Consider the following 144179-nt stretch of genomic DNA (forward strand, 5'->3'; position numbering starts at 1 on the left):
TCTTGAAGTTATACTGCATTTAGAGAAATGGAGTTTTCTTTTCCATATGTTTGATGAAAATGAAGAGGCTACTTCTAAAAGACCCTTTGGGAAATATTTGGATTTCAGTGAGAAATCACACCATATCCAACAAATCAGTAAATGTGATTCTACCCAAAATTATCTAATATGATATGCTGAATCCTAAGATGCTGCTTCAGGCTAATTGGATTGTGTAGTACAGAAAAAATTAGTGTATGAAGCTAGTAAGTCAAACTATATTCTAATTTAGCAGATGCCAGTCAAGTCATCTTTTACCATAAGTGAGGACTGATATCAGACTCTGTAGGTCCATAATTGTGCACTAGAGGTGGTTTTCTCATCTGTCCAAGCACATAATCTGAATGCAAACAGTTGTATTATGGCCACTTAAACTTTGAAAAGATTTGATGTTTTTGAACTTATTTGTAACTTTTTTGCCCTGGCCAAGACTTTAACAAGATTCAAGAAAGAGCTAGATAAATTCGTGGAGGATAGATCCATCTATAGCCATTAGCCAGGATTGGTAGGGTTAGGGTATGTCTACACTACAGTGTTATTTCAAAATAGCTTATTTTAAAATGATGTGTCCAGACACAAAATGCATTTCGAAATAGCATTTTGCTATTTTGAAATAGCGCGTCCACACTGATAGGACACTGAATCACATTTAAGGCCATCTGGAACCGGTTTCTGGCAGGGAATCAGGTCAGGAGTTACCTTGTATGGCTGCTGCCTGAGGCTATCTGAGACCTGTGCTTAAAGAGACCTCCCTCTTTCTCCCCCGACAGCCGGTTCTAAGGTTTCCCTGCTTGCTTGCCTACTTTTCTGAGGGACAGCAAAGTATTTTTTCTCTGCACGCTCTGGTTGCCCTCACTCAGGACACCACAGCACTCTGCAGCCAGTCTCGCCCCTGGGCACTGTGGTGCTTCTCCTGGATGTGTTGCTGTGAGCCTGGCAGCACATTCTACAGGCAGTAACAGTCTCCCTGGTGTGCCCCACTGGGGGCTTGTGCCTCATTCCTCCCTCACTTCCACTTACCCCTCCCTAACCCCCCTTCCTGCTGTACAATAAAAGATGCATGTGTTCATTACAAAAAAGCCTCTTTATTGAACAAAACTGAGGTAGGGGGAAAGAAACTGAGGTGAGATTGGGGAAAGAATGTGGGAGAGGGGAGGAGGGAGGGTGGGAGAGGGGAAACCTGGGAGGAGGGAGCTGGCAGGGGGAGGAAGGGAGAGGAGAAGCTCCAGGGCTCAGGGTTGGGGGGTCTTGCCAGCCCAACTGTCTCCCCGCACCATGGGTGCAGGGGGCCTCAGCATCCCTGGGGATGTGGGGGGAGGAGGAAGAAGCAGGAGGGGGAGAAGGAGTGAGAGGAGGAGCGGTAGCTGGGGATGCAGCAGGGGCTGGAGCAGCAGGAGGCAACAAGCTCTGCCCCAGAGTCGATGACCACCTGGGGGGCACGGACCATCCTGCCCCTTAGGATGCAGTCCACGGCATCAAAATAGGGGCAGAGGTCTGGGTCTGCCCCTGGTTGGGAGCTGCCCCCTGTGACCCTGGCAAACTCTTGCCACAGCTTCTTTATTTTCATGCAAACCTGTTCCCGGGTTCGCATGTGGCCTTTGGTGGCGAGGCTGGCAGCTATCCGCCTGTAGACGGTTGTGTTCCTCCATTTAGTGTGGAGATCATGGACGCTGGAGGCATCCCCCCAAACCTGAATTAGGTTCCTGATCTCCACACTGGACCAGGTTAGGCAACCACCTTTTCCGGCTCCTGGCAGGCTCCTGGCAGCTGACAGACTGGTCTTGGGGAGTGGGGGAGGGCTGGCTAGCACTGGCTGCCTGGCTCATGCTGGGGCCACTGTGTCAGGTACAGCGACTGCTGGCTCTGGGCTGGCAGGCTTGGAGCTGGCACAGGCACTGTGGCCAGAGTCTACCCATTTAAGGGCTCCGGGGAGGGGGGAGGGAGAGGAGTTTTCTTGGTTGTGCCCAAGTGGCCACCAGGGTACCCTGGGAAGGGCTGGAGGCCCCCTATTTCGAAATAAGCGTCTAAACAATACTTATTTCGAAATAGCAGTTTTGAAATTGGTGCTATTCCTCATGGAATGAGGTTTACCAATTTCAAAATAAGCCCTATTTCCTGATTTAATTTCGAAATAGCGGTTTAGCTGTGTAGATGCTGGTAAAGTTATTTCGAAATAATAGTTGTTATTTCAAAATAACTTTGCTGTGTAGACATACCATTGGTGTCCATAACCTCTGTCAGAAGCTCGGAATGAGCAATGAGGTGGGTTGATTACTATTCTGTTCATTCCCTCAGGGGCACCTGGCATTAGCCACTGTCGGAAGACAGGATACTGGGCTAGATGGACCTTTAATCTGACCCAGTGTGGCCATTCTGATGTTCTTATGATGAGTGGCATTTTAATAACATTTAGGAGAAAAGACCGCCTTTTCTGGATAATGCGTGTGACTGTTCTGAATACTAAATCTGATTCTTGACACACTTGTCAGTCTTCTTTGGCAGTAGGATTTCTGTACCAGAATTATATACAACCTCTTCACTGTCTGTGCTACATACTAAGCAACTGAAAGAGACGCAAATTAGCATCTTAAAGCAAACCCAATGGGGGATATCAGAAATGAACAAAGGACCTTTTTCATGCTCCTTGGGAAGATCAGGGCCACACAGACTGAAAACTCAATTGTACTTACACTTTAACTACAAAAATATATCTAATGCTTAGAGCTTTTTAAATGTTATCCCAAGATTCGGCACTTCCTGCTCTGACTTCCTACAAAAATTGACAACCTATTTCAGACCGAAGAACTTAATTCTGAACAGTGCTGGATCTTTTGTGTAAGCTATAGCTGTGTCACACTGGTTGCACTTGGAAATAAAAGGAGGCTATAAAGTTAAGAGCAGTGGGAGCCATTTGAGTAGAACTAAGTACTCACTCTACCTTGGACTCATGGTAGAAATGTAGCCTTGTTAGTCTGGTGCAGCTGAAACAAAAAACAGGACTGTGTAGCACTTTAAAGACTAGCAAGATGGTTTAATGGTCTTTAAAGTGCTACACAGTCCTGTTTTTTGTTTTACCTTGGACTCAGTTTGAATAGTATTTGAAACAAATGTTGTTCATGTCTAGACTGCCAGTAATCCTCTAAACTTTTTTTGTTCTGTTTGAATATCTTCAGACTTTATCAGGTTGCTCTTTAGGGTGTATTTTTTCTGATTCCTGACTTTCTGGGTGAGAACATATGGAAAAAGCACATAATGGAAACCGGTTGGTATTTCTTTTATGTGCCTGATAGGCCGAGCCATCTCCTGTGCTAAGGTAGATTGACCAGCTCAGCTGAAGTTATTTCCATGCAGTTTCTCAGAGGATAAGGATGCATGTTAGTTGATTTTTCTGATCAAGTTATAAAAGTTATAATTTCTTCTAATCTTTGTAGGTGGCAATGCCCTAGCTATTGCAACCTTTTGTATTTCCTCAGCTTTTGAAAATTCTCCTTGTTTGGCTTCTCTCATCTACCCCACTTTTAGAAAAGGAAAGTAGCTTTCCTAAAATCAGAGTTTCATTGTTGCATCAGACCTGACGTTTGGTCCCACTTTCAATTCTGGAAAATTTGGCTTGGTTGGATTACAACAAAATTTTCCTATGGAAATTTGGTTTGTTTGAGCATCCTGAACTGCGTGGCAAAACAAACAATGTGAACTAAATTTACAAACACTCATGAATCAGTTTCAAATAAAACTCAGAATAGCTTACACAGAAACTTACTCATATGAACTATGCCTTAAAAATGGGAATATATTTATAAAAATGCAAGATACAAAGACAGATGGAGACGTTTTGCCACATTGGCTATGAAGGGTGAGACAACTAAGCAGATTAATCCAGATGATGTCATTACTAGATTTACGCAATTAACACATGGATGCATAGATCTCTTGCTTCCATCTGTCAGCATGACAAACTGCTCATTGCTATAACATTCTCCAGATCTGACAGCTCTTGCTTCTTTGCTCACAGCACTGTTTACACTCTTTATAAAATGGGTCCCTTTATACCAAAACTAACCCCATATCATTGTGCAGTGCCTTTGTTCCTTAGAAAGGTATTTTGGGCCTTAATATGACTGAAGCTAGTCAATGCTTTTCGTGTGGTCCCTTCTTGCCTGCTTTGGAATATTCATTTTTTACAAATATGGTATCTGGGATGTGTTCTATGCAGTTATTTTAAAGGCTTATACTTTTTCATTTGTGGAACCTCTGTTCCACAGATCAACAGCAGCACTGAGAGACTAAACCAGTGGCCCCTCCATCTTCACAGCACTGATAGATTAGAACTTCTTCCCAGCATCACTCTTCATATGGGAAGGTTGCGTCTAGACTGGCAAGTTTTTCTGCAAAAGCAGGTGCTTTTGTGGAAAAACTTGCCAGCTGTCTATACTGTCAGCTTGAATTTGCGCAAGAACACTGCTGATCTAATGTAAGATTGTCAGTGTTCTTGCACAAATACTATGCTGCTCCCGCTCGGGAAAAAGCCCTCTGACACAAATGCTTTTGCGCAAGAGGGCCAGTGTAGACAGGTAAAAACTGTTTTGCACAAAAAAGCCCCGATGGTGAAAATGGCAATCGGGGCTTTCTTGCGCAAAACCATGTCTAGATTGGCACGGACGCTTTTCCACAAAAAGTGCTTTTGCGCAAAAGTGTCCGTGCCAATCTAGACGCTCTTTTCTGCAAATGCTTTTAATGGAAAAACTTTTCCATTAAAAGCATTTGCAGAAAATCATGCCAGTCTAGACGTAGCCCTTGTGTTTGTGGATTCTAAACCATTCATAAACAGTATGCTTTTTGTAATTAAGGGCATAGGGCAGTAATGGTTGCTCATGTAACCATCATGCTAGGGCTTGATGGCAGCAAAGAAGCTTGGGTTCACTTTTCTAGTTGTTTCCTTAAATTTAAGACTGAACTTACACTGGCTAGAGCTTCTACCCAGAAACCAGGGAAACCATGTGGCATCCTGGACAGGCACCACTTCCCCACTTAATTCAGGGATTAGAATTGGAACTCTAGAGCTGTGGGAGAGGGATTTGGGGAAACAGAATGAATTTGGGAAAAACAACAATTAGTAGATCATTATGTTTTATGAGGTAATAAAACTACCCCCGCACACACTCCCTCAGGGTGCGTGCCTTAATTATAGGCCCAACCTCAGTTCTCCTGACAGTTCTTCTGGTGTGTTCCAGCCACCTTCTTTGAGAGGGAGGCCTGCACCAGAGTCCTTTAGCTGGGCTGCTGGTGTCTGTAGGAATGTCTACACTGCCATTAGATATCAACTACTGGCTGATTCAGCTGTCTTGGGCTTGAGGGCTTTGAGTTGAGGGCTATATAACTGCAGTGTAGATGTATGTCTGGGCTCAGGGAATCTAGCCTTGCAGGATCCTATACATACTTTCTGTGCTTTCAGCCCAAGCTGTCTCATCCATTCTTAGCCACTGCTGCTTTGTATCATCAGTCACCCCAAAGCCACCACTGCCACTTCACACTGTCCATCACCTCCAAGCCACCCTCAAAGGCCAATAGAATTTCATTGCCTCTATACCCCAAATTGACTGTGTGGTAAACAAAATCCCCCAACAGTTTGATTCAGTCAATTCCCCTTGCTCTCCAATGGATGCCAGCAGAGAGCTCCCTTTTCAGTTGCTCTCCTGCACATCTGCATGCAGCTCTAAAGCAGCTCTGAGCTGCTCTTTTCCCATTTCACCAACAGGTACCAGAAAGCATTTTTCTCTCCAAGGCCACATTTATGCTGGCGTAGCAGTTCCAATGAAGATCCGCATCTCCAGCTACGTTAATTGCATAAATAGATGGATTCGATGTACCTTAATTCAAACTTTGGCACCATCTGGCGATGCTCCTGTTGACTTCCCTTACTCTTCATGATTCAAGGAATATCAGTGGCAATTGGGGCACCCTCAGCATTTGATTTAGCAAGTCTTTACTAAAAGAATGACAAAAGATTGACCACTGCTGTGTCAATCTCTGCATAAGTAAGGCTACAGGCCTACATTCCATGGAGCTGTCCTCACGCAATTTCTGAAGTTACTCCTCCATATTGCATTAAAGGAACTCCCAAGTAACCTCTCAGGGTCCATGAAGAGCAGCTTCATAAAGCAATTGTTTATAATGTTGAAAAATTATTTTCCATCTGGTAGCTTTCATCCAGTCTTGGTGTCCCAATGCTTGGGATTCACAAAATGCCATGTAGTCAATGGGGGGTGCCAGCTGCTGATTCAGCTGGAGTCATTACTCTTGTTAGAAGTAAGTAGCATTAAAGTGATTCATTCCAGCCACTGTGGTTTTAATAGCTGGATTGGCAGAACTCCACTGTAATGATATAGTCTTCCATCAATATACATCAGAAATGAATGGTTGAAGTGCAAAGGATGAAGGACAAAATTATCTTGTGTATTAAAGTAAATAGCTGGCATACTTTTTAACAAGTTAGGGACAGGATTTGAGGGCAGGCTGCTCTTTTTACACATGCACACACACAAAAATAAATTTAGGTTTCTTTGGAAGCCTGTCTGTGCCTAACTTGAAATGTCCCCCCTGCTTATAAAACATGATGGATATTTCATAATAAAAGGTGCGCTGTCAAGATGTGGAATACTGGAAGTATCCCAACATCGTGCCGCAGTGTAGATGTACTCTTAGTGTAGAATACTTGTGCAGAAGAAGAAGAAGAAGAAAAAGGCTTAGCAGAGATTGTAGATACATTTGGGAGAGAAGTATCTCAGGTATATAGATGGACTCTTTTCCCCCAGTAACTAGAATATTTATCTTTTAATTCATAATCAAGGACAATTCAGAGCAGCTGATAGTGTATTTAATGAGAATAAACTCAGTCTTATGGGTCTGTTATAGAAGTTAAATGTTGTGCTTTTTCTCCAACCAGCCTGACTCTTGGTGCTAAATAGAACGAATTAAGAGGTTTCCTATTTCCTAATTTGCAGGATAGTCACAATTTTTAGTGGGCCTCTCCTTTTGTTGTGAAAGAATGGTTTGCAAAATATTTTTAAGCATTTAGTTAAATTCAGATAGATGAAATTTCATCTGTGTGGATTTGCTGTCATGTTTGCATTACTATTAGGGTGCCATTTTTGTTATTGTCAAGTCCTCATTTCTTATACCTAGAGACCTCTAAAAATTATCTAGTTCAGAGAAGTCGGAATCTGACCCATATCGTGTCAAATTGGAAAAAGACAGGTACTAGAGTGCCAAATCAGATTAAATGTTTTCTTTACCAAGTCATATTATTAGAGTGAAAAGATTATTGGCTTGAAGTGACTCAGTGAATGCTATAGTTACACTTCCTAAAAATGATAAAAGGAAAGATGAATCATTAAAGATGAATCAGAGCAAACACTTAGTGTTCCAATTTCCTGAATATTTTTATTTTGCCCCAAAATATGAAGGGGAAACAAAAGGTTATTTATGGGTTTTTTCCCATGGTGGCTCTGTGTTACATATACATTCTTTAGCTTAAAATAATGTTCAGTGTATTAGACAAAGTCTGTAGTATATAAAGTGGTATAAAGCTTTCCCTAGATAGGGTGGATCTGGACAGTGGAGTATTCCTCTCCAATGCCAGTCCTTCCTGGTTGAGCTAAAGCATTTTTCTGCCTTAGCAATCTTTATCTGCTGGAATGGTTCATTGGGCAGGTTTTTAGGCTATGTTGTTTTATGCCAGGAGACTGGGCCTGTACTAAACCAGATGATTTAAGGTGGTGGCTCTCCACCTTTCCAGACTATTGAACTACTTTTAGAAGTCTGATTTGTCTTGCCTACCTCAAGTTCCACCTCACTTAAAAACTAATGGCTTACAAAATTAGACCTAAAAATACAAAAAAGTGTCACAGCACACTCTTAACTGACAAATTGCTTTCTTTCTCAATTTTACCATACAATGATAAAATAAATCAATTAGAAATTGAAATATTGCACTGGCATTTCAGTGAATGTTATAGAGAGCAGTATAAATAAGCTATTGCCAGTAAAATTTTATTTTGTACTGTCTTCACTAATGCATTTTATGTAGTTGTTGGAAAACTAGATAAATATCTAGATGAACTGATGTATCCCCCCTGGAAGACTTCACAGTACCACCACAACTACATGTAAACCTGGTTGAGGTCTTCAGAAGTGAACTAAAGGCCATCTTAGGTCTTGCACCAACCAAAGTTCAATCGGACTAGAGGCCTCATGTGAAAGATGATAAAAATAAAGGCAGAAAAGAATATTAGAATAAAGTACAAATAAAGTGTGGATTCATCCTTCTTGAGGTCTGGTGAAGTTTCCACTACCCCTCCTTTTGTTTTAGGAGCTCTTTTTCCACCTTGACTCTTGCTGGGACAGTAAATTGATGTGCCAGCATTTTATTATTAGTGACTTTGCTGGAAGCAGAATGGATACTAGAAAGCTAAAAAGAGTTTAGATGCTTCTAGCTCAGTTCCGTAGATTCAAGAGATTTGGATAAGGCTAAAATTTAAAAAAAAATCTACAGTTTGGGGCAGGTGCATTTTCTAATAGAACCATTAGCGGTTCTCCCTTGTTAGTAAAAAGAGAGATTGTGGCCCAATTTCATTTCTGGTATTAGCAGCTATGACAATCATTTGTCCTTAAGCACAGTGTTTAATGAAAGGGAGGAAAGAAAGTGTGAATGGAAAGGCAAAGAGAACAGTGAACTGGGAGAATTTTTAAAAAATTGATCCATCAAATAGATCACTTTTTTGTTTACTGCACGAGTATCAGCTGAAATAGCAGTAGAGGGAGATGGGACCAGTGAAGCTGAAATACTATTTTGAGGAGAAACCCAAGCTCCAATGCTAAAGGCATTTAAAACAAAGACTGATCAAGAATCTAAGGCATGGGCTACACCTGAAACTCAAGGCAATCCAGCTATCATGCTCAGGGATGTGGAAAAGTCGCATCCAGTGTGATGTGGTAAGATCAGCTAACCCTCACTGGAGGCTCCAGCTATGTCTTTACTTCCCTGAAGATTGACGCTGAAGCGGTCGATCTTCTAGAATATGATTTAGTGGGTCTAGTACCTGCTCACTGTTTAGGGAGATGCTGTGGGCTTGGAATGTTCAGTATGTAGGAGGGAATCTTGACTTTTTTCTTTAGGTAAAAAGGCCCTTGAAATCCCTGCGGTAGTTCAAATGACATGCCTATCATGTTTTAGCCAAAGAATTCATTTCTTCCTCTGTACTGATTATCTTGTCTTGACATAACAGAGAGCTTCTTGTAATGATATAGAAGTGATCTTCATGAATACAATAACTTCCCAATTGTTTCAGTGCTAGATATCTCAATTTGACTTAAAAGGATTCTGATTCAAGGAATTTAGATTTTCAAAATTTCTGCTATTTTTAGCTACTGTCAAAAGGCCTAAAGTGCTGCACTTCTCAGATTACGTCAGAGACTCTGATTATTGAAGCATTTGATCTGATATGTAGGGAATCATCCTTTTTTTTAAATCAGGACAAAGCCAGTCTATTTCCAAACTGTGCTGAAGAAAGAAATTTAAAAGATTCATAAAAATTGCACATTATTAAACAGGTTAGGAAAAAAACTTTAAAATGAGATGATCAAAGCCAATGGTTCTTAAACCGTTTGGTCCTGGCCCACCTGACTCTATGCAAACCTTTCTGTGAACCACCAGTTGCTAACTGAAACTTGCCATTAATTACATAACTACACCCGATTCATTTTGCTAGTGCGGCACCACTCCTGCAGCTCCCTGTGATCAATAACAGAGAACTGTGGTCAGTGGAAGCTATGGGGTTGGAGCCAGTATATATGGGGCAGTACATGGAGCCACTGTTGTACATGCCATCTGCTTTCAGGAGTGGTGCAGTGCCAGGGTAGGAGTGGGCCTGCTTTAACCCTACTGCTCAATCCCTGGGGCAGATGTCTGGCTGTTGCTCCCAGGCTGGGACTTAGCTAGGGAGCTGCAGCTAGGGAGCATGTTTAATTTAACCAGTAAAAAAGGAAATATTAAATTATTAAACAGATTACACATTTTAACTTTCTCAGGTTAGTTTATCAAACTTCATTTTAAATAAAGTAAAATATTAATTTGTCCAACACAAAATATTTCAATGTTTTCTTTATTTATGGAAGGGGTGAGGAACATTTTCTGAATGGGCGTTGCTATTGACCCACAGAAAAAGCAGTTAAGGACCACACAAGTGAGAAGCAAAAAACCCCTCCAAAACCCCCTAACCCTCACTGTAGTGGCACCCAATGAGATGCCTCAGAGAGGGAGGACTGAGGTTCAGAGCTTCCTATGGACAGGGTATACGCTGCTGGGGTTTAGGGGTTAGTGTGTTTTGTGGACCTCCCAGGCTCTGGGTTGGGGACAAAAATGAGAGGTTCTGGGTGTGGGACAGGGCTGCCAGTGAATGGGATAGGGATGGGGTGCAGGATCTGGGCAGGAGGTGGGGTACAAGAGGGGTGAGGGTGCAAGGTTTGGATGGTAATTGGGGTGCAGGAGCAGGCTGGGAGTAGGGTGCCTGGCTAGGAGGGAGGATACAGGAGCAGGCTGGGCAGGAAGGGAGTCTGACTAGGGGGTGGTGCAGGAGCAGCCTTGAGGGAGAGGGGGAGTCTGGGCACGACAGGGCAGGAGGCATTTACTTGCTTTCACACCCCATACCACTTCCAGACATCGTGTCCCAGGCAGGGCCTCCCACTGCTCCCATTGGCCACAACTCCAGCCAATAGTAGCAGAGGGTAGTCTCCAGGCAGAGACTGCGCTGCTGTTCCACCAGCTGGGGAAGGAGGAAGGGCAGTATGCGGAGCCACTTCTGGCTCTGTATATACTCCACAAGCCGAATCTGGCAGTGAGGCTTGGGGCTTCCCCCCTTCAGAGGGAAGCCAGTATTGGCACTCCAACCTCACTGGGGGCTTCTTGCTGTGGAGAAGGGTGGGGCTGAGCTTGAGCTGCAGACTCCTTGGAAGGCAGCCGCGGACCACTTGTGGTTCACAGACTGCAGTTTGAGAACCACTGATCTAAGCTCTAGAATATAGAGCAGGTGGAAGGTCTTTAGATTTGTGGCTGATACCAATCTGCCAACCATACTGATAAATATTTTCCAGAGTGCTCAAAATCAGGCCACGTGGCTTTATCTAAATACATGACAATAAGTGGTCTTACTTTTTTTCTTTAAAAGTACTGTGTGCCCAGCAGTTCCCATTAAGCTCAATGTAGGATTTGTGACTTCCTTCAGAGGTCCTTAGAGATGTTTTTAATTTAAAAAAAAAATCAGATCTCCAAATGTGAAGATATATCAATGTAGGCACTGTTAATAAACTGCTTTTCCCACTAATCTAATGAGTAGAAAAAAGGAAAACCCTCAGGGGGGAAAATTCAGATGCTAGATTTGTTTTCTTTGCCTGAGAATGATTCTGTAGTGTTATGTACATTATGTACTCTTCATGGTATTCAATCCAGCAACAAAGGAATTTACATATTTCTGAATCTCTTGCATATGGGTTAATTGAGACATTTATCTGCTCTGTTCTTATTGCCTAGAAATGCCTGGGGAACAAACAAATAGTACATTGTTGATAATAAGAATACTCATCGTGGGTCAGATCAGTGTTTTATCTAAGCTAATGTCCTGTCTTCCAATAGTGGCCAATACTGGATGCTTCTGAGGGAATGAACAGAAAAGGGCAGTCATCAAGTGCTCCGGATCTGAGTTTCAGAATCTGGCAGACTGTTCCATGCATAAATATGGAGAAACAGTTATGTGCAGTAGGATATCGACAGTGAACTTTGCTATGTGTTGGTGTGTTGTAAGCAAAACTCGTGAAGTCATTCTGCCGCTCTACTCTGCACTAGTTAGGCCTCAGCTGGAGTACTGTGTCCAGTTCTGGGCGCCACATTTCAAGAAAGATGTGGAGAAATTGGAAAGGGTACAGAGAAGAGCGACAAGAATGATTAAAGGTCTAGAGAACATGACCTATGAAGCCAGGCTTCATGAACTGGGCTTGTTTAGTTTGGAAAAAAGAAGATTAAGGGGGGACATGATAGCGGTTTTCAAATATCTAAAAGGGTGTCACAAGGAGGAAGGAGAAAATTTGTTCCTCTTGGTTTCTGAGGACAGGACAAGGAGTAATGGGCTTAAAGTGCAGCAGGGGAGGTTTAGATTGGACATTAGGAAAAAAATTCCTAACTGTCAGGGTGGTCAAATATTGGAATAAATTGCCAAGGGAGGTGGTGGAATCTCCCTCTCTGGAGATATTTAAGAACAGGTTAGATAGACATCTGTCAGGGATGGTGTAGGTGGAGCTTGGTCCTGCCTTGAGGGCGGGGGGCTGGACTCGATGACCTCTTGAGGTCCCTTCCAGTCCTATTATTCTATGATTCTATGATTCTATGTAGAGAAAGCTACTAGAGCACTCCCTGGAAGGTGATTTTCTTCCTGTCTCAATTACTCTATCTCCTAACTCCTGTACCCTGTCTTCATATAATAAAAGCTATCAGTGTGTCAGAGGAAAGTACTTGCATGCCATGAATGCCTCTCACACCTGGCTGGTGAGCTCTCTTCACTCCCCTCACACCCTGATAGCCCGGGGAACAGGATGAAAAGCAAGTCGTGTCCCAGAGCACATGGGTGCTGCCTTCAGCACCCTCCTGAAACATTGCCCCTGCTCTGGAAACATTTTTATGGAACTACTCAGACAGGTCTCCTATGGACTCTGGCTGCAGTGCAGCCATCCATACCCATTACAGTCAGCCTGTAGGGAGCAAAGGCCTTTGTGACTTGTTTTTACTCTGGGTTTCTACCCAGTCATCCTCCTCAGGCTCACCCTGCTGTTGTTATCAGAGGTCAGTCTGAATAATGACTAAATAGCTGAGTAAGGACCATTGGCTTTTGACCAGTATTTACTATGGGGTACTTCACTTTTTAAATTCAAATAAAACTCTCATCAGAACAAAACAAACAAACAAACAAAAAAACTCTCCATGAATTAGTGATTACTTAACCTGCTGCTCTACACTGCAAGGAGTACTGTAGGTGAAGTGCCATTGCTATAGTAATTACATTTCAAGTGTAAGGTGTGCTGCTGATTTTTAAATAGGGACAGTCTGTGTGGACTCGAAATCTAGAAGCAGCATTTTGAACTTAAGACAGAACCCTTTTGAAATATGTTGAGTGAAGATTAGACATTGTGGGCCTAGTTATCCTCTCTCATACAATTGCCATATGCTAATGGAATCCTACTGAAACATCATTGTAGAATTACTCCTGAGTTGCAACAACTTAGGTAAGAGAAAAGTCAGGTTCCTTGACTTCCTTAGTCACGCTGTCATGAGCAAATTAACCAGAGTACAGAGGGCTTTTTTTTAATGTAACTAGCACCACTGATGTTACATTTTAAATCACAGCTGACAGATGATGTTCTCAGAAACAGACTGAAGTACAAATCATTTGATTTCTTTTTTTCTTTAGCTGATTAGCTATTCATTTAGTGATAGTAAGACTTGTTCAACAGACTCTCAGATTGTCAATTGTATTTATTTTATGGCTGTAACAGTTCATTAATCTGTAGTAAACAGCAATATACTTTGAGAGGCCTTTCCCCTGTAAAGTTTTTAAAAAAGTCTTTCCCCTGTAAAGTTTAAAAACTCATTGCTAATTTTGCTTTTCATATGTCTGATGAAAATATTAGGATATGTAAGCTTGAAAAGAATAGATTTTTGTCACTGAACATCAATTTCACTGTCTTCATGAAAAAATATTTCTGTTTATACCAATTAAAATGACAGATAATCAAAGTAAGAAAAATGGTGCTTGGGAACTTATTAGAGTCCCACCTACATGTGTTGTAATGCAGGTGTAAAATAATTGTCTGCCCCCTGTTCCCTCTGCCAATTTTCTGCAATGTTGATAAATGTAAATGTATAAAAATAAAAACTATTAAAATATTGATATCATCAGTCATAATTATTAAAACAGGCTTGGAAGAATTCCATTTTTAAGTATGAAGTACTGAAGGGGAAGAAGTTGTCATACGAACATATTGTGACCAGTCATAGTCTTAAGTTAGAAGCACATAATCGTTTTATCCCTAAAAGGAAATGATTGATCTTTCCAAACTAATTAAAAATAATGAAAAATGCTGATTTTTACCTTGCATAGTCAAACTTTTTAATTCAGTGTTCTGAAGTCCAAGAAGTCTTTTGGTTTCCTGACAGTTCTCCATTTTTTAATTTTATCAATCACAATACCTTTTTTATATCATTACTTGTTCAAGGTATGTTGCTACTCTGATAAAATTATTTTTTCCCATGTCTCACTGTGATCACACAGGGAGCTAGTGATTCTTAATAATCATTATTCAGTGTTAACGCTTGGCATAACTTTTCATGCAACAACAGTACAGCATGAGCCCAAGGAGTCAATGAATCACTCTAACCAGTTAAAAAGCTCTTCACTGTCCCCTCTGTGGAGGAGGGGACAGGGCTCAAGAAGAGATGGACACCTGTATTCTTCATTTCCTCCTTTCTTGGAAGAGAAGGGGAGGGAAGCAAGGAACAGAGAAGTGTAGGAAAGAGAAGCGGAACACAGCTTTTTGAGCTCAGGAAGAATAGTAGAGCAGATTAGAGAAAGGAGCCAGCAGAGGAGTTACTCAAGTATTTTACAATTCCAAAAATACAGTACTACAAGAAAAATTTGATTTGGGAAAGCACAATTTTCTTTCTTTGAAAGCATAAATTTAGAGACTAAATGGTAAGTGCAATGGTATTTTGATTGGACAAAATCATTTTGAATACATCTCAAACTGAAATGAAAGCAAATTTGTCTTCATGTTCCCGTGACTAACCATCACAATATCTTTGTGATGTTTGCTTTTCTGTTGTCTTATTTTACACCTGTGAAATGTGGGTGTAAAATGTTACTGAATTAAGGTGACATTGTTTTATGCCCACTTTGCTCAGGTATAAATAAGTACACAAGATCAAGGTAGTGGAAAATTGGGCCCATTTACATAAATGTTAAATTTCTCTATGGGGCAAGGGAAAAGGATTCTGAAAATGTCATTTCAAGGATAATTTTGTGGCTTATAATAAAGGTATTTGTTACACTGTAACTCTGTGGTTCTCAACTGGTGGTCCATTGTGACTTTTTCAGTGGTCCACAGGAATATTGTCCAAAGTCATGTGGCGTGAGCAGGCACCACCGTTAGGCTGTTTTATGCCGGGTTCACAAGCACACAGCGCGTCATCCATAGCGTCACCTAGGATGCTCTGAGGCTCTGAGCGTCAGTGTAGCTGCCACCGTCATGCTGAACGGTTGCTGTGTCGTTCGTCCTGTGCTACATGTGCTGGAGGTGGTCCATGAAAATTTTTTGATTGGCCTGGTGGTCCGTGGACTGAAATGAGTTGAGAGCCACTGCTGTAACTAAAGTGGCTAAATCAATAACTTCTAAAGTAATTAAAAATGTGTGGAACGCTAGTTCTTTCTAGGCTCAGATCAAGTATAATTAGTAGTATTTTTCCAACTGCAGATTCTGTCATAAAGTTAAATCAAACCCACAAAGTCATAATGTGTACTTCATCTTTATGCAAAACCGATTGACTCTAATGACAGTTCTTCACATGGAATAAAGATATTAGTATCTGGTTCTCAGGGAGAGCTACTGAATATGCTAAGATTAAATCTCCATATCTATTCTCATTGTTTGTCATCCTTGCGTATCATTTTGTATCTATAATTTAGGCTCCAGTCCCACACAGAGAACTATGTGGGTGGTTTCTCTGTTACTTGAAGCACCTAACACTCCTTGGGTTATAAAATCACAAACAATAATACTCATGTCTGAGAATGCACAAGTAAAAAAATATTTTGAGGGAACGGAATGCTCAGGTACAGTGGAGACATTTCATCACTTCAGAAACTGTCTCTGGTGGGCATGTTCCAGAATTTGAATATTTAGTCTTGTTATATCACAAGAGTAAGGAGAAAATACATTGAATCGGTAGGCATTTGTTTTATCTGGAAACGTCATTACTTAAGATATCTCATATTTAGTTAATTCATCATGCAGAGTGGTTTGCAGCTCAGTTTAGTTCCCTACAATAACCACACAGAGCAGGTTGCACTAATAAGACAATGAGATTCTGATCAGCTAGTCTTAAAACAGTTGGGTAGAAAACAATGTACATTTGGCTGTTTGATTTAATTTCCTGCAGGCATTCATGTTTGAGATTAATATGTATAGGTACATTTTGTTTTCAGGACATGATGTGGATGAAGCAAAAGATAGTTTTTGTTTCAGTTTTTGCAGCTGCAATTATGTTATGGAAACATTGTCTTGGTTGTAAATTTATTCTTGTAATAACTTTTTGTGCTAGACTCATTTTCATAACTTTCACGTCATGTCTTGTTTCAACATCATTTTCAACACCATTTTCATATGGCTGCAGATTGTCTGAGTACTTTGTGTAAATTGTGGGAAATTGGCCATCTTTGTTACTGAACGTAAAGTGTGTAGGTATAATTTCTTTTCATGTCCATTTTTCTCATGCTGATTCCAAAGGGAAGCTTTGTATGGTTTTCCATCTGGATAAAATTTAGAAATCTTAACACATAACTTCTGAGCAAAATGATGATAGTCTGTTTATACTCTCTTGCCTCACGGAGAAAAATATGGATTGAGAGGTGTATGTCATGTTTTTCTCCCTTGTCTTGAGATACGGTTCTTTCGGGAGAAAAAAACCCCTTTTTCAAAAGAACCCTTCTTCCTCAAAAGATAAGGTTTATAGGGTTTTTTGAAAAGGTGTGGTGGGTTTTTTGGGTTTTTTTTTTCTAGACCGTATCTAGACTGCTTTTTTTCGAAAAAACCTCTTCCAAAAAAAGGATCAGAAGAGGATATGCAAATGAAGCATGTGAACATGCTAATTGGTGCTTCATTTGCATTTCCTCTTTCGGAGGAGGAAAGCAGTCTAGACGCAGCCTAGGAGTGGCATGTAGGACAATGTTCCCTCTCATCTTTTTCCATCCATGCACAGAATAATTTTTAATGTGCATTGAGGCATGTGTGAATGTGCACGACTAGCAGAAACAAAAAACGTAGCCATGGGCACTCTGCTAATCAGGTAGGGTGAAACGTGAAACTCTCCAGAGTAGCCGCACAAATGCACAGCTTACAGGGAGAACTTAGAGTGTGCATAGTTACATGCTGGAGTGCAAAGCTGGCTGTGGTCACAATGCAGTATGTAGTGACACACAACAGCGAAAAGCTCTTCCAGATAGAGGTGATGGGGCCAGTGGGGAGCTGCTGGAACCTATCCCTGGCAGTAAGACCCTACATTGCTAAAAATAGTATCAAAATGGAAAGCCCTGCTTGAGCCCTGCTTGACTGTGTAAACCACATACCCACAGAGTTCAGACATGCTTTGATTTGTATAAGCAGGGCCTCACCGGCTACATAGCTATTTATACTTTGTGGGGTTGGGCATGCAGTGTGTGTATTCTGTGTGTCACTGTGATTGTGTAGTGTAGACCTGCTTCCTTTAGCATGGGCTGTGGGGGACCCCTGCCCTAGTGCCCCTAACCTCCCTCCAGCCCCAGAGCTTTGGAGAGCTGGCAGGCAGCATGGACACAGCTTTTCCCTACCCTGGAGAGCTGGCCAGTAGGCATGGCACAGACCTGGGGCTTCACCACCCACATTTTTGACCAGCAAGGCTGTCCCTCCAGCCGAGTCACCGGCCCCAGCACTGGATGGCCACAGTGGCCCTAGAGTCAGGAAGACTGGCGGCCCAGCCCCCAACTTTCCTGCCCCAGCCTCTGGTATTATAGCAGCAGGCTGAGGGAGTGGGCCTGGGGGATTCTGGTGGGGCTTGGTGAGGCAGTTTGGGAAGGCAGTGCCTTCCCCTGCCTGGCATCCCTGCTGCCCATTCCCTTTATTGTAATTGTGGATAGAGTTGGTCATACTTGGGCTCTAGATTTGGTTCAGAGATTGCTGAGTAGTGCAAGGTGTCGTCTCTCTCTGGGTATGTTTTACACTTGGAGTTATTTTGAAAAAACTACTCCTCGTAGTTTGAAATAACAAGGTGAGAATCCATACTACCACGCCTGGTTTTTTTTAACTAATGGTTTTGTTATTTTGAAATAATATCTCCTGCTTGTGAAGAAGAATAAGCTTATTTTTAAATAGTTATTTCTGGAGTTATTATTTCAAAATAACCTGGTAGTGTAGACATAGCCTAAGGGTGTGTGTGTGTGTGTGTGTCTGTGTTTATGTCTACACAATGTATATGTATAGATCAACTCAAATACAAGTTGTCCTACAGTACTCTAGCATATAAACAGTTGCTGTGCTAATCCCTTGCAATTTCTTTACTGTCTGTGGAACATATTCTAAAATAGAGACAAATGTTTAAATTATGTCCTATCATGGTGTCTGCTTGTTTCAGTCTTTGCTAACATTTGTTTCCATAGATCTCTGGCGTATTTAAATATCACAGTACTCACTGCTGATATTGTTACTTTGCCAGAGCTCTTCAAGGAAGTGCTACTTAGCAAATCTCTCATTAGCATGATGCCTTTTCTGTTCTGCAGCATCTGGTGAAACATTAAAGGGTGAATAATTGTACACATCTATTAAAAGCTTATGATTAATCAGGGAAGTAAAATGATGGTTTCTGGTTACAAATACCATGAATTCTGCTTACAGTGACCTAGGACATAGTGAAAGTCCAGATTGTTTCAGTATATTGCAATAAGCAAGCCACACTTTCAGAGTTAAGAATATGCATTACTTATAAACAAATTCTGTTAAAAATCTCTTCATTGTAAATGGATGCCTTGTGGGAGGGGGATGCTTTCATATTTGGCTTCCTAAGTCACAGTCAGTGCCCAGATCCTATATTCTGATGCTCAAACAGCTCTGATCAAAGGCATGAAACACCAAATATGCCTTCTGCTAATGAAATCCATGCTGTATATATTGGAGCTTCTCAGCACTTGATGACCTGCTTGATCAGGATGAACTAACAGACAATTATTTGCTGTGTAAACTAGGGTAACATTCTCCCAACTGTATGGTAAGACTGAGGGAAGAATCTGGCTTAAATGTTTTATACCTTTCGACCCACTTACAAGATTCATGAGACATTTAAAGACATGCAGGTAGTAAATGTTGGCACTTGGTTGTTCAAGATGCTTCCTTCATTCCTTTTCTGTTCTGTCTCTCATTCAACCAGGGCTATATTATCCTAATAGAAATTGACCAGCTTTTAAGTTAGTGAGATAATGTAGATGAAAAATTATTTTCCCAAGGGGAAAGGGCAGTTATACAAGATGCTGTGTTGATATCTTTGAATGTTTTCCAATGAATAGATGTCAAAGTCATTCTCACTAAATACATTAACCATATCACTGGAAATATTTGTTCTTAGTATGGTGGCTAATAATGTAAACATTTAAATACTTTTTTTTCTGGCAGGTTTCATATGATAGAAGTTTACTACTTAGTCTCTGGGGATGTTCAGAGCCCAGGTTCACAGATAGAACAAGGAAATTCGTTCACTAACAAGTTATGTTTCATTGACACCTGCATCAAAAGGTGAATGTCTTTGAGTCTTTGATGGGGAAATGCAGGAGAGAGAGAATCCCTGTTGTTGGGCAAGTCAACTTGACACCTTCTAGTGTCAGTCCAGAGAGCAGGGCAACCTTTTTGTATAATCTCTGAATCTGAAATGCAGCGTGACCAACACACCTAGTTGTGCATCTGGATGTAAATTTGGTTTTAAACACATTTCAACCAGACTGAGTATCAGAAGATAGTTTGTATGTTGGGATTATACAGAGTATAGTTTGTTCAGAAAAGGAGATCTTAGCTGTTGGTCAAATAAATAGATTTGGATGGTGCTGTATTTACCATTCATACCTGTCTTAAAAAGATTTATTAAATGTTGTAAGTAGAATCTAGATATGGCTTTTGTATCTGTGTCTGCCCATTTTTTTCTATCTCTGCCTCCATCTTTAAAATGAATGAAAAACCCTCTTATTGAACCTAAAACTAACCTGACATCTTGTAACACATATTATCACAAATAACAGTTAATGCTGTGTTTGGAAAATATTAAAAACTTCAGAAGAGCTAGACTTTAGTGTAGGATGAAATTTTGAATAATAATACACTGCATACTTTGCAAAATGACCACACAGCACATATACTAATTATTTTTGCGACTGTAACATTGAACTTTCTCATGTATCAAATGGAAAGCATTTAAACTCGAGAAATAGTTGATGCCTGCTTGACTTGCTTCAGTCTAGAGATTCTCTGGCTGACAGAAGAGTAGAAGGCAGATGCAAAGTGGGTGTTGCAGAACTTTAAATGTAATATATGTAGTTGATATTTGTGCCCCCAAAACGTATTCTGCATTTGTTCATGATAATTTACAAAAGAAAAACGTGGATTGTTAGGAAGGTGGTATTGATTTCTAAATGTTTACTTATCTAATATGTGAGTTATCCTACATCTCTTTTACAGAAAAATAATTATTGAATAAGCTTCTGAATGGAACTGTTCCCTCCACCTTGGATTATTTATCCTTAACCTTCCTGGCATGTATACTGTTGAGGGTATTTAGTTTCACAGATGATAAAGGCTTGCTACAAAATGTACTTATGCTCAGCAACACGATCCAATTGAAGTTGGATTTCTCCTTTGCAATAGACTTAGAAAGGCTCAGGGCAGGGCTTTCATGAAGGGTTTAGGGACCTTTTGAAAAATCTGGCAACTTGATTTAGGTATTGAAATGAGAACTATAGCACTGAACATATTGTATCACGGGTACATACATCAAAAGTTTGGGAAAATAGTATTGTGTACATTGACCCAGACAGACTGTGAGGAAGATGGAGGAGTCATTATGGGCAAAATCAACTCTTCGGAAAATGCTTATTTCCAAAATGGATGCAACTCGAATGAAAAAACTTCAGTTGTTTTAAAATGTCTAATGACACTTATACTAGAAGATCTAAAACTTTTTTTGCATGTTTCTTTCTACCATGACACAGTCATGAAAAATCAGTACAGATTTTTGTTGCAATTGTTTGTAATACTACAAATAAGAATAAAGGAGTGGGTTACGGTGTATGCATGTGTTTGTGATCAAATTTTGATGCAACATTGTAGTGATGGTTATATCAAAGACAATTAACTTATCAAACTGGGGTGAGATAAGGAAGACAAAAACAAGATAGGCATATAATATGTGGAAGCCTAATATGTATTCAAAGATTAAAATAATTAACAATAACATAATTAGCAGCCAAACCTACATGTGTGTAAAATGAATGGGATGGGAGGAGAGAGAAGGATAAATGCCAGAAAAAAAAAGATTATATTAATGCCAATCTGCTAATACATTTCAAGTGTTCAAAATCTATTTATATACTGAAATACTTTGATATACAGATTAGTGGCAAACTTGACAAGGAAGCAGAGGAGAAAATCCTATGAATTCAAAGCAAATATGAAATATAGCACACATCATACTTATCGGATGCTCAGGATAAATGCTGGAAATGCCAAGCAATTGCAAGTGCTCTGAAGCAAATCCCGTAGGCTTGTAGGAAGAAGCTGAAGGCTTGTTTGGGGAATATAATATTCCAAACTGTAGTAAAATTACTGTCAGCATGTATGCAGTATAACTTCCTTCATGGTTTTCTTTTTTTTTTTAATTAAGTCTGATGAAACTGGATAGTACTTGAGTCAGAATGAAATTGTTTGATCTTGTAGTGATAACCACTAATAGGCCCTATTGTGGCACTTCATTTCTGAGGCACTCCCAGAGGAGAAATGACTGATGCAAATTCTGAATCAGAAGTCTTCCCATGCCATCAGATATTGCTTAGGGTACAGACAGAGTTCCACTATCGTTATTTGTGCTGTGCCACTTTATGCATGTCTTCTGTTTGTAGAGTCCCATGAGTTTTCTTTCTCTGAGTAGTACCTGATGGAGGTACTACTATTACTACTACTACTACTACTACTACTTCTGGTCAGCTTCTTTGGGCTATGTCTAGACTATATCCCTCTGTTGGCAGAGGGATGTAAATGAAGCACTTCAAAAGTACAAAGGAAGCTGGGATTTAAATATCTCACACTTCATTTGTATAATCACATAATGGCACTCTTTTGAAAAAGTGCTATTTCAAAATTGAAACCACAGTCTAGACACAGTTCTTTCAGAAACAGGGTGCTTTTTTGAAAGATCCTGTAAACCTCAAAAAATGAGTAGTAGCGTGCTTCTATTACTGTTCAGGGGCCTGCCTGTCATTAGCACATGCTATGGCTTTTTTCTTACTTGTCCCAGATAGGTATCAAGATCAGGAGGGGTTAAATTAATAGAGAACTTAGCAATTTTGCGTGGATTTCCAACTGTCATGTCCATATGTTAAAATATGTGACTTGAAGATTAATAGTTTAGTCTTTTTAAATAGTAGGTTTTCCACAACCAAATCTTGTTGAAGCTGGCTTCTACATTCTCTGTCAAGGTGTGTGAACTGACTCACTTATTGAATTGTTTGGCAATGCTAGAAGTGGGAATTCCTGGGGTACTCATTAAATATATTTTTTCCATTAACTCCATCTCTCTGGCTATGCTGTACAGTCCCTCCTGGTCTTTGCTTGCATGTTGATGGAGGTGTTCCTTAGAGTGATGTCATCAACAAAATCTAGGTCACCTCTGCACTGTTGTTGAGCTACGTGATGCCTGTGTTGTCTGTCCATGCTTTTTCTCATAATGAAGTCAATGACAAAGACAAACTGAAGTTAATGGCTGGCACATTATAGGTCTGGGTTTTATTTCATACTATGAGTGACTTCTGTTTGACTTGGAAGGGGGGTCTGATTTGGCATTTAAGTTCTTCTTAGGTACTCCCACAAGATAAATGACTAAAACTATTGACTGGCATATTATAAGCATGGAGTGGATTTGGTGATTGAAAAGTGGACACATCAGTCGCTTCATTAGGGATGTGCTGGAAAGTAAATCCTTAGGATAAATGTTTTCAGATTTTGACATTTCCCAATCTGTATCCAGCTTCCAACTTTATTGTTGATTAACCTAACCAAACCAAGTTGACCCAGTATAAACACCATCAAACTGTCTGAATTTTGGGTTTTAGGCCCATTGCAGTAGAGAAAGTTTCCAGCACTCTGATCGCATGATTTAAAACTGCATTCTCTGAAATATTTATTTACCAGCATGAATTACTGATAGTAAGATTGTTTGTTACTGTGTGCTTCGTGCGTCCATAGAAGATTAACTTTAAACCCCCAGATTCCTCCCATTACCTGCCAAAGAATAAAATCTAAAACAGTCACACCTTGCCCAGTCAGGACAATCTAATATGTATATTGTATTTGACGTGTGTGTGTGGGAGGGAGTGGGTTATAGCAACTGAATCTGTGTGTCTTTAGTCGCCTGTGATAAAAATATACATAATACAAGAGTGTAGGACAGACATGGATATAAAAAGTGTGAATTAAAATGAATGAGCGGGAAATAAGAAATGTACAGAGTTCCTAGAGTAGAGCTATAGAACAAGTGTCCTGTTTGTTGCACACTCCGCAATGTTGGTCTAATTAGTACACTAGTATTTCAGACAATTAGCAGGGACTCCTACTAATACATTTTATTACCTCAGGGAGACTTTTTCAGTGCAAGACTGGATTATATCTCCTACTGCACAGGCACAGCTTCCTCTGGGCCGCGGGGATGCTCAACCTGCCATTCTGCCCTAGAACTCACGTCCACTCCACCCATTCACTTAATCCTCTTCCCATCCCTGCTTCACTCCACCCCACCTCTTCCCTTCCAGTTCCATGCCCTTCCCTGAGTGTCTCTCATCCCTGCTCCTTCTGCTAACCTCCAGTGTTTCTTATGCACCACAGAACAGCTGATTGTAGCAGATAGGCAAGAATGAGAAGGGAAGGGGAGGAGCTGATTTGGCAGGGCCACCAATGAAGAGGAGGTGTTGGGGGGGGGGGGGAGAAGCTGACTGCTGGTGGGTGCTAAGCACCCGCTAATTTTTTGACAAATGGAGTAGTGGTAAAAGTCTCAAAACTTGAATACTTTTTACAAATTTGTCTTGCCTGTAGAGTAGTTTCTTCCTTCATCTGCTATTAAGCCTGGGCTGTAAGCTATAAGCTTTCTCCTGGCCATCACATGACAATTTCCCACCACTATGGAAAGGTGTAAAGGGCTCCGTCTTTCTTGTGGATGCCTCTCAGTGTCCGAAGAGAGTCTTGTAGTCTTGCTTCCTGGTTGTCTGTGGGCGAGGAAGTGTCTGGTATGTGGCCTGGGACCAGGCTTCTTCTTACCCCCTGTTATGGATGCTGGGGGTTGGGGGGACCGAGGCCTGCTCACTCCTCTGGGTCCAGGGACCCTATAAGTAGCAGTTACCTGCTGAATCTCAAAGAGGTTGGTTGCTATTGCGTTCCCTGGGTCACTTTCCTGTGAAGCTGATCTGTCCAGCCTTTTCTCTTGGGCCTTGTGGTCCAGTTCTCCCTGTCCAGGGTTTTTCAAAGGTTGCTGTTGGCTTACTGGCTAGTCTTCAGCCACTGGACCTAGTTCTGACCCCACTTGGAGCTGTCTGGAGTGCTGCTGTTCTCCCAGTCAGCCCTTAGGTCTGCCTGGGTCAAGCTCCAGCAAGGAACTGCCAAGCTCTCGCCCAGTAGCTTCTTTTATATCGGCTTGCTGTACCCTGTTTGGCTGCAGCAGAGGCTGCTACTCTGTTCTGGTTGGAGGACCTCTCTTCTGCTCCTGTTGCGGGGCAGGGTGCGGAAAAGGCCTCCAGCTGGGATATTGGGGCCCAGTCAACCCCATCACAAAAGGTTTTCAAAGAAAGGAACGCCCAATATAAATTCCTATAAGTCAATCTCTTAATAAGGTGAGAGAAAGTACAAGTTTTTAGGTGAGACATGACCTACTCCAAAGACCTTTGTTTGGCATTTTTTAGTTGATAATGGTGATATCATCATCTCATTATCAAGTCAGAGGCCAGTGAGCTTTCAATGGGGAAACAGAAGAGCCTGAATTGTTTAATGGTTTGAACCCTTTGTGAGTCCAAAGCTATTTAGGAGCTTTGCCAATGTAGCAAAGACAGAAGAATGTGCGTACGTTTTCAGAGTTGGGTCATTTTTTTCTAAATCAATAATTTGTTGAAAAATGCAGTTTTAAGGTTGATCAGAACTATTCATGAACTTGCTGAATTTCAGATAACATCAAAATTTTCAGACTACATTCAGAACAGGATTTAGACATCAGTCACAAAATGGTGACTGCAATTTTATCTTAAAGGCCCATAGTTAGAGCCATCACCTGGGATGCAGGAGACTTTGGTTAAAGTCCACATGTCCCTGATTCAGATTAGGGATTTGCTCATTATAAGTGAGTGCCAAAACCACTGGAATATAGCAGATGCTGGGGTGAAGGTCTGTCATTCTCCCGTTGAAGCTGTGCACTTTGTATAAAATACTTGAATAGCTATTAAAGAAAGCATTTGAAAAATATTTTTAAACTTCTCTCATTGTTGCACATAGGTTAGATTGAGATTTGTTCTGTTTCCAATTTAATTTTTGTTTTCCTGATTTACCTTAAGCGATTCATTTCAGTAATGGAATTTTATTTGATCAAAATACAAAGGCTCAGTTTCTTATGCAGTTAAGGAACCCTAATTCACTTAGGTCTTAGAACATATGGGACCACATAAATCTCAAAGAAATTTAATACAAGGTATCATTCTCATCCCCCCTTCAATGTTAGCTCCACTGACTTCAGAATGATCACTCATGATTTGTATTGATGCAAGTGAAAGAAAAATCAGCCCCAAAGTTACTACAAATCATTAGAAAACTGTATTAGGAATGGATAATTAATTTACATACAGTGATTTCACCCATATCTTAATTTATGCTTCATTGTGAAGGACTCAGTAGCTCTTGTGCTTAGGAGAGGAGGGGGAAAAATGAAGGGAAGAAAGAATAGTGTAGAGAATAAGGTATTAAGAACAACAAAAGCGGATGAAAAAATGTAAACGAGATGGAAAGGGAATGGGTTGTAGCAATTCTGTTAAAAAAAAAAAAGTAAGCAGAAAATATATCTAAGCCAAAATAACCATACTTTAACAATCATAGAGAAGCCACTGAGTCTGATTCATTCCTCATTATATCCGTCCAACCTTGTTGATTACAATGCTGCATGGAAGAACAAAGCTACCCCATCGTGACTAGAAAATACAACAAAGGTATCAGGAATTGTCAGGCGTGACAGAGTAGCGCCTGATTCTCTTTCCCCCCCACCACACACTAGGTTGGAAGCATGACATTTATATTCAGATGTTGATCTTTTTTTTTTTAATCTTGGGTGAGAAACTGTTCAGTTTATACACACCTATGAAATTAACTCTGCTCCTTGTTCTAGTAGCATTCAAAGTGTCTTATGCTTGCTTTGACAAGATACAAAGTTTAAACATGAAATAATTTTTAAACTGCTGTGATCATTCTGAGGTGCATTTCTGTAGTCTTATTCATATATTGACTATCACTGTACTTCTTATATAGCCCATTGAAGTAAGTGGGAATACTTGCAGAGTAAGGGTATGTCTACACTACAGCACTAATTTGAACTAACTTAATTGGAATTAGTTAATTCGAACTAAGCAAATTTGAATTAGTGCATCTAGACCTAAAAACTAGTTCGAATTAGCATTTTGCTAATTCAAACTAGCATGTCCACATTGAGTGGACCCTGAACCGAGGTTAAGGATGGCCGGAAGCAGTGCCGGCAGGGCATCAGGTTAGGACTTAGAGCGTGGAGCTGCTGTCCCAGGCTATCCCAGGGCTGTGCTTAAAGGGACCTGACCCCCACCCCGAACAGACAGTTCTCAGGGGTTCCCCGCTTGCAAAGCAGTCCTGGCTTGGAGTGCCCCGAATGCACACACTCGGCACATCACAGCACTCGGCCATCAGCCCGGCTGCACTTGCCGCAGGCTGCCATCCGGAGGGGGGGGGGGGTCAATCAAGGGGCTTCAGGAGAGCTTCCACCCCGAGAAGCCCACAGAGCCACCCCAGTCCTCCCCATCAGGGGCTCGTACCCCATTCCTCCCTCACCTCCTTCCACTTACCCCTCCCTAGCCCCCCTTCCTGATGTACAAAATAAAGGACACGTGTGTTCAAAAACTCTTTATTGAACAAAACTCGGGGAAACTGGGAAAAGGAGGTGGGAGAGGGGAAGAGAGAGGATGGGAGAGAGGAGGGAAACTAAAATGATCAAGGGTTTGGAACAGGTCCCATATGAAGAGAGGCTAAAGAGACTGGGACTTCTCAGCTTAGAAAAGAGGAGACTGAGGGGGGATATGATAGAGGTCTATAAAAGCATGAGTGGTGTGGAGAGGGTGAATAAAGAAAAGTTCTTCATTAGTTCCCATAATAGAAGGACTAGAAGACACCAAAGGAAAGGAATGGGTAGCAGGCTTCAAACTAATAACAGAAAGTTCTTCTTCACAAAGCAAATAGTCAGCCTGTGGAACTCCTTGCTGCAGGAGGCTGTGAAGGCTAGAACTAGAACAGAGTTTAAAGAGAAGTTAGATAAAGTGATGGAGGTTGGGTCCATAGAGTGGTATTAGCCAGGGGGTAGAAATGGTGATCCTGGCCTCTGTTTGTTGAAGCCTGGAGATGGATGGCACGAGACAAATGGCTTGGTCATTGTTTCGGTCCATCCCCTCCAGGGTCCCTAGTGTTGGCCACTGTCGGCAGGCAGGCTACTGGGCTAGATGGACCTTTGGTCTGACCCAGTACGGACATTCTACGCTCAGGGCTCAGGGTCGGGGGGCTCAGTGGACCACCTTGATTTTCATGCAAACCTGCTCCTGGGTGGCCAGGCTGGCAGCTCTCCTGCCCTAGACGGCCACTTTCCTGTGCCTAGTGTGGAGGTCATGGATGAGGTCCACGATGTCCGCACTAGACCAGGCAGGCTCCCGGGAGCCGCCAGCCTGGTCCCAGGAAGAGGCGGAGGGCTGGGTGGCAGCGGGTAGCTGGTTCGTGCCTTGCCAGGTGCAGGGTCTGCTGGCTGGGTGCTGGCAGGCTTGCACCTGGCACGGGCACCGTAGCCAGACCGTGGTCCTTTAAGGGCTCTGGGGCCGGGAGGGGGGCAGACGAGTTTCCCTGGTGGTGCCCAGAGTGGCCACCAGGGAAAGCTGGGGAGGGCTAGCCTCCCACTAGTTCGAATTAAGTGGCTACACAGCCCTTAATTTGAACTGCTTAATTCGAACTAGGTGTTAGTCCTCGTAGAATGAGGTTTACCTAGTTGGAATTAAGCACTCCGCTAGTTTGAATTAAGTTCGAACTAGCAGTTTGTATGTGTAGCGCCTATCAAAGTTAATTCGAACTAACGGCTGTTAGTTCGAATTAACTTTGTAGTAGATATACCCTGAGGTACTAGTGCATGAGTAAGGCTCACAGAATTGGATGTTGCAATATGAAAAAATGGTAAGCTGCATAGAAAAATTTCCCATGTCCTGTACAACCATATTCCCTTTTTGATATTTTGTTATTTAATTGTTGATGTTGATAACCATTTTATAAGTAGATACTGAAAACAATTATCATGAATTTTTGATCCTTGTATATTCTCTCAAAGAAACATAGCCATTGGATATTACAAAAACAACGTGGAATTAATGCAGTTAACTCTCCTCTTTGCTGTTTTTTGTGATTTGAATGCACTGTGCGGTTAAGCAGCTATTGGCTTCTAAACACAGTGGCTGTGTCTAGACTGGCCAGTTTTTCCGGAAAATCAGCCACTTTTCTGGAAAAATTTGCCAGCTGTCTACACTGGTTGCTTGAATTTCCGCAAAAGAAAATCTCATGTAAGATTGTCAGTGTTTTTGCGGAAATACTATGCTGCTCCCGTTCGGGCAAAAGTCCTTTTGAGCAAAACTTTTGCGCAAAAGGGCCAGTGTAGACAGCTCAGATTTGTTTTCCGCAAAAAAGCCCCAATCGCGAAAATGGCGATCGGGGCTTTCTTGTGGAAAAGCGCATCTCGATTGGCACTGACGCTTTTCTGCAAAAAGTGCTTTTGCAGAAAAGCATCCGTGCCAATCTAGATGCTCTGTTCCAAAAAAGCATTTCCGGAAAATCATGCCAGTCTAGACATAGCCAGGGGGGAAAAGCTCAGGAACATGAGTTTGCTGTAGGATCAACATAGAATCATAGAAATTAGGATTGGAAGAGACCTCCAGAAATCACAGTGTCCAAACCTGCTAAGGTCATTTCTGGGAGGTATTTGTCCAACCTGTACTTAAAAATCCTTCCAACATGGGTATTCACAAGCTTCCTTGTGAAGACTAATCCAGAATTTAACTATCTTTTGAAGTTAGAAAGTTTTTCCTAATATCTAATCTCAGTCCTCTTTACTGTAGATTAAGCTAGTTGCTTCTTGTCCCACCTTCAGTGCAAATGGAAAATAGTTGATTACAGTCCTGTTTGTTGCACCCCTTAACATATTTGTCTTTTCCCCTCCAAAATGCAGTACTGTGTACTTTTTTCTTTTATTGAATTTAATCCCATTGAATTCAGATCAGTTTGGCAAAGTCATATTGAATGTTCTGGAATGTCTGTATCCTAGCTAGTTCAGGTTTAGCATCCTGTCTATGCCCCACAGCCCCACTTTGACTTCCTTGGTTACCACAGGTAGTGACTTCGACACACACAAATTTCCCCCAAAGCATGTGCTCACTGTAACAGTCAGGTATTCTTGCCTCATTCACATGTACATCATGGTGGTTTTCTGGTTTTGAAATGCTTGTTAGAAGAGTGTGCCATGTTAGATCAAGATAATGGGATTGTCAGAATAAAGCTCAGTTAACCATCCTGTCCTTTAAAAAAAGCTTGCTAGTGTTCTAGAGTAAAAGCTCCAAAGATGGCAGTATTATTGCTATAGCATGTCAGGTTTTGACCTATCACCATACAGTACTTTAGAAGGTTTTTACGAGCTTTCCAGAAGTTGCCTTATTCTTGAAAGGTATTTTAAAATGAAAATGAAATGTGTGTTCAATTTTAATTAACTTTTGAAAGAAAGCAGGAGGTGTCCAGTAGTTGTAATAAGAAAACCAGATTATAATATGATAAAAACTCTAATAGGATTTGTAACATCACAGTCCTGCTTTCCTAATCCACAAGTTACAACATTCGCTAGAAAATTAGAAAACTGATATGCATTGCACAAATAATATCAATAATAATGCCAATTTCTTTTATGTGGTTTTTCATCAGTATATCTCTAAACACTTCAGAATGTTTTAATGTATTTAACCTCACCAGATAATTGCAAACATTATTATTCCCAATTTAGAGATGGGGAAATGAGGCCCAGATAGGTTAAGTGGGTGAGACATTTCATTCAGCTTTTACAGCTGATTTTTCTGTGTGCTTACTGAGGTCCTTTCTTTGATTCCCATTCAATGTCCTCTTTTCCTTGACTCTTTCCCTTCCTTAAAGCATCCTTACTTATGTGGGTGAGTACTATAGAGATGAAGGCTAAGAACATCAATTGAAGAAAGCAGCCTTTACTCTCTTGCCTTCATCACAGAGGAGTCAGGAGGAGCTGGAATTTTGCTCATATGGGAGGCATTGCCAGGTATGCACATGCAAAATTAAACCTAAATGTTTTTTTTCTGCTGGGCACATCCATATTCAACTTTGTCATTTCTGTGTTTCTTCTATTCCTGTATATATTGCAGTCATTAGAAAGAGCCTCACATAGGAACACACATCTTTGGAACCCAGCATATGTCTGTGGCGTCAGGCCAAGAAACTACTTTTACTGACTACTGTGCTGGATTTCCATTGATTTCATTATCCAATATTCATATTGGAAATCTGTGCTTCTTGGCAGATTGTACATGAAGACTGCTGAGAAGTTTCTACAATTCACATAGTGTGTGATAAATTATACCACAGGACTTAATTAGTTTTTCACAAACTAATTTATATTATCAATTTTATCTATACTACAGAGTTAACCTTATCAAATATTGGATTAAAATCCTGAGTTTGATGGCAGGGTCACTGTTTTACTTCCCATTGTAATGATTGTATTTTGCATGAAAGGCATTCTTTTGAAGCTTGCAAGATTCCTACTATAAACACATTTCCCCCCTGTTTTTCACATAGTACACTGTCTAGATCGAGGTATGTAGCTGTGGTCCATTGCTTTGCCACTGTGATAAACCACAGTGCTAAGGCAAACCTTTGTTAATGGAAAATTTTAATCATATTTTAATACACTTTAATTTTAAAGTTTAAAGACTGCCGTTGATGTTATTGGGAGTGGCACATAAGGAGGGATTGAGGGCAGTAGATTGTCCTGCATTTCCAATTTCTTCATGTAGCTAGCAATATGAATGCTTATTTAGAATCCTTCCGTGTTCTTGCAGTAACTACGTTGTACCTGCAGGAAATCTTGTTTTTGAAAGATTCCCAAAGTATTATGTTTTTTAGAAATGCTTAATAAAAAGGAATATCCTTTCCACACTGCCTTTACTTCAGTTAAAAACAATGTACACAATGGACATCCAAACATAACCACGTTAGCCAGCATACTGTTATCTGTACTCTTGTGGATTAAGATTACGAAATTGTGATATGTAGTGTACAGTTGCTGTGTGTTTGTGTGGGAGAGACTATTAGAAAAGAGATCCCACACTCACACAGAAGAAGTGCCACTAGTTCAGAGACAGGTTACACTATTGGCATAGAATTATTCTACATATACAAATGCTTACTTATGTATGACAGTTCTATACTGTAACATGTCAGTGAACTGGTGGCATTCTGACCCTTCTCTAAAACACAGTTGACTTATGCAAGGTCAAAAATCAACACATTACTATCTATCTATCTACGTCTATCACTTAGTATCTGAACATTTACCTGGGATACAGCTGTATTAAGAAGTTAATTCAACGCTCATCCCAAATCTTCTCTCCAGGCTTGGTTATCCTTAACATTTATATTTTAGGATTGCTGAGTGTAGGTTTCTAGATTTCAGTGATTGAAGTGCCATATCCAACATGGAGTTCACAAACTGTGCTTGACATGGAAACTCAGCTAGACACACTTAGTATTATCCAACGTGATCCATGTCTGCTGCCATGGCCAACATTTTGCACGGTTGTTCCCAGATCTTAATGATTCCAATTTGTGTTACCTTTCAGGGTTTTTTTTTTCATGTCGGCTTGAAAAATCCTCTAAGTAAGTGACAATGCCTGATTTATCAAAGCACAGAGCTGGCACTTTCAAGCTTTAAGACTGTATTTTACAAAATGATAATGCAAACTCTGTTTTGGCTGTGCAGGTTTTTATGCAGTGAAGATGATAAAAGGTTGTTGGAAAACAACAAACCAGCAAAGAATTTGTACTTGTTCAGGCATGGGCAGTGAATATTATAGGCAGAGATAGGCTGTGCTTTCCCAAACTACCTATTGTGGACACACCCACACTCAGTTTCCAGGCCAGGCCAACTACTTGGGTTCCCAGTGCTCTGCCTTGGCTGAATTGACCTGCGTGCTACATAGTCAGGGCAGGCCTGTGTTGCCTAGTGGATCAGAGCTGGCAGTCCCTGCTGGCTGTCCCTCCTGGTGCAGTGGGGCTGGCCACTCAATGAACTGAGGCCGGCCTGGTGCTCTGATCCTGGGTCATGGTAGAGGTGTTCTGGGCTCCTGTGGGAGAAGGGGCAAATAAGAAGGGGAATGGCCGGGGCACAAGAGGAAGGGATGGGAGTGGGGGACGAGAAGGAAAAAGAAGGGGGAAAAAAAGAGGGGGAAAGAAATTGTCAGAGTGTTTGTGCTAAATGAAGCTGACAAGAGCTCCCTGTTTGTGCTACTTATTTGAAAACTAGACCCCTTAAACTCCATTCATCTGAAGAAGTGGGGTGTGCCCATGAATGCTTATGATACCATCTACATTTTTTTGTTAGTCTCTCGGGTGCTGCAGGTCTATTTTTTTTGTAAGTTTATCTGTAAGGTTGTTAGCCAAAAACATGTGACCTAAGGCACCCCAATATGGCTTGCCTGGAACCATAAAATTGATCATCAGTGCAGTTGGCCCAAATGGGTAAAAGGTGATGGCTCTTCTGACAGGACTTGCCAGAATTTTACTGTGGGAAGAGAGGTTGTTCCCAACCTGAAAAGGACTCCCCATAGCAGGCGAATCCTGCTAACCCTTGGGAAGACACAGATACGGCTTGCCTCTCAAGAACTGACAGACAAGCAGTAAGTAAGCCATTACAGAATGGTTAATAAAGCAAAGAGAGAAAGCAATACAATATATAGTAAATAGTAAGGTGCAGTAGTATTCTATTTAGAGATCATACAATTAAAACAGCTCAACTGAGTAATATACTAAGTTATATGATCGCACTCTGTGAAGTGTGCGGTACCCCAAAGTTCAGTTGCCCTGATATGTTCTATTGATGGAATGGTTCTGAAAATATAAGCCCAAACACTGGTGGAACCAGGCCCAAGTTCCTGAATATTGGTGAAGCATGGCCACTAGCAGCTCATATAACCTGCCTGCTGCCTTTGCTATCATTGACATTGTACTGGGCATCTTTGGCAAGATCCTTTTCAGACATAATCTTCATGATCCTATATTGTGTACTCTCTCAATTTTAGTCTTAACCACCCTTTTTAATGTAATTTGATTTTGCTTCTAATGACTGTTGTCTTTGTAAAACCGCCTACTAGGGTGTTACTTGGGGAATAGCAATAAAGGGAAGGACAGTCTGTTATTTGACTAATGGCCATTGTGGAGTATACAGTAATGTGTTTCTTCAGCAGTGCCCTAGATAGTTGAGCCACAAGGCTTAAATATGAGATAACAAATTAACTCCCAGTGACTTTAATTACATTACCACATCAGATAAATACGATTAGAATTTCAATAATCATTCACTTTGTAGGCCCATAAGTCAGGTACTCAAGTCGGAATTCACTTGGACAGATAAGCTAATAATTTATCAGTGATTGTCTCAAAGATTAAAAGGACTTCTGATCTGATATCTGATTTTCAGGCTATCGTGTGATACACCCTTTCCTTTACAGTAACATTTTCTGTATTCCAAATCTGGCCTGCATTTAACTCACCAGACTATTAAGAAATGGTAGACAGCCGACCTAAAGTCAAACTCCTTAGGTATTTATTTTAATTCAAAGTATACTAGTGTTTCTTTGTAGAGACTGGACCTCCGTTGTCTGGCACACTAGGGATCTGACCTATTCTGAAGGAGGGAATTTTCTGGATCAGGGGAGGTCCCCTGCCACTGGGCTCCGAGGGTGCTTCCACTCCTTGTGGCTGGCTCTGCTCTGGACCCACTACCACTGAGCTCCTGCTTGGCTTGGACTTGGGCTCCAGCCCACTGGGGCTTCCTCGGGATGGAGCTCCCCAGCTACTGCCACTGCCCTGCTTCTGCCCTGCTTGACTGGGAATCCCTGAGGACAGGGCTTGCCAGCTGCCCTGTTTCTGCCGCCCTCTACCAGAGATCCCCAGGAATGGGGCTTGATCGTCCTGCTGCTGCTCTGCCCAGCCAGGGCTCCCCGGAGATGGGACTCCCAGCCCATCCATACTCCTAGGCACTAGGGCTCTCTGACCAGAGAGTCCTGGATTTCAGAGGTTCAATCTGTAGTGTATTTGATATTATGAAATAGTATTTTATATTGCAACAAACTCTCTGTAGGTTTAAGGTTGTAGAAGGGAGGAAAGATAAAATAGCTTGAAATATGTGCAGGAGCATATTTTCAATGAATCTAGGAAAAAGATCTACCTGCATGTATCATATTTATATATTACGTTACTTAATTGAAACCTGTGTGGCTGATGTGAATCAAAAGCCAAAGTACCTGCACAAAAGAAAATGGCAGTGTGTGACTGAATATACAGATTGCCTAAAACTGATTTCTAGCTGCCCATCTTCCAGCTTACATTAGTGCGCCACTGGGAACTCCATCACTCAAAAAATATTCCTTTATTGTTAAATGGGTGGGGCAAAGAAAGGAGGAAATGATTTTTAATGTCCAGATTCCTTTTTTAAATGGATTTTTAAAAATATCCAAAGGTATTTATGTCTGTAAACAGCTTCTGCATTTCTCCCTCTCTGCTTTTCCTGAAATGTATTTTTCCTTTTCTCCTCTCATGCTGTTTCAGGAACTGAAGTGCCATGAAAAACCTCTTCAGTTCACTGGGCATGGTGACTATGTGTGAGCATGTGGAGGGGCAGAGGTGGCTCTTTATAATAAAAGCTAAGGGCTTTAGTGGTACTTCAGTGCCTGGTGAGTAAACTGGAAATGTTCCTGCAAAAGCCGGAATTGAGGTGAAGCTCAAACAGCTCTTCAGTTTTGACTGAAAAGGGATTTTTTAAAAAAAATGTTTGTATTTGGTTATATATTTTTTTTGGGTCAAAACTAAAAGGGCTGTTTGAACTCTGACTCCACAGGGAGTACTCAGAGGCTGCAGTATCAATTTGGCTGTGAAGGGTCTGCTATTGCTTTGCCTGGCAAAACCAGAAAGATAAATTGTAATATATATCAAGAGCAGGGTAGGGGATGGGAAACCAATATCTTTTTAAACATAAAAGGAGGGAGAAATTCAAAGAGCAAATCGCTCTTCGTGTTTCCATTGGCAAAAATATTCAAGAGGCTTCAGAGCATGAAAAAGTATTCTTAACTCTCTGAATTATCCCTGTTAATTTGTACAAGATAAATCTCACTGTTGTCACAAGGGTTAAAAGAGAAGTGGAGCAATTGTGGGGGTAGGGGGAAGCAGAGTAAAATGAATAAGTGACAGTGTTTGAGCTACCTTTCCCTCCTAAAGTGCTGAGGTGCGCTTCTGCCAATGCGTAGCCCATTTTAATCACTTTTTGAACTTTTCAATATTCCAGATAGAATTCCTATGAAAGAAACTTGAGGGGGAGGATGGGAAAGAAAGGAGGAAGGAAGAGAGATTCAAAAGAGTAGAAAAAGATATCTATAAACTTTTCCTATTATCTCTTCCTAATTTGACTAGGAAGCACTTTTCATACTGGCAAGTTGTTTTGTAGGTATCTTCTTTTAAGCTTCTTTTTGAAAGTTAAAAAATAAACCATTGTTCGCCATATTCCAATAGCCATTAGCCTCTCTCTCGGGCTAATGATGCACTTATTAGATGGCTGAAGGCAAAAGACAAGCACACCTATGGCATACATTAAAAGCGTCTTCACAGATCAGTTGTGTCTTATTTCTAAGTAGTAGCTTTAAGCCTACATTTTCTATCCATTTATAGGTTTAAGTGGGATCTTTGACATTATTTGAATGAAGTTGTTTGGTAGCTTAATAACTTTGTATAATGTTATTTTCCCTATATAAATCCATGCTGACACGGAACAAAAAGAAACGTTCTTTTTCAGCATACTGACTGAGCACATCCCACAAGTCTGGCTTGTATTTAAACGTATTGCATAATTAAGGGTTTATCTACAATCTATTTCTATGAATATAAAATAGAATTAATGAACTGCGGCATTATATTAAAACCAGTTTCAGAAATCCTAATCCATGCAAAATGTATTCTCTTCTACATACCAATTCAGTGCTGAATAGATGACCTTTTAATTACTATTGTTCATAACTCAAGGTAGTTTGGTCTTTTCAACAGGTTGTCAACACATAGGGACTAAATGATACTACCTCCATATATTTTGTATGCCTTATGAAATATCTCCAAACAAAAACTGGAGAGAAAATAGATATAAGCAAAAACGCACAAACCTGGTGTGATATAAATAGTAGTCTGTTTTTTTTTAAAGTGGATACAATTTTGAAAATAAAATAGATTTATTCTTAAAAGAACACTTTCATTAGGGAAATGGCTACTTTGAAATTATTTTTGAAATATAATATATCCTAATAAAACAACGAGGAGTTCTGTGGCACCTTAATGACTAACAGGTTTATTTGAGCATGACCTTTTGTGATTAACCTCTCTGTGATTTCCACTTCATGCATCTGAAGAAGTGGTTTTTAAAGTGTTCCACTGGTTTTTGTATGCTAATTTAATGTCTGTTTTGTGTCCATTCATTTTTTGGCACAGAAATAGTCTGCTTTGGCCAACATAAACCATACACCATAGAAACACAAACCTAGGAACCTATCTATCCCCGCAACAAACCCTGTTGCCGACTCTGTCCACATATTTATACAAATGACACCATCACTGGACCTAACCATATCAGACACACTATTTGGAGCTCATCAATATATACATCTACTAGCATGATACGTCATTAAGTGCCAGCAGTGCCCTTCTGCCATGTGTATTGGCCAAACTGGACAATATCTGCATCTGTATAAATGGACACAAATCAGACATCAAGAAAGGTAACATACAAAAACCAGTAGGAGACCACTTTAGCCTCCACGCTCAGTAATGGATTAAAAAGTTGCCATCTTTTTACCTCCTGCTTCCTCCCCCCCACATAAAAAATACCCTTCAAAACTAGGCTACAAAGAAAACAGCAGAGCTGCAATTCATTTGCAAATGTAACACAATCAAAGGTCATCTCACTACAAAGGCAATTTTCCTTCTTGGTATTCACAGGGTCCCATCAATTGCTGTGAGTGAGTCACAGCCACCCTGACTGAATTGGCCTTGCTAACCCTGGGTACGTCTACACTACAACGTTAATTCGAACTAACTTAGTTCGAATTAGTTAATTCGAACTAAGCTAATTCGAACTAACGCGTCTAGAACTAAAAACTAGTTCGAATTAGCGTTGTGCTAATTCGAACTAGCAAGTCCACATTGAGTGGACCCTGAACAGGGCTTAAGGATGGCCGGAAGCAGTGCCGGCAGGGCATCAGAGGAGGACTTAGAGCGTGGAGATGCTGTCTCAGGCTAGCCGAGGGCTGCGCTTAAAGGGTCCCCATCCCCACCCCGGACACACAGTTCTCAGGGGTGCCCCGCTTGAAAACCAGTCCTGGCTTGGAGTGCCCGGAGTACCCACACTGGGCACATCACACCACTCGGCCATCAGCCCAGCTGCACTTGCCGCAGGCTGCCATCTGGGGAGAGGGGGCAATTGGGGGGCTGCAGGAGAGCTTCCATCCCCAGAAGCCCGCAGAGCCAGCCCAGTCCTCCCCATCGGGGTCTCGTACCCCATTCCTCCCTCACCTCCTTCCACTTACCCTTCCCTAGCCCCCCTTCTTATTGATGTACAAAATAAAGATAATGTTTCTTCCAACATTGACTCTGTCTTTATTGAACAAAACTGGGGGAGACTGGGAAAAGGAAGTGGGAGAGGGGAAGAGAAAGGCTGGGAGAGGGGAGGGCAACTAACATGATCAGGGGTTGGGAACAGGTCCCAGATGAAGAGAGGCTACAGAGACTGGGACTGTTCAGCTTAGAAAAGAGGAGATGGAGCGGGGACAGGATAGAGGTCTCTAAAAGCAGGGGTTGGGTGGAGAGGGTGCATTCAGAAAAGTTCTTCATGAGTTCCCATAAAGAAGGACTAGAGGACACCAAAGGAAAGGAATGGGTAGCAGGCTTCAAACTAGTAAGAGACAGTTGTTCTTCACAAAGCAAAGAGTCAACCTGTGGAACTCCTTGCTGCAGGAGGCTGTGAAGGCTACAACTAGAACAGAGTTTAAAGGGAAGTGAGATCAAGTCATGGAGGTTGGGTCCATGGAGTAGTCTTAGCCAGGGGGTAGGAGTGGTGTCCCTGCCCAAAGTTTGTGGAAGGCTGGAGAGGGATGGCACGAGACAAATGGCTTGGTCACTGTCTTCGGTCCATCCCCTCCAGGGTCCCTAGGGTTGGCCGCTGTCGGCAGACAGGCTACTGGGCTAGATGGACCTTTGGTCTGACCCAGGACGGCCATTGTAAGCTCAGGGCTCAGGGTCGGGGGTCTCAGTGGACCCCCTTGATTTTCATGCACACCTGCTCCTGGGTGGCCAGGCTGGCAGCTCTCCTGCCCTAGACGGCCACTTTCCTGTGCCTAGTGCGGAGATCGTGGACGAGGTCCACGATGTCCGCACTAGCCCAGGAAGGTGCCCGCCTGTTGCGGTCCAGGGCAAGCTCCCGGGAGCCGCCAGCCTGGTCCCGGGAAGAGGGGGTGGGCTGGGGTACATCGGGTGGGTGGCTCTGTGCCGTGCCAGGTGCAGGGTCTGCTGACTGGGTGCTGGCAGGCTTGCACCTGGCACGGGCACCATAGCCAGCCCGTGCCCCTTTAAGGGGTCCGGGGCCGGGAGGGGGGCAATAGAGTTTCCCTGGTGTTGGCCAGAGTGGCCACCAGGGAAACCTGGGGAGGGCTAGCCTCCCACTAGTTCGAATTAAGGGTCTACACAGCCCTTAATTCGAACTAGTAAGTTCGAACTAGGCTTAATCCTCGTAAAATGAGGTTTTCCTAGTTCGAACTAAGCGCTCCGCTAGTTCGATTCAAATTCGAACTAGCGGAGCGCTAGTGTAGCGGCTATGAATGTTAGTTCGAACTAACGTCCATTAGTTCGAACTAACATTGTAGTGTACACATACCCCCTGGTCCTACAATTGATAAGTAATTCCCTTCTTTTGATATATATCCCAGCTCCATGCATCTGAAGAAGCAGTTTTTACCCACAAAAACTTATGCCCCAATAAATCTGTTAGTCTTTAAGGTGCTACAGGACTCGTTGTTTTGCAGATACAGACGTAGGGTACGTCTAGACTACATGCCTCTGTCGCCAGAGGCATGTAGATTAGGCTACCAGACATAGGAAAATGAAGCGGTGATTTAAATAATTGCCGCTTCATTTAAATTTACATGGCTGCCGCGCTGAGCCGACAAACAGCTGATTAGCTGTTTGTCAGTTCAGCGCGGTAGTTTGGACGTGCGGGGGTCGACATCAAAGGCATTTGTTAACCACCCAGGTAAAGCTCATCCCAGGAGGCATACCTGGGTGGTCGACAAATGCCTGTGATGTTGACCCCTGCGCGTCCAGACTACCGCGCTGAGCCGACAAACAGCTGATCAGCTGTTTGTCGGCTCAGCGTGGCAGCCATGTAAATTTAAATGAAGCGGCGATTATTTAAATCACCGCTTCATTTTCCTATGTCTGGTAGCCTAATCTACATGCCTCTGGCGACAGAGTCATGTAGTCTAGAAGTACCCTAACACTGCTACCGGTACCCCTCCCAGATTTATCCTATTCTGCATTAATCTCCTCTTTGTTCTACCACATTAAGGAATATAGAAGGGGCAATGCAAAAACAGACAGGAGGCTGACTATATGGAGAGGAAAAGTGTCTACCTGGTATTGTATCACAAAAAGCACAGCATAAGGCTCCAACAGTGCTGCTAAAGCTCTTATATTGCAGACCCAGTGCAAAGCCAAAGGAAAGACACTTCAGCAGAATGTGCATTGGGGGAGTAGCCTGTACATGACATCTACTAATCTGTGCAATGGACATTATTTTATCTGCAGATTCTCCCTTCTGCCCCATACCTCTTGATGGAGCTGTTCCACTTTGTGTAAACCATTAAATGCTCATTGGGTTAGAGAGAAAAATTGATTCTGTAGTCTTTTGGGTAGGGGGCTCAGCTGGGATGTGTGAGACCTATAGTCAAGTTCCTCATTTGGAGCAGAGACTTAAACCAAGGCTTCCTACAACTTACCTGAGTCTCCTAATAGCTGGGCTATTGTGGGCCTCTTTCTCCCCTCCCCCTGTACATTGGAGCAGAAATTTTCTCCTAAACACAAGAAACCTTCCCAACAAAAGCTGGGATGAATTGGCATTTTTCAACAAAAATGTTTAGTTATATTCCAGATCAGTTCTATTAGATTATCCCAGAGGTATGGTTATTCATTTATCCAACCAGACCCTTGGTAGAAGGACTAAACCTGGGTTATATTATATCATTCAAAACCAGGAGCAAGAAACAAAGCCTTGTGATTATTTTAAGAAGGATGGCTAACCAAGGAGCACTTATCAGAAGGGGCACTACAAATCAGCTTTGGGAGGAGCAGGTGGATCTTACCACACTTCGGGCCCGGAGAGCATTCACTGTACATTCATGTGCAGTAGCAGCTTAATTTTATATCTCATCCATTATTAATGTTTTTTCTCTTAAATACTATGATTGTATTTATGTACTAGTCAGTTATTAAATTAAATACAACATTTAATAAATTGATGAAACAAAAGCAGACACGCAAATCTTTTCCCATTTTATTCTTTCTATAACTTGAAAATGACCGATTTGTTTTGTGAAGGGTATAAATAATTAAATGACTTTCTGGCAGCATGTTCTTGTGTTTTATGCCAAGTGTCTGCCAAAAAGTAAATTTTATAGAGCTGTTATGAACTTACAAAAATCAAAGCTTACAACGGAAAAGTTGATATTCACTTAACTAAAGTGTTGCTAGTGGGCATAACCAAAATCCTAATTTGTGGAACTTCACCACTTGGCACACCATTACACAGCTCAAGGTTTGACTATCTGTCCAGTGGATTTCTATGGCACCCACAAACACAATATCCAATGACTATATACCAAACAAATGTAGAGGAAGTGATGTTAGATCACATGCTATGCAGAATCAGGGTTTCTGAATGAGAGGTAACTTAATTAAGAATTAGTATTCATTGAGCTTAAATGGAGCAAATGTGTGTTCCAAATTATGTGATAAGAATTGTGAATTTAAATAGATTGACATCAATAGAGATGTTCTGTTGTCAGGTAATAATTGTGAAACATAGTCTTTGTTCTGTAGTCCTGGCATTCAGGAGCAAAGAAGGGGTGGTGGGGAGAAACAGAAAATGTTTGATTTTGACTTTTTACATAAGTTTTGAATTTTCAGTTATTTTTAAAGGGAGGGAGATGTAAATGAATTTTTTCAACTGTAGTCAACACCCCTATAATGTTACTCACCAGATTAAAAGGCAGGGATGTGCGGATGCCTCAACTTTTGAGGAAATGAAACAGGTATCTCCTTTTAGAGAAACAGTGAAGAGGCTGTCAATATGGTCCCCCCTCCATATGTGGGGGAAAGATGTTCTAAGCAGCAGTCTCCTTTGGATTTGGCTTCAGGACAGCATTCTTCATCTTAGTTACTGTAGCACCTTCTCCAGAACAATACAAATAAGGCTAAGACATTTCTGAATACAGAAAAGTGTATAGAGAGGATATTGCATAGGTTTGCCCCTGCTGTTTACTTGGTTCAGCCTTGCTTAAATCAAAGATATATTGTAGCCCTAAGTACAGGTAGAGAAAGTTTTCCTTCAGCTCAAGTAGTAAAGGAACTTCTGCTCCAAGGTTTGAACTCAAAGAAGTGAGATTCTTTTTTAGCTATAGTGATATTAGAGCTAATTTTGACATTGATTTAGACTGCTGTTTATTTAGCTTATCAAAGTCTATTGCGCTTCTAAAAGTACAAAATACAACAAACATCTTAAGCTCCTCAAATATTATGGTATAGTTTATGTCTAACAGCTGGCAGTCCTGTCATCAGGGCAAATCCTAAAGTGACGTAGCCTCCTCGCAGCTTGAATGCCTCCAAAATTGATCTCTCACTAGGTTTCCCAGTTGGTCTAATTGGATATTCAGTTTGTGTCCATTAGTATTCTCATCTCTCCTCTAAAACTGTAGACAACCACATGGTCACCAGCAGCACTCCTTGGCAAACATGCTTTGGGCTTAATGCTGGCGCGCGCACACGCACGCACACACGCACACACACTGGTATTGGACATTACAGTTTAGGATGGTCTGGGGAACCTCTTTACAGTTGGGGATGAGCACCCACTGAAAAATCAGTCGGTGGGGCCACACATAGTTGAGAAAAAAACCCACTCTCACTAATGCGGCCCCTAAATGAGAAGGAGAAAGATGCTCCCCACATTCCCCCTGCATGTCAAAGCCTAGGGGGACCCACGCTAGTAGGTTTTGTGTGCTCCAGCTCTGCAGGGAGACGGTGGGGGGGTAGGTTGCTGGAGCACCAGCACCGGCTCTCCAATGCTGGGGGGGGGGGGAGGGGTAGAGTTCCAAGCCTTGGTGTCCGGATTCAGGCAGAGGTTACCCACTCCTGGTTTAGGAGCTTACTTATGATGATTGAGCTGGAACAATTACACTCTTTCAGAGTGAAAAGTAATACGACCATGTGGTTTTCTGTGCTATATTGATTGAGAGGGAAAGTACAAGGACAAATTACAGGAACTCCCAAGTATTGTCTCCATGTTGATACTATAGTTGGTTTAAAAATGGGGGAAGCAAGAAGGAAGAGAAAAATTTATCTCTGATTTTCCCTGAAAAATTATTTTATTTATTGTTGCTAATTTCCATACTAGGAAATTGTCCCAGGCACAGCACAATAATAGTCTGAGTGACCGGCCAAGTGTCCTCACTCCAAAGTCTTTGATTTCTCTGGTTTCCTGATACTCATTATTTAAGAAGTAGCAGCTGAAGGTTTAGGGACAGCAGGCATAGGGGGTTGCATCTCTAACCATCTTTGTTAATTGCCATTGACGGCCATATTCTCCATGAACTTATATGGTTTTTGTTTTGTTTTGTTTTACAACATCCATGGTAACAAGTTCCATGGGTTGAGTGTGCATTGTGTGAAGAAATACTTCCTTATGTTTGTTTAAAAGCTACTGACTACACCCATAGCTCACTTTCTCCATAACATTCATGATTTTACAGACCTCTATCATATTCTTCCTTTGTAGTTTATTTTCTAAACTGAACAGGCCCAGTCTTTTAAATCTATCCTCATATCAAAGCTTTTCCTGTTTCCTAATACATTTGGTTTTTTGAATTGTAATATACCTTGGATGAAGAAGGAAGAGGGATTTGAATAGAAAGATAGTGAGAGAATAAGGGGGAAGAGCAGAAGAGAGGAAGAATATTGTTGATAAATGAGACACAAATATAGGGTCTGAAAAGTCAAAAGAGAAGGGAAGCAGGAAGAAAAAATGCAAGAAAAGGAAGAAACTCTGAATAAGATACATGAAGATCAAAAGAGAGGAAAGGTAAGACAGAGGCAGACATTGACTGGCATGCAAAAAGATACTAAATGTAGAATGGAAGACTAGAACATGGGTTGAAAGACTGGAAAATAGAAGTAAGGGAGAGCAAAAGTAACATTAGAAAAGTTAATTGAGAAAAAGTTGTCTTAAATGTGAAGGCCAAAATGTTAAAATAAATGTTGTAAATAATGTTAGTGCATTTACATACACAAGTTTTATATGGTGACGAGGAAATTGGAGAGATGTTCAACCTTGTCCTGTACTTGCAGCTGAACTATCCTCTGCAGATTTGACTTTTATTACTAGCTCTTTCCTTCTTGAAGAATTATTTTTTATCTTTAAGATGCATAAGATTTCACTGAAGAGCAGGAATTAAACCTCCAAATGGGGAAGATAACCCAGGATACTTCTATGAAGGGTTTTACTTTCCTTACGCTGAAAGGAAGACCTTTTTTTAAGGCTGGTCACAAGATTACAAGCTGGCCTCTTTTTTCAGCTGCCAGAGCCCTGTCACAACCTTTGTACTAGCTAAGACTAAAGGAAGCAGGGATTTGTTAAAATTTTTGTGAAAGTTTATAGGAGATCCATATGCTGAAGGACATGTTGAGGCATGAAATCATTTTTAGAGCTTTGGTTCCAGAATTGAGCCTCATGCTTTAACTAAGAAAGCAGGAGAGAGTTTACTTAATAAGTGTTCAGGGCCTCAACAACACTATGTCAGGGTCAGCACTGTTTTTAATTAGACAAGGAGTAAATTCAGCCGGGTTTTTTTTATTTGGCGAATTCAGTCTGGTCAAGTCAACCCACAGCATTCTTGTCAACAATGTTCAAAGCAGAAATACCTCCAGGTAGTCATCATTTTGTAGTCCTCCTCAATGGGTGTCCATAGTTAAGGATATTTTTTTCATGGAGGCCATGGAAGTCACAGAATCTGTGGTTATTAGAGACCACCATGACTTCAGCCCATGGCATCTCACAGCTGAAGGGTCCTCCTGCTGCCAGAAGTGGTACCCCTAAGCGCCAAGCTGCTGTAGATGGGAGAGGCATCCCAGAGCTCCAACTAGCCAGCAGGGGGACCCAGGAGCTCCAAGATGGGGTTCCACAAAGTATAGAGTCCCATGTCTCCCCATTTTGTCATGCATGTTTTTAGTAAAAGTCAAAGATAGATCACAGGCGTCCATGGATTTTTCTTTATTGCCGTGACCTGTCCATGTCTTTTACTGAAATTATTCATGACAAAATCTTAGTCATAGTTTGTGTGCCATGTGTTAGACCTCACTCAATATCAACCCATGTTTAATTTATCTCAGAGGCAAAGGAACCTTCTCATCTGGTTTCATAATGGATGTGGAATTTGTGCTGCAATACATTCATTAAGGGGTCAGAGGTAGGTGGGAAAGTGTCAGAATGATGTTAACAGAAAAAGCCTGATAACTCCAAACATGCTCTGTGGGAGAAAGAGAATTATCAATTGTTGCTATCAAGTGGAGGTTTAAAGAGAAGGCTTAATTTGCTATATGTGCCAAGTCAAATTTCCAGGAAAATAAACAAATGAAGATGCTTCTCAATTGGGACCTGAGCACAGTAACTAAACCTGATTAAGATTGAGGGGAAGGAATGAAAAAGAGAGTTAGAAAACAGTCAAGAAATCCCGAAATATAAGTGGCGTCATTAAAGCTCTGTAATCAAGAGTGAGAGACAAATTTACTGTAGCCAGATGTCACAGGAAACGCTATAAAAATCTGTCTACATTTCTATATAGTTTTATGCTAGTTATATTATGAATAATAATTTCATTTTAAACACTGCAGCCCTTATTCAGACCTTCAGGAAAAGCTTTTATTGACTTGAGAATTTAGCATTGCATGTTAATTATCTCCAATCACTTACTGCTTGACTTAGAGGATATTTGGCTACAATATAAACACATGCTCTAGAAACTGAGAAAAGTGGGATGTACTATTCTTCTAGCAAATAGTGTCATGCCAGTAATACTCTCAAACCAAACAAGTTTTAGTGTTGTAAATCAGTTGCTAATTTTCAAATTAACACGTGAACGTTCATACTCACTCATAATACCAAGATTCTGTTGGGACGAACACTTGCAATCAAATGTCCCTGGACATCTGGAAAAATAGAGACCCCTTTGAGCCTCCATATCCAGCATTTTATATAAACTCTATGAACGCTGACAAAACTCTTCTCTGATTCATCAGTTCTTAATTCTCAATTTATCCTTGATTTCTCCATCACAAAAACTGATGATTGCAATGTTTTCAACACTTTGACTAGATTGCTTAAATCAATGTCTCCCCCTTTAGCCACAGTTTACTTCTGGGGCTTGAAGAGGCTATTCCCTGTGTAGGACTCCCTGCCCCTCACTTCTGTATCTGCAGGATTCCCTCCTGGTACCTGACAGAGTGTGTCTATAGTTTCTGCTCTCCAGCAGCATATCCTCCTCCCACTACTCCAGGCATGCTACTAAACTGACTAAAAGGGAGTCTTTCAACCAGTTCCCGATAGTCCTTGATTTGGACACCTGAAGCCAATTAAAAGTAACTGTCTCAGCTAGTTCTAGCAGATTCTAGATTGCCTCAAAGTGTCTTAATTAATCGGTCTACACTGGTTAATGCAGGTTCTTGCTTGACTCCAAGTGCCTTAATTAATCTGGGGTAGACCTTGTTTGGTTACCAGTAACTTGTTTAACCTAGGGCTCGTGTACCTGCTTTCTATTTTGGAACAAATAGAAAAACTTAATGTTAACAAATCTCCGGGGCCAGATGGCATTCATCCAAGGGTTCTAAAAGAACTAAAATGGGAAATTGCTGAGCTATTATCTGTGGTTTGTAACCTATCCTTTAAATAGGCTTCCGTACATAATGACTGGAAGGTAGCCAACGTGACACCAATATATAAAAAGGGCTCTAGAGGCGATCCTGGCAATTACAGACCGGTAAGTCTAACTTCAGTACCGGGCAAATTAGTCGAAACAATAGTAAAGAATAAAATTGTGAAGCATGTAGAAGAACATAATTTGTTGGACAAAAGTCAACATGGATTCTGTAAAGGGAAATCCTGTCTTACTAATCTGTTAGAGTTCTTTGAAGGGGTTAACAGACATGCGGACAAGGGGGATCCAGTAGATATAGTATACTTGGATTTTCAGAAAGCCTTTGACAAGGTCCCTCACCAAAGGCTCTTGTGTAAATTACATGGCCATGGGATAAGAGGGAAGGTCCTTTCTTGGATTGAGAACTGGTTAAAAGACAGGAAACAAAGGGTAGGAATATATGGTAAATTTTCAGATTGGGGAGGGGTAACTAGTGGTGTACCCCAAGGGTCAGTCCTGGAACAAATCCTTTTCAACTTATTCATAAATGATCTGGAGAAAGGGATAAGCAATGAGGTAGTAAAATTTGCAGATTATACCAAACTGTTTAGGATAGTCAAGACAGAAGCAGACTGTGAGGGACTCCAAGAAGATCTCACCAAACTGAGTGATTGGGCAACAAAATGGCAAATGAAATTTAATGTGGATAAGTGTAAAGTAATGCACATTGGGAAAAATAACCCCAACTATATGTACAGTATGATGAGGGCTAATTTGGATACGACAAATCAGGAAAGAGATCTTGGAGTTATCGTGGACAGTTCTCTGAGAACTTCCACGCAGTGTGCAGCGGCGGTCAAAAAGGCAAATAGGATGCTAGGAATTATTAGGAAAGGGATAGAAAATAAGACCCAGAATATCTTACTGCCCCTGTATAAAACTATGGTACGCCCACATCTTGAATACTGTGTACAGATGTGGTCTCCTCACCTCAAAAAAGATATTTTGGCCTTGGAAAGGGTTCAGAAAAGGACAACTAAAATGATTAGGGGTTTGGAACGGGTTCCATATGAGGAGAGGTTAAAGCGACTGGGACTTTTCAGTTTAGAAAAGAGGAGACTGAGGGGGGAAATGATAGAGGTCTATAAAATCATGAGTGGTGTGGAGAGGGCCGATAAAGAAAAGTTATTTAGTAGTTCCTTAATAGAAGAACTAGAGGACACCAAATGAAATTAATGGGTAGCAGGTTTAAAACTAATAAAAGAAAGTTCTTCTTCCCACAGCGTGTAGTCAACCTGTGGAACTCCTTGCCAGAGGAGGCTGTGAAGACTAGGACTATAATAGAGTTTAAAGAGAAGCTAGATAATTTCATGGAGGTTAGGTCCATAAAAGGCTATTAGCCAGGGGATAAAATGGTGTCCTTGGCCTCTGATGGTCAGAGGATGGAGAGGGATGGCAGAAGACAAATCGCTTGATCATTGTCTTCGGTCCACCCTCTCTGGGGCACCTGGTGCTGGCCACTGTCGGCAGACAGGATACTGGGCTAGATGGACCTTTGGTCTGACCCAGTATGGCCATTCTTATGTTCTTATGTTCTTATTACATTCTTGTAGCAATCTGGCCTGACCCAATCACAGTATGTAAGATTTTTATACAAAACAGTTTCAGTAGTGTAGCCTTATCCTTGATGTGTTCTTGTTTCAAACTCTCTTACTGTTTGCTTGACAATTAAACACAATGATGAATCTGGACTTCAAATTTAACCACAGCTCTTCTACATTGGAGATTCAGAAGTAAAAATAAACAAAAGAACCAAAGGTTATTCAGGTCTGCCCTCAAAGTTACCTAAAAGTGTTCTTCCAACTACTGGAACTGTAAGCAGCATTTTTACTTTTTTTTTTTTTTTACAGGAAAGGAGTAAAGTTATTGTTCCTCTCAATTTTTAAGTGATCATGATTCAATATACGCGAGGACATTGTGTAAAGATGCCACCTCCATTAGCAATCTGGGATGCTTATACTAGTGAGTGTTTTTAAGATGATTAGATGTTTAGGAAAAAAATTACTCTTACCTTGGTGACTGTGGTTATTATTACGCAGATTGGTGCCAGCTGTACAAAAAATTCAAACAAACAAACAGATATGGTTGAGGGATGGGAGGGAGCAGAAGTGTCTGGTAAATTTGAGTGGTTTATAAATCAGGTTAGTGGTAATTGAGTCTTGTAAGGCCTTATTTGCTTTAAAAATTAGAGACAGTAAAATAAAATTAACCTTGACTTTTAAAGGGAAATTAGATTATGTTGGAGCCCAAAAGACTCTGTAAACAGCTTTGAATGGCCATATGGAAAAAGATGTTAAATTGTACGATACATGTTTTTTCAGAGAGCAGGCACAAACTCCAAACTTAATTCTAGTCAGAGAAGATGGGTATTTGTTATGATCCAGCCTCTACCTGACATGTCTAATGGTAGCCCATTGGTTTCTGTGATATGAATCAGGAATGAAGTGAGCAGAATGCGGTCCAACATTCACTTTATTTAAACTGACCCTCCTTTAAAGATACACTATTCACATACTACTAACATACCCTATCCAAATATTCACCTCTTGTTGCTCAAGTAGTAATCATTAACAAAGTAACAGGAAATTGTGTTGACGAGAGCCATTCACTAGAGTGTTTTTTCTCCGCATGTCTGCTCCAATATTTCTTGTATCTTTAAGAACCACACAGGTCCTGAGTGATTCATGGGAGTAGGGAGAAGATCCCATGAGTTCTTCTTCAGGTGGACAGGCCACTCGTCCTAGCACTGTGACTTGCATTTTTACAGAGACGAAGGGGTCCAAAGTGATGGCCCCCATTTTGAATAGATCAGCTTTTTTTCTTATTTACTGAGTCTGGTGACTGACTACTTGCGTTTCATATGTCTGCATTTTCTACCAATAAATATACTAAAGTGCCTTTGTGATTTGTGAAAAATGTTCTCCGGTGCGAGGAATGGATGAGATTCTTCACTGAGGTGCATAAGAACTATTTCCACACACTAATGGAAATCTATCTGCAGTCTGCGTGAAGGCAGGATTTGCTCAATATGACAGCTATAAGATTTCTCTTAAAATATGTAAACTTACATATACACAATACATGTTCCCGAAATTAAGTCTGAGAATCCCTCTTCTGATTGTTTAAAGCTACTCACCTCAAGAGTTCTATCTGGTGACTTTATCATTATGATTTTCTGGACAGTGCTTGCCACGTAATTAAAAAAAAAACCCAAAAACTCATATTTCTCTTCAGAAGGATTTCTTGGAAAGTTCCAGACGTACTGGAAGAGTATGCTGAAAGGAACAGCCTAATTCCAAATGGCTGAAGAAGGACATGTCATATACAAGAAATGTTGCAGGGCTGAAAACAAGTAATTAACATATTTTGCTTTCATTCTTGTTTTCTTCACTGCTAAATCAGTCTGTTTATGAATATATAATACGGTATAAAGTCAGTCCTGCCTACTCAACATTGTACATTACAGAACCTTCCTGCTTTGGCAGCTGTCTTCCTCCTCTCCTGAGTTATCTAGGTAAAATTAATCATTTTCCTTTCTTTTTTCTTGATGCAGCAATATATTTTTCTTGCCAGCAACTGTGAAAACAAATAAGAAAAACTCTCATTTGGAACCAAGGACATGGTTTGCTGCTCTTGCAGCTGTTCTCCTCCCCTCTGTTTGTTTTGATGGGGTTGTTTTTGTTTAATGGGTAAACAAATATTACTTTTGCTGCCATAATTTAAAAAAATATTTTGTTTTAAAATAAGGCTATGTACATAGCTAAGAGTTTCCTTCTCATTTTGATGCCTAGTGTATGCAGCATATATAAGCCCTGGAATGACAAACCTTTATTCACATGTAAAGTTAAGCATATATGTGTGTTCACAAGTCTGGGAGCTTATAGTATAAGACTGAAGATCCATTATTGATCATTATATGCCATTTTTCCTTTCCTTCATTTCATGCTGAATGATTCTATTGTTACATAGAATCATAAGCCTTTACATTTCGAATGAGGAGCGAGTACTTCCCTCTGTCTCATATTTTCCAGGAGGATGCCAGATTTTATTCTATCGGTGAATGTGACCTAGCCAAGCTTTCACTCCTGTGTCCCTCTTTGGCCTGCTGATGTTTTGCTTAATGTGATATTATTAGCCCTACAGAAAACATTGTCAGGCCCACTGACAAGGTGGACAACTGCCTGGGGGCTCAGCAATACAAAAGGGCCCAGGTTTCCTGGCTGCCACCATTGTGGCAGCAGTGGTGGCCAGAACCCTGGGGCCTTTAAATCACTGCTGGAGCACTGCATGCTCTGAGTAGCATGAAGGGGTGTGTGTGTGTGTGTGTGTGTGTGTGTGTGTGTGTGTGTGCGTGCACGTTGGGTAGATGGTGCACCAGGCTTCGGGCAGCACTGAGGCCTCCCCAACCCTGCCCCTTCCATCTGAGGCCCCACCGCTTCCCGGGGTGCAGAGGAGGACCCCCGTTGCCAAGGGGCCTGGCAAGACAGTCGGCCCCACTGAACATTGCCCAGCCCCTATGAATGAAACTGAGCAAGTGATTTAGGTGCCACAGACTCTTTGCCCTTGGGCACTGCTCCTGACAAGTTGCAAAAGGGTTTTCTTTCCTCCTGGGGATAAATTGCTTTAAACGCCCAGTTGTGGACTAGCTTAAGGTAAGATTTATTTAAAAAGAAGTGAAAATAGATTTAGAACAAGAGAAACCATTTGCTTAACATCTCTATGCTAAATAAGGCATTTTTACATTAGTTACATAAAAGAAGAAAATCTTTCATGTTCATTGAGGAAGTCCCGGCCCTGACCTCTCTTGTGAGAATTCTGGCCCCAGGTTCTCATCAGATGGATGTTTTTCTTCTCTTTATAGACAATCTTATTTTCAAAGCCCCCAGTGTTAGAAATGATTATCATTCTTGTGGATATAGCATAACTTAAGCCTTTTAAAAGGGATACACAGCACAGCCATTAGGATAATCAGGATCAAAAATGGGCATTTGCAACCCCATAAGTTATTTGTATTCAGTGTCTGCAGGGCTGCTACTTTGGGTAAAAATTAAGATACTCATGTGGTTTTATTATTAGCAGTATAAGTTAATACAAATTGAACAAAGGTTGAACCTCTTGAAATGGCAATGGCTGCTGCTTTGTATGCTCTCATGCACATGAAGGAGGTGATGCAAATGAAAAGTTTAAAAATCTGATCATGATTTATGATTCAATTTCCTTTTTTTTCTTCTTGCTAGTTAGATAAAGGAAGTTGCCTGCTTAATCCTATTGAACATACTTAGTCATCAAGAAGAATATGTCAAAGACCTGGTAAATTGTATGATACCTTTTGCCATACAACAATGGGAATTCAACAGAAAGTTGTTTGCATCATAAATTAAACCAAGATTCTTTTGCTTACTTTTTAGCTGAAGTTTTAGACCAGGGTAAGAAGAATCAATATAGCTAGAGGATACGCTAGAAAGAAGAATCCAGTTCTTTTCTTGAAACGAAATTATTTGATATATCCCCTCACACTTTAATAATTTCTTATCCAAGCTGAAAAGTCCCAGTCTTTTTAATCTCTCCTCATATAGAAGCTGTTCCTTACCCCAATCATTTCTGTTCCCCCTGCCTGTCCCTTTTCCAAGCCAATACATCTTTTTTAGATGGGCACATCAGATATGCACGCAGTAGTCAAGATGTGTGACTACCATGACTTTGTATAGATGAGGCCTGTTGTTCACTGGGCAAAGTCATTTTGCGTAGATTACACTTATAGGAAAGTTCAAGAAATTAAATCTATGTAATAGAATTTTTTATTGATGTGCTTGCACAAGGGAAATAAAAGAACAGTTTTAAGTTTTTAGAATTTCAGCTTCAAACAATATTCATTTTATTGAATAATTACCACATATAGTACATGTGAATCAGAAACTGGTAATGCTTCCATAACTAATCTGAATTATTTTGTGATTTGTAACTGTAAAAATTTTCCTTGCACTAAAATGACAGTTGAGTAGGTGACTCTGTTTTAATCTTGTTAGCAAATATTTTTATGAACTCTAATCATAATAGTTATGACTTTCTTCTGATGAAAAACAAAAATAATTATTTAAAATTTTCACCCAGCATAGTCCGGTGTAAAAAGTAGTGCATTCTGTTAATTTAAATGGCAGGCTTGTTTATGTAAAATTTAGTATCTGAAGGTAATCGTGAAGTATGACTTCATTTTTCACAAACAAATCCCCAAACAAACTAACTCTTCAGAATATATCGTAGATTCCTTTCCTAATGATTCCCGGTATTCTGTTAGGCTATGTCTACACTACGGGGTTTTTTCGGGGAATGCTTTTTTTGCAGAACAGCAGACATGCTCTTTCAGAAGTCCTGTCTTCCTATTCCCACGGGAACGAAGGGCTCTTCTGAAAGAAGAGCCTTCTCTGAAATTTAACCCAGTGTAGATGGGCCAAATTTCGGAAAAGACTCTTCCAAAAAAACTATTGGAAAAAAGTATGCAAATTGTGGAGTGCAATTTGCATACCTTTTTCCAACAGTTCACTGTAGTGTATACATACACTTAGTTTTTTTAAATTGACACTGCACATTGGCAGATGTTTCCAGGGGACTATCTACAATTATTTCAAGATCACTTTCTTGTGTGGTATACAGCTATTTTAGACCCCATCATTTTTGTATGTACAATTGGGATTATAACTTTGAATTTATTATCGCTGAATTCTGTCTGCTCTTGTATTGCCCAATCACCCAGGGTTGAGAGATTGCTTTGTAACTCTTTGCAGTCAGATTTGGACTTAACTATTCTGAGTAATTTTGCATCACCTGCAAAGTCTGAATTATCTGCTAATGTTGTCACCTCACTGTTTATCCCCTTTCCACTGTTTACCCTCTGCTTATCTCAAAAAGTGGGTTTTGCTGACAAAAGCTTGTGATATTATATATATATGTTTGCCACTAAAGTGCCACAGGGCTACTCATTGTTTTTAAAGCTACAGACTAACCTGGCTACCCCTCTGAGCCCTTTTCCAATGCAATTTATAAGTTAAACAGCTGCCGTTCAAATATAGACCCTTAGAGCACACCACTAGTTATTACTACTCTTTTTCCCCTATCTTTTAAGTTGACTACCTCTGTAATGTTTTCAAGATAATCTAATGATCCTTCAGTTACTTGCATGACAAGCCTTTTCTTATCTTAATCACCCTGCTTCAAAGACAGAAACAAATTCCCTGACCCAAAGGAAAACCTGGGAGCAGTGCAAGCTCTGTTGCAGTTAAGCTCTGCATCTACAGTGTGAGGATGTGTTTTAAGCAGACCTCAAGAATGAAATCCAGGGGTTCAAACTTCAGGGGGACTACAGCCCCCTCTAGGTATTCGTCAAGCGATGTTTGATTCTGTGTCTCTCTTTTATTGGACTATATTGTTGTCTTTGTTCTTATAATTAATGGGACAAATTTTGCACTTAATCAGTGTAGTTAACTGGTTTTAGAAGTATGAGTATAAACAAAATTAAATCGAAAGAACGCGGCTTTTCTTTCGATGGAGGTAAACCTAATTCTACGAGGAAGAACGCCTTCTTTCGAAAGTTCCTCTTTCGAAAGAAGGCGTTCTTGAATGTAAATAGGGCTTCCTCGAAAGAGAGCATCCAGACTCGCTGGGTGCTTTCTTTCGAAAAAGCAAGCCACTTTTTCGAAAGTTTCGCGTGTAGTCTAGACGTGCTCTTTCGAAAGAGGCTTGCAGTCTAGACATAGCCCAGGAGACTATGGGTCTGTCTCCCAGAGCCTCTTGGAGTATGGTATCCTGTTCCAGTATAGGCTGTAGTTTATTGATAATGTGTTGGACAGGTTTAAGTTGGGGGTTGTAGGTGATGACAAGTGGTGTTCTATTGTTGGTTTTCTTGGGTCTGTCTTGAAGTAGATGGTTTCTAGGTATTCGTCTGGCTCTTTCAATTTGCTTTTTTATTTCTTTGGGTGGGTAGTTGAGGTTTATAAATGCTTGGTAGAGATCCTGAAGCTTCTGGTCTCTGTCAGTGGGATTAGAGCAGATGCGGTTGTATCAAAGGGCTTGGCTATAGACAATGGATCGTGTGGTGTGTTCTGGATGGGAGCAGGAAGCATGTAGGTAACTGTATGAGTCGGTGGGTTTTCTGTAGAGAGTGGTGTCTAATTTTCCATTGTTGATTTGTACTGTGGTGTCCAGGAAGTGGATCTCTCGTGTAGAATGGTCCAGGCTGAGGTTGATGGTGGGGTGTAGGTTGTTGAAATCTCTGTGGAATATCTCCAGTGTTTCTTGGCCATGCGTCCAGATCATAAAGATGTCATCGATGTACCGTAGGTAGAGAAGGGGTGAAAGGGGATGGGAGTTGAGGAAACGTTGTTCTAGGTCAGCCATAAAGATGTTAGCATACTGTGGGGCCATGCGTGTACCCATGGCTGTGCCGCTGATCTGGAGGTATAAGTTGTTCTCAAACTGGAAATAATTGTGGGTGAGAACAAAGTTACATAGGTCTGCTATCAGGTTGGCAGGTAGTGTCCTCTGGGATAGTGTTTCTAATTGCTTGTAATCCGTCTTCATGTGGGATGTTGGTATATAGAGCTTCTACATCCATGGTGGCAAGGATGGTGTTATTGGGGAGGTTATCGATGTTTTGTAGTTTCCTTAGGAAGTCAAGAAATATAATCTATGCTATCATGTGCCGAAAGTGTCCATCTGCTATGTACATTGGACAAACATCTCAGACACTTCGCCAAAGGATTAATGCCCACAAAACAGATATCTGACAAGATCACAAAGAAAAAACAGTTTCTTGCCATTTTAACCAGAAAGGACACTCTCTCAATGACTTAACCACCTGCATTCTGCTACAAAGACCTTTTACATCTGCACTTGAAAGGGAATCCTCTGAACTGTCATTCATGTTAAAATTTGACACTCTCCAAAAAGGAATGAACAAACACTTGAACTATCTCACCCATTACCAAGATAGCTTCCCCAATTATCACCTCTAATACCATTAACTCACAAACATCCCACTCTCCCCACCTCTAATATCATCAATTCACAGACACTTACCTTCCTTCCTCCCCCCCCCCCCCCCCGTATTCCCCTCCTGTTCTGCAATGTGATTTGTCCTTTTCATATGTGTTCATTTTTTTAATTGTATCCTTTGGTATATATGGTTGTGACTATTTCCTTCCACTATTTGATCTGAGAAAGTGGGTCTGGCCCACGAAAGCTCATCATCTAATAAACCATCTTGTTAGTCTTTAAAGTGCTACATTGTCCTGCATTTTGCCTGAATTACAAAATGTGTAACAGACATGGAGATTTAAAACACACAGTTTTGTCATTATTTCCAGATGCTGGCAATAGTAGAACTTGGTCCAAAGTGCCAGATGAAGTTAATGAAACTTATGACAAGCTATTAGCAAATGATGCAGTAGTCCTGAATTCAATGGAACTACTTGAGTGTATAACAATGAATTGGATTTGGCCATTACTTGGCCTGTTTTTCATTATACAATACCAGCTGCAACTTCTACTCCTGACTGTGACTGACTTACATATAGGCGTAATTTGCACCTCTCCTGAGCTTTAACTACAGAATTTGACCTATTCGCTACAGGAGAATATATAACTTATGATTGAAATTGTATTCTGAGCTTCTGAGCACTTGTAACACTCTTGAAATAAATATAGTAGAACCCCATTTATCTGACCCTCCATTTTCTGGATCTCTATATTAACTGAACAACCTTCACACCCATGTCCAGAAGCAGATATCTCCTGTAGCCACTAGACAGTGCTGAAGCCTCACCCTTTTTCATTCTGTTTATTTTTGATTATCTGGCCCTAGTCCCAATTAGATTGCATAAACAGGGTTTTGTTATACTCATACTTCTAAAACCAGTTAACTACACTGATTAAGTGCAAAATTTGTCCCATTAATTATAAGAACAAAGACAACAATATAGTCCAATAAAAGAGAGACACAGAATCAAACATCGCTTGTTTCCATATTCTTACCAAAGCAAAATGTCACATAAACCAGACTTTATTATCCTTTGCTGCATCAGTAAAAGTAGTAAACCAATCCAGGAACACAAATAATCGAAAGCTTATGCTCTAATACCCTAATAAATTTGATAGTCTTTAAAGTGCCTGCAGACTCCTTGTTGGTTTTGGGTAGTATTAGTTAGGATTGTGGAGGATGGTAGAGTGAATATATATACAGAGACACAGCATAAAGTTTTAGATCCAAATTCTACCCTTAGATATCTGACCACACTACACTCTGATTAGAAATCTTGCATGCCTATAAGTATGTTTGGACAGAATTCGGCTTTTAGTGTTTAAGGTGAAACTCTAATTAGTCCTGCATATGGGCTGAGAGCAAACTGAACACAGAAAGCTTCTTTCTTCTGCATTGCAACTGGGCCTCCATGCTGATACAGCAGACACCAGTGATCTAGATCCTTCAGTCTGACTAAGTTGTGATTGATATATAGCTGAAGGCAAGGAGTAAAGGTGACTGGTAGCACTTCCCTGTGGGCTGGCCAGGAGTTTTCTTAATGACACCCATTTGTGTTTGGTCATATCGACCAACTCTGACAGTCTGGAGCATATTGCAACCATAATATTCAATATGCTGGAAATAGAGAAAGAGCTGGCACAGAGCTGCTATGCTAGTTCAGTGCCACCAAGAGCTTCCTGTTGCATGTGAGGAATTCTCAGGAAGCTCAGTGTGGGTTAAGCCTACTTTATGGTCTTGAAGATTTTGGCCTGGGAGTGCAACTGCTGTGTGGTTAGCACGCTAGAGGCATTCCAACGTGCTAAGCAGAAGTGGCCAGCATTCGCCTGGGTTTAGGCTCCATGCATTCCGTCTAGCTCCTACTATCAGGTGTGCGGAGAGTGCATTTTCACCTACAGATTTAAGGAGCATGACAGAACATATTCATTTGGAACTCTATGGCATTCTGCCTGCAGATTGTGTATGGAGAATGAATATCTCAATTTGCCCATTACAATTGGACTCCAGTGGCACAGTTTGGCCAAAAGTAGTGTCAGAATAGTTCCCCTCCATTTCAATCCAATGTAGATGAAAAAACAAACATTATTATATGTAAAACATATAAAACTGATAGGATAAAGTGAACAAAAAACTTATCCTCATTGGTTCTTTTAGATGTCAATAATATACTATACCATAATTATAAAACAGAGTAACATTCATGATTATGTAAAATTTCATCATAAACATTTAACACTATAGTTAGTGGGGATTTCTTGGCACTTATGTTTTTAATTAAAGAAATTACTTTTTTTTAAACAAATGAGCTTCTCAAAAATTGTGAAATTTTATGCTTTTATTTTGTTTTTGTTTTGTTTTTGTAAATACAGATTCCTGGAAGGTTGCTTTGGTTTTTTTATTGGGTTTCACCTGGAACCTGGAAATTTTAATTATACAGGGAAGTGTAAGTGTATTGGGCAGATATAGTTAAATAATTACACTCACATAAACCCTTGTAAGTAAAGTTAGGTTTGGATTATGTTGTCCAGAGGTTTCTCTTTGAAAAGCGAAATTTCATGTCTCCTCTTAATAAAAAGTACCTCATAAAATGAATCTTTATGTAGAATGCATTTTAGAAACTACTGTTGAAAAAGAATTTGTCAAAATCAGAACTGGTCAAATATTTCCAAATTTCAAATTTACAGCAGTTAAAATTTGAGTTTTGAAAGGATCACCCCTCCCCCCCCCAAAAAAACCCTTTTCATTACAGTTTGGCAGGACATTGACTAACATTAGTCCTGAAAAAATGAGTAACGTTTTTTACTCATATTTTGAGGAGTAACGTTAGTTCAAACCAAGGGGTTTGATTCAAACTAATGCGGCCCGGAGTGCACTTTCACTTTTGAAATAGCTGGGTTTTGAAACAGCACGCGGCCGAGATTATGCTAATGAAGCACGGGATAGTTACATCCTGGCTTCATTTACTATTTTGAATGCCTACATTTCCATCCCTAGTTCAAACTAGGATGCAAATGTAGACATACCCTTTGAGAATCTCATTAAGTACTTATTTGCATCTTTGTGAGCCTAAATACCTTTACAAACCTGGCCCTTAGTGACTTGCAATGAGCCTTAGGCTCCAAAATGCCTGTAAATTTTGAAAATAGGATTTAGGAGCCTATATCATTTAGAACAATGAGAAGTGCTGTGGCACCTTATAGACTAACAAATTTATTGGAGCATAAGCATAAACTTTTATGGGCAAAGACCCACTTCGTCACGTGCATGTAGTGGAAATTCCAGAGGCAGGTATAAATATACAGGCATAAGAAAAGAGTTCCAATCAAGAGTAAGGCTAGAGATAATGAGGTCAATTCAGTCAGGGAGGATGAGGCCCTCTTCTAGCAGCTGATGTGGAGGTGTGAACACAAAGGCTATGTCTACACTGGTGGGTTCTTTCCCAAGAATGGCCAGTCTTGTGCTAGAACCTGCAGAGCGTCCACACTGACTGCCCGCTCTTGCACAAGATTTACAGTATGGCATCAGAAGAGAGGGCTTCTTGCACAAGAGTACACTCTTTTCTAACAGGTGTAAGCCCTCTTGCGCAGGAGCTCTTGCACAAGAAAGCAGTGTGGATGTGCAGCAGGGGTTACTTGCTCAAGAAAGCCCTATAGCTAAAATGGCCATCGTAGCTTTCTTGCACAAGACAGCGTCCACACTTCCTTGGATGCTCTTGTGCAAAAGCACATGGCAGTGTGGATGGGTTCTTGCACAAGAAGCCTTGCACAAGATGTTCTTGCGCAAGAACCCACCCATGTAGACATAGCCCAAGAGAGGAGAAACTGCTTTTGTAGTTGGCTAGCCATTCGCAGTCTTTGTTTAATCCTAAAATGATAGTATCAAATTTGAAGATGAATTGTAGCTCTGCAGTTTCTCTTTGAAGTCTGTTCTTGAAGTTTTTTTGTTGCAGGATGGCTACTTTTAAATATGCTATTGTGTGTCCAGGGAGATTGAAGTGTTCTCCTACAGGTTTTTGTGTATTGCCATTCCTGATATCTGATTTGTGTCCATTTATTCTTTTACATAGGGACTGTCCAGTTTGGCCAATATATATGGCAGAGGGGCATTGCTGGCACATGATTGCATATATTACATTGGTAGATGTGCAGGTGAATGAACCCGTAATGGTATGGCTGATGTGGTTAGGTCCTGTGATGGTGTTGCTGGTGTGGATATGTGGGCAGAGTTGGCACCGAGGTTTATTGCAGGGATTGGTTACAGAGTGGGAGTTACTGTGGTTTGGTGTATAGTTGCTGGTGAGAATTTGCTTCAGGTTGGTAGGTTGTGTGTGGGTGAGGACTGGCCTACCACCCCAGGTCTGTGAGAGTGGGGGATCATTGTCCAGGATGGGTTGTAGATCTCTGACGATGCGTTGGAGAGGTTTTAGCTGGGGATTGTAAGTGATGGCCACTGGTGTTCTGCTATTTTGTGCTCCCAGAGATGTTGAGGATCTCCTCAAGCACCTTGGGGTCATGTTCCGGCAGGACCTGGAAGGCAGCCTGCACAAACTGCTGCAGAAACTGCGGCACAACATTCAAGGGCCGCTACATGCCCAGAGGCAGCTCTGGCTCCATAGCAGGGGGTGCTGTGGTGTCCAAAACAAGGCAATCAACGCACGCATACAGATGTGGTCGCCTCATCTCAAAAAAGATATACTGGCATTAGAAAAGGTTCAGAGAAGGGCAACTAAAACGATTAGGGGTTTGGAATGGGTCCCATATGAGGAGTGATTAAAGAGACTGGGACTTTTCAGCTTGGAAAAGAGGAGACTAAGGGGGGGAGGATATGATAGAGGTATATACAATCATGAATGGTGTGGAGATAGTGAATAAGGAAAAGCTATTTACTTGTTCCCATAATATAAGAACTAGGGGCCACCAAATGAAACTAATGGGCAGCAGATTTAAAACAAATAAAAGGAAGTTCTTATTCACACAGAGCATAGTCAATCTGTGGAACTTCTTGTCTGAGGAGGTTGTGAAGGCTAGGACTATAACAGGGTTTAAGAGAACTAGATAAATTCATGAAGGTTAAGTTCATTAATGGCTATTAGCCAGGATGGTAAGGAATGGTGTCCCTAGCTTCTGTTTGTCAGAGGGTGGAGATGAATGATAGGAGAGAGATCACTTGATCATTACCTGTTCGGTTTACTCCCTCTGGGGCACCTGGCATTGGCCACTGTCAGCAGACAGGGTACTGGGCTGGATGGATCTTTGGTCTGACCCAGTATGGCCATTCTTACGTTCTTATTTTCTTTGTTGGGCCTGTCTTGTAGCAGAAGGCTTCTGGGTATACATCTGGCTCTGTTGATCTGTTTCCTCACTTCCTCAGGTGGGTATTAAAGTTTCAAGAATGCTTGGTGTAGATCTTGTAGGTGTTTGTCTCTGTCTGAAGGGTTGGAGCAAATGCGGTTGTACCTTGGCTGTAAATGATGGATTGTGTGGTGTGTCCGGGATGGAAGCTGGAGGCATGTAGGTAGGCTTAGCGGTCTGTAGGTTTTTGGTATAGGGTGGTGTTTAGGTGACCATCACTTATTTGCACTGTAGTGTCCAGGAAGTGGGTCTCTTGTGTAGACTGGTCTAGGCTGAGGTTGATGGTGGGGTGGAAATTGTTGAAATCATGGTGAAATTCTTCCAGAGGCTCCTTCCCATGGATCCAGATGATAAAGATGTCATCAATGTAGCATAAATAGAGGAGGGGCGCTAGTGGACGAGAGCTGAGGAAGCGTTGTTCCAGGTTGGCCATAAAAATGTTGGCATATTGTGGGGCGATGTGGGTGCCCATAGCAGTGCCACTGGTTTGGAGGTATAAATTGTCCCCAAATCTGAAATAGTTGTGTGTGAGGATAAAGTCATAGAGCTCGGCCACCAGTTGTTCAATGGCATCGTCAGGGATACTGTTCCTGACAGCTTGTATTCCATCTACATGTGGGATGTTGGTGTAGAGAGCCTCTACATCCATAGTGGCTAGGATGGTGTTTTCTGGAAGATCACCAAATGCCTTGTAGTTTTCTCAGGAAGTCAGTGGTGTCTCGGAGATAGCTGGGAGTGCTGGTGGTGTAGGGTCTGAGTAGAGAATCGTTGTTCTTGCAGATTCAGACTAACACGGCTACCCCTCTGATACTATATCATTTAGGTGATTTAGAAAACATTACTTCTTGTCTCTCAGAGGCTTCCTCCTCATGCCATTTTATGTTTCAGCTTGCCGAAGGGATCTTTTCTTTTTCATCCAGGGTGTCCTACCACACTGAGGCCAAGCATTCACTAAGCGGAAGATTGACCCTGCTGCAATCAATCTTTCAGTTTGATTTAGTGAGTCTAGCATAGACACGCTAAATTGAACTCAGAGGGTGCCCCCATCAGCACTGGTACCCCTACTTCTCACGAGGAGTAAGGGAAGCCAATGGGAGTGTTTGTCCCTGGTGGCCTCCCAATGTGAAGGTGTGCAGAAACTCAAATTAAGGTACATTTCTACATAATTAACATAGCTGGAGTTACATATCTTAATTTGAACTTCCTGTGTAGTGAAGACATGGCACAAGTATTCAGCAATGTCATGACCTGTGGAATCTAGAACAGACTGACTATTGTTTGGGATAAAATATCATCTCTGTCTCACCTGTCTCCGTCTCATATAAGCTGTGTCAATGGAACTGTCTCAGAAGATCTGGGATGCTGGCTGTAATTTATAGTTCTTGGGAGTTGGGAATGTTTACAAGAGCTTCTCTGATGCTCAGTAAAGCCATCAAGATAGTTTGTGAATGGTGGTATGATAGTTAGGTTAAGTCTTTGAAAGGCAGACAGTGACAGATAGTTTGAGTTGAAGGGGGGTCACCCAAGCAGACACAAGAGAAACAGTCTAAAGAGCAAAGAGAAGAGAGCTGGAGGTAATGCATGTCACAGAAGCCAGTAGGACTATGTGGATGAGTAAGACAAAAAGTATTTGACTAAAAATTGGTACTTTGTTAAAAATCCATAATTTAGGATTCCTGGTAACTTCAGCTAAGTACTTTCATTTTTCAAAATGGAACCATTCAATGAATACATCATTCTGTTGTTTCTTTTCATATGTTCTTGATACTCTAAAAAAAGTAAATGTTTCTAAATTTGTACTATTTAGAGCTGAATTTGGCATTTTGGGGAATAAAGTAGCTTACATTTTTTTCAGCAAACCTGTGTATTTTTCACTCGAGTTTATTTTTGGATTCTAAAAGAAATTGTTGATGAATGAGTTTTTCTTGAATAAAGAATTAAAGATTCAGTCAAATAATTCTACTGTGTACTCAAAGTACCTTTCATCAAAAATTCTGTGTGTCTTCCATGTGTGGCAAACAACCAACACATTATGATAATTTTACTCTCATTTTAGATTAGTGAGACATAATGAGGTTAAGTAGTTTGGTTAAGATAACATCATGTATCAGTGGTTGTGAAGGGGATAGCACTTCTGATCTGTAGCCTTATGCTTTAATGATTTCCTTAATTCAACTTTATCCCATACTGTTCTTGAACTGGTTAAACTCATCCTATAATATACATCTCTTCCTCTTTTTTCATCATTATATTTATGATGGTTCTAAATACTTCAGAAAACAGAGGACCCCAATGTCTGTATGAGACTCCACTTTTATATTTTGCTACTCGGTTTTTTTAATTTAATTTTTATGATGTATTGATTGTAATTACTTTCTCTATCCTTCTATCCATTCGTTCCATTTTGTGTAACATTTTAATAGCAAAGCAATGAAAAGTGTGAATAGTTCCACTGTGAAATAGCAGTGAAATATCATAAAATGGGGGGAAATTCGATGTAACATTTTGCATCTTAGTTTAACCTTCGCAATTGAAATGCATCATGACCCTTACTTTCTTCTGTATAAAAACACCTTCACAGTAGAAAATTTATAATTTTTGGTTGGTAGATTTTATTTGGAAGAGTGTAGATTCCTGAAAAGTAGAACTGAAGTATGTATGTAAAAGAGTGGTCTTCTTTAGACCTTTCCACACTGGTTACAATAAAAGCCATCAGAGTGCAATTAAAATAAATTGGCTGATACAAAAAGTCAGTGAGACAAATTCTGTTCTCAATATAAGTGAGGATGGAATTTGTTATATTCTCACTTGAGTATATGAATATGTTTAACAAAGTATGCCCTATAATAGCACATGAAGAGCAAACATTGCCGCCTAGTGGTTGGCCATAGTGAAAGGGAGGCACGGAAACCTTAATTTATACATCTACACCTCTGAACAAGATAATTACTGCCTCTGAAACAGTCTGGCCACCAAATAAAGAGGTGTGAATATTGGAAAGTAGAGACATGTCTTTATCTCCAAATGACTGTCATTGGAGTCAATGAACTTGTAGACTGAAACAAAAGAATCTATAAAAAAATTGCTTATAATTTGTGTGTGTGCTTGCTGCATGTGTAACATGCATTTTGTGTAACATTTTAATAGCAAAGCAATGAAAAGTGTGAATAGTTCCACTGTGAAACGGCAGTGAAATATCATAAAATGGGGGGAAATTCGATGTAACATTGTGATGTTGAGTAATGTTTCAATAGAAAAATTTGGGACCAATTGCCATACCACAACATGGATCTAAAATAGTGTCTGAAGAGTTCCTAAGGCACGAGGATTCTATGCCTACAATTGGCATAGCTAGCTTTACCCCACCCACTAATGTAGGAGCCATGCTGGGTAAATAATGGAGGAAAAGTAATTTGGGTGCAGAGCCTGTGCTCTAGCAATCACTGGCTGGTGTAATTTGCCCTAGGGGCCTGTTAGCATCCAGAAGGAAACAGCTGTCCTGCACTGATGGGAGCTTGGATGAACATAAGAATCAGTGCCCAGATTTCCACTTGTTCTGCTGTTTGTTCTTCTATAGATTGTCACTCAATATTACAATCAAAAAGCTTTTTTACCAAGGTGTACAAAAAGATTTTCTTGGGATAATGTAAATAAATAATCGCTAACTCAGTAATTGCCCCATGCTCCCCAAGCAGTGAATCCTTAGCAGTTGTGGTTCTGTTGCTCACAGCTTGCTCATCAAAAAATGTTCAGCATTTCAAAGGTTTCAAGTAACAGTTATTTTCCTGAAAGGACTCCCAATTATATTACTGCCATATATGTTTTAATTTTGTTCTTTAAGAAACAGTTTTGTCAAATGTTTCAAATGTATTGTCACTTAGTTTTGATCAAAATTGAACTAACTGCTTTTGAAAAAATCAGCCATTTTAATTTTTTATAGAAAACTTGATGAAAATTGTAGTTTATTATTTTGATTTAATAAAAATCCAGTGTTGTCTCATTAGACTATTCACTTACTTAAAGTTAAGCCCGTGGCTTAATGGTTTGCTGGGTTGCAGTCTAGTTCTTTCAAAATACTCGTATTGAATCAAATCCAAAAAATTATTTAAAAGTAGCTGAGTTTTAAGTGATTGAAAACTAGAGCTCATTGTTTTATATCTTCATTTGTATTACCATATTACCATTTGTCATGGGCCAAAATCCCATTTTACCTAAGCACTATATGAACGCATAAAAAAGATGGTCTCTGCCCAAGGAAATTAGTTTTACAAACTGCATTAAAATCTTACTTGTCAAAATCTGATCTTTTGACAGAAAAAAAGTGTTAATTTTGTTTAAAATTGTTTTTTCACTTATTGACAAATTCAAATTATACATTTAAATAACAAAAGTTTAAAACATTTAAATTCTTTCTTTGCTCTCCCACTTTCCCAATTTCTCTTGGGTTTTATTTTTCTCTTTTTTTTTTCACTTCCCAGTGAGCTCCTTTCTTCAGTTGGAGGAGTGGGGAATGGGGACGTGAAAGAACACATGTGCACGTTCTCATTGTTTTTAAAAACATTCTTGGAAATTTTGAAAAAAATGAAACTTTTTTTTTTCACAATTTCATCTGAAAATGAATTAAAATCACTTTTTTTAGTTCGTGTGTCCGAAATCCCCATTTCCTCCAGCTCACTGGAAAACTTTTTTTGGATGTAAGGTAGTAAATTTCCATTAAGTTTTGGAGTATAACATACTCATCAGGACAATATTATATCTAGTTGATAACCCCTCAAATCTCTGTAGGCACCTTATAGACTAGCAGATTTATTGGAGCATAAGCTTCTGTGGGCAAAGACCCACTTCGTCAGATGCATGGCTAGCCAACTACAAAAGCAGTTTCTCCTCTCTTGGTATTCACACCTCCACATCAGCTGCTAGAAATGGGACTCATCCTCCCTGACTGAATTGACTTCATTATCTCTAACCTTACTCTTGATTAGAACTCTTTTCTTATGTCAGTATATTTATACCACCTCTGGAATTTCCACTACCTGCATCTAACGGGGTGGGTCTTTTCCCACGAAAGCTTATGCTCCAATAAATCTGTTGGTCTATAAGGTGCCACAGGACTGCTCATTGTTCCCCAGTTATAGTTACCCCAAATAAAAATAACAGACAGTTTCTTGTTCCAATGCAAAATGTCTTGTTTGTTTGAACTGCATGGGCGGGGAGGGCAATGGAAAGTGTGTGTGGGGGGGGGGGGGGGAGGGGAAGGATGGAGTGGGGGAGGAAAGGCACAGAGAGCCTATGCGGAGGTCCAGGGGAGAGTGTCAAAGCTGGCCTTAGCTGAAACTCTCCCTCAGGGGCTCCTGGATGCACACAGCCCCCTGATGGGCTTGCTGGATGGCAGCAGTGTGCAGCTGCTCAAAGGCCCAGGCAAGCTGCTCGGCCTCTGTCCCCCACCCTGGCAGGAAGGCCTCTCCCTTGTTGTGAAAGAGACAGCCAGCTGCCACCACCTGGGGGGGAGGGGTGTGTGTTCCATTTGCCATGGTCCAGGTGGGTGAGGAAACACCAGAACCTCTCCTTCAGACAGCCAAAGGTGCTCTCAACCATGATGCAGGCCCTGCTGAGCCTGGTGTTGAACAGTTCCAGGTGTCCCATTTAGAGCTTCATTAGGTAGGGGAACAAGGGGTGTCACCCACAATGCACATGGGCATGTCTATCTCCCCAACCCTGGTGGTGCGGTCGGGAAAAAATATGCTGGCATGCATCCTCTGGAAGAGGCTGGATTTGCACACTACGCGGGGATTGTGCGCCTTCCCTGACCACTTAATGTTAATGTTGGTGAAGTGGCCTTGGTGGTGTATGATGGACTGCAGCACCATTGAAAATATCCCTTCCTGTTGATGTAATTAGAGGCCTGGTGGTTGAGGGCCTGCATAGGGATGTGGGTGCTGTCAATGGCCCACCCCACTGTCACAGCTCATGATGGCAAAGCCAGCGATGATGGGGTCTGTGCCATCCAGGATGACAACCCTGTACAGCAGGATGGCATTGATGTACCTCACCACCTGTAGAAGGATACAAACATAGAATCATGGTGTTGCCAGAATCCTCAGGTGTTCCTCGAGCCCATCCTCCTTCTCACACCAGGACCAACCCCAATTTCCCCCTCCCCGGCAGGGCTTTGTTTGAAGGCAGGACTGCAAAACCTCCAGGGAGGGAGATGCCACCCCCTCCTTACGTAGAAAACCTCATTCTAGTGTTTAACCACCCTCCTGGGACAACAGTAAGAGTCATGTTTAGATGAGCACAGCCCCAATGGTTGATCTCCCCACACCAAACTGGTTCCCGACAGAACGGTAGCTGTCTGGAGTGGCAAGCTTCCAAATAGTGATGGCAACCCACTTCTGGAGGGGGATGATGAGTTGCATGCAGGTGTCCTGTTGCCAGAGGTCAGGGGCGAGCCACTCACAGAGCTCTGGGATGATGTCCTCCTGCATGCAGTTCTGGAGCTACTGCTGATCATCCCACCACTCCATAGGTGATCCGGTCCCACCAGTCAGAACTGGTGTCCCGGTTCCAGAAGCTGCAGTGCACAGTGTGTAGGGTAGTTGGGGGATGCTGTGGTGTATGAGCAGCACATAGAGTGTGATTAGGAGATACCCCAGAATAAGTTGGTAGTCATGGTCCTGAAGTGCCACGAGGTCAGCCTGCTATAACTGTGTCATGAGTTCTAGGAGCTGGAGACTGCTTTGCAGCAGGTCTGGCTCCATGGCAGAAGTGCTGTGGTGTCCGCAAGAGCAACCAGAGCAGCCAGTGAGAAAAGTTTGCTGTCCCTCAAGGAGGTAGGTAAAGGTGAAGAGTCTGAGACATGGCTGTAGAGAGGAGCTCCTTTAAGCATGAGCCTCAGGCAGTAGCTCCAGGAAATGACTACTGTCCTGGTGCTCTGCCCAGGGTGCTTCTGGGGGGCTTTAAATGTGATTCAGCCTCCAATCAGTGTGGACGTGCTATTTTGACATAATTCTACTTCAGTGATCATTTATAATGTGGACGTGCTATTTCAAAATAGGTATTTTGAGAGTTATTATTTAGCTTATTAGCTTATTTTGAAATAAGTGCGTAGTGAAGACAGCCTCAGAAAGCAGATGTCTGTTGGTACTTTTTCTGGGGTTGAACTCATTAGGATGAGCTTTTTATTTTGGTGCTCTTTTCCTTGGTGGTGACTTGGAGAGTTTGAGAGCATTAGGGAGGGACTGTTAAAATTCACCTTCTGACAGTTAGTCACATATCATGAATAATGAATGGCAAATAGTCTAATTCAGCAATACGCAAACAACTGACAAGGTGAAAATTGATCTTGAGATTGTTTTGCAAATGTTTCATGAAGAGAAAGGGTGTTAAGTTGGCATCGAATGTTCACAATGAATAATTCAACAAGTGCCACTTATGAATATACGGAATTCTTCACTTGATATAGCTTTTATTTTCTTACAGACCAATTCCAATTTCTGTTGCATGCTGCAAACATCACAGGCTGCAAACCTGAGATGAAAATGTCTTTATATCCTACAAATAGAAGAGATCACAGACATTTATGGAACTATATTTGCATATATGCAATAGGATAGTCCTGGAGCAAAATACATGAGATTTTGATGGAGATGTATGAAGCTTTTGCATGTCTGTAGGAAAATGAAATCTTAAACTCCACTGGATCTTTATAATCATTTATAAGTGTAAAAAAATTAAAGCAATTTTGAAGCTATACTATCATGGTGAGTTTAATATCACAACAGAACAATAGTGCATGAAACTCAGAATCAGGGGAAATGCTGACTGTGTCTGGAAAAGGTTTGAACAAAAATATGAGCTCTATATGAAAGTCACAGGGCAACTTCAGGATGACCAAAGGACTTCTTTGCTCTTAATAGTGGTAGGCACAGAAGCCCTATATGTGTACAATGCATCCCAGACAGATAGATAATAGTGAGGGGAGAGAGGCAAACTTTGCTGAAATAATGAAAGTATTTTGTGGATCATAGTATTTCTAGAAAAGAAATCTGTTACTTGTGAGGGATGTATGTTCAGGATAAGACCATGAGATGAAACATAATCAGTAGAGGCGTTTGTAACAGACTTAAAGCTAAGAAGTCAGTCTGGCGAATATGAAATATTAAGACTCTTGCTAAAAACAGATTGTCCTGGGGTAACAATAAAAAGTCTATGAGCACAAAGGAAGATAGATCTGATTCCAATAAGGGCAATATGCAAGAAACACGATTAAATAGCCTAGAGAAAGATACAGAGCACACGGTTGAGCATTTTAGCACTAAACCATCAAGGGAAAGTTCATAGAAATCAAATTGGCTGAGAGCAAAGCCACATAAAGCAAGAAACCATCCCACCAATGTGGCAACCCATAAAAGTATAGAAAATACCCGCATTCAGGCAAAGATGCAGAAACCATAAAAAGTCCAACCGCTATACTAAAATGTCCAGAGAAAGTAGAACTGTTCATGTATTGAGTGTAGAAAGATTCTTCAAGGGGGGGGGGGAGGGAAAAGCTAAGCCCAACAACTGAGGAAGCATAAAAACTCAAAAGATTGGCTATTTAAAACGAGCACAGATGGCACATGCAATATAAAAGATAGACATTGGAATACATGGTCGCTGAACATCAGGAACAAGTGAGGGGAGTACTGGGAAATGTGCAATCTAATAACCTAAAACGGAATAAATCCAAACGTTATTTTGAAACAACAGAAACAACCTACTTGGGAGCAAGATTAATTTCCTAGGGAATCTTTGCCTGAAGAACAAAGATTCACGCAACATCATACATGCCAAAATCTGAAGATAAAAAGGACATTCAAAGGCTGTGAGGCATATTGAATTATGTTAGCAAATTCAGACTGAATTAAATAGCTTTCGCAACTCAGCTAAGCTCCCTTCCCACCGCATAGGTCAATGAATGAGCATGGCTGACAGAGCACAAGAGTTCAGTCACAGCACATTCTAACATCAGCTCCAGGGCTCCAATTTTTTCACCCATTTGAAAGACATCAAACCTTCCATAAAAAGAGGGGCTTGGGGCAGTATTGTTACCCTGGATTGGTTGCTAGTCTCATATGAATCTAGGACTATGAGAGCTCCAGAGAAGATTTATGCACAAATTAAAAATGGTGGGGAGGGAGCTCTCCTCGGGCAGCCCCCCCTGAAAAACCTCACCACACATACCCCTCCCCTCACACAATTTACCCTTATATACAACCTCCCCACTCATTTTATCCTCGAGTATGTATAAGCTCAGTAGAGTTTGTAGCCAACACAGTACAAGGACAATATAGAGGAAGTGTTGGACATGACCCTGGATTTCCATGCTGGATGCTATTTAGCAATGGCGGACACACTTCAACATATGCTTCATTTGATAATGCACAGCCTGACAATCTGGGTACGTCTCGACTGCAAGCTTCTTTCAAAAGATCTCTTCCAAAAAAACTTCTTGCGAAAGAGAGTGTCCACATAGCACAAGTGCATCGAAAAAACAATCTGCTTTTTTGAAAGAAAGGGTCCACGCTCATTGGACGCATTCTCCCATAAAAGGCCACGTGGAACCACTTCAGCCAGGGCATTAGCTTAGCAGTTTCTTCTGGGTGCTACCGCCATTTTTTCTGAAAAAACCCTGCAGTCTAGATGCACTGTCTGAAATGAGCAGTAAACACACATGTGACAACAAGAGATGTCATGTGTTGTACCTCCAGGCAAACTGGATGAATTGGAGAGAGAAATAGTTCACGATGATATGCTGCAAATAACGATACAAGTGAAGAGGAAATCAGCACTTCCCACCTGCATATTTCTTTTACATAAATGACTTTTTAGAGATATCAGGAGAGCTCTTGAAGAGAGCACATATTGTAGTTCCCCCAGTGAGATGGAAAATATTGGAACAAATACAAAAAGGCCGGTGGGAATGACCATATCAAAAAGTGGAGTGCTAGAGAAGCCAGAGAAGCTACCCCCTAAGTGCAGGGAAGCTGGGGCTGTAGGACCTCTTCTCCCTCCCCTCAGCCCTCCCCCCCCCCCGCACTCCTACTTCCTGTGTCTATGAGATGGACTTCCAGACATGAATATCTTTGAATTTTGTGGAGTTCAGATTCAAACCCCATGTGTAAAATTAGAAGTGGCCACTTCTCCAAACATGGTAGAAACCTTGCAAAAGCAACTTGTCAAATACGGGTGCTAAATGTGACATCTATATCTAATTCGTCCCTGAATCCACAGGCTTCTTTTTTAGGCCATCTTTAAATTCAAATTTGAAAAGGTTGGAAAGCTCCACTGCAGAAGCATGTTAACTTCAGAATCTTTTGGATTAAAAAAAAAAAATCTAGTTTTAGAGGTGTGCATATAGTATAATTCAGTGTTTTGGAAAAGCCAAATAGCATTTGAGATTACAAGATTTATGAGCAGATTTGAAGATAAGCCAGTGATGAAATTGCATCTTAAAGTGTTGTACCTGTCCAAATACTTATATGGCCCCCCTCCACTATAGGATCTGAGCAGCTCTCACATATTTTAAACTAAAAATAACTATGACAATATATTTGATTGCTGCAACAATGAACTTAACAGGTTCAAAAAGTGTAAAAATGCACATCTCTGGGAAACAAAGAGGAAGAGAGTTTTGGTGATGAGTTGTTTACATCTAGAATAAAGCAAGAAACTCAAAACACCACCTGGCGCAATTGGCAATAGGTTAATGATGAATAGACACCTAGACACATATTTCTTGAACAAAACCACAAAAGCTTTATTATCTCATAACAATCCTCAGTGACCAGAAGTGGCATTTTAAAATTATTGCTTTTATTACTGACCAGAGCTCCAAGAGCCTATAAAAACCCCTCATTACTGGAGGAAGAATTTCCTGAAAGTATGCATCAATGAGTCATTACTCACAACAAATAAATAAAAAGCCACTGTATTTGTCTAATTCCAACTCCTTATAAGGAGTAATCATCACACAAAAATCAAGTGGTGTTCTGGAAACTTAAGGAGATGGATGCATATCGTGAGTTTTGTGGGGTTTTGTAGATTGTGTTGAGTATTTTTAGGGTGATCAGATTGTCCTGTTTTTAAAGAGGCACTCTTGTAGGTGTTCCAATTTTTTCTTAAAAATGGGCAAATTGTCTTGTATTTTCTGTCTCCAACTCATCAGTACTGATGGGTCCTGCTACTGGGTAGATCCCTGCTCAATAGCTGCCTACCCAGCAGCCGTGAGGGTAGGGGGGCAGAGGCTGACAATGGAGGTGGATATGCAAGGTTGGTGGTAGAGCAAAGATTCAGTGCGTAGGTTTGGATGCTCCTCCTGCTGGTACATCAGCACAGTCCCGGCTGCAAGCCAACTCTTGGCCAGCAAGGGCCCTCTTTCCAATCCTGTTTCTAGCCTACACTGGCTGAGATGGTTGCTGAGCGTAGCCAGGTGGCAGCCACTTATGTACCACCTCTGCTATTCACCCATCAGCCATTTATGCGTTTTCCCTCTCGCTGGCCTCTGCCTACTTTGCCCCTTCAATACTCACTGCCACTCCCTATGGCTCTGGAGTGCATCCTGCTCCTTGCACTGCACGGAGAACCAGTCCTTGACTGGAGCACCGAGCTCACTAACAGCCTGGCCGGCAGGCTTGTTCCTCCCCCCACTGCCTCTGGCTGGGCTGGTGTCCTAGGAGAACGTAGGCCAGGAAAAGCTGAACCCTGCATGTGCCAAAGCCCAACACAGTGCTGGCATGGGGAAACCTCTCTGCACCTCAGCTAAGCTCTGGAGTGGCAGACCCTGGGAGCTTCTTCACCTGCCCTCCCCTTCGTCTAATCTTGGGTCCTGTTCCCTGGGAATTTGGGGCTGCTTCATCTCCTTGGCACCCTCCTCTGATGAACTACCTCTCTGACTGGGGCTCTTCCAGTCAGGTTTCCTGGGCCTTGCTGTACAATACGTCCATGTGGCTCAATCCCTTTTTGCTCAGTGCTGTGTCCTGGGAACAGGAGTTGACTGTGTGAAGTCAGTGGCCAGTAGCAGGCTGGTGATGGTAGCTGCCTTTTGATGCTGTGGGGGCAGGAAGGAACAAGCTGCTTCCAGCCACACAGGAGCAGTGATAGTAAGAAAGAGATGAGCTCTGCGGTATCATCCCTTCCTCCCTCGCTCCCTAGGGCTGGAATTGGCTCCCATCCCTTCCCCCCTGCACAGCGCTGGCCACATTCTGGTGTAAACCTTGGCTGAAATCTGGGGAGTATATGACTGTGCATATGTGTTCCACATGTTGCCCCAGGGAGTTACTATGTCAAGTACCTCAGGGGCCCAGCCAGGTGGGGAGGGAGGAGATGATCAGGCAGGAAGGGTCAGGTCAGTTGGTCCCTTCCATGTAAGAGAGGTGCATTGGGAATGTGTGTATGTGTCACTCCTCCCTGTTTTAACCCTAAAGCCTAAAAAATAAGACAGTAAATAAAAAGAACCAGCTACACAGTATTTCTTTCAATAGGAGCTCCAGTCAATGTGATGTTAATTTGAACACTTGTATGATTGATTGCCATTTAACACTCATGAATATAAGTAATTTTACTAGATTTCCTGTATTCACCATAGGGAAATATGGTCACCCTAAGTATTTTCATTGATATTGGCAGAATAGAAATATATGGAATATATATATGTAGATGGACACAGGAACTTTTTCTGGTGAAGATAGAGTGCTAGGCATCTTTATGATTCAGGAAAAATGAAACACTGGGAAATGTAGATGAATTCAAGATTTGATAGACTGCAGGTGAAAACTGTATAGTCTTCAGTTGCACATGTTTAAAATTAAGCATCTACTGAACTGCTTTGCTGAACTAGATTGGATGTGGGGGAGATGAAGCGCCGCAAAAGTACATCTTTTCAAATAAGCTGCACAAGGCATTTCTATATTCAGGGACTAATCCTGGATTCCTTTTTCACTTGGAAGTTCTAGGTGTTGTATATTAATGCTCCAATCTTTTTCAGAGTTAAGTTAATGGAAAAATTCCTGTTATTTTTGTTGGAGGAAAGAATGGACCCTAAATGAAAAAAATGTTAATTATACTTCTATTAGGTTTTAAAAATTGATTTTTACAATGGTTTTTGAAAGAAATATGTTCAAGAACCACTTTTAATGTTATTTTCTTCAGTATAATTCTGGAATTTTAGATCTGTGTTTTAGCTTAAACTTTTTAGCTTTTGGACTTTTAAAAAATGGGCTGCGAGGGTATGTTTTTCAAATATTTTCAAGGGCAACTGTAATGGAGAAATAGGACAGAGCATCTGAAAAATAAATCCTTCCAAAAAGTAATCATGTGATGATAGATTAATTTTAGACCTGCCAATCTTGACAATAATCTTTAAGAATGGGAAATGGAGCTTTGTTAGTAACTGATCCATATCTGTGGTACTCAGAACAACAAAATATATGAACTACCAATAATCTCATTGCCTTTACAATAGAAGTAAAACCCACTACTTTGGACTTAGTCTTTACACAGTAAAACAGACAACACTCTCAGGGTATGTCTACACTACCACCCTAGTTCGAACTAGGGTGGTAATGTAGGCAACCAGAGTTGCAAATGAAGCCCGGGATTTGAATTTCCCGGTGTGACGGACCCAGCGAGGTCCACACTAGGAGCGGGGGAGGCCCCTCCTCCCAAGTGGGAAGCGGCGGCCAGGGACGGCCGAAAGTCGCTCGACGCGGCGCCTCCGGCCCTGCCGCGGCAAGAAGCGGGGGCGAGTGCGCGCCAGGGGAAATGGGGGAAACCCCGGGCAACCGGGAGACGTCCGGCTAGGGTGCCCCGGTTTGCGCCCAGGGGCGGAGCCGCGGGCACGCTCTGGCGGGAGCGCTCCGGAGGGGGCGGGGCCGACGCCCCTGACGTCACCCGCCCGCGCCCATAACAGGGGCTCAGAGACGCCCAGGAAGGGGGGAGCGAGCGGGCAGCCACCCTGGCTTCCCGACACCCCAAGCACCCGGCCTTCCGGGCAACGAAGGGAGACGACCCCGGCAGCTGGCGACTCGCCCTGGGACGGGCACGGCGTCTGCGACGGGGTAAGTGACTTAACTCTGCGCCGGCCTGGGGGACCGGCACCGCGGGAGTGGAAGGAGTCCGAGGCAGGACCGTTTTGGCGCCCGTGGGCAGGCGAGTTTCGGGCTGCTGCCCCGCCTGCCGTGGGGGGATCGCTTTAAGGCACCCACCCCACTTAGGGCCTCGGGCTGGGACCCGGTGGTGAGGGCGGGCCCGGGTCCCCCACTCCCCCACACCCCGACCTCAGCGCAGTTCCTCAAGGCGGCAACAGCCGCACACTCCATCCCACCTCCCCATCCCCACCGAGGGGGACCGAGAGGAAGGGAGCAGGACTAGAGGGACGGCTCAAGAGCCCCGGTCGGGCCTCCGGCCGGGGGCCGCCCGGGAAGGTACCGGCCCGGGTCCGCCGAGCCCCCCGGCCCTACTCAGGGCGAGGGGTGATCGCACCCGGGCCCAGACTCACCCACGGGCCCTGGAGGACGGGGTACCTGGGCGTTCTAAGGCGGTGGGTTCGCGGAGCCCCACCCCACCCCGCTGGCCCTGGCCCGGGGCACGGACGGGAGTTCCGGGGTGTGGAGCTCGCACCCTTAAAACCCGCCACACCCGGGTTTCATTTGCATCTCGCCGGGCGCTGCCATTTTTAAATGTCCACTAGTGCGGACTCTGTGCCGCGCGGCTACACGCGGCATGGACTAGATAGTTCGGACTAGGCTTCCTATTCCGAACTATCGTTACTCCTCAGAGGAAGCCTAGTCCGAACTACCTAGTCCGAACTACCTAGTCCGTACTGCGTGTAGCCGCGCGGCACAGAGTCCACACTAGCGGACATTTAAAAATGGCGGCGCCTGGCGAGATGCAAATGAAGCCTGGGAAATTCAAATCCTAGGCTTCATTTGCAACTCCAGTTGCCTACATTACCACCCTAGTTCAAACTAGGGTGGTAGTGTAGACATACCCTCTATGCCTTTGAGAATGTAAAACTACACATTCTTTCTTGTGTTTAGTTTTGAACTTGTAAGATTTGTATAGTGAATAGTGCAGTATAAAAAGTCAGATGATGGTTTTATTGTGATTTCTGACTAATCAACTTTTAAAGTTGTCTGTCAAATTGTCAAGAAAAATGAGATGTGGCATAATCAAGGAGCTGGAGGATGATTGTCCAGTGCAAGAAGGGAGACTTAAAAGAGAATGAATTGGAGTTTGATAAGGTACAGTAATTGCAAGGCATAAGAGCCAAATATTGTTCATCTCCTTTATGTGAGTTGTTTCCTAGAAGTCAGTATGACTGTTCATATGAATATGACAGGAATAGAACTTTTTATTTTTCAATTCATAAACGTTCTTTCTGCTTTTTGTGTTGCATGTACTCTGTAGCAAAGTATAATGGTCATCAGTAAGGTTATACATTTATATTCTGGAGGAATTCAAATAAACCTAGGACTTTCGGGTTTTATGTATTGTATTGTCATGTGCCTTATTTTTTCTGCAGGAAGCCATATTTGAAACTAAAATAATGCAGGGTCTGGTTTTTGTCATTAATTTTTTTCACTGTCACAGAACAGAAATACAATAAAAAAAACAGACCTTGCATTATTTTGGAACTACATCAGGCTTTTGAAAGCATTTCAAAATATAACATAAAAATATAAAAAACAAAGTGAAATATAAAAGCAAACAGTGGAATCCATGTGCTCCCCTTACTCGTGAAGGTTAACATTAAAATCAGTTCAGTTTCACAGAATTCCACCTATAATCCAAAATTATATTTAAAGTGACACATGGATGACATTTGTTGTATAATCTCTTGGATAACTCCTTTCAAAATTTATTGCTGGGAGCTGCTATAGTCAAGAACATGCAACACTTGAAATAAAAAAGATGAAATGTGAGGGGTGCAGCAGCAGCTTTCAGTTCACATAAAGAGCTCTTTTAGTCAGTCCCGTGAAAACTCAAAGCAGGGTTCTTTCTGGAGTGAAAGTAAAATACATTTCTTACTGGCTCAGGACTCCTGGAAGTGGCAGTGCCTCAGACAGAAGGGGCGGGGCTGGGAAGCCAGCTTCCTCCAGCCAGGCTTTCAGTACTTCCTAGATCAGTGATTCCCAACCTTTTTCCCATTGAGGATTCCCTAAAATACTTTTTCATATCCCGAGGAACCCCTACCTATGAAAACGTTTGCTTGGCCAGAAAAAGTTGACAACGGGGAGCGCAATTCAATTACTGCTAAATTATTGTCAAGAAAATGTATTTGTAAAGAGCTGTTTATTCATATATATATATATACAGGGCTTGACAATCTATGTCGAAGAGCCGGGTTCGGGCGATCTGTGTATGTGCAGAACGATCTACACATGCGCAGAATGACGGACAGCACGACTGGCGAATGGGGCTCGCTGTGGCTCAGCGAGCCCTGTATGGGTATGTCTACAATAGCCCCCTAGTTCAAACTAGGGAGGCTAATGTAGGCATTCGAAGTTGCAAATGAAGCCCGGGATTTAAATATCCCGGGCTTCATTTGCATCTTCCTAGATGCTGCCATTTTTAAATCCCCCTTAGTCCGAACTCCGTGCCTGCGGCTACACGCGGCACGGAGTAGGTAGTTTGAATTAGGATCTCTAATTCGAACTACCGGTACATCTCGTTCCACGCTGTTTCAGTGCTTTAGTGCTGGCTGTGTACCAACCTGTACCAGCAACTACTTTCTTACCAGTATGTAGAGCCAGTCCACACTGGCCCACTTTCACCTCTGGATTCTTTATTTATGCTCTCTTAGCCAAAACTTGTTGATGTTTCTCAGATAAGCAGCACCATGAGATTTCCTTAGGGAGCACTTGTTTGGATATAAAGTATATGGAATCTGGCTTTTGGACACTTGTAGGTGTGAATCTTGGCCTTTGACTAATATTAATTGAAAGAAAGACCCAAGTACTTGACAATGTATGCCTGCAATTCCAACAAGTACTTCTCCGTGACGGAGGATTCACTGAGTATATAAACAAGATACATTATTATAAATTATGTGATGCACCCAATATGTAGTTTATATAAGGTATAATAAATTGAATTATATCTCTGGACTTGCATTACATTGTTACCTGAAGCCCCAGAAAGAATAAGCATTGGACTTAAGGTATTGCAAACTATGCTAATATAGCTTGTTATATTAGCTATAAACTATGCTTTTCAGAAACACGGTAAAGACTAAGACAAGTAAAACTAGAAAAATCACATCGTGTAGCCAGTAATTCTGAAATATTTTGATAGAGAATCAATTTGCTTTCAGCACAACTAAAAAGGAGGTTGAATATCATTAGGCCAAATCCTGCTCACCTTTCTCTCATAAGTAGTTCCAATGAAGTAAATGGCTGTGTATCTGTTGTTATGGTAGTATCTTTTAATTTGGTCAAGGATCAAGTCTCTTTTGTACTAGGCACTATATAGAAATTTGTCAGTGAATTCCCTGCCTCTGAGAAAACTCAATCTATGTCATACCAGATGAAACAAGTGGTTATAACATTCAAAGAGAGTGAGACTATGTCTACACTACAAAGAAAAGTCAGAAAATTGGCATATCTTTTTCCACTTTTGTTCCGAAAGAGGCTCTTCCGACATTTGGCTCTTCCGACATCCCTCATGGAACATCTCTTTTAGAACATCCCTTCTTCCTCATAGAATGAGGTTTACAGGGATGCGGAAAAAACACATCTGTTTTTCCAAAATTTTTTTTGGAAAAGCAGACACGTTCCTTGGATGTAGCAGAGCTTTTCCTGGATACATCTGATATCCCAGAAAAGCTCTGCAGTGTAGACATAGCCTGAATGGTGGGGGGACCATAAGGTTTCAATAAAATGCGTACTGTAACAGAAAAGCAGAAGTCACAGTTTATGACTTTCCTAGTCAATGCCATATAAGAGTGATTTGTAGGTATCAAAATAGACATAGACTAGGGGGTGACATTGTAACTTTTCAGGGGGATATTCTCTTATATACGGGAAGGCAGCAAAGAATGTCCATCGCAGAATTTGGCTTCTTAAAATTATACCACATGTTATAGTGATACTCAAAACTTATCCTCTCATCTTCACAATTCTGTGATTTTTGTACTCCTAAATATAAAAATATTCATATCATTTTAACAATTTGTCATTGAATTACTTTGTTGGTTATAACCTGAATAATTCCAATATAGATTAACGAAGGAGTGCAGGATAAGTGATTTGCTTCATTTTGTTAATCAATAATGGGTATCAAATGGCCTGGTGTAACTTCTGCTTTTGTATTGTATGAATGTTGTAGTCAGATATTTAAAAACTTAACCAAATATCAGAAGGTAAGAGAACAATTAAAGATGGGTTTTAAAGGACAGATTGTAGACCAAAGGCTTAAGGTAGGGCATGGGGATTTGGTAGGGATTGTAGTTAAATAGTAAGAAAAATAGAGTTTTCTTGAAGGTTAATGAAAAGCCTTGTTATGTGACTTTGCTGACCCTGCAGGGAGTAGCAAAAGTCTGGAGAAATCTTGTGCAGGAAGAATGGTTAGAAAATTGTACATATTTAACCACTCCATTCTGAAGACACTAAGTAGCATGGCTACTAATTGTAGTGGCTTTTCAATCCTTTGAATGTGGATTATGGTCCTAGGACATGAACAGATGTGGGCAAAGGAAACAGTATGAGGATCCAAATCAGGATCCTACTTGGTTTAGGGCTTGGAGTTTGGGTTTGAGGATCTGTCAGAGTTAGGTTTGTGTTCAATGCTGATGAAATCTCAAAAGACGCTCTCATGGGATTTTGACCACACAATAACAGAAGTCTCATTAAATCAGTTGAAACGGAAGATTTCCACCACCTTCAATACTACGTAATAGGGAAGCTCAGCACTTCTCATCAGATTTCGGTCATAATATTATATTTAAGTATGACATAGTATGAAGCCAGAATGGTCTCATAGGTAGATAATGGGGTGTGCACAAAATTAGCTAATTATGTTGGATGTTTCCATGAGAGACCAAAAAGACTCTGAAAGAATGGAGTTTGCCTAGGTTGTGTAATAATTATTTTATGACCTTCAAAGCAAAGCTGAACTGATCGCAAAGGAAAAAAATAAACTGAAATAAGACTGAGGGACTGACTTAAAATTGACAAAATCCATTAGCCTTTTTTGTTCAGTCCACTTAAATGGATAAATAGTGTTAGCAGAAAGCTCACATTCCAGCTTTTTGTTGGGCTGTCTGAATGCTTGTGTTGTAGTTAGTGTATGCAAATATTAGTGTCCTAATAGATAGTGTTAAAGAATATACTAATGTTAGCCAGAGTATGTGTTCTGCTCCTGTCATCTACTATAGTGGAATTAATAAATGCATTACCCAATGGCAATATTTCATAATGAACATTGATAAGCAGGGGCTTTATCCGATTCTACAAAAGTACTTTCATTAAAATGTTATGGAAAGCTATAATCAGAAGTCTTACACATTTTAGAGTCAGTTTTTGTCTGTTTTCTCGCAGTGAGTAGTAGCTTGTTCTGTTAAAAGTAATGTTACATTTGACCCCAGGAAGTCTACTCAATGCATAGTTTTATAATGAGAAATCTTAGGCAACCTTAACTACAGTTGTTGCTACCAGTTCCACTTATAATAAAAGCATATGAAGTCATGGTTATAGTTTTGTGCTAAAGTGCAAGTTGAGGTACATATTGCTTGTGAGATTTTACTGGAAATGAATATGAAAGCCTATGGAGTATTACAGTGTTAGCAACCATGTTGTAGACAGTATGGAGGTGGAAAGAAATGCATAAGTCTTTCCCTCATCTTATTTCCATTCTTTTAAGGATTTGGGTGGATGTAGTCTGCCCTGCTGCCACCTTAAGTGGCACTAACCATAATTTTGGCTTGCTAATGTAACATTTACTTTCTACACACCATATATGGATGACATTTCTGAAGTTAATTAAGCTTTTGTTAAATCTTTACTGTATGCTACTTTTTAATTATCATTACACTTGTGTCTGTAATGCTTGCTATCAAACTATATGGAGTCCTGCTGTTAACTCAAGTTATTTGCTAGATGATTGACTACATTAGAATTTATTTAACAAGAATTTGTATGGCTTTGGAATTAAAAAAAAAACCTAATAATCATCCTTATTGTAGACCATAGGGTATAACAAAGTCCAAGAAAGCTAATGAGCTCTGCTATTGTAATAGAGAAAATCTACAAAGCTAAACTTTAACCCATCTTTCATCCTCAAGTTTTGTAATTTTATCTTCATGTTTTGTTTGATAAATGTTAAAATATGTGCTTTTTTCATAGAATCACAGAATACTAGCACTGGAAGGGACCTTGAGAGATCATCAGCTACAGTCCCGTGCCCTCATGGTAGGACCAAGCACTGTCTATATCATCCCTGATTGATGTCTGTCTAACCTGCTCTTAAATATCTCCAGTGATGGAGATTCCATAACCTCCCTAGGCAATTTAGTCCAGTATTTTCCTAACTGTCAGGGTATTTAGTTTTCTTAATATCCAACCTAAATCTCCCTTGCTGAAGTTTAAGTCCATTGCTTCTTGTCCTGTGCAGAGTGGCTGCCCACTGAGGCAGAGGAGGAGGAACCCCTCCGGCCACCGTGTTGGGCTGAGGTTGACCCCGCCCAACCACCTGACTGGAAGCCAGGGGGCAGGGCCAGAGTTATAAAAGCCCAGCCAGAAGCCTCAGTGGGGGCTGAGCCTGCAGAGGGACCAGAGGCTTGCTCAAGGCTCCCAGTCTGGGAGACTGAGACTGAGACTGAGGCCTGGCCTGGACCTCCAACCCTTCTGAAGCCCAAGGCCGACTACCTGCTCCTGGCCTGGGAGGCTGTGACCGAGGTCTGGCCTGGGCCTCCAACCTTCTGGGAGCCAGAGACTAACTACCAGCTACCTGCCTGGGAGGCCAAGGCCCGGCCCGCTTACCCTAGCAGAACCCGGAGGGGAGCCAGAGGGCCAGCCGGATTCTGTGCCCAAGCCCCTGCCCAGGAACCAGGAGAAGCTGCCGCCTTTGCCAAGGCCAGAGACTTGGTCCGAGACCCCAATAGAGCCTGACCCAGCCTGCACCAGGAGACCAGCTGAGCCCTGCTGACCTGCAAGTCACAGAAGACTGGACCAGACCCCGGGACCTCAATGGGATGAGACCACCCTGGTTTCCCTGCCTATGCCACTAGAAACCCAGGTACCAGCTGAGGGGGAGAAAGGAAGTGGCCCAGGAGCTAGAGGGGGCTGTTAAAGGCCTCAAGGTCAGCGCGTTTTGGGCTGAAGTCCCTGCTGAGCGCGTAGCAGCCTGCATTGCTTTTCCTAGGGCCCTGGGCCGGGATGCAGTGGAGTGGGTGGGCCTGCACCCTTCCACCACCCACCTACTGGGTGGCAATTTCCCCCCTCACCACTGCCACAGGCGATTAGCCTGCACCTGTGTGTGTTCGTTGCCCCGCCCGGACCTATGGCCAGGGCTAATTGAACTTGTAAACTGTTTGCTTGTTGCCCTGTCCTGACTGAGGGCCCGGGCCTCCTGAACTGACTGTTTGGCACCATGCCCTGAACCAAGGACCTGGCCACTCTGTATAAACTTCCAGGGACTGTTTGCTGCCACACCCTGAACTAAGGCCTGGCCTCTGTTTAAACTGCCTGTGGTGGTTTGTTGCCCTGCCCTGATCAAGAGCCTGGCCTAACGGACAGTGGTTGTTTGCTGCCTGGCGTGGTTGTAAACTAACTCTGTGTTTGACTGTTATCACGCCCTGAACCAGGGCTTGGCCTATCCCCAACCGGGGCTTTGTGGACTTGCCGCCCACCCTGCACCAGGGGTGGGCCTATGTACATATATAGATAAGCAGACTCTGTGGTGTGCTGCCCGCCTGAAGGAAGGCCAGGCACGGACCTGGGGCTTGGCCCAAAGGGACAGTGCAGTGGGGTGGAGTGGCCGCCCACTGATGCGGAAAAGGAGGAGCCCATCCAAGAAGCCACACCACCTACATCCTATTATCACAGGCCAAGGAGAACAATTTTCCTTCCTCCTCCCTGTGACACCCTTTTAGATACCTGAAAACTGCTATCACGTCCCATCTCAGTCTTTTCTTTTCCAAATTAACCAGGCCCAGTTCCTTCAGCCGTGCCTCATAGCTCATGTTTTCTAGACCTTTAATCATTTTTGTTGCTCTCTATGGACCTTCTCCAATTTCTCCACTTCTTTTTTGAAATGTGGTGCTCAGAATTGGACATCATACTGCAATTGAGGCCTAATCAGTGCAGAGTAGAGCAGAAGAATGCCTTCTCATGAGCTGCTTACAACACTCCTGTTAATGCATCCCAGAATCATGTTTCCTTTTTTTTGTAACCGTGTCAGACTGTTAACTCATATTTAGCTTACAGTCCACTGTGACCCCTAAATTCTTTTCAGCAGTACTCCTTCCTAGACAGTCACTTCCCATTCTGTATGCGTGAAACTGATTGTTCCTTCCTAAGTGGAATGCTTTGCATTTGTCCTCATTAAACTTCATCCTATTTACTTCAGACCATTTCTCCAATTTGTCCAGATCATTTTGAATTATGACCCTACTAGCAGGAATTACCCGGCATTGCTCAGGAAAGTTGAGGAACAAAATTTAGAAAAATAATAGTCCATTATCGTGTTTTGAATGGTAGAAAAGTTTACCTAGTTCGAATTAAGCACTCCGCTAGTTCGAATTAAGTTTGAACTAGCGGAGCGTTAGTGTAGCGCTTATCAAAGTTAATTCGAACTAAGGGCTGTTAGTTTGAATTAACTTTATAGTGTAGACATACCCGAACTGTCTCCCATAGCCCTGCCCTTGAGTTCTCCAGAGCCCATTTCTAAGGTCTGCTAACAAAAGTGTCTCTGTTGATGTACTAATTTCAGTTGTTCTAGCAACTGTGATGTACAAATTTCAGTTGTTCTCTAATGTAGTATGTGTAGCAGGTGCACGGCCAAAGGATAGCCTGAGTGGGCCGTGACCAAACTACTTTACATCCAGGCCCATCAATGCAGGTTAGGTTTGGGGGATGATCCCTGTGTGCCCAGCATACTGGCCAGGGAGCAGGTCCTGCATTCTGGGGCTGACCCTGCTTCTCCTGGCACTCTTGCTGTGAAGTGGAGCCTAGGCATGGGGGCTTATCCAGCTCTACCTGGCACTCCGGTTGGGAGGAGGTCAGGGTGCTGGGGCCTAACCCCACCCACCTCATTGCCCACCCATCCAAAGTCAGGCCCCGCACAAGTGGGGCCTTCTGGCTATGCCACTGATATGCAGAAGGTATGAATTATGTCCTCAGTGGTCTCATGTATTGCTGGCGTTAAGAGCAGAGAGTACTGCCTAAGAGACCTGACTTCTAGTAGCTTACTTTACTGTGGATAACTGATACTCTGCAGCAATTTTCTTCTAATGCCATCACTTTTATATGCGGAGTTCAAAACTCTGGAATGAGAGCAAAGATATCTCAGAGCCTGGATTCCCAACATTTTTGCTTCAGTCCACATCTATTATTTTAGGTCATTGGTGACCAGGATGGTGAGTGGCTAAATTGTATGAGCTGTGGTTGTTCCATGGAAACCTCTTTCCAATAAAAATACAGGCAGAGTTCAGGTAAGCTGAGTTATAACTTATCAAGCAAAGAAAGGATTATAAGGCAGGGTTAGTAAACCAATAACAAGTCGACTTTCTCACATTTTCAGTGTATTGTGTTGTTCACTATGTAATATGAACAAAGAGTTTGCCTAGCTTGTCTAGTTTAACGAGTTTTTCAATGGTCTGGTCTAGCCATGATTTGCAATGGAGATTAGTGTGTTTCTATCCAAATTCCTTGTGCAGTAACTCCAAAGAAAATTACCTTGCCCATCATAGCTCAAAGCTATCCTATCTCTATCCCTAGGATTAACAGCACTGTGGAATAAATTGGACCATCTCTTGTTACCATGGGAGCCAGCTTGAAAATAGGCATTTTTCTTGCCTAGGTTGGCCACAGATATTCCCACAGATAAAAGATAAAAATTAATCATAGCTTGCCACTTTCCTGTACTTTTAGGAGAAGATGTATCACTATAACCTAACATTTCTCATGACTAATTAACACAAAGTAGTATCTTTTCAATGTAGAATAATTGGGAACAAAGAAATTGCCGCGTTTGAACACATCACAGATCCATATAGTGAGGCATCTTAATGTCAGATACTTCCAAACACTCATCCTGTAATATAACTAATTGGACAGTACTGTACCCAAAAAAGAAATTTCTTCTTGACTTTGGCTGATAGCCAGCATATGCATGAACTAAAAATCATATTTTGCACTTCTATTATGGGATGGCAAAATGCTTTACAGACTATAAATGCTGGAAGCTAAATCTCAAGAATGATAAATAACTAATAAAACCCCCACAGATCTGGTCAAATTCTATTCTTACAGATGAAGAATGGGGCAGTGCTAATGCTCACTTGCTAGACAGACAGTTAAACTAGGCTATGAGGTGAGTTTTTTTCAGTAAAGGAAAATTATGAGCTTCAGAAGGGATGTACTCTATATTGTCAGTGGACTTTGTTGCTTTTGTGACTCTAAGAAATTCTTCCCATGGGCTGTGTCTACACTGGCTTGAATTTCCGGAAATGCTTAAAACGGAATACTATTCCGTTTTCAGTTTTTCTGGAAAAGGAACGTCTACATTTGCAGGCTGCTTTTCCGGAAAAGTGTCTGTGACCAATGTAGACGCGCTTTTCCGGAAAAGAGCCCTGATCGCCATTTTCGCGATCGGGGCTTTTTTCCGGAAAAGACTACTGGGCTGTCTACACTGGCCCTTTTCCAGAACAGTGTTCCGGAATAAGGACTTATGCCCGAGCAGGAGCAGAATAGTTTTTCTGGAACAGCGACTGATTTTGTACAGTAGAGCATCGTTGCTTTTCCGGAAATTCAAGGGCCAGTGTAGACAGCTCGCAGCTTATTCCGGAAAAGCGGCTGATTTTCCGGAATAAGTGGCCCAGTGTAGACACAGCCACGGTGTTTTTAAATTTCCTTTGGAGTCTCACTTTGGGTATGACTACACTATAGTCACTACCCTGTGACTACACAAGCCACTCGTTATTTTGAAATATTTTTCAAAATAATGGGGCACTATTTCACCATCCCGGTAAACCTCGTTGCATGATGGATAAAGAGTGGCTTGAAATAGCGCATTATTTTGAAATTTGGCGCTGTGTAGACACACCAAATTCCAAAGTAAGCTATTTGAAATAGATTTGAAATAAGATAAGCATATTATGTAGGGCAAATTGTGTATCTGATTTTGAGTTTAGGGTGCTGTGTAGACGCACCATCACTAACTTGATTCATGCTGCAGAGAACGTGTTCAAGTATTTGGGGATCCCAAAAGACTTTTAGTCAATAAAGTATGTTTCTTTAAAGAAAAAATCATTATTGAGATGAGTATACAAGAAGTTACTGTTATACATGGATGTTTCCAGGATTGGGCCTATAAGAAGGGTATAAGAAAAGGAATAAACAATTGGCAAAAATTTACAAAATGAGATGGTTCTTAGGTTCTTAGTTAAGCATCGAACTTAATAGATGGACTACCTTTTAAAAGTGCTGCACATCCAGTCACTCCCATTGTAGTCACTGGAAAGAGCCAAAAATATGTCATCACTTCAATATTAAATTGCTGAAATGTGCTATTACCTCGTTAAGTAAACCTCATCCGAGTGGCAGAGGGGAAGCAAATGTTCTATTCCCAAATAATTCAGAATGTTCAATGTCATGGGAAGAAATCAATGAATTCACAGCAGTGGGGTTTATTTGAAATTATAAAGTGATGGCTTTGATCCTTCTGTAAAATATTCCAACAACAAGGAATTTACTGCAATTGATAGTCATATACCATTGCATGTGCACTGAGGTGGGAGGAAAATTATTGGAGCATATTCAATTCTGTGGCCTTCTTATTAGGCATTTCCATACTAAGCATGGTTTTTGAAGGTACGTTCCTAAAGATATGTTCCTAAATCTATATTTTGTCTCCTAAATAAAAATGGCTTGATGAGTCAGAAGTATTGAATACCTACAAATCTTAAAGTCAATAGAAGCTGTTGGTTCCTTTCTGTTTTCCTCACTAGGATTTTGCTACCACTTTTAAAACAATGATTTTGAGCACCTTTAAAATCAGGCCAATTTTATCCAGGTACATAATCTGATAACTGGTTTGCTCTGAAAGGTAATGCACATAATTAAGGCACTTATTTATCAAAAAAGCCACCCACTTCTGAATTTCTATATACCAGCAGACAAGGATGCATCAATTATTATGAATAATAAAATACCATTTATACATATTTTATAGATCAGGACTCAATTTGTGGGAAAAGAAAGAAGGCATATATCATTTTAAATAAGTAATTTTTTTCTTTGCTGCTGCCCTTAAAAGAAGAAAAATAAGAGATCTATTGATTATTGATCAAAACCCATCGCTGCTGTGCTGCGTTTAATGAAAACCAGCTTGTGTAAATGAGAATATTCATAAACTACAGTTTTCTTTAACTAGGAACATTTTGGCAAATTAATGAATGAGCAGGGCAACATCTAACAGATACACAAGATTTGAGAAAAATGGTTTCATAACTCTTAATGCCCTGGGGTATTCACTAGTGCAGGGAAAGGGAAAATCCTGAGATGATACTGTGTAAAAATGAGGAAGTTAGTTAAACAGAAATTAAATGGCACAGAGCCAAAAGTTAATTGTTAACAGTTTCTGCTAATAAGCCAGAAACATCTGCAAATTTCATGGAAACTTTTTAAAAAATGCCCAGAAAGAAAGACAAACAAAAAGGAGATTTTTAAAGGACGCTTCCTCAGCTGCCTGCACACTCAGCAAGCAGCCACCACATACTTCCATGCCGTGCTCCCCGGAGTTTAAAATGCGTTAACAATGCAACAACCCCTGCCTGCTTCTGATGGGCATCCTTTGTGTGTGCGTTGCTTGGGGGAGTCACACGCACCCCAAAAATCATAGAATCATAGAATAATAGGACTGGAAGGGACCTCGAGAGGTCATCGAGTCCAGCCCCCCACCCTTAAGGCAGGACCAAGCTCCGTCTACACCATCCCTGACAGATGTCTATCTAACCTGTTCTTAAATATCTCCAGAGAGGGAGATTCCACCACCTCCCTTGGCAATTTATTCCAATATTTGACCACCCTGACAGTTAGAAATTTTTTCCTAATGTCCAATCTAAACCTCCCCTGCTGTACTTTAAGCCCATTACTCCTTGTCCTGTCCTCAGTAACCAAGAGGAACAAATTTTCTCCTTCCTCCTTGTGACACCCTTTTAGATATTTGAAAACTGCTATCATGTCCCCCCTTAATCTTCTTTTTTCCAAACTAAACAAGCCCAGTTCATGAAGCCTGGCTTCATAGGTCATGTTCTCTAAACCTTTAATCATTCTTGTCGCTCTTCTCTGGACCCTTTCCAATTTCTCCACATCTTTCTTGAAATGTGTCGCCCAGAACTGGACACAGTACTCCAGCTGAGGCCTAACTAGTACAGAGTAGAGCGGCAGAATGACTTCACGAGTTTTGCTTACAACACACCTGTCGATACAACCTAGAATCATATTTGCTTTTTTTGCAACAGCATCACACTGTTGACTCATATTCAACTTGTGGCCCACTATGACCCCTAGATCCCTTTCCACCATGCTCCTTCCTAGACAGTCGCTTCCCATCTTGTATGTATGGAACTGATTGTTCCTTCCTAAGTGGAGCACTTTGCATTTCTCTTTATTAAACCTCATCCTGTTTACCTCTGACCATTTCTCTAACTTGCTAAGGTCATTTTGAATTATGTCCCTATCCTCCAAAGAAGTTGCAACCCCACCCAGTTTGGTATCATCTGCAAACTTAATAAACGTACTCTCTATCCCAATATCTACATCATTGATGAAGATATTGAACAGTACGGGTCCCAAAGCAGACCCTTGAGGAACTCCACTTGTTATCCCTTTCCAGCAGGATTTAGCACCGTTAACAACAACTCTCTGACTACGGTTATCCAGCCAATTATGCACCCACCTTATCGTGGCCCTATCTAAGTTATATTTGCCTAGTTTATCAATAAGAATATCATGCGAGACCGTATCAAATGCCTTACTAAAGTCTAGGTATATGATATCCACCGCTTCTCCCTTATCCACAAGGCTCGTTATCTTTTCAAAGAAAGCTATCAGATTAGTTTGGCATGACTTGTTCTTCACAAACCCATGCTGGCTATTCCCTATCACTTTATTACCTTCCAAGTGTTTGCATATGATTTCCTTAATTACCTGCTCCATTATCTTCCCTGGGACAGACGTTAAACTGACCGGTCTGTAGTTTCCTGGGTTGTTCTTATTCCCCTTTTTATAGATGGGCACAATATTTGCCCTTTTCCAGTCTTCTGGAATCTCCCCTGTCTGCCATGATTTTTCAAAGATCATAGCTAAAGGCTCAGATATCTCCTCTATCAGCTCCTTGAATATCCTGGGATGCATTTCATCAGGACCTGGTGACTTGCTGACATCTAACTTTCCTAAGTGATTTTTGACTTGTTCTTTGTGTATCCTATCTTCTAAACTTACCCTCTCTCTGCTTGTATTCACTACGTTAGGCACACCTCCAGACTTCTCGGTGAAGACCGAAACAAAGAAGTCATTGAGCATCTCCGCCATTTCCAAGTTTCCTGTTACTGCTTCTCCCTCCTCACTAACCAGTGGGCCTACCCTGTCCTTGGTCTTCCTCTTGCTTTTAATGTATTTATAAAAGGTCTTCTTGTTTCCCTTTATGCCTGTAGCTAGTTTGATCTCATTTTGTGCCTTTGTCTTTCTAATCTTGCCCCTGCATTCCCGTGTTGCTTGCCTATATTCATCCTTTGTTATTTGTCCTAGTTTCCATTTTTTATATGACTCCTTTTTTATTTTGAGATCATGCAAGATCTCCTTGTTAAGCCAAGCTGGTCTTTTGCCATATTTTCTATCTTTCCTACACAGCGGAATTGTTTGCTTTTGGGCCCTTAACAACGTCCCTTTGAAATACTTCCAACTCTCCTCAGTTGTTTTTCCCTTCAGTCTTGCTTCCCATGGGACCTTACCTACAAGTTCTCTGAGCTTATCAAAATCTGCTCTGAGCTTATCAAAATGTGATCATTGTTGCAGCCTCCTGGCAAGGGCCAGAAAAAAACGTGAGCTTTGGCTCCATATGATACTCTTTGGAAAGGCGCTACAGCCTGCAGAGGAGCTGCAACCTGTTCTACCCCCTGGAGACCCTCCTAAGAAGAGGTCTGCTTCTTCCCTGCCTCATAAACATCAAAAGAGGAGGGTCTCTTTGGTGAAGCCGCTGCCCCATAACACATCCCCCAGACTGAGTAAGGGAGATACGCCTGAAACCATCAGCAACTCGGTGCTGAAATCCTCAGCAGGCACCTCCTATTGCGGTACCCCACGTGAACCCAGGGCCGACACGCTCAATGTCGGCACTGGAGAGATCACACCGGCAAACCCCAGCACCACTGCAAGAGGCACCTCAAGACCCGGCGCCAAGAAAGCAGCCAGTTCCGTGTTCTAAGTGGCCCTGCAGGTCTTTGCAACTGCCTCCCAGTGTGCAAACATCATTACAGATGCCTCCTCCCTTGGAGGCTACAACACAGGCACCAATCAGCTCATGCTGACCACACTGAGCTAGCCAGAGCCACTCATGCCTTACCACCTCCTGAAATTATTGACAGACAGCTCCCTTCCCTCCCCTCATTGAGGGAACCTTCTCCAGTGCCATTTTCGCCTTGCACATCTCCAGGCTATGTTAGATCTCTGTTACTACATGAATGCTCCAGATTTGCTGAATACAATCAGAGGACTGTTTTCTCCTCCCAACATTCCTCTCCTACTACATCTCACCTATATCATAATTACTGTGAAAGATCTTACCACCCACTGTGGTACCCAGAGTGGCTGTACCCTTGTCCCATTACCCACCCATGGGAGCACTGGGGACCCCATAGGCTCCATAGCCCCGTCTACTTTGTCAAGGAGGCTTCCAGTAGCCTCCCCACCCCACATCCTCCTGACTACTGCAGAGTCGGAAGAAGAGGAGGGTCAAATTCCAGATGAGCACATTGACACACAAGCCCCACATTGTGCCTCTAGGGACAATTCCTCTTCATCTCCTAAATAAGCCCTAATTCCCGAGGACACACACACCACTGATGCTTTGAAGCAATTTCAATAACTTTTTAAAAGAGTGGCTGCTAGCCAGGAATTTCAGCTTCAAGAGGTAAAGGAGAAACTGCATCGTCTCCTAAAGAACATCCATCCTTCTTCTTAAGGAAGGATTGCACTACCAATTGATGAAGCCATCATGGAGCTATCTGATGACATCTGGCAGACACCTGCCTCCAATCCAGCCAACCTGCAAAAAAGCAGACAGGAAGTACTTTGTTCCTCCTAAGGATTTAGACTTCCTTTTTTCCCATCCCCGACCAAATTCGCTTGTGGTGGATTCAGCAAATCAATGCTCAAAAGCCCTTTAGTTTAAATCTGCGCCCAATGACAAAGAGCACAAAACCTCTTTGGCAGAAAAATATACTCTTCAGCCACAGTACAACTCAGAATAGCTAACTACCCTGCACTCCTACCTAACCATGATTTTGACAACTACTCTAAACTGGCTGAACATATGGAACATTTTCCCGACACCAAGAGGCCCATCCTCAGGGCAGACGTCCACAAAGGGAATACTTACTGCACTGCTGTCAGCAATAGATATGGCCAACACAGCAGCGAGAGCAATGGCCACATCCTCAACACAAACCTCACAATTATAATGAATCCAGACAGTGGCTGGCTCGACTTACGATGGTTCTCCAGGAACCAATTAGGTCATAAGTGCGGGGGTTGCCTGTATACTAGGCAGCTGCTTGGTCATCCAACCATACTTTCGCCAGACACTATGCTATCATGCCTCAACTAGCAGCTGATACAGCAGTGGCTACAGCAGTTTGATCCTCTTCCTTAAAGCAGTATCTCTGAGTTCCAAAATCCATGTCAAGTACTGCTTTCCCAACAAAGGAAAGGGAAGGACATGGAGCACCCATGGGGACATCATCCAAAGAAGAAAGGTAAGTTACTCACCCTGTGCAGTAACGACAGTTCTTCAAGGTATATGTCCCCGTGGGTGCTCCATGACCTTCCCTTCCTCCCCTCTTCTCAAAGTCTTAATTAATTGGGCATAGACAAGGAACAGAAAGGGGGGGTCGGGCTGCCTTCCACGAATTCATGGCCTGACTGACAACTGCTAAGAAGAAGCTCTGAACTGCAGCTCCAGGGATGACGTATCACCAGCAGTAGAGCACCCATGGGGACACATAGCTTGAAGAACAGTCGTTACTGCATAGGGTGAGTAACTTCACTTTAGTGGTCCACCGAAGTGGTCCATCAATAAGTTGCTCTTGTGAGGTTAATCTATGACCAGTGGTGATTCCACAATAGGTCCCTTCTATCCTCTGGGGACTCATGGATAATTTTCCAAATTGGCCTTGCTATTCAAAGAGAAGTGAAAAAAAATGTAGTTCCTCTAATTGAATAGTTACATTGAGAAGGTAGAAAGGATTAAAGTTCCCTTTGTTAAATGTTTAGTGAAAGAGACACATTTTTAAATTATTTACCATTTGAACATCCTCCAAATTTTCAATACTGTCAAAACATTAATTATCATTAGCCATAAGACATGTGGCACAATACTGGCACTAAATCCCTCCATTTAATCTTAAAAGCAAGACTACACATTTATTGTACTCTAGAAATGACTGGCATTCTTCTGCTAATTCCTTTGTCTGTGAAGCAAGTGAAATAGGGACAGACAATATTCAATGAAATGTTAATATTCAGTGTTAGTTAACCTATATGTTGGAAAAGATATTTGCTAATAAGAGTTTATTTACTAATTTATTTATAAATAAGAGTTTATTTACTAAGAGTTTATTTACTCTCTTGGGTCATCCACAAAATATCGACTATCTTTGGATCAACAAATACTGTCACATTTACAAGAAGTGAAATGGCTCCAGTCATACACTGACAAGTATAAAGATAAGAAGTTATGTCTTTGGATATGATAGCAGTCCATTGGTTATGATCTTGACAGTGACTTTTTTCTCTCTTCAAAAACAAGAGTTTTTGAAATATCAAATATGGTAAAATATCAAAATGTGTCTGTTTTACATGGTATCCAGTAAAGTTCATAGAGCTCTGATCTTTCCTATTTATACATAATCATTTGATTTCCAATCTCTTTCAGGTTCTTTTAGATATATTTTTGCTGCGTACTTCGCAATGGTGTGTCAATAATATTCAGAAATGGACAAACTGATATAAACAAACAAAGAAATTGTCCTAAACCTCAAAGGTCTTTAAGGACTGGTCAATTTTGTTGGGCCTCATCCTTCTTTCTGTAGGTATGCCAGATGGCTCAGACTACTCTTAGCATCTGTCTGGTTCTGAACCCAACAAAAAGAGGCTCCATCCTCAAACTCCTTTCCAGTTTCTAATAGAATGTTCTACCTTTCAGTAATATTCCAATTATGACAGTCTTTCTGTGTATCTCAAACAATCCCTTTTCTTCATTCAACTAAATGTAAACTCATAAGCACTTTGGTTATCCACATTCCTAAAGCAACTAGATCTGCCTTGGTTAATCTTTTCCTCTGAGTTTGTTTTACTACCCAGTTTGATATCATCCACTCTCTGAGAACTTTCCTCCTTGTACCTTCCCATAAATACATTTTGTAAGATGTGGGCTTTATAATTTTTTTCTGACTTTATGCAAAGTTTGATCAACCTAATAAGCACCAATAAGTTTTCAGATGTTATAATTCTGTCCTATATTCTTAACCCCATCATCCCAATCCATTACTATAGATTGGTCAAATAAAGAGTTTAAAGACCTTTCTGACAGAACCCCACCACTTTATGATCAGCTGGCCAGCTCCCTCTTCATTGGACTTAAAGCTGTAAGTACTTTCTTCCTGCCTGGTATACCATTCCTCAGATGTGCTTAACTGGTACACATCTGCAATGCTTTCCCCAAGCTGTGTGATACATCTGGAGCTATTAAATGTGTGCTATCCAGGATTGCCCTGTCTGCCTGGCTCCCATTGCTGCTCATTTATTTTCCAGAGGACCACCTCTACAGGTGACAAATTCATAACTGTGTTAGACATTAAATATGTATTGAACAGAAATATTGGATGTATGGCTTATTACAAACATCTGTAACTCACTAACACTCTCTTCATCTTATGACTTCAGAAGTTTTAATAGGTCATTCTATCTTGTATGGCACCTTAAAATATGCGCTAACTACTTATGCTAAACAATCTGTTCCACCTTAGCTGTGATGCTCACAATATCTTTGCCAGGCCCGAAAATCTTCATTGTGGTTCAGAAGCCTGTCTGTCTCCTGCAGAAATTGATCCAATCAAAGACTTTAACTATCCAGCTTGTCTCTCTAAAATTGCTAAACCTGTGTGTCTTGGTCAATATTGATTAACATGACCCCGTCTATAGGGGTAGGTGGTTTGCTTATCCCATGAAATTATTTTATAAATAATGGCTTTTTCTTTTAATTGAAAGGGTTTGAAGTGACAACATTGGGAAATTTTGAGGAATGAACCCTCCACAGTGAGACTGTATGGCAAGCCTTAGCTAGCAACTTTTGACAAGTAGACCTTGCTTTTGCTGCTTTATGGCTTAAGGTGGTGGGCCATCAACATAAGAAGGTGAGGAAGAAATCAGAAAGTGGGGTTAATAGGCTGACTGGAATGGATCCATCCTACTGTGAGAAATAACTACTTTTGTGGCACAAACTGTTATTTTGGGATGAATGTACACAACAACAATCGGCCAGAAATCAAGTAATCCTTCTCTACCAAACAATAGCAAAGAAGACTTCAAATATATTCTGCTTAAAACAACCTCCAGATAATTAGCAAGACAGGAAAATGACAGTCACAGATGTCCACAGACTCCTGATAAAAAGGCACACCGAGAAAGAATACATTGTGCTTGGGTAACTGTCATCTCATAACAGGGTGGAAGAATAATAGGCACAGCTGGCATCAAAGCATGATATACTGTTATTTCATTCCTTCAGAATGATAAGTGATTATTTGAGCTAACAAGGAGAGGAAGGCAGTGTGGTGAGAAAACGGAAACATTTGTTAAAAGCACTGCTTTGAAAAAGAATCTATTCCACTATTAAGGTTTGGATCATGATAATGACTTCAAGATAAGTTAGAATGAAAGCACTATAGATGCCAGCTGTACATGGTCAGCTTGAAAGGGAATCAGGTGCATTACCTTGACAATACTGGAAATCTTTTTATTTTAAGCTTTTGTTATGTGGCAGTAGGGTATATTACACACCCTTTACTCCATGGTATTCTACACCTGACTGGTTTTAAAGAGGAGGGCTTTATGTCTACTCCATCGTGGGACCACATAGCAACCCAAATAGGAAGGTTCAGGGAGTTCGCACAAATGAATGTTTAAGCTCCCAAACAACCTTCTGCAAGTTATAGTTTTCCTTTTTCCCTAAAAACAAGCTCTAGGGAGGTTATTGCAGGTCTAATGTTATAGTAATTCAGAACATCTAATATGATAATATGACTTGTCATTACAATGCCACTTGAAATCCACAATATTCATCAAGATTTAATATTCTGGAGGCTCCAGAGAAATCACCATCTTTTTTTAAGTCAGAGCATTGTTAGAAATACAAATATAAAAACGATATGCATTTTTGACAGACCCAGACCAGCTGGCTGCTGCAGTCTGACATAAGGTAGATATGCTGGTCTCTGGGGGCATGTCTATACTACTAGCATTATTTCAAAATAACCAGGTGAGTGTCTACAGAGACCGCCCATTATTTTGAAATAACAGGCTTCTAAGGCTATGTCTAGACTACATCCCTTTCTCAAAAAAGAGATGTAAATTAGACACTTGGAAATTGCAAATGAAGCCAGGATTTAAATTTCCTGTGCTTCATTTGCATAATGGCCACTGGGTTTTTTTTTACATGGGGTTTTTCGCTAGAAAAATGGCACTTTAGACGGGGATCTTTCAAAAATAACCACCTTTTTCGAAAGATCCTGTACTCCTCAAAAAATGAGGTTTACAGGATCTTTCAAAAAAGGGTTTTATTTTTGAAAGATCCCCGTCTAAACTGCTGATTTTCAATCAAAAAGCCCCATGTCGAAAAAAACCGCAGCCTCCATTATGGAAATGAAACATGGAAAATGTAAATCCTGGCTTCATTTGCAATTTCCAAGTGTCTAATTAAATTCCTTTTTCAAGAAAAGAGGGGATATAGTCTAGATACACCCTTATTCTGGAATAATAAGACCTCATTTCATGAGGAATAATGCCCATTTCAAATCAGTTATTTCGAAATAGGGAGTGTGTTGATAGCACAGCTGTGGTTATTTCAAAATAATGGACCTCCAGGGATTCTCTCAGCTGCCCTTGTGGCTGTTCTGTCCACAACGTTCAGAACTCTATAGTTTCCCTTCCCCTGCAGCCTTTAAAGGTGCTGCCACTGGAAAAAAAGTTTGTGGCACAAGGAAGCCCCTGACAGCCCTGTGCCACACTGCTGAAGCACTTCATGCAATCTGTAGCAATGGCTGACCCAAGTGTTAGCTCCCAAGTTCCAGCTCAGGGGCAGAAGAAAAGGATCCATTTTTGGTCTGGTGTGGAGATCCTGGATCTCATTGAGGTCTGGGGAGAGGAGGCAAACCTCCAGGATCTCCACACCAGATGCAGGAATTCAGATGTCTATGGCTGGATGGTCACAAGCCTGGGCCAGAAGGGCCACATGAGCACGCAGGAGCAGGTGGGCATGAAAATTAAAGAACTGAGGTAGGCCTACACCAAGGCCAATGAATGCAGTTCCCGATCAGGAGCAGCATCCAGATCTGCTGCTTTTATGAGCAGCTGCAATGCATCCTGGAAGAGGGGGTTGGTCCCTCTCCCCCCACCCCAATCATGGACTCCAGCCTGGAGAACACACATCATTAACCTCCTGGAGGTCAGGGCAGTATACAAGGAGGAGGAGGAGGACGAGGACGAGGTCAGTCAAGAGTCGATGCCTGCCAGCCAGGAGGTCATCCTATCCCTGAGCCAGTATTCACCTCCCAGGATATCACTCAGGGTTCGGACGAGGCCGGGAAAAGCCCATCAGGTGAGTTCCATTATTTTCTCTAGACAGAGGTGGGGGGAGGTGGTGAGCGGCCAGGGTCTGCATGCTCCTTGCTCGGCCTTATCATCTTGGGGATCGCATAGCAGCCTGTGCACATGGAGTGCCAGTCAGGAGTAGACAGCTGCAATGAGACTGCCACAAAGGAACCTTACACTCCTGCTCACAGAGCTTCTGGAGACGCCTGCCTTCCTCCCACCTCCATGGTGGGACACCTTTCCGCCACAAGCCACCACTAAGGAGGCTGGGGTCATGGAACCACACAGCAGTGCCGCACATGGCACAGGCTCATGCCTGCTGTCTCGGAACAGTATCCACTCCCAGGCAAGTGCAGAGAGATGGAGGACACCAAGCCCCTGCATGGGAAACTGCCAGGGTGAGGAAGAGGAGGGTACCCCAGTAGCACCATCTCCAGCATCAGCGTCTGCTGTTCGCACACACCTCCCACAATCCCTAGTGGCCAGGGATAGAAGTCCTCTCTTTGTGGGATACCGCCATTGCCAGACCCAGCATGTGTGTAGTACAGAGGTAGGGAGAGCTGCCCTGTTGCTCCCTTCTCACCCACAGGCTATTGTCCTGCCCAGCATCTTCCCATGCTTGCTTGTCCTTGTGATAGAGAATAAGACAGAAAATATCTTATTGCCTCTATATAAAACCATGGGACTTCCATATCTTGAATACTGCATACAGATGTGGTCACCTCTGTGATAAAAAAGATATATTGGCATTGAAAAAGGTTCAGAAAAGGGCAACAAAAATGATTCGGGGTTTGGAACACTTCCCATATGAAGAGATATTAAAAAGACTTGGACTTTTCAGCTAGAAATGAGGATACTAAAGGGGGATATGATAGATGTCTATAAAATCATGACTGGTATGGAAAAAGTGAATAAGGAAAAGTTATTTACTTACTCCCGCATTATAAGAATTAGGGGTCACCAAATGAAATTAATAGGCAGCAGGTTTAAAACAAAATAAACTTTTTCTTCACTCAGTGCATAATCAACCTCTGGAACTCATTGCCAGAGGATGTGGTGAAGACTAGGATGTTAACAGGATTAAAAAAAGTCTAGATAGATTCATGGAGGTTAGGTGCATCAATAATAATAGCTATTACCCATTAGGATGGTAGGAATGGTGTTCCTAGCCTCTGTTTGTCTGTAAATGGGTGGCAGGAGAGGGATCACATGAGGATTACCTGTTGTGTTCCCTCCCTTTGGGGCATCTGGCATTGGCCACCATCAGCAGACAGGATACTAGGCTAGATGGACCTTTGGTATGACCCAGTATGTCTGGTCTTATGTTCTTATCTTTTTTGATCAGAGGAGAAGCCGTGTTAGTCTAAATCTGCAAAAGCGAAGAGGAGACCTGTGGCACCTTATAGACTAACAGATTTATTTGCAGATGAACTGTAGCTCAGCAGTTTCTCTCTGAAGTCTGTTCTTTACCTAGTCTCACAGTATAAGAACTAGGGGTCGCCATATGAAACTGCTGAGCTATGTTCATCTGCAAATTTGATACCATCACCTTAGGATTAAACCAAGACTGTCAATGGCTAGCCAATTACAAAAGCAGCTTCTCCTCTCTTGGTGTTCACACGTCCACATCAGCTGCTAAAAGTGGGCCTCATCCTTCCTGACTGAATTGACCTCGTGATCTCTAGCCTTACTCTTGATTGGTACTCCTTTCTTATGCCTGTATATTTATACCTGCCTCTGAAATTTCCACTACATGAATCTTTCTTTAGACAGTCTGGCTTATTACGGGTATTGCAATGTAAGATAGGGAGCACTGCAGTCTTAAAACCCTGGTGAAGGTAATAACAGGTGGGTCTCAGCTTGAGAAGTAATGACTGGAGTTGAAAGCCGAAAGTGGGTGCCCTGGTGGTATATAGAGGGTAAATACAGGTTCCGTTACTCTGAAACTAGGACAATGGCAACCAGTCTTGTCATGCAGTATCCTTTGTTTGCATAGATGAGGTAGGAATATATTGTCCTCCTTAAATTATTGCTGGTTAGTATTCATGACCACTGTTTATCTGCTGTCATTTATTACATGGCAGGTAAGCACATTTTCTGCCTTGGTACTTCATTAGTATTGTTATTTTCCTCTTGCTAAATAGCATGCTTTAGTGTTGGAAAGATTTGACCATCAACAGTTTCATCCTGCACATCGGGTAGGAATGATCTACAATACCACTTCACTTGGCTACGTTTTCTTTACTTCAGCTTTGTCTTCTGTGTAGCATATTCACCTCATGCCATGCCATTCATGATTTATTAAATGGTTCCTCATTCAATGGCTATCTTGGGAATGGCAGCTGGCTGAAAGAAGCTTGTTGTTGAAACTTCAAGTGTGTATGAAATTTTAATTATGCATATTTATACCCAGTCATTTCTTAGTGTTAGTGTTTCAGAAAATAGTGCAGTGTCAGTGAACTTAGATCCTGGGATGCATATTATGGTGTTGAGGTGACTTAATCTGACTACCTTGAAAACAGCATGGCATGGGAAGTAAAAAATGTTCCTTTATTAGGTCTCCTTCCCCACTAGGTAAAGGATCTACGCTTTTCTTGGTCTTTCTCCTTTTTTTTTGTAGGATTCCTTTTTGATTTCTGTGTCATTAAATAGCTCCTGATGGGGTTCTCTTGGCCTCATGCCAGTTTTTTTATCCTTCCTTCACATTGGGATAGTTTGCAGTTATGCCTTTGTTTCCTTTAGAAACTGCCAGGTCTCCTGGGGTGTATCTACACTGTACAATAACTTGAAATAAGATACGCAATTTGAGCTATGCAAATTGTGTACCATATTTCGATGCTATTTCGAAATAGCGTATTTTGTGTAGGCAGTTCCAGATTTCAAAATAAAGCGCCATTCTGAAATGCCCCTTACCCCTTGTAGAATGAGGTTTACAGGGATGTTGAAATAGCAAGCCCAAAATAATGGGCTTGCTGTACATATACGGGATAGCTATTTTGGGATACTCTGGTATCCTGAAATAGCATTGCACTGTAGATGTACCCTTGAAATCCTTTTTTATTTCAATTTGTTTCCCCTGGTGCCTTACTTAGTAATTCTGGGTATGTCTACACTACCCCGCTAGTTCGAACTAGCGGGGTAATGTATGCATACCGCACTTGCTAATGAAGCCCGGGATTTGAATTTCCCGGGCTTCATTAGCATAAGCGGGGAGCCGCCATTTTTAAATCCCCGCTGCTTCGAACCCCGTGTAGCGCGGCTACACGGGGCTCGAACCAGGTAGTTCGGAATAGGCACCCTAGTCCGAACTACCTAGTTCGAGCCCCGTGTAGCCGCGCTACACGGGGTTCGAAGCAGCGGGGATTTAAAAATGGCGGCTCCCCGCTTATGCTAATGAAGCCCGGGAAATTCAAATCCCGGGCTTCATTAGCAAGTGCGGTATGCATACATTACCCTCCTAGTTCGAACTAGGAGGGTAGTGTAGACATACCCCCACTGAGTTAGTTAGGTTGGCATTTTTAAAGTCTGTTTTTCTTATTCTATTGCTTTGAATCCTTCCTTTCCTTAGAATAATAAAATCTGTGATTTCATGATAATGTTTTATCCATATTGCCTTCCACCTTCAGATTTACTATCAATTCTTCCACGTTGATCAGAATTCGGTGTAATATGGGTGCATGGGACACCAATAATCAATGAGTGCTGAAAGTGTGGAATTGGTCAACATTATACTCATCTGATGCGGCAACTTATAGTGTCGGATGTCACCAGGTGGACAAGGCACATCTACCTGGAATACATCAACAGATATCGACAATACAAAGAGTGTTGGGCTGGATTGCCAAGGAGAAGCGAAGTTGGGAAAGTAACTTAAATACTCTCTTGATGAACTCTTTTTTCTCAACCCATCCTAAATTCTCAGTTACTGAAGGTATGTCTAGACAACACGAGTCTTTCAAAAGAAATCATCTAGACAGCCACAACTTTTTTTAAAAAGTGATCCACTTTTTCAAAAGAGAGCACCCAGGCAATCTGGATACTCCTTTTCGAAAAAGCCCTGTTTGCCTTTTTTTGAAAGAGCTCTCGAAAAAACTGCTGCGTTCTTTCGATTTAATTTTGAAATAATGCGGAAGCAGTCTAGACACAGGTGAAGTTTTTTTTTAAAAAGGCAACTTTTCTCAAAAAAATCCTAGTCTAGACATAGCCTGAGTGACAATCTTCAGTCGTTGATATATTTTGCTTTCTGACACCTGTATAATTTTTTTCATGAGTAATAAGAACATAAGAACATAAGAACGGCCGTACTGGGTCAGACCAAAGGTCCATCTAGCCCAGTAGCCTGTCTACCGACAATGGCCAGCACCAGGTGCCCCAGAGAGGGTGGACCGAAGACAATGATCAAGCGATTTGTCTCCTGCCATCCCACTCCAGCCTCTGACAGACAGAGGCCAAGGACACCATTTTATCCCCTGGTTAATAGCCTTTTATGGACCTAACCTCCATGAAATTATCTAGCTTCTCTTTAAACTCTATTATAGTCCTAGCGTTCACAGCCTCCTCTGGCAAGGAGTTCCACAGGTTGACTACACGCTGTGGGAAGAAGAACTTTCTTTTATTAGTTTTAAACCTGGTCCCCATTAATTTCATTTGGTGTCCTCTAGTTCTTCTATTTAGGGAACTAATAAATAACTTTTCTTTATCGGCCCTCTCCACACCACTCATGATTTCATAAACCTCTATCATATCCCCCCTCAGTCTCCTCTTTTCTAAACTGAAAAGTCCCAGTCGCTTTAACCTCTCCTCATATGGGACTCGTTCCAAACCCCTAATCATTTTAATTGCCCTTTTCTGAACCCTTGCCAAGGCCAAAATATCTTTTTTGAGGTGAGGAGACCACATCTGTACACAGTATTCAAGATGTGGGCGTACCATAGTTTTATACAGGGGCAGTAAGATATTCTGGGTCTTATTTTCTATCCCTTTCCTAATAATTCCTAGCATCCTATTTGCCTTTTTGACCGCCGCTGCACACTGCGTGGAAGTCCAGGCTCTCAGTGTTCTGTGATGTTATTTAGCTCTAATTTCCCCCCTAAATGTCTTCTAAGAGCCCAGTAAGCAGTGGTAGTGTTGGTAATGCTGCTAGACAATATTGACCTCCCGTGATCTGGCAAATTCTCTTGGTTTGACATGGGTCAGGTCCCAAGGGCTCCAGACTAGAGTGGTTCAACTTATATTAGAGAACTGGTCTGAATTCTATGAAATGAAATTCCATAAAGATATGGACAAAGCACTTCACTTGGGAAGGAAATATCAAATGTATAATAATCAATCAAATATACAATTACAAAATTGGGAATAGCAGACTAGGTGGTAGTACGGCTAAAAAGGTAATTGAAGTTATTGTTGACTCATTCAAATTGTAATCTACTATGTGATACAGTTGCAAGAAATACGAATATTATTCCGGAGTGTATTAAGAGTATTTTACATAAGACATGAGAAGTCATTGACACACTCTATTCAGCACTGATAGGTGCTCATCTGGGGTATTATTACCTGTTTTTTGACAAGAAGACAACCATAAGAAAAAATATTTTTAAAAAATGAATGCTGAACTTTCAAGGTAGTAGTCTGTTCTCCTCCTATATCTAAGCACAGGAATTGGGGAATCAGGAAGTGGAAGACTTCAGGGCCACTATTATACTAATAATCAGGTAGCAGAAAGAAATACCATCTTCTTCCAGCTCCTGCATCAGGCACAGAAACACATAGATAGCTGCATCAGATGGCTGATTACCTGTGCAGGGTCCAGATACTTTTCTAATGGAACGACTAATAAAACCTGAGCTGCAGCCATTGCACCTATTAGAGCTAGAAACACTAAGCCCGGAGTGTTAAAGCAAAGACTGAATCATTTTTCTCTTTGTCCTAACAGTGGGATAACTAGGTGTTTGATTGTTTACTAGGGGATCAGAAGCACAAAAGAAGTGTGATACTCTTTTCTGTTTAGACTGATTAGTACACTTAAATCCCAAGCAGTGTGCTTTAGGATGATAAATGCTGGTAGCTAGGCAACAGTGCCAGTATATCACCTTACCTAAAGGTTGCTTCAGAAACATCAAGGCTGCATGGAGAGAAAGCAAGGTGTTTATGAAAGACATTTAAAATAGTTGGAGAAGAGGAATAATTTTAAATTCCTGCTTTAAAAATAATTTGGGAGGGAGTAGAAGGGGGGGATCAAACAAGGAAAATACAAAGGAAGCAGCAGCACTGTTGTAGTTTCCAGCACAAATAGGGGAGAAGTAATCAATCTTGCCACCTGTATATAACAAAATGAGATCCATACACCTTTAAGCCTACCTAAAAGGCATGATTTGCCGTGGTATTCATGGCAAAAAGGGAGTGGATTTACCATTAAAATGCATTGGTTCTGCTGCTTATATTGCAGCAAAGGAAATTAATTTAAATTGCTTTAGTGGTATATGTCAAAATGGACTAAGACATATTTTTAAGAGATACTAATTGTACAGGACAATATCTAGTAAAATTACTTACATTTACATATAGACTTTCTCTGTAATTATGTATATTAACATGCAGACTTGAATCTAAGAGATCCCAGTGCACTTAAGAAAGTAAGGTCTTGATACTCGAATCCTTTCTTCATTTGGAGCAGGGTTTGAATATCAAGGAATAGATTAGGCATAGGGCCACATACCATACAATGGGGATAAAATAAAATATTGATTTATGTCCTCTGCTCATTTAGGTCCTCCGCTCATTTAGTTAATGCCATCCATCCTGTACACTTTGAAGAGGTATTCATTAGAAAAAATAGTATACATAGGACTGTCTGGTCTGGAACCCTTGGGACCTGACTAGTCCTGAATGAGGGAGTTTGCTGGACCAGAGAAGGTCAATTCTGGCCACCTGCTACTGCCCCTCCCCCCAACCCAGCTTTGCTCCTGGCCCAGCTGCTAGCCCCCTGACTAGTCTCTGCTCTGCTGTTGTCCCAGCAAGGCTCCTGGCCCCAGTAAGGCTGCTGGTCCCACTTCTTTCAGCGTAGCTGGACTCCCACCTATGCCCTCAGCCCTGCCAAAGCTCCCTGCCGCAAGTCTTCTTCTGGGGCTCTCTTGTCCAGGAACATTCATGGCCCAACCAGAGAGTTCCAGTTTAGAGAGGTTCAACCTGTACATGATTGTATAATTCCAGTCTATATCAAAGCATAAATATAAGGGGCGGAATTAAGGTTACATGGTATTTCCTTAATTTTGAAATGTTTGCAGCTTTGTAACCTTAACAGTCTTCTACTGTAGTTTTTTTTTTAATGTCATACTATATAGAGAGCCTGTTGTTTGGTTTCTGCCTAAGGATGCAAAACAGTTATGCTGCCCCTTTTCTAATTGCACTGAATCTTCAGCATGCCGCACAGCAAAGGGGAGCACCGATTCCTAGTCCAATATTTGTGTCGTTTGTCCATGTGGTGTCTCTGACGGATCAGACCCATAACTGTAACTTCAATGACATTACATTCTGAAGGAGTTGGATTCAGTAAAACTGTGTAATAGTGTATCAAACTTTTTCATTTGATAGCTCTAAAATATTTTTTTGTAATTGCTTTAATTATCGAATTGTACATGCAGTGCAACATTTTAAGAAGTAGGTGAGTCAGTTATTTCAAAATGCTAGTCATTAGGTAGCTTTTGTTTGGACCATTTATAAATACTCAACATGCTGAAACAAAATATTAACATATCGTTACTGATTTTTCTGGTTACACTGAATGTTGAAGCATATTTTTCTAATTTTGATAGTTTTGGGTTTGATAATTGATTAAATTGGTGTTAGCTGATTTAGCAGCAGTAGAGTATTAAAGGCAACACATAAACTAGGGACAGAGAACAGCTTGGAAAGCATATAGGGGTTGAGCAGAAATGAGTAGACTGTTTCGTTAGTAAATTAAGTGCCGAAGTTTGCTTTTCCAATGTTCTAACTTGTTGAACCTTCTTGGGAATGTTTTGCTTTGTGATTGTGATACATGTGGCATATACTTTTAAAAAATTTACAGCCCTATAAAGCTCTCCAAAAGTTGATGAACAAGGCTGTTTCCACATAACATTCCAAAATGAAATTGCAGACTAATATGAACTTTGATTTTTAGAAAACGTTATCCAAAAATGTAGGGAAAAATCCAGCAAATGTAACTGAGAAAATTCAATCTCTTTCATGAAGCTCCAGGATTTTCCTTCTCATTTGCACCGTAAAAAGTCCATCATCAAGAACTGATTCCCTCAGGGTATGTCTACACTACCCCCCTAGTTCGAACCAAGGGGGGGTAATGTAGTCATACGGAGTTGCAAATGAAGCCCGGGATTTGAATTTCCCGGGCTTCATTTGCATAAAGCCAGCTGGCGCCATTTTTAAATGCCGGCTAGTTCGGACCCCGTGCCGCGCGGCTACACGCGGCACGGACTAGCTAGTTTGGATTAGGCTTCCTAATCCGAACTAGCTGTACGCCTCGTGGAAGCCTAATCCGAACTAGCTAGTCCATGCCGCGTGTAGCCGTGCGGCACGGGGTCCGAACTAGCCGGCATTTAAAAATGGCGCCAGCCAGCTTTATGCAAATGAAGCCCGGGAAATTCAAATCCCGGGCTTAATTTGCAACTCCGTATGACTACATTACCCCCCCTAGTTCGAACTAGGGGGGTAGCGTAGACATACCCTCAGTGCTTTTGTGTAGATGGAATGGTGACAGTAGCTACATAGATTAATCATATAGCTCTACAGTTGGGTAAAGGATTTAGGTCCTCTGCTTGAATTTAGGCCAAAAGCAGACTTCAAACTATATATGTGCCAACCCTAAATTTTCCACTCAAATATCCGATTCCCAATTTGCAGATTTTGTTTTGGCAGCATGTGTAATCAAAGCAGAGTACAGGGGAAGAAAGGTGTGTTACTAACCTAATTAAATAATACAGAACGTGTTTCAAATTTGTACTTGTTTCTACTAATTTAAAAAAAATTGAGGAATTTGCAAAGTCTTAAATATCACAAGCCTTGAATGTCCCTAGTAAGAATGAAAGAATGTTCGAAAAGTATTATTCCAAGAGAGCGATTCTGTGCTCTTTTGGTTAACTGCAGAAATAGTTTTTCGGGTTGCTGCCTGCACATAAGTAATGATATCCTATATAATTATGATAATGATCTGAATGAACAAATTATACTGGTGTTTAGTAGAAAATGATGGAGGACGGAAGACTCTGGAGATAACGCTATGAGCCTGTAAGAGAAAACAGTGACAGACAGCTATGTGCCTGTTGTGTTCACTTTTATTGAAATGTTCTGTGGGTATTTGTTGTTCAATGCTTATAGTACTTGCTGATCAAGGTAACTCTAGCAAAACCTTGTGTTTCAAGTGGGGCCGGTGACAGACTTTACCAGGCCCTAGGCAATGGGGAGGAGCTCTCCTCTGGCCCCCTAGATGGGGCAGGCCCTTGGATGGAAAGGGTGGGACTAGGGACAGACAGCTCTCAGCAGCTCCTGGACCATGTCACATGGGGTTCTGGAGGTAATTTAAAGGGCTCAATGCTCTGGGCCCTTTTAAATTTCCAGACCCATGACAATTGCCTCAATTGCTTTAGCCTCCCTTCTCCCCTGTTGTCAGTCCTGGTATCAAGATAAGAAGGAAACATCCATTTTAACAGGTTTTCTCTAGTCAGCTATTTAGGGGGGAAATGCTTTTGCAATTCACAGTTGAGATAACATGCTATAAATTACTCATATCAGTCCAGCATTAGAAAAAATAGCTGTAAGGGTCAGTTTGACATTAAACTGCATCTGCTTAAGTTGTTGTGGTTCCTCAGGGGGAGTTGTCAGTTGGACACTTTTTGTGCACATTCTCTTGTATGTGCTAGGCTCCTTGGCCAGATGTACATTTTCCATTATTATGTTTGATGAAAAGTCTGATTTTTCAACTGTCTCTACAAAAAACAAACAACCACTCCCCTCCCCCCCCCCCCAAAAAAAAACAAAAAGCAAAAACAAATAAAAAACCCATACCACACTATTTTTCACATTCTGGGCTCTTCAAAAATTTTGATAATATTTGCTTATGTTCCCCATAAAACAGTTTTAGATGTCTGTTTCTGTCAAGGCTGTTCCCCACTCTGGCACGATGAATGCAGAAGTGGAAGCCCGCAAGCGCTCTCCAAAACCTTGCCTCTACAAGCTCTGGTTTAAAAGCTTCCCCCCAAAATCCTAATACTCAGATTTTGGGGAATCCCCTGCCACCACCCAGGTAAGTCCAAGAAAACCAGGGAAGAGATCACTTGAGAAATTTCCTCCCTAAGGTAAAACTCTGTCCCTACCCCAACCTCCATTTTACTTGGAGTTGGGAAGATAGAGGGAATTCACAGATAACAATGGACTCTGCCCTTGTAACTAGGTGCTGAGTCCTAAGGACAAAACAATCAACCAATCCTGGTTAATTATAAAAGAAAATAATCCTTTTTTAAATCAAAACAAGACTACAGTTGCAAGCATAGTAAAGTGGGCTAGGTGGGAAGAGCCACCAATTGATATAGATACTCAGGGAAACCCCCTGGGCTAAAACTTAGTTATAAATTAAAAAGAAAACACCATGAACAGCTCAGACATTATTTCCAAATTCCCAAACAACGAAAACAACAAATCCTGATGGACTATCTAAACTTTTCCCTATTTACACATTTTAAGAAGTCAGTTCCTCAGTCTTGGAAGAAACTGCTCTGCCTCTCAAACACAGAAGAGAGTGATAAAACCCTCTTTTCGAGTTTGAAATTCCTACCTGCATTGTTATTGGCTGACCATCCAATATCTGGCTAGCTACAGGGTTTACCATGTAGTCACCAGGTGCTGGTCAGCACTCCTGATTATGACAATTGGTTTTGTGAGTCTTTGTTGGTTGCAAACCATTGAGGATTTTTTAAATGTATACGAATAGTTACCAGTTGGGGATATATTTGGTTATATTTTATTGGTTATATATTTTATAACCAATATGTCTCAAGTAATGCTAAGAGAAGTGCTAAAAAGGATAAAAATAAAAGGAGCTGATATTCATACCCATAGTTTACATACCCAATAGAGGATTATGAGGAATAATTGGCTAATCATCACAAAGTATTTTGTATATTTAAAGTATTGTGTAAACCCTCTGTGGTATTTTAATGCATTAAGATATTTTTGATGATTACACTTTATGGTAGCTTCTTCACTACCTCTACCTGGAAAGGTAAAGGAACAAATAATTAAGCATTTAATTAGCAAACACCCAGAAGATACTAAGGTGTCAGCATGGATTTTTCAAGAGCAAGTTGTGTCAAACCAACTTAATAGCTTTCTTTGACAGGGTAACAAGCTTGTTGGATGTGGGGAATCGGTGGATGTGATACATCTTGCCTTTAGTAAGGCTTGCTAGGGCATCACTCAGTTTTACTCAATACAAATTCACAACTGCTAGAGAGCCTCCTGGCATGTGCCCCTGCAAACCCCTCCCTCATCTCCAATCCAGGGGTGATCAAACCTTTGGCTTAGAAACTTATGGTAAACTTGTTTTATGGTTCAAGAAATTAGCAATAAATATAAATACAAAAAGCTAAGCTTGACTCAGTAAAACCTTAGGGAGCAGAACAAACACAATGACTGCTTACTAATTGATAATCTCACCCTCACATAGCTCTTGCATGTATCCTGGAGCCTTTCCAACCTGGCTACATGATTGGATGATTGCCCTCCCCATGGCCTAGCGAAAGGTAAGAAAGTGATGCTGATACTACTTAACCTATCAGTCTTTGGTAGTGTTTTGACTAGCTATTCTGGCAGGAGTTGAAGGAGTAGTACTGAGCTGGCTTTCTCATTCCCTTTCATGAGGAAGTTGGTGGATGTGATATACCTTGACTTTAGCAAAGCTTTTGATATGGTCTCCCACAATATTCTGGGCAGCAAGTTAAGGAAGTATGGATTGGATAAATAGACTGTGAAGTGGATAGAAAGCTGGGTAGATTGTTGAGCCCAACAGGTAGTGATCAACAGCTCGATGTCTGGCTGGCAGTCGGTTTCAAGTAGAGTGCCCCAAGGATCGGTTCTAGGGCTGGTTTTGTTCAACATTTTTATTAATGACCTGAGGGTATGGATTGCACCCTCATTAAGTTTGCATATGACACTAAGCTAGGGGGAGAGGTAGGTACATTAGAGGGTAGGAATAGGGTCCAGAGTGACCTAGAAAAATTGGAGGATTGGGCCAAAAGAAATCTGATGAAGTTCAGCAAGGACATGTGCAGAATCCTGCACTTGGTATGGAAGAATCCTAAGCATTGTTACAGGCTGGGGCCTGACTTGCTAAGTAGCAGTTCTGCAGAAAAGGACCTGGGGATTACAGTGGATGAGAAGCTGGATATGAGTCAACAGTGTGCCCTTGTAGCCAAGAAGGCTAATGGCATATTAGGGTGCATTTGGAGGAGCATTTCCAGCAGATTCTAGAGAAGTTATTTTCCCCTTGATTTGGCATTGGTGAGGCCACATCTGGAGTATTGCATCTAGTTCTGGGCCCCCACTATAGAAAGGATGTGGACGCATTGGAGAGGGTCTAGCAGAGAGCAACCAACGTGATTAAAGGAACTGGAACACATGACCTATGAGCAGGGGCAGATGACCATTTCGCGGGGCCCAGGGCAGCATAATTTCACGGGGGCCCCCTTTGCTATGGCGCATGCATGGAGCTTCTTGAAACGCGGGGTCCGGGGCGGCCGCCCCGCTCACCCTGCCCTATATCCGCCCCTGCCTATAAGGAAAGGCTGAGGGATTTGGGCGTATTGACTCTGCAGAAGAGAAGAGTGAGGGGGGATTTGATAGCAGCCTTCAACTTCCTGAAGGGAGGTTCCAAAGAAGATGGAGAGAGGCTGTTCTCAGTAGTGATGGATGACAGAACAAGGGGCAGAACAAGGGTGTCTCAAATTATAGCAGAGATGGTCTAGTTTGGATATTAGGAAGAACTACTTCCCTAAAAGGGTGGTGAAGTTCTGGAATGGGTTACCTAGGGAGGTGGTGGAATCTCCATCCCTAGAGGTTTTTAAGTTTCACCTTGACAAAGTCCTGGCTGGGATGATTTATTTAGGGTTGGTCCTGCTTTGGACAGGGGTCTGGACTCGATGACCTCCTGAGCTCTCTTTCAGCTGTCATTCCATCCTGAGACTCCTCTCCCTTCTCTATCTTCAAATCCACAAATGACCCCCAACGGGAATTTTTTCGAAGGAATTTCAGACTTTGTAAAAAATGTCTTGGGAGTATTTGGGGAACATATTTTTTTCCCCATTGATGAGACTAAGGAGAAGAACATGTGCTGTCATCAAGGCAGGAAAATTTTTTCTTAGAAAACCCCTGTGCTTCTGCACAGCTTCACACTAGGTTTCTGAGTGGTAAATATTTAAAGGTTTTGACAATGAATTGCACTTACAAAGAAGTGAGACTGTGAGGAGCATGTATCTCTTGCACGCTGGTCATTTTATCAAAGATACTGACAGTTTGAAATGTGTTGAAATAGAAAAATAATGTCATTCTGATCTTTGACACTAAGAGAACAGAGCAGATATCTCAGTATTCAGACATAGTTACCGTAAACCGGTCAGTTACTTCTGTCAAAACGTGTGAATGCTAGCAGACAGCTAGCAGATGCCACACTTCACATATTGCAGGCTGCCTTTATTTCACTATACTTTAAGTTCCTGGCCCCAACAAAGGATGATGGCACTTGCTTCTACTCACTGCAGGAGAGTAACAAGTGGAGACTATGACAAGTCGATTGATGTATGATGGGCTCATATTCTTTAGTCCAGAAAAGAGATTGTTTATCCTTTTAGCTAGCAACCAGATCAGGAGACTCAGTGATATTAAAGGGGCTGGACATTTCAAACAAAGGAAAAGAAATAGGGTTTGCTGCCACATATAGTCAGATTCTTCAGTTGCCTCAGGATGAAATCCAATATCAGGGAGGGATTATTAAAAGAATGCGATTATCTACAAGGATTTGTTGTCTTTGGAGCAGTGATGGAAAGGGTAATCAAATCTCACCCTACAAGTTGTAAATCTATCACCTTAGGAAGACCTTTTTCTTCCTTGTCCTCTTTCCTGAATCCTATCTAGAACATTACACAATTGTCCACATTCCTGTTCTGAAACAGGAATGTATTGGCTACTGTCAGATGTAGGATTCCAAGCTAAATGGACAAATAGTCTCTTAAAATAAGAGAAATGAATGGTCCTCAATTCCAATGTGAACACTAAAGTGTGTCTCTGCCATTGTGACAAGATGACATCCCTGTATGCTTAGCTATCGAAAGACTGGTAAATATCAGAAAGGAAAAAAACAGCAAAGCATCCAAAGTTTATCTACATTTAAAACAAGAAAGAGCTCTTCGTTTTCTTGTCTAAATAAATCAGAGTTTTAGTTAGAACTAATGTAACTCTTTAAAGCTGTCTTACTTTTATTGTTCATTGGAGTTTCTTTACTATAAGAATACAACATGACTATAAAACACAGTCAGGAGCTTTGTTTCCATTCCAGGCCTTCCTCTTATTTTTAGGAGAACATGGCCAAGTAAATATTATTTTGTTAGTTGAATTTTTAAGTGATTATGCATGGTACTCATCAAGAATGATTAAGGGAAGATTGTTTCCCAATAAGTTAACTTTGATTTTCATCTCTCAGCTTCCATCATAAAGTAACATTGCAGGAGGAGTATGCTAATTCCTTCCATTCGTAGAAAGAACAGGAAAGCTGCTGGGTATAAAAGGAGAAGGAAGAAAGCTGAGGTCATAAGAAGAGCATGTTAAATAAAAGAGTGAATGTTGCACTGCTCTTTGTACCCAGGAAAAGAACTTTTTGTCCGAGTTTGAATTGTTGTTATACTTGGGAAAGAGGAAACCCAAGTTTTTGATCTGAGGAAGTGGGTCTGGCCCACGAAAGCTCATCATCTAATAAACCATCTTGTTAGTCTTTAAAGTGCTACATTGTCCTGCATTTTGCTTCAGGAAACCCATTGTATTTGTTAAATCTTTTCTTTTATTCTGCATACAGGGGAAATCTGAAGTTTTGTTTATATTTGTAATTAGCCTTTATTTCAGTCAATAATGTAGCTGTGTTGTTGGCTAAAATCAGAGCTAATTCAAAAATCTGTTTTGATTTTAGATGTGTAGGCTGTTTGCACTATAAGCTCATATTCTAACAGCGGGCTGGATCACTTCCTCTTCTAATGGCAAAAGCAGTGACATGGTCAAAAGGGAAGGACTATTCCACATGGATACCCTTATGGAGCTCCCCTGTTTGTTCAGTCAGGGGACAAGGAGTGCCAGTTGCCTGCCTGCCCCGCAGCCCCTGGTGCCAGGATGAGTAGAATGCCAGAGGTGTCATTTGAGGACATCCTTCCTCACCCTGTGCGTCTGCTAGCTCTGTTCCTTGTTCCTTGTGAATTGTCTGTGATGCATGCCATAACCAAGAACCCCTGGGTATGTCTACACTGCCACCCTAGTTCAAACTAGGGAGGCTAATGTAGGCATTCGAAGTTGCAAATGAAGCCCGGGATTTAAATATCCCGGGCTTCATTTTCATCTTGCTGGGTGCCATCATTTTTAAATCCCCGTTAGTGCGAACTCCGTGCCCGCGGCTACATGCAGCACAGAGTAGGTAGTTTGAATTAGGCTTTCTAATTCGAACTACCGTTACTCCTCATGGAACCTAGAGAGCCTAATTTGAACGTCCTACTCCGTGCTGCGTGTAGCCGCCGGCCCGGAGTCTGCACTAACGCGGATTTAAAAATGGCGGCGCCCGGCAAGATGCAAATGAAGCCCAGGATATTTAAATACTGAGCTTCATTTGCAACTTTGAATGCCTACATTAGCCACCGTAGTTCGAACTAGGGTGGCAGTGTAGACATACCCCCTCTGTCTGTGTTCTTCAATGCTTATGGTGAATCTGACTCTGCTGCTGCTGCTTTAGTGCACTGGGTTGGAAACCTTTCCCCGTTTTCTCATATCATTGTGGCAGGACCCCAACGTGTTAAGAAAAAGATCTGTCCAGCCACCCAAGCTAAGAAGTTATGATCGCCTAGTTAAGGGGCAAGTGGCCAACCCCTCCTGCTGCCTAGCCAGCACATGTGTTGCAACTCTCATGCTGTCCCAGCCGGGGTGCACGCTGCTACTTTCTAGAGCAGCAGTAAGGTTCATGCTACAATCATATGCCCCATATCCTGCATGTAGCTATCCTTAGTTTTGCTAGATGGTCCTTGATCCATATGCATGTGTAATAGGCACTGCTCCAATAATCCTCTCCCACTCCATTTCCTCAGCTCCCACCAGGGAGAGATCGAATTGTCTGCCTGTTGTGGCTTGATTAGTTCATTCTTTTTCTCTTTAATGTGAATTTTGGGGAGGGAGGTGCAGCTTAATCAGAACATCTACAACAGGGCTACTCAACTTTGGAAGCCCCAGGGGCCACAATGACACAGCACATACCAAGGGCTGCAATGAAAATATATGCAAATCACTTCTTTCACATAGTGCTTCTGGAACCTCCACCTTGGCGGCTAGAAATGCTGACATCCTGTACCCGTCTGTTCCAGCCGGCCCATCTGCTTGTGTCTTCAGTGCTCGCTCCACCTGGGAGATGCCTTACCATTGTGGAGCGTGTTCCCAGTGGAGGCCATGTTCAACAGATCCCACCTGTGGGCTGCATGTTGAGCCCTATGTAAACTCAAACTGCACTGTGGGCTGCAAACAAATGGGCTGCGGGCCACATGTTCAGTAGCCTGATCTACATGCTAGAGCAGCTGCCTGAAGCACTAATTATTTTCTACTCTGTTAGCTGGGCATTGGGGTAATCCACAAGATTTGGAAAACATTCCTAGAGTCTCTGTTCTCTGAGAGCCATAGTGCTTTTAGTAGTTCATGAACTTTTATTGTAATATTCTTCACAGTGTACGCACCACAAATAAAGTTTCGTACTGGGACTACAAGTATATGATAGGTATTTTAAAATGAATTGTTTAGGGCAAAGAATAGAATCGAATCTCTACTGGTCAAAAATTTGCGTGGAAAGAAACAAGCTAGCCAAGAGAGCCTGACTTGCCCCCTTGCAGGAAGGAAACATTGCCAGTGAGTAGTAGGAAGAAGAAAGGCCTTCCTACCTAGCATTCTGAAGTGTTGGGAAAAAGAACCATTCAGCCATCTAAGTTAACCATGGAAAACCCAACTTTTTTTATATCTGTGCATCAGCAACTGTCTATGTTCCTCTCTCCTTCGTAGCAATGCAGAGATAATGGTTTCTAGTCCACAGCTGCCCACTACCATACACTTCTGAGTGAGTTAGAAGATGCAGATTGGAAGTTAATGTTACAAGGAGATACCTGCTGGAAGTTAAACTTACCAGAAGTGATGCAGATTTATGTGGGTAGGGGATGCCACATAAAACAGCAGCTTCCCCTCTCTGCCTTATCTAGCTAGCTATACTCCCTGAACTCATAAATGTAGGCACATGTGGGGCCATGTGGGGCACTGCCTGAGTGTAATGGTCTGGGGTGTAGGTGGTCTGGTGTAGCACTAACAGCTGGACTGAAGTCTGCACAACAGGGAAGATAGATGCCAAGCAGGAGCTGGGAGAATCACAACAGCTAGGTCCCATAAGCGAAAGTCAGGGTCAGAGTCAGGCTGGGGTTGAAGAATGGAGACCAGAGGTAGCACCAGATTAGAATCAGGAGGCAGGAATCAAAGTCAAAAACAGTCTGGAGTCAGAGGCTGGAGATCAGGAAATGTAACATTGCAGCAGCTGAAATCAGTATGGTAGTCCAAGTGATATTATGGAGCAACCCCTAGCCAATCAGAGAGTCACAAGGTACTGTCCATCTGGGCTTCTTGGGCAATATTTCCTCCTGCAGTGCCTCCTCTCCACAGTACTCCCTGACTGTGACTGTGTGGCCTCCTGGTGGCAGTATAGGAACATCAACTGATCTGGCTCTGCAGTCCCGGATTCTAGTCACTGGATCCTTATGCTCAGGCTGAGGACAGTAGCAGCGTGCTGTGTGGGGTCAGTTCTTCTCTTGCCTTTATTCATTTGAGTGTTTTGAGTCTACCTTTCTCTCCTGGGGTGTGTCTACACAGCCCCCTAAACTTGAAATAAGATATGCAATTTGCGCTATGCAAATTGCATATCTTATTTCAAAACAATTTTGAAATAGCTTATTTTGAAATTTGGTGCATCTACATAGCTCCAAATGTCAAAATAACATGCTATTTCTAGCCATCTCTTATCCCTTGTCCCTCGTGCAACAAGGTTTAACAGGATGGCAAAATAGCACGCCTGTTATTTCAAAAAACATTTTGAAATAACGGACAGGATACCCCCAGTATCCCAAAACAGCCGTGTAGTGTAGATGTATCCCTGCTGTGCTGTGTGCTGGAAATAAGCATAAGAGGTGGTTGTGAGTCCTGTTGCTCTGTGTAACTTCTTCTAAATCAGATTAAATGATTTCAAAATACAGATACCAGAATACTGGACCTTAGGCCTGGTTGATGTGTCACTAGAAATGTCTACCCACAGTACCTTGAAAAGGCATCCAAAGAGAAAAACCATCGGGAATTGCTTTTTGTTAAAAGATAATCAAATGTCAGATAAAATATCAGGAGTAAGAGAATGGATCATATATTTTCAGATGTAGTCTTACATGACAGTAGATTACAAAGTAATGAAGACAAGTAAGAGAACATTTGAGGTAATTTTGAGTGCATCAATCACTATTTCTAATTTTCTAGGAGTATGTAAATTCTGATAGCAGGGATTTTTGCTGCACTTTATTTATGGATCTGATGTCATTCCAGGACTGAACATTTTTTGGTATCACTAACAGAATGAAAGTTACCTCCAAGTAACACTTATAAGTAGATATGTGCTTTCTGACATTTTCACAGTCAATTTTGACAGTGAAGGAAGCAGTTCTAATGGATTGATGTAATTAAAGTGGAATAACAGTGTATTTAGGGAAAGCCAGAAGGAAAGTTCAAAGCAAATGTAATATAAGCTGGGGGAAATCATGTCTACTTTCTGGAGGGAACCCTTTCATTCTTAAGAGAAGCTTCATACCTCCTATCTATAAATCTTTATGTCTCCACATATTTGTGCTTTCTATAGCCTTGCTCCATTGAATCCAGTCAGCTTTGGAAATCCAGTCAACTCTTCTTGGCTTTAGTCTGCTCATGATGAAGTCAATTGAAAAACTCTCCCAAACTTCAATAGGACCTGGAGCTAACCCATTATCTAAATCCATGACTAGTATATGCACAGCTGAAAGTGAAGAAATGAGGTAAAGAAAATTAAAAACTATTTTATTATGACTAAAGTCATTGTGAAAAATTAATTATATTTGACTTTCTTCTAGCCTCCAGAGACAAAGTAGACATTTATAGGCAACGGGCACAAAATAAGTATTTCCTTATCAGAAAATAAAGATGTGATCTAAAGCCTGTTGAAAGCAGTAGCTAAGTTAAGAGAAAACTCTAGATTTTTATTTTTTTTAATTTTTACACTTCTTTTAACATTGTTACCTGTATCAACTCTGCAGGGCTGTTCTAATTTTAGAGTGTTTAGTTTGTATATTTCGCAGAAAGAGAAATGCATGATTTTTCTGTATTGGATGTCCAAGAACAGGGAGTACACAGTTTATTGGAAGTGTTACTAAAGAGGGAAAAGTAAAGGAAAACAATAATCATTAAATGGAGCTTGACTGGATGTTCCAATCAAAGCAGCTGCTCTTTTGTAGGCAATATCTCCAGAAAGATTCTGTAGAATTCCTTAAAAACATGTCACTATGAGCTCTTCTGCCTTATTTAATATCTCTTCTTTGTGCCATTGTTTTTACCTAGGGATAGCCGGGAAATGTAAATAAGATGATTTTCATGTTCAGAATGGAAGGAAATAAAAGGAACAAACCCATAAGTCTACATGGACTTTCCCACAGAAAGCCCACCTACAGAAGGCTAGGGTAACTTTATCACTGATGGAAAGAGAAGAAATATGCTACTTTTGAAGCTGATCCCTCCTTCCAGCACTTTAAAACTGGTGGATCCACAGAGAAAGAGAGAAGATACTTGTTCCCATAACATAAGAACTAGGGGTCACCAACCAAAATTAATAGGTAGCAGGTTTAAAACAAACAAAAGGAAGTTTTTCTTCATGCAGCGACCAGTGAACCTGTGGAACTCATTGCCAGAGGATGTTATGAAGCCTGGGACATGAACAGGTTTCAAAAAATAACTAGATACATTCACGGAGGAAAGGTTTGTCAATACTTATTAGCCAGAATGGGTAGGAATGGCATCCCTAGCCACTGTTTGTCAGGGGCTGGAAATTGATGACAGGAGAGGGATTATTTGATGATTACCTATTCTGTTCACTCTTTCTGGGGCATCTGGCATTGACCATTGTTAGATGACAAGATACTGGGTTGGCTGGACCGTTGGTCTGACCCAGTACGGCTTATGTTTTTATGAATCAGTTGATGTGGGCCAGCCATAGATATTTTAAACATCTGGCTCTTGAGCGGGGCTGCGGGTAATACAGGCATTGCCTTCCCTAAAAGACCGTGGTGGCCTTGCTACTATGCTCTGTCCAGTTGGGGAAGGCTGAGGCTCTGGCTGTGGTGTGGCTGCCCAGCTGACCAGTGCACTAACCAGCTGGGAAGGCTGGGGCCATGGTGTAGCTGCCCAGCTGATCCCAGGGCAGAGCTGATGTGAGTTGCCTGACTGCTCCCAGAGCTGGGGCTGTGGTGTGGCTGCTCCGGGGGCCAGGGGGTGAGCAATCATAATAGAGGAGGATGGGAGGGGGGGAGCCAGGGGAAGTCTGAGCATCCACAATGGGGGATGGGCTCTGGTGCTTTCCTCCCCAAGCCAGGCCATCTCCCCCCCCCCCCCCCCACCGCCCATGGCGCCTGAGCTAGAAGATTACAAAAGAAGAGTTTCCAGCTATCAATTGCTAGCAGAGTTGGCACCTCCCTGCAGCCTAATGTTAAGAGTCTGTTTTGTAAGAGGAGCAGACTTAACCGACCCTTCTCATTGGCAGTCTCCCATGGGCTAGCTTAGACAGCTTTCAGCTTAGCATGTTGGCTTTTATGGATCATATTCTGAGGCCATTACCTCTTTCCATTTACTGTTTAGGGGGCTGAGGTGCCTAACTAAGGCTTTGTGAATCATAGTAGTTCCTGTGATTATCTAGACACCAAAAAGATAGATACTGTAATGTTCAGCATCACAATGCCGAAGTCCCTTTGTGGATCAGTGCCTCAGTTTCTCCATCAGTAATTTTTCTGCATTGTGGGGGAGCAGGTTTTGGCCTATGGTAAATTGCAGGCAGACAAAGACATGTCTCTTGTGTCTTTACCTCTTTGATAGACTTAGCAATTTGTGGTGCTTATTTAGTATGGTACTGTGATTTAAATAGATCTCTTTACAATAGCCTGTGTCCTTTGTATTTTCATGTATCAGGTCAGGCTTTAAATGTTTTTTATTCCTCAAGTGGAAATGCAGTTACCTAGATCAATCATTCCTTTAATTATAAGGAGCAGGAAGATTTAGCAGCAGTAAATAGAAGCCTCATCATCTTTAACAGATTTGCTTTCTAACTCTATCAGTGCCTCTTTGTCTGGCTGGCCATTACAGATACATTGATAATAGTGACATAATGTGCAAGAGTAGATCTGCCACTGATTTGATAAAATACACAAAGTACGCTTTCAAAGCAATGAACAGGGATTTCTGCTGCATGATTCCCATAGATAGAGTCATGTGTCTTGTTCTGAAAGGTGAATTATTGGGAAGTTACTAGCAAAGTTCCTCAAGGATCAGTCTTGTCAGCAATTTTATTCCACAGTTTTATTAATGACTTTGTCAGAAAAAGGAGTGTGCTAATGAAATTTGCTGATGATACAAAGTCAGGAGGCATTGTCAGTATAGAGCAAGATTAAAATATTATGCATGAAGATTACCTTGAAGACTAGAGTGACTGAAATAGGTTGAAATCCAATCATATAAAGTACAAAATCTGACATTGGAGGTCTATTAGTGGAGTGGATGGATGAGGTTCTGTGGTCTGAGGTGTACAGGAGGTCAAACTAGATGATCAGGATTATCTTTTCTGCACTTAAACCTATGAATCTATGGACCATCAGAGGAGTATAGTCTTGGAACAGTCTCTCAATAGAAGTTGTGTGGAGGGGAACAACTTAATTAGTGTCAAGACAGCTGGACAAATTTCTGAATGTAACTGTATGAAGGAGTTATTGGTATAGTAGGAGGTGGAGCTTGGCTGTCCCTGAGGCTCACTTCTGATTTATGTCTTACTAACTCATGCTTTGGGGTTTTAGCCAGCCAGCTTCAGGAGTCAGGCAGGCATTATATTTTTTGCCCCTGACAAATGTTTTTGCCCCTGACAAATCTTCAGAATCTTTTTTAAAATATTGATTCCGAAGCCTTAGTGATAGGCATGACTGGTGATGGGAGGGAGATGGGACAGTATAGGTAAGGGCTCTGAGGTGCCACCGAGCATTCTCGCTTTCAGGTACATGGCTGGCTGGTTCATGCTCATGTAGTGTTCACTGAATGTGAACAGAATTTTCTGCCAGGTGAGACTGTTTTATTTTTCACCTTCTTCTGCAGAATGTGGAGGCAGATCACTTGCCAGGATTATGTGGGTGTATCTCACTTATTTCCCTACCACTGCAAGAGCATCTGGCACTGGTGCATCTTGGTCCCTCCTGTGGGGTGTAATTCTTTGGCCTAATTCTGGTTGTTGGATTTCATGTAGAGGTGCTGGTAGGTAGCCTGTGGGATATAGCAGGTCAGGCTGAAAGATCTGGTGGTCCTTTCTGGCCTTAAACAATATGATCCTATTAACAATCAGTTTTAAAATATTAGAGAAATCAAGGGCTCATGAGGATTTTTTTAAATAAGTCTATTGCTCTTTAAAATATAAGTGTCCCCAATTAGTTTGTCTGAAAAACAGGAGACACTTACTGGTTTGTAAGAAGTATGGAATTGAAACACACACAAAAGTTTATATTAGTATCTCTTGAGGATATTTATCTAAATAGCGTACATCCAGTGAAAGTCATTATCTGTAAAAGCAGTGCACTATCAATCAAGCTGACTATTTCAGCAAAGCTGATGAAATTGGTCCCTAAATATTTTGGTTCCTTGCCAGAAATACTTGATATAATTGGTGGGGTAATAGACGAGGAATAGCTCTGAATCTTTCCAAGGACCCTATTAAAAATGGTGACCGTTTTCCAACTATTTAAGCTCCAGTCCTGAAAAGTGCAGCGCACCCTCATCAACCCTTGATTTCAGTTGCAGTTTGAAGTCATTTGGTAACTCGCAAGGCTGGACCCTAATGGGTGGCAAGTGAATTTTGCCTACTGTGAGGAAGAAGTGAATTATTAGAATAGAAAATTATGCACAATACAAAACTTAATCATGGCCATTGCTATCTCATGTACATAAATTGGGAAATCTGTGGGAATGGAGCACTGCGATTCCCAGACTCTCAGCTACAGTTTTTGTGTAATCTGAATGTCAACAGGTCATTTATGGTTTGTTTTACGGTAGCACCTAGAGCAGGGGGTCTCAAACTCCCAGCCCGCGGGCCATCCCTGGCTGGATGAATTGTACAATCCTTCCCAGAAGTACCAGGGGGTCCTATTCATTACCATTCCCCAAGCCCTGCCCCTTCCTGCCATCACCCCAGCCTTTCCCCCCATGATACTCCATCCCCGAGGGATGCGACCTCAGGGATTACCAGGGTGCTGCGCAGGGAGGCAGCAGTGGTCAGGCCTTCCTTCACTCATCGCGGAAGCAGAGCCCAATGGAGTGAGTGCACCTGTCAAATACATTCTGCTTCCCTATGGCTCCTTCTATTGTGTGGAGTACAGGGGACACAATTGCTGCTGCCGCCCTGCACCACCTTGCTTGTCCTCCCCAGAAACCCCTAGAGACATGTCCTCAGGGGCTGGGTACCCTTGTAGGGAGAGTCTGGGGCAATGAAGAAAAGGGGTGGGGCTTGGGGAATGGTGGTGGACAGTCCCCTCCCGGTCCTCTGGGACTCCTGGTCTAGAGTGCACAATTGCTCCAGATGAGAATGATCCACAGGCTGGGAGTTTCAGACCTCTGACCTAGAGTCTTCAGTGGATGTTGGGGCTGCATTGTCATGTTGGGTGCTGCACAACACAAAGCAAGAGACAGTTCCTACCTCCTAAAGTTGACTGTCTATAAAGGCAGTCTGTGAAAGAATGGTAGGAGAAACTGAGGCACAGAGATTTTCAAAAATGACAAGTAACTTTGTGTACTTCACTGGTTTGGGGCAATTCAAATAATAAGTTAGTTTTCAAAAATCTTGTTCCAATGTGCCCAGATAACTATTCCAGGCAGAAAGTCATAACCCAACAGCATCTGAATTGAATCCCCTACTTATACCAGAGAAGGGGTGACTGGCAGGGCATTCTGTGGGAGGGATCCAGGAATTGGTTTTGGACCAAGTTCCAAACTGAATTTGGTGACCTTCCAAAGACCTGATGGACTTCTCAGAGGTTGTGCTTTCCACAAGGATGGTGGGGTGGAGAGGCATTTCTGAAGGTGTCTGGCTGATCAAATGATTATGTTAATGCCACTGGGATTTAATTCTGTTAATAGTGTGTTAGGGTGTCTCATGGCTAGACTTGTTTTAGTTATTTAAATCTAAATATGAAAACAGCCCATTATTTAACTACACATACCACTATTGCTATTTTTCTTTACAACAGGAAATCTACTCTTGGTTATCAGACTGCCAGCATGGATTTGAAACGGCTGTTTGTAAATGAGTTGCTTTGGCCTGCCTGCACTCTGGCATCTTTTAATGATGAGATATCGCCCCTCCAGAAGTCTCTTCCTAGGATGTCTCCAGCCATATTTGGTACTGTATGTTGAGATTGATGCCATAATTAGTGATGTCAGTGCAAGATCTTTCTGCTGATATTAATGAGTTTTGGATCAGGCCCTTAATGCATTATTATCCTACTTAGATATCAGTTTACTCTGTTTGCAGCAACACTGGGGCAAGTATCTTAAGTCTTTTGGGGTTCTGTAGGCCTATGGCAATGAAAGATTTTATTGTGGCCAATGCTGGCAATGCATACGTATCCCTGTCATGTTTCCTTAACCTATGTCAGCTGACTGGAACCAGAAATAGCTTAGGTTCCTGTTAGTTCTCCTATATATTTTAGGAATCAAGATTAGGATAGGGAACAATAAACAGCAGCTAAAATAAAGGAATGAACTAAACATAATCATGAGGTGACTAAATCATATTTGTGTCTATATTTTCTGAATGTAAAACCATAAATATTGTTAGATTTGTAGCTATTACGATCTTTAAATATTTTGTTTTGCTGTGTCTAGTTGTCTGGTGATGCCACCTGCTGGTAAAAATATAGCACAGTTAATTGAAAAGATTTCCTTCAGCTCCCTCACAGAAGTCAAATTACTTTTCTGTTATAAATGTCTATTTTGTTTAGAACATTGATCAGACTTCCTTTGTTATGTTTTCGTTACAACAGTGGTTAGCCTTATTTGTATTTATTTTCTTAGCTTTTGTATCTTGAAAATCGTAAACTATTTACATAGATAGGCAGCTAAGAAAATATTTGTATATAAGGTATGAGGGCTCAAACCTTATTTCTTGTAATTATCAAAAATGTATAATAATGGTGATATTCTCTGTTGTGTGTAAAAGAGCCGGATGCTGATTTCTTATTAAAATTAAAACAAATTGCCTTTCAAATCCTTTAAGGCAACTTTCAAAAAATGTCAGCCTAAACGCATATCTAATACAGACGGACACAAACCACAAAGATATAATACAGAGCTCAGAACACAGCATCTTCTGTGCCCAAGGAAGGTCAATTTTTACTGTCCTTAGTCAAGCAAATTGCATTCACTGCAGAATTTGACCCAGAGACTCTGCTGAGTACACTCTATAGACCTTGTGAAGGTCAGTGCAGTTGCCTAATGGCACTTGTAACTTCTTTCTAATATCTTGGTATACATCTTTCTGAGGTCCCTTTGGCTTTTGGAGGGCTGAAGGCTTATCATTTAGACGATGAATCAAGTACTTCGACAGGAACATGTGCTTGAAGAGGTTTGTAAGGTCATGTAAAGAAAGGTTCACAGAAGATGGCTTATTCTCTTTGATTAAATATTATTTGATTTATGTGCAGGACTGTAGTGCTGCCTATTTTTAGAGATGCTCAACATTCCCCTTATAAGATTTCATTTTCAGTTGCTCATATTTTTGTCAAACTTTAGCCTTTTGGGCTGCAGTTTCGCATACAATCCTCGGGCTGGAAGAGTCCTCAGGAGGTCATCGAGTCCTGCCCCATGCCCAAAGCTGGACCAACCCCAACTAAATTATCCCAGTCAGGGCTTTTTCAAGCTGGGATTTGAAAACCACTAGAGATGGAGATTCCACCACCTCCCTAGGTAACCCATTCCAGTACTTCACCACCCCCTAATGAAATGGTTTTCCCTCTTATCCAAACTAGACCTTCCATACTGCAACTTGAGACCATTGTTACCTGTTCTGCCAGCAGTCACTACTGAGAATAGCCTCTCTTCATCCTCTTTGGAACTTCCCTTCAGGAAGTTGAAGGCTGCTATCAAATCCCCCCTCACTCTTCTTTTCTCTCCTGCAGATTAAATAAGCCCAAATTCCTCAGTCTCTCCTCATAGGTCAAGTGCTCCAGTCTCCTAATCATTTTGGTTGCCCTCCACTGGACCCTCTGGAGTGGGAGGCCCAGAACTGGACGCAATACTCCAGATGTGGCCTCACCAGTGCTGAATAAAGGGGAATAATCACTTCTCTAGATCTGCTGGCAATGCTCCTCCTAATGCACCCTAATATGCCACTAGCCTTCTTGGCTACAAGGGCACACTGTTGACACACATCCAGCTTCTCATCCACTGTAATCCCCAGGTCCTTTTCTGCTGAAGTGCTATCTAGCCAGTTGGTCCCCAGCCTGTAACAATGCTTTGGATTCTTCCATCCGAAGTACAGTACTCTGCAGTTGCCCTTGTTGGACCTCATCAGATTTCTTTTGGCCCAATCCTCCAATTTGTCTATGTCACTCTATCTCTGCCCTCCAATGTATCTACCTCTCCCCCTAACTTAGTGTCATCCTCAAACTTGCTGAGGGTGCAATCTATCCATTCATTCAGGTCATTAATAAAGATGTTGAACAAAACTGGCCCTAGAACCGATCGTTGGGGCACTCTACTTGAAACCGACTGCCCTCCAGACATCGAGCCATTGATCACTACCCGTTGGGCTTGACAATCTAGCTAGCTTTCTAGTCACCTTACAGTCCATTTATCCAATCCATACTTCCTTAATTTGCTGGTAAGAATATTTGCTAAAGCTTTGCTAAAGTCAAGGTATATCACATCCACTGACTTTCCCATGTCCACGGAGCCAGTTACCTCTTCATAGAAGCTAATCAGATTGGTTAGACATGACTTGACCTTGGTGAATCCATGTTGACTATTCCTGATCACTTTTCCCTCTTCCAAGTGCTTCAAAATGGATACTTTGAGGATCCCCTCCATGATTTTTCCAGGGACTGAGGTAAGGCTGACTGGTCTGTTGTTTCCTGGGTTGTCCTTCTTCCCTTATTAAAAAATGGGTACTACATTTGCTTTTTTTCAATTATCCAGGACTTCTCTCAATCTCTACGAATTTTCAAAGATAATGGCCAAAGGCTCTTCAATGACATTGGCCAGCTTCGTCAGTGCCCTCAGATGCATTAAATCCAGACCCATGGATTTGTGTATGTCTAGCTTTTCTAAATAGTTCTTAACCTGTTCTTTCTCCACCAAGGGCTGCCCACCTCCTTCCCATACTGCATTGCCTAGTGCAGTAGTCTGGAAGCTGACCTTGTCACTGAAGACAGAGGCAAAAAAAGCATTGAGTACTTCAGCTTTTCCCACATCATCTGTCACTAGGGTACCTCCCTCATCCAGTAAGGGCCCCACACCTTCTCTGATCACCCTCTTATTGCTAACATGCCTATAGAAACTTTTCTAATTACCTTTCCCATCCCTTGTTAGCTGCAATTCCAACCTTCCTATCTGCCTTCCTGATTACTCCCCTGCATTCTCAAGAAATATATTTATACTCCTCCCTAGTCATTTGTCAAAGTTTCCACTTCTTATAAGCTTCCTTTTTGTGTTTACTCTCACTAAGGATTTCCCTGGTAAGCCAATCTGGTCGCCTACCATATATGCTTTTCTTATTGTGCATTGTGATGGTTTGTTCCTGTGCCTTCAAGAAGGCTTCTTTAAACTACTGGACTCCTTTCCCTTTAAAATCCCTTAACGTTAGAAAAGAAACTCTACAAAACAGGGGCTCACTCTGGTTCTGAATGAAAACAAAAAGCTATTTTAGTAGCACAAACTGTTGGGAAAGGCACATTGTGTCCATTTTCTAAGGAATGGTGGAGGGTGTGTGTGTGTGTGTGTGTGTGTGTGTGTTTGTGTTTTCATGAACATTTGGACCCTGGTTCTTGGGAAACTGGTTGGCTCAGCAGCATGCTGACCTGGGTGAGGGTGGGGGGGGGGAGTCTATTTTATTATCTAGATAAAGTATTGATAAGTGTAGCCCCAGGTTCACATTTTATATTTTGTGGTGTTACCACTGTTTTTCACCATTCTCTTGTTTCTGGTTAAATTTTTATTCTTTCTTAAATAAACCTACTTTTTATCATAAGTACTCTCAACTGCGTATGGTTCACAGGAGCAGAGTTTTAAGATAAAACTAGTTGGGGTTCACTGCACTTTGGGTGCAGAAGGACTGGAATTTCTGTGGGTAGCCAGTGTCACGGGCTGGATATCACAGGGCCATTATTTAAAGGGGTCCAGGGATTGGAATGCCCCTATTGTTAACTTCAATTTGATGTTAGAGTTGGTACGAGCTGAGAGGAGAGTGCTGAGTGACTGAAGCTCTGGCAATGTCTGAGAGCTGACACCCAGCTATCCCAAGAAAGATTCACTCTCATTGGCCACATGGGTAACAAGGTGAATCAGAGTTTTAGGTACTTCAAGAACTATCACGCACACTTTGTCAACAACACTCGGGGGCTGCACTATAAAGTATCTGGGGAAGTCAACCCCTCTCTCTGGATGCTATATTGAGAAGGACAAGGAGAGCTCTGAAAACAGCCAAATCAGTTCTCTTTGGAAGCTCAGGTCAATTACCTTTATAGCTTGCTGTTCATGCCTTTAGTTCCTTCCATGAATACAATGTTAATTTCAGGCTTCAGTCCTAATCTTCATAGCTGACCGTAAAAATAGTCCATATTACTTGATGGGACCACCTTTCCTTTCACGACCATAAATGATTTTAACCTGGAACACATTAGAGAAACCACAAATCTCACTGCCTTCAGGAAAAAAAAACAGTAAAAGCACTATGGCAGTGAGGAATGTTTTATGTAGCTGGATAGATTGATAAGATAGATTTGTTTGATCTAGTTTTCCTACAGTAACTACATACTCAAATATAAAATCAAATTTTCCACCTGGGGGTCAAAGGGACAAACTGAGATCCTATGTTTCTTTTTTTAAAACTGTAAAGTGCTCAGATAATATAGAAGCTTATTAAAATGTGGGTATGAGTGACATGTTTACTTGCAGCATATTATTCAGCCACCAGAGGTCTCTGTGTTCTGCAGAGTTACAGATAGTTTGGTCCCCATGAATCAGATTAAAAATTGGAATTTAGGTTGTGTGGAAACCTGTTTATTTGTATCTTTAGTTTGCAACTTTCTTTTTTAATTGGATTTATTGCATGCATAATGACAGAGGACTGGTCTTCATGTTGAGTTATCGCCTGGCAATCCAGGGTGTCATACTACAGTGCACTAGTTTGACCAGCCAAACAATGAAGGTGCCAATGGTTCTTTGTCTGTGTAGATTCTGGTGTTAGCAATTAGAGAGGAAGAGTACTAATTAATGGTCCTTGTCTGCTTCTTTTAACTACCCAGTTTTTAGGTGCTTATAGACTATCAGTTTTGCCTGTTATATACCGGCTCGGTTTTCCCTTTGATATTAATATACCCACTGTCTCCATTTGGTCTCCCTCCCCCCATTTATTTTGGTTCTGAACATACAACACTCAGGTCATCTGAAGAAATAGGCTGTGCCCACGAAAGCTCATGATACCACCTATAAAGTCTATAAAGTGCTACCAGACTATTCGTTGTTTTTTAAGTTTATTTAGTTTGACGTGCACCAACATGCCATGTGGACCCTGCTAAAAGTTTCATGGCATGCTTTGACACATTCTTATGGAAGTACGTCAAAGCACACTACAGAACTTTACTGTGCAACAGGGTGGTCCAAATGGCGATGAGTGTGCAGCAAGCTACTGCATGTAGAGGCACCTTGATTTGCTAAAACTAACAACTGCAGAGAGACACATGGTTGGATATCTTAGTTCAAGAAGCAAAATACAGGACTATGTAGCACTTTAAAGACTAACAAAATGGTTTATTAGATGATGAGCTTTCGTGGGCTAGACCCACTTCCTCAGATCAAATAGAAGTGGGTCTGGCCCACAAAAGCTCATCATCTAATAAACCATCTTGTTAGTCTTTAAAGTGCTACATAGTCCTGTATTTTGCTTCAGCTACACCAGACTAACACGGCTACATTTCTATTACTATTTTAGTTCAAGAACACACTGTGCTAGCTAAATGAGAGGGATCATGCACTGGTTAGCATGAAGGAGTAAGAGTTAGAGGATCTTAAGTTTGTCCATTTCTTGCTATATGATTCTTGGGGTACATCTAGGGTATGTCTAGACTACAGGGTTTTGTCGACAGAAGTTTTGTCGACAGATACTGTCGACAAAGCTTCTGTCAATAAAGAGTGTCTAGACTATATCCAGTTCTGTCGACAAAGCAAGCCGCTTTGTCGACATAACAGTCTGGACGCAAAGGACAGTGTAGATGCAATAATGCCTTCTATTGACAGAACTCTGTTGATAAAAGGCGTTATTCCTCATAGAATAAGGTTTACATACGTCTACATAACTCAAAGGCAGTGTGGATGCAGGTATAGTTTTGTCGACAAAAGTGGACTTTTGTCGACAAAACCCTGTAGTCTAGACACACCCCTACACTGCAGGGATTAACTCGAAATAAGCTACGCAAATTGAGCTGTGTCTATTGCGTATCTAATTTTGAAATAGCTTATTTTGAAATAGGGAGCACCTATAGAACACATATTTTGGAACAGAGCACTCTTCTTCTGACTTCCCTTACTCGGAGTAAGAAGTCCTCCAGCTTGACAGTATTTTGACACTATTTCGAAATAACTGCCTGCTGTGTAGATGCGAACTAAGTTATTTCAGAATAGCGCGAGTTATTTCGAAATAATGTTGCAGTGTAGACATACCCTTGGGCTGAATCATTGAACCTATCTGTGAAATGGAGTTCACAGTATTTCCTTGCATTACAGAAGTATATGGAGGCTTAGCTGATAGATACAGCAGTAGAATTCCTTGCTCCTGTATGAGTAATTTTTTCATATTGCAAGGATAAACTGCATATTGCAGCGTTCAGCTGAGATTTATTTAAAATATAAGACGATGAAAGCAGCACATCATGAAGTTGGCCAGGATCTGATTGGGTTTGAATGTTGCAATATTCCTAATTAGTTTATTCCATCTCAGTCTCATCTGAAAAGGATACCAATGAAAACCAAGTACTCGACAAAACTCTCTGGGCCCATTCTTGCAAGCCTTCTGTGGAAGGAATTCATTAAAAGGAATTGGAGCTGCACATGGAGCTTTAAAAAGCTGAATCGTCTAACAGGGTCCTGGTTCAACAAGTCCCCTTTCATCTAAAATGTTACTGAAATTAGGGTCACTTTCTTTTGACCAGCGTATTGCAGATATTCCTGCACAGCTGTGGAGTTTTTCTCTGTGTATATACAAGTTTTCATCATTAGGTTCTTAGTGTCATGCAATTCATTTTTATGCTATTTTTTACATACAAAAGAAACAAGGTGTCATAAAACCTATTGAGCGCATACAGAAGACATAGTGAGCACTGCCAGCCACTTCTGTGTGCAAAAGGCAGATATTAAATCAGCTTTTTATAGGTCCTTTTTTGTTCAGTTACTAGAATAAAATAATTGATAGTTAAATTCAATTTTCTTTTTTTTTCTCGGTTTATTTCACATGGCCTCCATTTCGAAGTCTTTTTTCCAGCCATTTTTGCATATAATGTGTGTATGTTTATACATCATACACTCACATTCACACATTTTCTCTGTATATATTCAATGTATCATGGGTCTTATACTTCCCTCATCAGTGTGACTATGTTTACACTGCAGCATTTTGTCAGCAGAGACAATGCAAATGAAGCTCCTCATTAGCATGATCCTGTTTGCCCCCATTTATGCAAGATCCTGTATACTTCCTTTTTTGAGTCATAAGGGATTTTGCACAAAAGGATATTTTTGTGCAAAATGGCCCTGTCTACACTGCTTGTTTTTGTGCAAAAACCTCTTCCGCAAAAAGCAACAGCAGAGAATATGCAAATGACTGCACGACAAATGCTAATGAGCACTTCATTTGCATTGTCTCTGCCGACAAAAGGTTGCAGTGTAGATGTAGCCTATGTTATCTGAGCATGTTGTGTGTTAAGCCAGTTGAATAATATATCTCCCATGTGTAGTTGTTCTTTCCCTCTTCCTCACCTCAAGATGGTGCGTGCAACATAATGTGGTATTTTGTTTGGGTATGGTTTTGTTTTTAAATGTACATGCTGCTATGTATTCATGCTTGAGGAGACAATCGCGAAGAAGTCTGCCTTACACCTAGGATGGAAGTCAGTGAAGTTTATAATGGTTGTTGGTTCCTGTGGGAATTTGTTTCCCCTAAGAAAACTGTCTTCAGCCCAGACAGGCTTATGTTAGATTGTGTCAGAGGAGCACAGTTGTTGACCACAGTCCCTATCACAGAGCTTTAGCTGTTCTTTTTGGGTGCATCTACACTGCACCCTTAGCTCGAAATAAGCTACACAATTTGTGCTACCCAAATTGCCTAGTTTATTTTGAGTTAATTTCAAAATACCTTATTTCAAAATTTGGCGCTGCCTACACGGTGCCAAATTTTGACATAGAGAGCTATTTTGAAACGTTCCTTAATCCTCACGGAATAAGGTTTACAGGGACATCGGAATAGCACTCCTGCTATTTCAAAATAATGGGCATGCTGTCAAGACACAGAAAACGCTATTTCGGGTTACTGCAAGTATCCCGAAATAACGCTGCTGTCTAGACACACCCTTAGTTACATTTTGGCTCCAGGCCATTAAGGACCAAGACCTATATATTTCACATTATCCCAAGTGATTTAAATTTCCCAAATTTCCAAGCTGCTTAGAACATTTCAATGAAAACTGTTTTTAATGAAAAATGGAAACAATGCTTTTCAAAAAAATTCCAGTTTTGATTTAAAACAAATATTCTGTTCAGGATTGCAGGGGGGCGATTGACAGACAATGGGAGTAGCTGGCATAATGGAGCAGACCCATCATCTAATCTTGATTGAATTCAGTTTTTATGCTATGTAAGATAAAGGGAATAATTCTTGGTGTTAGGTTTCAGCTTTAAATGGGGCGTGAGTGCAGGATGATCTGCCAACATGTGTGAGGAGTTTGGAATGAGCTTGTGAAGGCTACAATAGTGTAGTGCTGCCTCACCCCAAATTCTGAGAAAAGTGGCTCAATTTCAAGTAAATATTTTTATTAAAATAATGAATGACAAATTCAGTTCACCCCATAGGAAAACCGTGACAAACTCTGAGACTAAATTCAATCATTACAGCATGAAACCAAGGGAAGTTTTGTTTTTTTTATGCCCAATAGAACTTATTTGGCCCTTAATGTCTTTATGCCTGAGGACCTGACAGCACTGCACTAAGCAACGTGACTAATACCTTTTGTGCTTGGCTCATTCTTGGTCTCCATCTCTTCCCTGAGTCAGAATACTGTGCAGTGTTGTGTTTTTGTTCTATTTGCTGTTTTTAAATGCATCTGCTACTATGTGCTCATATGAGAGAAGACAGGCCAAACTAGGGCATTTTGCACTGGGAGTGGAAGGTGGTGAAGTTTGTGGTGGTTTTAGTTCTTAGAAGAGTTCAGTTCAGCCCCTGACAAGGCTCTGTCTCCTCACAGACAAGTTTTACCCTCATGGTAGAACATTTCATTATGCCAGAAGAGCAGAGATGTTGACCCTGGTTTTAATCTCAGGCCTTTTGATGTGCTTGTTAGTATGCTGGGCTTCGGCCATTGTCAGAAATAATCTAAATAATCTATTAAAAGCCAGTGTGGGGAGCGGAGATTTGACATGTTTGTTTTGTGTGTTGCTGTGGGGAGACACTGCAACATTCTGCACTGATTGGAGTTTCCAACACATTGAGGGCTTCCTACTCAGGTATATTGAATTATTGTAATATAGTCCAGATAGAAGGAGATAAAAATGTGTATTACTGAGACCAGGTCATTATTTGCCAAGACAGGACCAAGTTTCTTAGACAATGTGATTCATGGATGCTGCTATCATCTCTGGTTTGCTATGTGAGATCTGAGCATCAGCAAGGAATCCAGGAGCATTTCTATACTCTCAGCTGAACTAAAAAACGGTGGGTCATCTTCTGGTAAAGGAGATTGCACCAGGGCTGCAAACTTGTCACCATTCTTTCCTCTGACCAGCGTCATCACCTCTAGCTTGCTGAGGCTCAGCTTCAACCAGTTGGTCTTCTTTCATGAGTTGATCTTGTCCAAACACTAAGTCACTGTGGTGAGAGTGCCGTGGTTGTACACAGTGAAGGATAGGAAGAGCTGTGTGTCATCTGCACACTGCTGGCACATGAATCCATTTTGTGTGGCCAGCTTGCCTAATAGCTTTACGTAGATGATGATATCCTGCTATAAGTGTAAATTTAAATGCACCTCTGACTGTGGAGTCACAACCAATGCCTTCATAATTTATATATCCCATCACTGGCTGGTATATACATGGTTTCAGTTTTCAATTTACATTTTTATGTACATTCTGGTTTCTTCAAGTGTTTCAAAAACTGCCTCCATTTATTTACATATATGAAATTATGAGGATTTTTCCAATGGTTGGTTTCATGAATCAAACAAAGCTTTCATTTTAAAAGGGACAGACTGCAGGAGAGTTAAAATACCCACTGTGCCCTCCAGGGCCCTAGTTCTGCAAACCACTTAAGGAAATGCTTAATTTTATCTACATACAGCAAAGCACTAAAGCATATGCTTAAATCCCACTAACTTTTACTTTTTCAAGTTAAACTAAGTACTTTGCTGAAGTGAGATTAATGTAGACATGGGTTTAAGTCCTTTGCTGAACAGGGGCATTAGCCTAGCATAACTTTTTAAGTGATAACCCTAATTTTAAAAATTTAGAGAGTGGAATTTCAGTTCACTGATCTGTACTGCTGGAATACAATTGTGCAATTTACAAATTGGAAGTGTGAAAAACAAATGTGTATGTGTAACAACACACACATACATTCTGTGAAGTCTTAATCCTTACAAAATATTTTAAAATGGAATCTCTGTGGTGGCAAAATCTCCTTACACACTGAAGCCCATATGAAGCCCACTATATGATCCATCAATGCTGTCGTATTTGGTTATGTTGATAGAAGATGGTGGTGTTATTCTTTCAGACTTTGGATGCTCACAGTATCGTACACCAGAAAAGATGTGTGATAAAGTAACTTTCCCCTCCTTTAACGGAAGTTGCTTCAAGTTACAGGACCTTTAATAAGTATCTTTAGAGCTTTTAGCTTGCTAAGTTATCCTAAGTTTTTAAAAAGAGCTAAATATATTGTTTAAATGTTCAAAAGTAGCTCACTGCCAGGCTGAGATCTTAATTCAGTTCTTCGCATTTCAGCCTAGTATAGATTTTGTTAGCCAAGTTATTGGCCTGTGAAAGTGGTTTAGCTTTATCCTGTGAAAATTATTCACATAAACATCAACTGTGCTGACACAACTCAACAGATACAAAATACTGTTTGTTTTTACACTGGCAGTAAGTTTTGATTACAGGTATTTATGTGAAATGGGGAAAGGCTTAAGTTATCCATTTACTTGTAATGGGAAATCTGTAAAGTCCCATAAGTGCAAAGTGCAACACTTTGTAATGGGAAATCTGTAAATCCACAATTTTTTTCTCTTTGTTTGCAGATATTGCTGGATATTTAGGCTTGATTGGGGAAACATTACTTAAATAGGTTCTTACTCATTCCAACTTCAGTTAAACGTGTAGGGACTTTCCACGTGAGTAAGAGTTTACACGGTTTGGCCCATGCCTGTGAGTAACGTTATCATCTCACTGCGACTATTCATCATTAGAGTAACTGGAGAAGGAGGGAGCACAGCTGCTGAAAGCAGAAGGGGGAGATCCATCTCATCTCCTGGTACATCCCACTTGCCCATTGCTCTCCTTTCTACATGCCTGGTCTAGTGACAGTTCCCCTTCCTATTTCCACTGTTTCTACTTTAGCCACTCAGAACTACTTTCCTTGAGAATTTGCAGGATTGGGCACTTACATGCTAAGTTCTTTATGTCCGGAGCCTTGTGCCAGCAATAAAAGGAAGTGAAGCTGCCTGGAAGTTGGCTGGTCATAGGAGGATTCTCTCTGTGGAAGGGGATCCTCATGTGCCAGAGAACTGCCACATCACCTACCATCCCAATCTTGTATCTTGTGCAGGACAGAGGAGGGTTGAATGGAAAAAAGGGACATGGCTGGTGCTTTCTTACACCCAGTAACCCCTAGCTGTTATAACAGTCCCTTAGGAGCCATAGGACAGTGAGGCAAGTTAGAGCAGCTGTCGAGCCTGTTCCAAATTGTGTCCAGGGACAGGACTGATGCAGAGCAGCCCAGGATTGTGAAAGACTCAATGCACTCCCTTGCTCAGCCACATCTGAGGATTTTGCCCCTTGTTTTCTACATGTTTGTAAAACGCCTAGCACAGTGCTAGCTCTAGAGGAATCTTTCTCAGCAACAGAGAGGCTGGGTTAAAGAAGACCATGTGCTTGATTCCTTTTCTTGTTTATACCAGATTTTCAAGGACTTTAATGGAATTATTTCTGCTTTGCTCTTTTGTATGGTAGAGGACAACGATGCTACGTGAGTGGAGAATAGTGTAATGCTTAGGGTTCTGGCCTGGGACTAGCAGCTTTAAGTGCCCTGCTTCTGCACAGACAAATCCCTTCACCTCCCTGTGCCTCAGTTCTCCATCTGTTAAACAACAATAAAATATTTCCCTACTCAAAGGGGTTGTGAGGTGCACAGGTTTAATGGTGAAACAAGCCACACAATGATTTTTTTGTGTATGAGGAAAACTCCCTGAACATGAAGGCATTTACCCTGGAAGTGGAGGCCATGACAACCTGAATAAAGCTGCATAAGTACTGTTTAACCATACTAGTTTGTTGTGTGTATGGAGGCACACAGCATCTTGTTCTCAGGAAAAGGAATAGGGCAGCGTATCCCACTGTTTCAAAAACTGTCCTCATTTACAGTTATTTTGAAACACATTGATTCAAGCATCAACTTTTCTATAACATTAAAGCTACTTACTATTGTGCTGTTTTCTGCAATTTTTAACCAAGTCCCTGATGGAAATCATTAAGGGTATGTCTACACTACCCCGCTAGTTCGAACTAGCGGGGGTAATGTAGTCATCCGCAGTTGCAAATGAAGCCCGGGATTTGAATTTCCTGGGCTTCATTTGCATGAAGCCAGCCGGCGCCATTTTTAAATGACGGCTAGTTCGAACCCCGTGCCGCGCATGAACTAGCGGGGTAGTGTAGACATACCCTTAATGATTTAAACAATTCTCTCCTGTAAATGATTATTTAAAACTATGTTATAAATACAATACTCTGGCAGGTGGAGACACTTAGTAATATCAATCAGTTCTCCCTCTAAATATGAAGTACTCATTTTATAAATTTATTTATTCTCTGTATAAAGTAGCTACCTCGCTCTCTCTCTCAAAAAAGGTGACATGCTATTGGGATATATCGTGCTACACATCTGGAAGAATAATACACAATGGCTGGTGTATCAAGGATATACTCTAAACAATTTTAGGAAAAAGGACAAAATGGTGATGTTTTGCAAACATGAAGATGAGTCTGTTCAGTGCTGGATTAAGAAAAAGATTAAGGGGTGGCTTTGAAGAGATCGTCCACCCAGGTACTGTATTTGTTATGTGCAGACAGTAGGATATTCTCAGCATTATCAATGACATATGTTTTTATTATGCCACATTTCTTAATAAGCTTTCTGTGTTAAGGCTTTTGTGAACACGTTGGTAATATAATTTGTTTTAACTCAGTTGTAAAACATTCACCAGCTACTTGATTGCATCTCATTGTAAGGACTTAAATTGTGAAGCAGAATTGCTTTCCTGGATTTGATGTGCTGTGTGATAACTGTATATACTAAGATAAAATAATGATAGCAGTGAACCACATGAAAAAAGTGATATAAAAAGAATAATCAAATGTGATTTATTTGGGCAATCAAAATTCATCACATACATACTGATAAGTATTCTGGAGTAGAGAAAAAAGTGTGTCTACATTTGCGTTCTGTTATATATATTCTACGTATGAAAGTACTATGAGCATGCATGCCAGAGACTCTGAACTATACAAAGGGGCTGAGTAACAGATATTTTAAAAGGCATTGAACTATCACAATTCTAACATGACTAGAAACTAAGATCTAGCATTAATTTGGGGCTAATATTACCAATTTTCCTAGGTGAAAACTATTGTTTTAAAAGGACTTTGAGACAAACAGATGAAAAGTGCTTTAGAAGTGAGAATTGTTAATATCATCAGTACTATATGACAATAATTAGAATACAGTGAGATTGTCTTCAACCTATTAAATGCTAACTGAGAAAGCCCAAAGTGCTGATAGCTTCCAGCTTTCACGATAGCTCCATAGCTAGGCATACTGTTTTTATTGTTTTTTTTAATTTCCAGCTTTCATTAAGAAAGGAGATTTGCGATTATATTCTTCACAATTTTGTTTCTCATTGAAAATAAAATATAGTAGGTAATCTACGTTAAGAAGAGACTTGAGCTGCTAAGAAATCATGGTAAAACCATGCAGTCACACCAGCTTTTTACATTATTATTATTTTTAATCAGGGGCTTTTGCTGCATCTAGTTTTGTTGTATATTTTAGAAGACAACACTAACTAAACTGGAACATCGCTGTGGGCAAGTGTGACATTGCAAAATATGTGACTAGCCAACTAAAATAAAACGAGTGCTTTAGAAAGATAACTAGGCTGGTAGGCATTTGGGATCTGAAAAGAGGCTAGAAGGACAAAGAAATGTGAGAAAGCAGGGCAAGAGGGAGAAATCTCCTCACACATTGAGTCTGATCTCCCCAGACTGTATTGGTGTTGGTCACACAGTCAGTTTGAGTCTGCTGTGGCTTTTGTACTCTATGTAACTTGATCTGAGGATATGGCTTGTGAGGTGCTGTGGCATGAAAGGGTCAGTACATGTGGCTCAGCTTATAATTTATTTCACCTGTTTTGTTGCTTTTGCAGTTATGGCTAGGAGTACATATCATGGCCCCGGTGACCTCTCAAAGTGCTTAAGCTTTTCACTCTTCTGGCCTATTATGATGGCATCCACTGGCATGCTTCTAATGTTATATTTTATGGACTGTGTTTTGGCTTTAGGGACAGCCCTGAGTAAGCAGTGGTGTATATGCTGCACCATCCTTGGAGTGGATCCAGGTAGCATTAACTCATAGACACACTTCTGAGCTACAGTTCCTCCCTTGCTTCCCCTTCACTCCAGGGGATAGTAATGTACTGTCAGCTTATATCCTAGCCAATGACAAGAACAGGGAAACAGCACCAAGCTTCTATCTGTTCCCCACTTCTACTCATCCACAGAGGGAGGGAGTAAGTAGCTCCTTATGCCTATGCCCAGACCATGCTGTAATCCATGTGTCTACCCTGTCTAGTCCTCCATATCAGCAACTGTACAGAACACACCTCTTAAAGTATTCTTCTTATCTATATATAAGAAGATTGTAACTGGATTTTTAAGAAGTAAGTTACTTATATTCCTTGGCATTACAGTGATAGGTAGGAGAGGTGAAATTTACTGTAATATTTATTATGTAATTGCTGCATGAAATAGTTTTCAAGCATTCCACGGTGCTCTCCTCCATGCCTCGTGGACTGCAGTCTGCATCGGGGATGAGAGGAATTTCACTAGTGACATGCTGCCCTTCCATGAGGGATATGTGGGTGTAAGGATGGGGATCTGTTTCCTCCAGGTCCTTCCTCTAAAACTATGAAAAAAAAAAAAAAAACACAGCAAAGAAGTTAGTATGACCTGAGGCTATTTGTGTTGCACTCTGTGTTGTGGTCATCCCCATCCACCGTAACCTGTGTTCTGGAAGTAATGCTGTCATGGGAATCCCATAGAAGCACGCTCTCGTTGCAGTCTGAGGGTTAGCAGGACTTGTGAGGCTATAAATAAGAACAGAGTAAAGGGGAATCATCTGCCTCGATTCTCTTTGCCTATTCAGGGTATCCCAGGACCTGTGAGATCAGGGGCTGAGACAGCTTGACAGCTCTTTCAGGAGAGCAAATCCTGTCTTGAAGGAGAATTCCTAATAAATAATGTGAGCTGAAACCAAGGATTTTCTTTTCCTCTCTTTGTTGTTCTTGCAGGGAGAAGCATAAGCGACCCAGATGTTAGTGGTGCCCAGCCCACTGTCACTTAAGTCATTGAAAAGGTCACAGTGCTGCCATTTTAAAAATATCCGTCTCCCACAGGCCAAACACCTTTCAGTACTGTTGGAAGTTTTCCTTTCACTTGGTACATATACCTCCTGGCAGGTTAAAATTTGCCATTGTGGTATTAAAGAAGAGTCGAGGGGAAGAAGATTTCTAAGTTCTGTTGTGCCTGCCTCCCAGCATGGCTTTCAAAAGCACTGTATGTGGTAGAAGATTTTAAAAGGATAATCTCAGGAGTAATGATGCCTAAAAATCCATTCCAGTCAGAGCAAGCCCACCAACAAGAGGGGCAAAGAGGGCAGTTGCTCTGGGGCCCAGTGATTCAAAGGGGCCTGGGGCTTCTGGCCATCACAGCTGCTATCGTGGCAGCGGCAGCAGCAGCAGCCAGCAGCCCTGGGCCCTTAGCCTTTGTTTGGCATGGCTCTTAGGGTTGAGAGGGACACATCGCACTCCAAACAGTGTAGAGGACTGGCTGCCCTCACCCCTTCTGCCTGAAGCTCCACCCCTTTCAGGGGCGTGGAGCCACACACACACCAACCTAGCCTAGGGTCCACAAAGACTGTTGATACTCATAAGTCAGAGGCATCAAAGTGGTTGGTTTGGGGAGGAAGGAGCATATGAACACATTCACTGAACAAAAATTCCCACATGCTCACACACAGACTACACATGCAAGTGCTCAGTCAATGGCCATTTTGAAAATAGGTGTACATTTTGCATGTCAGTAGGTGCAGCTTTATTTTTTCCTCAGATAATTTTTTAAGGGAGTGGGGGATTTTGAATATCTCTTTTTTCCCTCTTCCCTCTGCCTTTAAAAAAAATTCTCTCTATTTTGCATATTTTACATGGGGTTAAGAACAACCTCCTTTCTGCCAAGTTATGTACTTGTTCTATCTTTTTGCTAGTTAATTCTGATCTGATCAATAGACAGACACAGATTCTCCTGACCATTATGTTCCCCCCAAAATGTAGACAGTGTTTGTTTATTAATGTCCACCTGGTATTTCAATTTCAGTCTCATGTGATACAGGGATGAATGCAGAAAGTTGCCTAGTTTTGTGTTTTGACCAAGAATCTGTAGACACATCTGAGTACTATTTTCATCTTTGCCAATGACTTTTTGAGTTATTTGGGTGAGCCATTTAACCACTCGATGGTTCAGTTTCCTCACACACAAAATGATAATAACTTTGAAAAGCACTGTGATATTTCTGAAACTAGCTCTTCATGGTTACTTATACCATAATTATTATTCTGCCTATCCTACAGTATTCTTTTTCATGTTTAATGTCATATGGAAATGATTAATCAAGCTTTCTGGAATAATGTTTTAGTTTGAGTTATGGATAACTTTCCTAAAAAAATAAAACCTTTAAATGTTATTTGAGATTAAGAACTTAAAACTTTGTCTCATGTTTCAAAGATTTTTAAATGACCTTCAGACTGAGCTGGTCTGTGGTTTGAATATGCTGATGAAATCACTTTGGTTGCAAGATGTTTTGTTTGGTGATGAAACTCAAAACTACCAACCATGCTGAACAGATGATGTTTTTCTGTCCAATACACTAATATTCATCAATGCAGTGTGCATGAGGAAAGTTCAGGTATGAATATAGATGAACATTAGGATTTTCCAGGACCTCATATGATTATCTCCATTAGGTCTTGATTTTTTTAGAAGCATAATGGCCTTTATTTTCATTGATATTGGAAGGAAAAAGGAATATTTCATCATTCGGTGCTATAGATGCTGAAGCATTTGCCTTCTTATCTCTAGCCCTTTTATCAATTTAGAAATTCTCATTTGGGATACATATTTTGTCAGTCTTCCTCACACTGAGTAGTATCTTACTCAGTAAGTGAGGCTAACAAAACTCTCAGCCTCAGAGTTAGTTAGAATATCAAAATCTGACCCTGAATGTTTTGAGTTTATAGGAAGATTTAGGAAACAAATTTTCTTTACCAGTATTCTTGGCATTGTTATTTTAAATAGTCTTAGATGAAGATATGCAAGATTTTCTTCATGGTGTGAAGTACTGAATCTTACAAGTTCTGTGATCTTGTATTCAAAATAAGAGAATTTGCTTTTACAAACTGTTACTTAAAGTATTAGGTTTATAAGAAGAGAAGCAACCAGAGAAGGTTCACACTTAATAAAAATATTCCACATTTCATTTTTACTTTGATCTTGTGTCATTTACCATTATAAATCTCATAAATGTGAACTAAGATGGACTTTATAATCTTGTAAAATACCATAACTTTGGGATTACAGCATTTATTTGAACATTTATTCTTTAAAACCTACCTATAGTTTAAACAAAACTAGTAATTCCAACTTCTTGGAATATTTGACCTATGACCATCCGGAGGAATTCAATAGTCTACTCATTTACTGTATGTATGAAAGTTTGTAAAGGATACCCAGAGCACTGGATGAATAACCTCCTAGGGTATGTCTACACTACCCCGCTAGTTCGAACTAGCGGGGTAATGTAGGCATACTGCACTTGCAAATGAAGGCCGGGATTAGAATTTCCCGGGCTTCATTTGCATAAGCCGGGCGCCGCCATTTTAAAATCCCGGCTGATTCGAACCCCGTGCCGCGCGGCTGCACGCGGCACGAACTAGGTAGTTCGGACTAGGCTTCCTAGTTCGAGCTACCATTACTCCTCATTCCACGAGGAGTAATCCACGTGTAATCCACGAGGAGTAACGGTAGCTCGAACTAGGAAGCCTAGTCCGAACTACCTAGTTCGTGCCGCGTGCAGCCGCGCGGCATGGGGTTCGAATCAGCTGGGATTTAAAAATGGCGGCGCCCGGCTAATGCAAATGAAGCCCAGGAAATTCAAATCCCGGCCTTCATTTGCAAGTGCGGTATGCCTACATTACCCCGCTAGTTCGAACTAGCGGGGTAGTGTAGACATACCCCTATTATAGTTTGTAAAAATTGAAAAAGTTGATGAGGGATATCTTTATAGTTACATGTGTGTACAGTAATCAGTGAGCCTCAATTCTTAGTTGAAGCCTTCTTGCTATTACTGCAATACGAATAAATAGCATTGTATGGGAACCAGAGTTTTCCTTTCATGGGAAATGCTATGATTACAAATTGGTTTCCATTCTGAAACACAATCAATGTTGAATTTTGAAATTTGTTATGAAATGGGATTATATCCAGTTGGGGTTAATCAAAATGTTTCATTTTAACTTTTTTCACTTTAATTTTGACTCTATTTTTATCTTTTTTCTGGAAATGATAAGATGGGCTGCTTTCACTTTACTGAAATACTTTGTTTTAATTGAAAAAAAAACAAAAAACAAAGTTTCATCAAAATCAACATGGCCCCCAGGAAAGCTTTGATTTAGATTAAACAATATTTTCTAGCAAAAAAAAGGTCCATTTGAACATTTTGGACCATCTCTACAAATAATAAATGATATACATTTTGTTAATATGTTGCATTTTAATTTGTAAATTACAAAATGCCAGCTTTGGCCAATCCTCTGTGTGTGTGTGTGTGTGTGTGTGCGCGCGCGCACGCGGCACATGTGCTTGCTCAGTAGTAATTTAGTACACAAGCAGTCCCACTGATTCCAGTGCGGCTTCAGAGATATCAAGGTATTGTTAAACATGTTTAGGGAAGCAAACTCTGTTCCAAAGTGAATTTATTGCTGGGCTAAGGCAAATCATGGACACCTGAGTATTCTGGGGTAAATCCTGGCCCCACTGAAGTCAATGGGAGCTTTGCCATTTAACGAGGCCATTATTTTATTCAGTGTCTTTTCTACTGACCCAAAATTTAAATGTAAATGTTGTGGGATTATTCCAACTGGTTTCTTTTTTCAGTATATCGGAGGAGGGAAGCAGCCAACTACACCAAATGGTGAGTACAACTGACTTGCAGTTCATTTTGCCACAGCGAACTTGCGTTAAAATCAGCATAATTATTTAATCAATTTTTTCCCCCATTGAAATGTATACACATCCTAACTTTGTTAGGACTTGTACTCCTAAATCCACTTGTACTCCACTTTTGGATTGGAAAAAAATATACTTAATCTAATCACATTTCTCATTTTTGTCAAAACATTTCGGAAGTTAAAAAAATAATTTATTGGCAAGTTGTTTTGAATTTCTAGCTGGCGTCAGGAATATGAACCATAGAAGAATGAGCCAAGACTATCTTCGCATGTTCACAAAGGCAATTTTACTTTGCTCTGGCAGGGTAAAGAGGTCTTTAACAGGGGTGTAAATGTAACATACTTGCATTTTTTGGCCCCTTTGAAAACTCAGTGTTTTCCCAGGTGTTCCATGTTATTTCATTTAAGCCTATGAATAGCCTAATTTCTGTTTTGAAGCCACCTCATATTGATCACTGTTGGAAGACAAGATACTGGACCTTTGGTCTGTGTAGTATGGCCATTCTAGTGTTCTTATGTACAGCCACCATGTTATTAATTGTATAGTGTTTGACTATTCTCTTGTGAAAAATCTATTCAGGAAAAAGAATTTTGTCAACTGATTCTACTTCACAGTATTTGACACTAAACAAAGTTATCTCAATTTTTCTTTTTAACTATGTGCTGTACTTAAGGTAGACTGTATTTGAACTAATGAGCAGATCTGTTTTGAATTTTATTCTATAGCTGTTCTACAGAGGCTTTGTCCATTGAGTTTTGTCACAGATATAGCTAGAAATATATATAGCCCTAATAATGTTCATCATGTAATCCAGATGGGAGTGCCACAATGTGATTCAGTTGTGCAACTGATCGTGAATGTACTTTACAGCCATCTGCAAGGAAGAAACAAGAACCTGAAGTCCATGGATTGTGTTTAGGACGATAGGCTATGACATTGCCTACACGATCATTTTTTGATCTTTTGGATACAAATACACAAATAATTTTGTACAGCATCAGCTATATTGTTGGTCAATATTGTTCAGACAAATTCACTAAAAAGTGCATTTTTGGTCCAAATTTATAAATATGACATTAGCTTGCCAAAGTATGGTCAGTCCCCCCTCCCCCATTATTATTATGCAAATCAAGTCACTCCAAAATCATTTAGACTGTTTTTAAAATCTTAGCTATCTCACATATATTTCATAATATTTACCATTATTGAGAATGCAAAGGCACTATTTGGGGAACCCGTTGCTCACCCCATATCTATCACTAAGTTGTTCTCTGAGAACCGTGGGAACACCCTGTTTTCTGGTTAGATGATAGATCTTGTCTGTGATGTACATTCAGTAGCTGTTTTTCAGCAGAGACAATCTAGTGCAAGGACAGGTGGTTCAGAGAAACAAATTATTTTACATTTTCTCTTTGGCCTTTTTCAAATAGCCCTACTTTTTCTGAATCTGGCTTTAAGGCTATTGTCAGCTTTAATG

Source organism: Pelodiscus sinensis, chromosome 1, assembly GCF_052426305.1.
Source record: "Pelodiscus sinensis isolate ZL-2025 chromosome 1, ASM5242630v1, whole genome shotgun sequence".
NCBI lineage: Eukaryota > Metazoa > Chordata > Testudines > Trionychidae > Pelodiscus > Pelodiscus sinensis.